Here is a 114,643-nt window from a genome sequence, read left to right as displayed (position 1 = left end):
AGGTGGTTGGGTCACCCTGGGGGAGAGGAGGGCCCTGCCCCTTCTCTTGGGAGATCCCTGAGTGCAGGTTTGTATCCAAGATTGTGCCAACCCTGCTGTTCCCTAGAGCTCTCCAGCAGCTCTGCTGGTGCCCAGGGAGGGGTGGCTGGATGGAGGAGCAGGGCTGAGCCTGCTGAGCACAGACTGAGGAGCAGACAAGGGGTGGGGAGGATTTAGGGGTGGGAGCTGGGGGTGAGGTAGCAGAGAGCAGAGTGACCTCAAGCAGCAGCCACTTCCCTCTGGATTCACATGTGCAGGGACCTTCTGGCTGCCCCCCATCCCTCCCCTGGGTTCCATTCAGTTGTTCCTGATTTGACCTGAGAACTGGATTTATGGCTGAGGACAAGAAGGGCTGAAAAATGCCTGCAGTGTCTGAGTTGCCTTTCCAAGTCATTCATCCCAAGAGGAGCTGGCACTGTGCAGGAGGATGAACTGAAGAGCTGATTCCTGGAGTTCAGGCACATGTTTGGGTGTTTGGGGTTTTTTTCTGTTGGGTTTTTTTTTTGGGGGGGGTTAAAATATTACATAACAGAAAGCTTGAAAATAACTTTGATTCAACATGAAATTCTTCTTGGTTCAGAGACAAACCTGACAAACTGAACTCTGGATTGGCCTGGCTGCAGGTTCCTGACTAATGTTTAATTTTTATTTACGCGCTCCCTGGCAGCTCTTCCCAAGATTTCCTCCTGAGCACTCCCATTCCTGGCCAGAACTGCTTTTCTGACCTCCCTGCTCATTAAAACATCAGCTACTCAGCCATTTATCAGCCCTTGAGCTATGTGGGAGTGGGAGTTTGTGAAAGTGTGAGCCCGTTTGTGTTTGTGCTCACAAACAGGGTGCCTTCTGCTTGCATGTGGAGATAACCATCTCCTCTGCTTCTCAGGGAGCAGCACTGACTCAGACCTGCCTGAAGTGGTGGCTTTTACAGAAACTTCACAGGAAAACCTGCTTTCCACTTCAGGGCCTTGTGTGATCCTGGCCCAGGGAAATCCACAGCACAGGAATGTTCCACGTGGAACCCACGTGGAATCACCGAGGTTGGAAAAGACCTCCAAGACCTTCCAGTCTGATTTTTGACCAAAACCAGCACCTTGTCCCTCAGCCCAGAGCACTGAGTGCCACATCCAGTTGCTCCCTAAACACTGGGCAGCCCCTTCCAAAGCCTGACCACCCTTTCCAGGAAGAGATTCCCCCTGATGTTCTCCTCCCACATGAAGTGAAACACTTGGAGCTGTTTGGCCCCAGGGGACAATTAAATTCCACAGCAACACTTCCAAGGCCCATGAAGGGCCTTCTCACTCTCTACAACTCCCTGGTACAAGGGTGGGCCCAAGTTGGGGGGGGGGGTCAGTGTTTTCTCCCAGGTGACAAATGATGGGACAAAGAGGAAACAGCCTCAAGATGTGCCAAGGGAGACTTAAACTGAATAATAGGGAAAACTTCTTCATGGGAAGGGTCATAAAGCCCTGGCACAGGCTGCCCAGGGCAGTGGTGGAGTCCCCATCCCTGGAAGGGTTTAAAAGACACGTAGGTGTGGCACTTGGCTTAGTGGTGACCTCGGCAGTGTTGGATTTGTGGTGGAACTGGATGATCTTAAAGGCTTTTTCCCACCTTAATGGTCCTGTGATTCCATGCACTGGAACCAGCCAGTGCTGAGCCAGCGGCAGGGCAATGGGTGACTGGTGTTCTGTGCCACCTCCCACCCAGGGCATGAGCTGGACAGGCTGCCTGGGCGCCCTCAGCTCTGGTAGACCTTTATTCCCACGAGTGCCCTTGCTGGCAGTCCGTGTCTGAGCGGTCTGGCATCCTATCTGTGCCCAAAGGCTCAGAGGGTGCCACCTCTGCTCCCACCCTGCAGCTCTCAGACCCCTCCCTTCCCGCTGCTCTGCTGTGGCTTGGCCACACTCTCGGTGCTCATCCTTCCCCCAGCGGTGCAGCAGAGCGTGGAGAATCGATGACACGCCTCTTTGGAGCAGGGAGATGGCAATAAAAGGACCGAGCTCCCTCAGATCCTGCCAGGGACTTGTTTTCCCTCCCGTGGTTATTTGTCAGATGCTAACGAGCGGAAGCAATTAGCTCTGGGAGCAGGGGAAGGGGAGGGGGCTGTGGAGGGACAGGGCCACCTGCTCAGGGTGGAGGGGGGCTGGTGGGGACAACTCTGCCTACTCTGCTCAGGCTGGGCTTGGAACCTCCCCACAGGAGACCAGGGCAGATATTCCTGTGAGAAGGCAGAGCTCAGCCCTGAGGCAAAGCTGTACCAAAGGGTCTCTGAAAAATCACAGAATCACAGGATCAGCCAGGGTGGAAAACACCTCTGAGATCCTGGAGTCCAACCCCTGACCCAACACCACCTTGTCCCCCAGACCATGGCACTGATGCCATGTCCAGTCTGTTCTCAAACACCTCCAGGGGCGGTGAATCCACCCCCTCCCTGGGCAGCCCATTCCAGTGTCTGATCACTCTCTCTGGGAAGAAACTCTCCCTGATGTCCAACCTAAACCTCCCTGGCACAGTTTAAGGCTGTGCCCTCTTGTCCTACTGCTGGTTGGAAGGGACCTCTGGAGATCACCCAGTCCAAGCCCCTGCCAAGGCAGGGTCACCTGGAGCAGGTCTCAAGCAAGGCCACCAGCTTTTGCAGGATGTCATCAAATCCCCCCTCTTGGCTGCCCTAATTTACTTTTGAACAGGAATAAAAAATTATATCCAAGCCCTTTGCTCAAGGGGATTGCAGTATCAATGATATTGATACTGTATTCCCAAATGTTAATTTTTCATGTAAGAATTTGTGTTTGTGTTGCTTGTGCAACATTCTAATCATACTGTGTTACCTTTTTCCATTAAGGAATCAATAAATTCAGAGCAAGGAGTGTGTTAATACCTCTGGATTAACACAGGTGAATCCAAAGTACAGACCTGTTTCCTATTTCCATGTGGCCACATCCAAGGGCTGCTCTTTCTAACAGAGGGCACCTGTCTCTTACTAAACCCATGTTGTCTGGTTGTGCTCTGTGTGGAAAACGTGGATCTGAAGACACATCCAAGCACTTGGATTTCTCTGTGATCCTCAGAGAAATTTAAGTAGCTGCTCCTGGTTGGCTTTGCACTGAATCAGTGGCCACCAGTTACAGGATTTAGCCAAAATACTTTGCTTTTTCCCCCAAAGAACAGGGTGTTGCTTCTTTATCTATAAGCATATAAAATGTTATTCTTCCCCAGAGTATCTTTACTAGACACATGCATTTATATTTTCCCAACAACCCTTATGATTTTGACATCAAACAAAGTCGTAAGGAATTTGGTCCCTACGCAGACAGGACTTGTTTTGGGTTACTTTTTGACCACAGAATGGTTTGGGTTGGAAGGGACCTTAAAGCTCATCCAGTCCCACCCCCTGCCATGGGCAGGGACACCTTCCACCAGCCCAGGTTGCTCCAAGCCCTGTCCAGCCTGGCCTTGAACACATCCAGGGATGGGGCAGCCACAGCTGCTCTGGGCAGCCTCGATGTTCAGACTCGTTGAACATCTTATATTTCCTGAGTATTTATCAGACCCTGATAAATCAGAATGTAAAGAACCATATTTTTCCTAAAACGCTGCAGTGAGGGGCACAGAAATTTCACTGAATGTGGTTCTTTGTTTGACTCAAGCTGACATTAATATTTCAGGAAGGTGCAGCGGTGCAGACAGGCACAGGTACCCTGATTCCTGTTTGCTGCTCTGCCACAGGCTTCAGTGGCTGGGTTAGCACAGGAACAGAAGCCCTTGGAGCTGCCCCTGGTTTGTAGCAGCACCTTCTCAAATATCCCTGGTGAGCAGATTCCCTCTGGGGGCAGCTCTGGAATGGGTGGGTGCTGGGCCCACGTCAGGGTGACACCACTATGTGATGCTTTTGGGTAAAGCAAAGTCACCCTGTTGTCCTGAGGCAGCCTGTGCTCCCCTGTTGGATGTGAGTTTAGTTCGGAAGGCTGTGAAAACCCCCTGCTGATCCTTTGTGGAGCCACTGAAAACACTCCTGGCTCCAGATCCATCGATCCTGAGCAGCTGTTAATTAGGGGCTGAGTTAAAACACCAGGCACAGTTTCCTGCCTGGTGTCCTCGAGTGCTCCTGTGCTCTGGTAACGCAGCAGTGGCTCCAAACAAGCCATGTCAGGATGTTTGTCCTGGGGATGGGGGAGCACAGAACTTCCCCTGCCACCAAAGGGTTGATCCCAGCAGGATCCTCTGGGTTTGAGATGGAGCAGATGGTTCCGTGGAGCCACTGACCAAAAACTGCAGGAGCTTGTGTGGACAGTTGGAGGGAAAGGGCTCTGGTTTTTTTGCTTGCTTCCACCTGCCCTCCCTGCAAAACCTTGTGAGGGGCTTTTGCTGAAATAACAACTTGCACACATCATCACAGGCCTAGGGATTGACTCACAGAATCCCAGAATATGCTGAGTTGGAAGGGACCCACAAAGGTCATCGAGGCACCCTCAGCCCACCCCCAAGAGTCACACCCTGTGCCCCAGAGGATCATCCAAACCCTCCTTGAGCTCTGGCAGCCTTGGGGCTGTGACCACTTCTGCCGGATCAGAGGGTCTGTGGAGTGTCAAACTGCAAGAAGGTTAAATGAAATATTCACCTGAGGGATGGATCATGAGCTTGAGGCTTCAGTCCATTCCTTGGCCTCTCACTGCATCACTTCCCTGCTCACTACTACAAGCAGCACAGCCCTCAGCAGCTTGCAGGAGAGGTGACACAGAGGGCTTTGAGAGCACTGGGTGTGACACATCTTACTGGAAATGAGTTTATTATGACCTGCACTGGCCTGGGTCCTTCTGATGGTGCTGGGCAGCTCCTTCTCTGGGAGGACTAAACCCACTGAGCAGGTTTGACCCAGCTCTGAGCAACGTGCCCTTCTTGCCTGCCTGCTCCAGGTGCTGGAGCTCTATTTCCAACCACAAAATGACAGTGGCTTTGCTACATTAACAGCTGCATTCGGGCTTTGCCTGCGCCGTTTGAAAATAAAGGCGAAAGGCTGAGCTCGAATTTTCGCACCCTGGTTGCGTTTCCGGCCTTGAGTTGTTCTGCCTTCATTTAATTTTGAGAGGAAATGGTCACTGTGTTGCCCTGAGTAAAATCTTCCTAAGCACAGGCTCCCCTCTGGTTTCCTATGGTGGATTCTGTCAGACATGGGTTGGTCTGCCCAGAACTCCCTGCCTTCCCTGTCTCTACAGAAGTGTTTTTAAGGCATTCTCACTCTGGACAATATCTATGCAGATGTAGCAGTTTGTACATTTATTCTGGTTTACAGTCTTCCTCTAAAAGCCCCCCTGGAGCTCTGCAAGTCCCTCTTGGAGAGCAGGAGGATTGGAATGGGGAATCACAGAACCACAGGTTGGAAGGGACCTTAAAGCTCATCCTGTTCCTGCCACGGGCAGGGACACTTTCCACTCTCCCAGGTTGCTCCTTTGAACCAAGCTGGCCTTGGACACTTCCAGGGATCCAGGGACAGCCACAGCTTGTCCTGGCAACCTGTGCCAGGGCCTCCCCACCCTCTGAGTAAAGAATTTCTCCCTATAATCTATTCCAAATCCAGCAGGCAGTTCCCATTCAGGCCAGTACTGAGCTTGGCCTTGCTGGTGCTGTGTCAGTGCCACGTGTTGGTCACCCCAGCTTGGATGAGACAAAGGTTTCCACGTGCCCTGAGCTGCCCCAAAACTGTAACCATCCTCTGGATGGGGGGGTTCTGCTTGGGGCAGTGTCAGGTGGATGTTCCAGCTCCCCTGTGAGGACCCAGCACTTGCTGCAGGGGCTTCAAACATCTCTGAAGTGGCTGCTGGAGATGGTTCATCTTCAATTAAACTGCCCCAGATTTGACTCCAGTGCCCAAAACAAGGAGACAACCTTCTGTAGCACTGCTGGAGGGGATTTAGGCAGGTTATAAATATCCAACTCTTGAAGTTGACTGAGACACCAGAGCGACTTCTCCGTGCTTGAGTCACAGGGTTGCTCAGTCTGGCTTTGAAAGCTCAGATGAAGGGGGCACCAGCAAATCCCAGCACGACAAAAGGAACTGTGCTGGGCATCTGGTGCTCACCACTGGTGCTGCAGATGTACCACTGGCCTTTACAATCAGAATATTGCTGTGAATAGAGGGGTGGGAGCTGCTGGCAGAGCTCTGGGTGCGCTCATCGCTCCTCAGGCACACGGAGGGGAGTTCAATCTGCACAGAACAGACCAAAGCAGTTCCTGTGGTTTCAAAATTAAAAATAAAATCAATACCACCCATGTGGTATCGGAACCAGTGGTGAACATGATCCCAGCACCTTGGTGCTGTTGAAATGACTTATTTCAGCAGGTGATTTGATCCTGAAAGTGCTGGAATCCTGACAAGTTCAGGAGAGAGCAGTGCAAGAGATGAAGGACCTGGCTGGGCTGATTAATGAGCACAGCTCGTGGGAGTGGAGGACACACAGTAATTGTGGACCAAGAGTGATGGGGGGGGGGGAGAATTTTGAGAGCAAAGTAGAATTATCTAAGGAGCATAAGAGTCTTTCAGAGAGGAAAAACTCTTCTGGATGTGCAGATAAGACGATAGAGGGATAAAGCAGAAGATATTAATCAGTGGAAAGCAAATCTGGTGATCAAGAAACATTTCCAGGCAAGAAGGATCATCAGGATGTGGAACAGGGGAGAGAGTGGAAGTCCCATTGCCACTCACTTAGCACTGGATCAGAAATTGTGCTGTAGGGAACAGGAAGGGCCCGGGATGAGCTCACAGGACTTTCCCATCTCTCATTTCTTCAGTTTTGGGTTCCGTTAGGGAAAATCCTACTTTCAGTTTCTTTCTGGAGCCAGAAATGTAATTTCCAGTTCACTCAGTGTTTTTTGGAAGACTGGAAAAGCGCTGAGTGCAGGAGGATTTTGCTTTTGCTGTTGACATTTTTGGTGGTCTTTCAGTGAAATGAGAACGAAGCCCTTCGCTCGCTCACAGACTGGGGGGACGTGCTCAGCACTAAATATTCTCTGGCACATATTTATGATGTGGCTCAGTGATCACGACTAAGATGAGAAACTAGCTCATTCTGCATGGTCTGGTAAGTTCTGAGTGTTTGTCCTTCCTGTGCTGCCAAGGGGAGGCTGCATTAATCACTGTCTGCCCTGCTCAGGCTCTTCTTGCACGGGCAAAACGTCTCCCCGAACTTTTCCACCCAGGAAAAGCAGCTTTGAGGTGACCTTGCAGCTCATCCCATTGCAGGCACCCGTCCTCATGTCCCTCTTGCATGCAAGGCACTAAAAGGAGCAGTAGAAGGTTGAGGAAAACCTTCTTGTCTTCTTCTTCCCCCTCCTGCAGCCTCCCCTCGTTACCTGAACGTGTGGGACACCAACAACCCACCGACACAAATGCCCCAGGAGAACACTGTGGTCCCAGGAATCTTGTGCTGGAGATCCCTCTGGGCTCCTGGCCTGCATCCAACCATGGTGGATGTTCCTGGCAGTGTTTGGGGCACTGGTGGCACAGATATTTCCCTCACAGCTGCCTCAGGGCAGCAGTCAACAGCTGGAAATAGGTTTTGCTTCAGCACTTTCAGCACAGACAAGGTGGAAACCCTTCCAAGTTCCAGGGAATCCAGGGCACTGGCAGCTCTGAAGGGCATGTCCTGCCCTGCTTGGGCCCAGCTGAGTTCCCAGAAGTGCCTGGTGCTGTTTAACATGATTTTAGGGAGGTGCAGACAGCACTGAACATCCCTCAAAGTTCTACCTGTTCCTCTGGCTGCTCGGTTTGCTGGGGCTGTGGGGCTTTTCTCTAGGCCACTGGCTGGTTTGGCATCACAGTTATGTTCCTTGGGGTAGGATTTGCTGGCTCCTTTCACTGGTGTCTGTGCTGAGTCTGCCCAGTTTGGCTCTGGCAGGACCCTCTTTGATCCCCCCCTGTCCTCCAGGACCTTGAACATCTGAGATGGAATTTGGGAGGATGTTTCCTCCACTGTTTTCTACACAGTCTCACTCTTCTTTATTAATGAAATAAGGCTCTAATTGTAATATATTATTTAGGCTGGGTGCTCCCACCTCTGCTTTTGAGCTCTGTGTGGGAGAGATCATAATCTCAGATTAAACTGAGGGGCAAACCATGCGTGTAAGTCTTCTCAACTAATCTTCAGGATCTGCACAAACATCTGACGGGAAAATGGTCATGATTTTCACTCAAAAAACCATCATTTTCCACTTGCCCTGCAGATTTTAACAGCAGGTTTCACTGAGCTGCTTCAGAGACCAGCACTGGGAGTTTTCCAGTGAGATGGAGAAGATGCAGAGGAGCAGGAGACCAAAAAACTGTTCCTCACCAGCCCAACCTGTCATAACTTTGTTACTTAATAAGTTTCTGCTGAGGGAATTTCAGAATTCCAGACTTCTGAAAATCTTTCTGCTTTTCAGAAGCACGAACAAGTTGCTTTTTTAAAACAAGTTGGTTCTTCAAAAATACTTCAAGGGTCTCAGCTGGCTCCAGTTCTCTTCTCTTTTTGGCCAAAACGAGACAGAACCTGGGCAAAATGTGGTTGTGTTGGGCATCTGGGAGGCAGAAGGGCTTTCCATGAGATCAGAGCTCAGGATTTGGGTCAATGACTGATTGTTGCTGGGTCTGGTGTCTCTTCCAGCTTTGCCTCTGCCACTGGGTATTTCTGGCCAGTTAATTGTTGACAGGCAGCTCTCAGTGCTTGGGAGAGTGACTGGTTCGGGTCAAATCATCCCCAAATCGGGTTTGAGACTGTTTTCACTAATATTTTGCAGGTGCTGGAGTGCTCCTGGACCCCCAAGGACCATCCAGTCCAACTCCTGGCCCTGCCCAGGACACCCCAACAATCCCCCCCTGTCCCTCAGAGCGTTGTCCAAACGCTCCTGGAGCTCTGGCAGCCTTGGGGCCGTGCCCACTGCCCTGGGGAGCCTGGGCAGTGCCCACCACCCTCTGGGGGAAGAACCTTTCCCTGAGATCCATCCCAACCCCCCTGGCACAGCTCCAGCTGTTCTCTTAGGTAATACAGCTTTAAAATTGCTCTTGTCTGCTTTGTAACCTTGCTGTGCCTCAGAGCTCTCACCTGGAGCACCTGCTGGGTGACTCTGCTAAAAGCCAGGACTGTTCCCTGTCCCTTCAAAGGCTTTACCCCAGGTTTTGTCCAGAAATGTGCTGGTGGTGCTCTGTACCCGGGTCCCACATCTCAGTTCATTATTTTTGGGCAGCTGAGGGATGACCTGAGTGATGATCCCTCTCCTGCAGATGAGGATGTTGAGGCAGGCAGAGGATGCCAAGGGCTGGAGTTCTCCCAGGCACCACACTTGCTGTCACATTAAACTGCCCATCTCCACAAGAACACAAGATGATCTATGGTGGGGCTCAAAAGAACAGTCACTTGGACATCTTTACACCTGCTTTATTACAGCCAACAGTGAAGTTCTTGTGGTGTTTTAAAATCCCGTGGGATTTTCAGAAAAATACAGGGGGAAAAAAAATCAGCAAAAGCATTATCTGAAGCCTCTTCCCCCATTTCTTGCCCCAGATCCCTAAACCTGTTGGAGGTTATTAACTCACTGCAAGAATTGTATGTTGTCTCCTGTTTGGAGTTTTAAAAGACTAAAGAGGAGTCTAAGATTTAAATCCGATTTGCAACAAGGACGGAAATTTTGGAAGATCTCAAAACCACACGTGTAAAAATAATGTCCTGGTGGCTGGTGATGGTCTTGAAAGGTCTTCAGCAGAGTGGGAGCACAAACTTTGCCTCATCAGGGCTGCTCAGGATTGCTTTGAACGCTTGTTTAGTGCTGTGAGGATTAAACAGACTCAGGCTGGGCAGGATTACAGGGTGGTCAGAGGAAATTCCCGAAGGGGAAAATCTGAAGGGGAAAATCAGAACAGCTGGAGGCTGGGGGAGCTCAAAAAGCTCAGAGTTCAGCTCTGCTCTTGCAAAATCTGGTCGGCTCTGAGGGGGGAGGATGTGTGGAGTGTGACTCGTGAGGGGCAGTGGAAGTTTGTGCTCACATTTCCTACGTGAAAGGTCTGCCCTGGGTGTCGAAATGCTCTGCTAACAGGCAGATTGTGATCTCCATTTTCCAAGTCTAAGACTGCTCAGGGCAGAGAGGAACGATGGGCTGGATCTGCCCAGGGCTTTTTGTTCATTTTAAATTACAGCAGAGAAGGGGCTTTGCTCCAATTATTTGAATAGGATGTAGGGAAATGGAGTTATTTAAGACCAGTTCATGCTTTATCCTCAGTGCCTCCCTGACTGAGGATGGAGTTGGTTGCTGGCTGTGTGTGGAGTTTGTAAAAGCTGCCCATGTTCTCTGTGGCCCCTGGGACCTGTCTCATGTTCTGGGCTCTCTCCAGCCCAGTCCTGGTTTCTGCTGTGCCCATTCAACCCCACACCCAGCTGGGCCTTTCCTGGCACCTCTGGGATGCTACAAGGCTAAATCAGCGCATTCAGTGATCAAAACTGTGTTTAAAAATTCATATTCCTGCACTAAGTGCTAAGCAAGGATTATACTTTGAGCCTGTATTACATTAAATATATGTATAAATAAATATTTATACATTATATTTATGCATTATATATACATATAATATATGTATATAATGTGTATATATATATACATATGTATATAATGTATATAATACATATGTATATGCAATATACATATAATATATGTATAAATAAATATAAACATTAATTATATTAAATTAAATATACGTTAAGCCTGTATTATATTTTATATTTATATATATATACTTTAAGCCTGTAATTTTTATATATATATATATATATTTATATGTATTAATTATAAGCCTGCATTATGTTACCCAAGTATTATACTTTGAGGGTGTTCACCTGGAGCAGAGAAGGCTCCAGGGAGACCTGAGAGCCCCTTGCAGGGTCTAAAGGGGCTCCAGGAGAGCTGGAGAGGGACTGGGGACAAGGGATGGAGGGACAGGACACAGGGAATGGCTTCCCACTGCCAGAGGGCAGGGTGAGATGGGATATTGGGAAGGAATTCCTGGCTGGGAGGGTGGGCAGGCCCTGGCACAGGTTGCCCAGAGAAGCTGTGGCTGCCCCATCCCTGGAAGTGTCCAAGGCCAGGTTGGAGCCACCTGGGCTGGTGGAAGGTGTCCCTGCCCGTGACAGGGAGTGGAACAGGATGAGCTTTAAGATCCCTCCCAACCCAAACCATTCTGTGATTCCCAACCTGTCCATTTGATGAAACCCCCCTAATGCCACTGCAGGAATCAGCAGAGGTTCCTGGAAAAATAAGTGCTAAACAAAGTTTGAGGGGTTTTAAACGCCTTTGTAACATCTCTTTGTACTTTGGGGCATTTCCAACCCTCCAGATGAGTTTCCTGCACCGCCTCACGAGCAGCTGCTTCGGGCACCTTTCTGTTCCCAGCCCTGTCACTCAACTCAAACCCACACATTGGTAGAGGTGTAAAAAAATCCTCCCTTTGGCTTCCCTTGCCTTTGATATCTCTGGTTTTGTGCTGCCAGTCCCACCTGCTCGGGGTTTGTGTGAGTTAAGCCTGGCTTAACCGACGCATCTGTTGTCCCTTCAGACTCTTCCTGCTCGAGCCAAGTTTTCTTTGCCTCCCTGAGAGGGCTTAGACTGTGTCTGAAGCCTGGGAATTCCCAAGTTTTCTGCTCTTTGTGGAGCCTGTTGCTTTCCAGGGCAGCACAGAGACTGGCATCATCCTGAGGGCTTCCAGGAAACCCTCCTTCTTGTCAAGATTTTAATGGGAATGAACTTTTAAAGTCATGCCCATATGTGTGAATTCTAAATACTGCTGGGGCATCGTCCATGTCTCTTTAGGAAATCCTATTCCTGGGAGCATCAGTAGGATTTTCAGAGGCTTGGGTCCCTCTTGTCAAGAGGAAAAAGGAATGAAGAAAGGTGGAAAATACAAGAATCATGAATATACCAGAAATCACAGCCTTGTAGATCGGTTTGTTCAGCCCCTGCCAGCGAGGAACCTTCTGCCTGATCCTTTCTCCAGCCCCCTCTCCAGTTCTTCCCTGTGTGATGGGTTTTCCTTGTGTGCCTGTGGTGTTTATTCCACATTCTAATAGATCTGTCCATTAGGGAATGTTTTCTGAGGTTCAAACTCAACTTTCCTTTGTTCTGGTTTATTCCATAACACCACAGGCTGTGTTTGGACTGATGGAACCTGGACCTCTGCGGGGCAGGAACAGAGGAGATGGCAAAGAAATCCAAGGAAATAAATGTGAGTTTGCCAGAGGCCTCTGTTTTTTGGGTATATTTGCTGTTACACTGATCAGCAGAAATGTCTGAAGTCCTCCCTGAGTATTCAGATCATTATCCAGCAGGTGCCAGGTATCCTGAAATTTCCCCACAGTGCCACTGAGGCTCGCGGGCAGCTTAAAGAAAACCCCCCAAAAGAGACAAATTTTGATGTCATGTCCGGAGGTAAAGGGAAGAGAATGGCTGGCCATGAGTACTGGACCTCAAACCATCATTTCAGCAAGTTCTGACCTGCCTAAACCCCCCCTCAACTCCAGAAAGAATGTGATGTCCCCTGACTTGGACCCAAACTCGGACCGATGGAGCGATCGGCACAGAGCGGTCCTGCAGTGGATTCATTTGGGCCTGTTGACACCAGGGTTTCACCCTTGTTAATTATTTGGGCCTGTTAACATCAAAGCTTTGCAGGAGCTTCCCCCCAAACCCCCAGTGCTGCCGGGGTGGGCAGGAAGGCACAAGACAAGGAACAAAGCAGCCATGACGCGCAACCGCCACCGAAGACGCCGGCGAGCAGAAAAAAAAACCTCTTACCTGGTTTGCAGCCGAGCCCGACGGCTTTGGAGGCTTCCTTGCAGCAGGTTTGAAGGAGGAAAGGCACAAAGAGGGGGAAAGTCTTCTTTGTTGGTGAGAAATGGGTCGATTTTGGGAAACAGGAGGGGAATGGGCTGCACCATCCAGTGAGCGCTCAGGCATTCGCAAACCACCGTTGCCGGTTTCTTTGAAACGTGACCTGTTTCCTTGTTGCACAGGAAAGGAAAGAAGAGAAAATAAAAGCTGGGTAGCTCCGAGAAGTGAAAGAGCTCTGAGATCTTCTCAGTGCCAGGGCATGGGGCTGCTGTGGGAGAAAAGGAGCTCTCTTCTTGCCCGTTGAACTCATGGGGAAGTGTCTTTGTATGAGTGTCTTTGCGTGAGTGTCTCTGCCACAGAATCACAGAATTAATTAGGTTGGAAAAGACCTCTGAGATCACTGAGTCCAACCTGTTGGATTAACCTGATCACCACCTTATCAATTAGACCAGTGTCACTTCCAGTTGTTCCTTGAACACCTCCAGGGATGGGGACTCCACCACATCCCTGGGCAGCCCCTTCCAATGTCTGATCACCTCTTCCGTGAAGAAATTCTTCCTGATGTCCTCTCCTGGCACAGTTTAAGACTATGTCCTATCACTTGTTGCCTGGGAGAAGCAGCCAACCCTGGGGAGTTGTGGAGCAGTTGTCATGCCAGGCTGTGTCCTGGGAAGTCACCAGGGAATAAAGGAAACCTCATTTCTTTAGATTTTCCACATCCAGGCCAGAAGCTACTGAGAAAGGCCCTCTGAGAAGGGCTGATCTGGAGTTGTGGTCCATGAGGGACTCGTAGCCTCTCGTGGCCTGGTTTTCCTGCTCTGCTTTCTGGTGAGTTCTCTGAGGTGCCAAAATGACCAGAACACTCCCAGCACCAGTCCCACCAAAGGGTGTTTATGTTCTTCAGGGTTTTCAGCTGCTCCTCAGGGGAACATCTGCCTCTTCCAGAAGGGAAAAATGTCCATGTTTCATCCCCAGGGCCACAGAATCATGGAATGATTTTCATTGGAAAGGAACCTTAAAGACCATCTTGTTCCAGCCTTCCATGAGATCAGGATGCTCCAAGCCCTGTCCAACCTGGCCATCACCAATTTCTGCTAACACAAAGAAGCACCCCAAGAAGAAGCTGGGATTAGGACCCTGATCCCAGCAGGTTGAGCTTGCTGGTGTTCAAGACTGCTTGGAATAAAAAATAAAATTGGTAATAGGGTTAGATATGCAAAAACCAAGGTATCCTCGGGCATTACTCAACTCCATGGCACGTCAGTGCCAAATCCCCCCTGAGGAGCCCTTTGTTTACATTTTGACATGGAGGTGTTCATGGTGTTTACTCAGAAATCCATGACAAAGGTTTTCCCAAGGACCAGGTGAGATCCTGAGACAGAAGGACGAGTCACTTGGGCAGTTTACAGTGGTGAAAACGACACCCAACCTCCCAGTGCCCTCAGCAATGTTCACCTGTGCCCAAAATCCCCACAAAGTTTAGGGATGGTGAACAACGACTTTGATAATCACTTTTTGATGGCTCTGCTTTCAAAGCCGGTGGCTCCTCCAAACTGGAGCTACGAGTCTGGGAAACACCAACCCAATTTTATCTAACACCTGGGACTCCTTGAAACCCAGTTTTAATGTTGGGCAATTAGTTTACCCTTCTCTGCACTAGTGGAAAAACAAACCCGTTTGTTTACAGCTCCTTTCACTCCGCAGGTTCTCAACCTGCAGGATTTGGGCTCCAAACAAAGCCCAGTGGTTTGTTTATGGCAGCAGTAGCTGAAGGACTGAATGGAGCTTTGTTGTGTTGGGTGCTGAACAACCATAAAAAGGGTTAGTCTGTGGCCAAGGAGCTTGTCCCAACATGGACTTGGGGCCAGGCTGTGATGTAGAGCCAGAGCTGGGAACTTTGCCCAGGCCCTGCAGTTCAGACATAGCAAGAGAGGGAGAGAATATTTTATTTTATGCACAAAACGCTCGTACAAAAAAAAAAAATCACCCCATCAGGCCTCGGCGCTGCTCCCTGTCTGCTGTAACAGCAACCAGGACGGGGTTTGCAGCCTTTTCAAGCCTTAAAACCGAGCGCTGCCCTGGGTGTCCTGCGGGCTGGTTCCCGGCTGGATGCGTTTGGGAACCCGCCAAGCACCACCGGCAGCGGCGGCGCCGCCAAGTTGGCCTGGAAGTGTTGGGATTTGTGCTTCCCTGGGGTCCAGTCCATCAGCCCGGCGGGGGTTTCCATCAGCCTGGTGCTGAGCCCGGGGCTGGCAGGGCCAGACCTGCAGCCTGTGCCGTGCGTAGCCACAGGAGGGTGCAGTGTCACCGGGATGGTCCCGCTCCGGGCTCGGGGTCCTCTCCATCCCAGCAGCCGGTGAGGAAGCGGGGGAACCGGGCAGAGAGGATTTCGAGTCTCTCCTGGAAATTCATCCTCGTCTGCTCATCCCCCAGGAAGAGGAAGCAGCTGGTTGGCGCTGTTTGATGCTGGAGATGAAGTGCAAAGGTCGTTGGTTGCCCGTGAAACCCTTTTTATCAGGCAGAGTCCGAAAACCCTCTGCCTCTCTCCTGTGAGTGTTTGGTCCTTTTACCTTTTCCTGTTTTCTAGGCTCTTGTGCAGGTGATGGAGGCCTTGGTTTGCCAAGGTGTGCACAGCTCTGAGGTGGTTCCTTCACCTCTTCAGAGACAGGTGGAGACTGGAGTAAGACCCAGTTTTGGAGCTGGTCTGGTACAAGTATGAGAGTCCTCAGTGCTGGGTTTGGGTGCTGGGCTGGGGCAACTGGTCCCAAGCCCTCACATGAGGTGTCCTTGTATGTCTAACACTTTATTTACCACCCAGGAGGGACTGGTAGACCCTGCACATGAGGGAAAAACAAGTTCCCCTGGGAGGGGAGAGGGACTGGCAGCTCACTGTGCAAGGGAAGATGGGCTCGTGCCCCTCAGTCCCTCTTTGTCCACACTGAGTGTGTCTGGGACAAGTTTCAGCAGACAGGACGTCCCTGGGATGGCACCAGGCCACGCTTGGTAAGCAATTAGTTTTTCCCTGGCCAGAAGCAGCACCATTCAATTAAACCCCAAATACTTTGTTTAGTTGCTCTTTTATGTGTGTGCTTTGGGGGCTCAGACAATGGCCAGCGTGGCCTGGGGAGGAAGGAAACCACTCTGTCCACCCAGCCAGGGAACCGGCCAAAAATCCAGCCCAGCAGCTCCAGTGCCTTTGAACTCAGCTTGGAACTGGAGAGCCAGACCTTTCCAGTCCGAGTGCCAGCGAGGGAGAGTGGTCCCAGTGCAGCTGGGGGCTCTGAGCCCCCACCAAAGGGCAGAACCACAGGATATTCTGGGTTGGAAGGGACCCACAAGGACTTGAAGATCATCTGTTGGGATGGGTGCACCTGACAGGCAGCACAGAATACCTGGAGAGCAGGGGAGGCTCAGGATGTCACTGCTGGCACCTCCTGCCCCGGTGACACTCCAGTGAGTGGAGTCCAGAGGGCTTCACTAATCGTTTGAACTCATTTAAAGGAGTTCCTGGATGATCATGAATTGTGGCTGTTACAGCTCCTGGCTCAGGCCCAGCCCTTGCACAGAGTTTACTGATAGCAGAGGATGGAGGAGGATGCACCACAAAAAAGTGCCACAGCTTCTTGCTTTGCCCTTCATCCCTTTTTCTGAGCCACCCACGGCCAGCATCCCATCAGGACGCAGGGCTGGCCAGGACTTTGTGGCTTTTTCCTTCTCCATTCCCATCTAATGGTCTGGTGGTTCCAGCCTAGTGCTGGGTCAGCCTGGGTGGCACCCAGGACCGTGGCCAAGAGCCCTGGCTGCCCAGGCCTGTCCCAGGGCTGGATCCTGTGGATTTGGCACTGTGTGTACCTACAAGGGTCAGGGCAGGACACACAGTCTGGAGGGGCTGGATGGATGTCCTGCAGTCCTGGAATCCACACAGCACTCCACAGGGCTGCAAACCCCTCCACCCCCAGAGCAATCCCCTCCTGGGGGCTCATGTTCAGGGAGCTTGGTTTTATATATATATATATATAAATATAAATATACACACATATATAACACCTTTCCCTGGCACCTTTTCACCCCTTTAACTCTTCATTTAAATCCTCTTAGATTAAAAAGCACCTCGAGGCTGGTTTTGTGGTCTCTCTGTCCTCGGAGAGGGTCAGACAGGGGGTCCCCTGCCTGGTGCTGTTCTCCTTTCCCTGTGTGCTCCCACAGGACCCCCTCTCTCTTCCCAGGAAAAAGCAGGGCAGCACATGGCAACCCAGAAAGGCTCATTTTTACAACATTTGCAGAACTGCCAGGTAATTCTCTCTCCACCAAGACTTACAAATGCAGCTTTCAAATCCCAAAGACGCCTTCAGAAGGAAGAAGGAAATGAGCTCCTGCCTTTTATTGTTGCTTATTGTTTTATACGTCCTGAGAGGGCTCTGTTTTCAAACAAGGAGTATTTTATTATTTACAATGTTTGTTCTTTACTTTGGAGATGGATTGTCCTCTCTGGGACACTCCACGGTGGCAGGAGAACAAGAGAATTACGGCATCACAGGAGCCCGCGGGGCGAGAATGATGTAACTTGAGAGGGGAGGGACTTCTTAAAACGTTAGTGAATTCTTGAGGGCTATTTTTTATTAATTTTTTTAAATTTAAAGCCAATACCTACCATTTCTGTGGAGCAAGGCTGCCTTTTAGGCCATTTCCTCAGACTCCCTGGGTTTTTTTCAAAAGCTACGGTTAAAATGAAGGATGGGGAAAATGTTTGTTGTCTGGGGTGGGAGTGGGGGGAGGGGGAAACACGAACCAAAGCAAATCCTGGCTGGTTTATCTGCTTTGCCTGCCACTATCAGCGCGACTTCTTTGCTTTATCGCCTTTATTGGGATGTTTTATCTGCCGAGGAGCACCCGGGGCTGCCCAGAGCGTCTCTGCCTGCTCCTTCCCAGAAAGGCTGAGCTGATTAGTTTTATACTCTTTCAGGCAAGACCTGCCTTCTGCACTGATGTCAGCAATCAGGGCGGGACTTTTACAGCCTTGTGGGTTTGGGGATTTTTTTTTTCTTCTTCTTTTTTTTTTTTTTTTTTTTTTTGGATAATCCTGGCAAAATTCCTGAGCACAGTTTTGTTGTGTGGGTTGTTTTTTTTTTCTCCTCTCTCTCTTTTTTTTTTTTTTTTTTTTTTTTTTTTTTTTTTTTTTGAGCAGCCCCTATACATGCTGCCTCCGAGCTGCTCTCTTATTACTGCTCACTTCCTGAAAGGAGACTTTTTAGCAAAGCCTCGAACTCCAGCTCTGCCTGGGTCTGACAGAAGAAGGTTATTGAGGAAGGCGACATAAACTCTGAGCCTGGAAACTTTCTGACACGCTGAGGGGGAGAGAGAAGCTTTTGGCTGCTGCTGGTAAAAAGAAGAGAAAGAAAAAAAAGAAAAAGAAAAAAAAAAGAAGAAAAATAGAAGCTGAAGGAATTAAAAGGGGGGAAAAAAAGAAGAAAGAAAGGGAAACGCTAGAAAAGGTAAAACACTGTTTTAAAATAATTTTTCCCGAGGAGACTCTTTGAGGTTGGAGTGGGGTGGTCTGGGGTGGAGGGAAGGCGAGTGTTCTTTGAAATCAGAACCGTCTCCCTGGAGGAGGAATGAGCCCGAAAAGAGCATTGCACGCTGGAAAAAACATTTATGAGAATGAAAACCATGTTCACCCCTCTCCAACATTCAGAGTTTCCATAAAAACGCAGGGTTGTGTTTCAAAGTGTCTGCAGGCAGCAGGAGTCAGGCATCTGCTCTCCTGCGCTGTCTCCCTCACCTCCCCCAGCCCCACTCACTCCGCTCCGCTCTTTTTTTTTTTTTAAGTGCATTAAGCGTGTTTTCTGCTCTAAAATACCGTTCTCTTCAGCCCAGCTGCCCCGGGCAAAACTCTCAATTACGGAAAGCAACAGTTCTAATCCCTGTTGCAGAGTGAAACGTTGCTCGCTGCCTTCATTCCTGAGGATAAACACATCCCGTGCTCCCTCTCCCTCTTTTCCCCGTCTCTCTCTCTCTCTCTCTCCGTCTTCAGGAGCTGCCAGTGCCTCTCTCCCTCCTGCACGATGTGGTCAGAGGATTATAAACCGTCTGCCCTGAAAAAGTTGCAGTGTCATTGACTCCCTGTGCATTCCCCAGGAGTTTGGCCCCGCTGAGCTGGTCATATATTTCTTTGCTTTGATTATGTTTTAAGGGTTTTGTTTTGGTTTTTTTAAGGAAAAAAAAAATCAATCTCTCAGAACGTGTTATTTTAAACATCAAAGTAAATATTAGTGATGGTGAAATGCCAGAAGATTATCTCATTAGAGATGAAGGAGCTGGGCTATAAATAGAAAAGAGTTTATAAAATAACCTTGGCAAATATCTTCCCGAATCAACCGAGAGGGAAGTGTGGAGCAGTGCTTGGGGCAGGTACCCTCTGTGGCAAAACTTCGCACAGAAGCTCATTTTTAGGGGACTTTTTTGGTCCAGACATCAACCTCGGGGAGGGGGGGAGTGTGTTTTCCTGTTGCAGTCCCTGCCACTCCCCGTGTTGGTGGGGATATCTCAGCCCCACCAGAGCTCTGTTCCTTGCTCAGCCCCACCAGGGATCTGTTTCTTGTTCTGCTCGTTAATGCTCTCGTTAGCAGAGCTCACGTGGTGACAGCATGTGATGTAGGGCACGGTGGGGGATAGCAGGAAGAGTTTTGAAGTCTTTGTTCCTTTCTGGTCCCCCCCCCCCCAAGATGCGGATGGTTAGAAGGGGAAATGTTTTGTGGGGCGCCCAGGTGGTTCCCCGGCCACAGGGACCTTCCCTCAGCCTTGCCCGGACTAGTCCGAAACGCCTTCATCAGCGAGGCTTCCTCCGGTCCTTGGGAGGTTGTTCCAGTGTCACAAAGTTTCTCCATATATGGAACGTGCTGAGTGCTCCAGTTGCTCCATCCTCAGCCTCCCGTTGTTCCACGGCAGCACCCTCTGCTTTCCTTCCCCTCCCGAGATCCCCCGAAACCTCCAGCGCTTGTTGGTGCCTCTCCAGTTGCTGCTTGTTGGGTGGAATGGGAAAGGTCCTGTCATCTCCTGTAAATCATGCTTTTCCCAGATAAGGCTTGGGGGGGCTGAACTGTTTCATTTGGCACAGGAAGACCCCCTGATAAAGCCCCAGCTGAGAGGGTGAAGCGTCGCCCTGAGGGAAGGTGTTGCTGCTCAGCGTAAATAGTGTCTGCAAGTCATGCAAGACAGGCCACAAACCTGTAACATGAGAGGCTCTGTTATCACTGATGGCTCCAGGCCACCCAGGGGCTGTTGGAGAGGAGGGACTGTGCTTATCATCACATGGAGCCCTGGTCCAGGGACAGCATGGACTGCCAGGGGCAGCAGCTCCATGGAAGGCTCCTCAGCACAGGTTGCATCAGGCCCACCCAGGGGATGCAAACATTTATCTAAAGCTTTATCTGAAACCCCCAACTCCAAAATCCACTTTTCTTGCCAAGTTTCCAGCAATTAGTTCGTTCTAAGCCAGGAGCACCACAGGATGTGTTTGTCACGTCCTGTCCTGCCTAGATCTCGAGTTAACACAAATTAACTTAAAACAAACAGAACTGGGACCAAATTCGTCGAGTTTTAAGAAACAATTCACTGGTGATGGGATGATGTCAGCTCAGATGTGCTGGAGATATGCAAGCCAGAGAGATCTTCACTTGACCCTGTGTTTGCAGGGCAAGTAGTGACAAACCCTTCTGGGAATCTGTAAGCAGGTGGGATCTCATGCAGAGACTGCAGAGTGAGAAACATGGAAAACCACCAGCCTGGATACAAACCCATTTTCCAACACTGAAGGAGGTTTAAAGGGAGACCATCAAAGCAAGTTTTCCCATCTTGGTTACTGTGAGTGCCTTCAGTTAAGTCTGCAACAAATCCAGGATTTGGGAGACTCTCCATGGAGAAACTCTGCCAGGATGTTTTTGCTCCATCTGACCTGAGTGGAGCAAAGTCAGTGGCATGTGTGAAGTGCAGGGTCTCCATCCAGTTCCTTCATTGCTGCTGCTCTCTTACCTTCTGTATCCTCCCAGGCTTGGAATTCTTGGGGTACTCCTTGCCAGACTATTCAAGTGTCTTTCACAGAATCATGGAATGGTTGGATGGGAAGGGAGCTTAAAGCTCACCTCATCCCACCCCCTTCCATGGGCAGGGACACCTCCCACTAGCCCAGGTTGCTCCAAGCCCTGTCCAGCCTGGCCTTGGGCACTTCCAGGGATGGGCTCTACATTTCTGTTTATCCCCCCAATCCGCTGTTATTGATGTTGTGTTTCCTACTCTTCCATCGCAGCTTAATTTTTAAAAGGGAAAATGAGTTAAAATGAATCTATTCCTGTGCAGTTCTGTAAATCTTCCTGAACTCAAACACTCCTAAATTTTGGGCCCAGCTGAGCTGAACTTCCAGGTGAAATCCCGGCCTCCCACTGTGGGAGTTGTGACCTCAGCAGGACCAAGACTCACTCTGAGGTGGCTTTGGTTAAAATAACAGTGGAAAGATGAGCTCAGTCCTATCAGAGTTAGTGGCTCTTCATTCCCTGGCCATGAGCCAAGGAGCTCCTCCCCACCTGGGCACAGGGAAAAGCACCTGGTGGGCTTTTTGAGCTGCAGTTTCCTCGCGGGAAGCCCCACGTGCTCGTGAGTCGGCACATTCTCTGCTGCCCCCTGTCCTAGCCCACCAAACCCAAACCAGCTGGGCCATGTGTTTCCCAGAGCAGAGAACCTGCAGGGAGTCCCAGAAACTCTCTGCACAGCAGATCTCACTGAGTTTAAGGGACTTCAGGGAGCGGGGGCCTGGAAACGATCTGCAGATCTGTGAGGGCTGGAGGGACTCCACACCCGATGAGGTCTGCAAGGCTTCATCCCACAGGATGCACCCTCTCCCTGCAGAGCTCCCCTGACATGTGGTAATGTTTTTTTGGGGGTCTGTGGGTACTCACCATCATAGAATCATGGAATATACTGAGTTAGAAGGGATACCCAAGGGTCATTGATTCCAGCTCCTGGGCCTGCCCAGCACACCCCAACAATCCCCCCCTGTCCCTCAGAGCGTTGTCCAAACACTCCTGGAGCTCTGGCAGCCTTGGGGCCGTGCCCACTGCCCTGGGGAGCCTGGGCAGTGCCCACCACCCTCTGGGGGAAGAACCTTTTCCTAACATCCAACCTAACCCTCTCCTGACACAACTTCAGGCTGTTTTCCTCAAGTCCTGCCCTTCACAAAGGGGACCCTGGGTGCTCTCCTCTGTGTCACCCTGATGTCACTTCTCTGAGTGGTTCTGATTTCCAGGAAGGACAGCGAGGTCCAAACTGGCTTTGCTGCTTTAGAGTCCCACTCCACAGCTCACTGTGCTTCCTCCAAGCCACTTCTGTGACCCCCTGAGGCAGCCTGGGTTGGGTGATCCTGATCTAATGTCAAACTTAACCTCGTTCTGAGAGTGGGGTGGGACCAGTGACCCCCTTGAGTCCCTTCCAGCCTCACTTTGATTCAGCCTGGCAGGGCCAAATCAGCACGAGGGGAGCTGGAGATGGGCAGTGCTGTGGATCCCTTCCCCTGTCCAGCACTGGGCTCTTGCTGGGTGCAGTGTTAGGTGATGCTGGGCCACGGTGGTGGCAGAAAGAGCTGCTGATCCCAGTGGTCACTGCAGGTCCCTTGGTGCTTCTTACAGCCCCTCTGGGTAGCAGAAGTCACCTCTGATGCTCTTCTGAGGAATCTCAGTGAGGTTCTCCTTCTCTCCAGCTCCAGCTGGAGTGCACATGGATGCACGTGGCGTGGCAGGTGATGAGAGGGGCTGTATTGGGGCTTTGTCCTGCTCTGTAGCACTTCCAGTCTGATGACCAGACATGTCTTTGTCAGAGGGTCTCAGCACAGCATTAGCAGATGTTTCCCACAGAAGCTGTGGCTGTCCCATCCCTGGAAGTGTCCCAGACCAGATTGGATGGGACTTGGAGAAACCTGGGCTAGTGGAAGGTGTCCCTGCCCATGGCAGGAGGAAGGAGATGATCTTTGAGGTCCCTTCCAACCCAAACCACTCCAGGATTCTTTGATTCTGTGTGTGGGGTATGGCCCTGCCTTATGCCCAGGCTGATGAAGAGTCAAATTTAGGGGACAAATTTTGGTGTGTGTGTGTGGGGGCTGGGACAGGTCTCTTCGAGCTCTAACTGTGCAAAACCTGCTACTGCCTCAGCTGGGACCAGCAGCACGTCCCTTCCTCAGAGCAGATCCCTCCCGGGGAGGGCCGCTGGTGGTTGGGCAGGTGAGCAGCGCTGGGTTTTGGCACGGGAGGGTGTTTGTCTTTATGCAAGCCCCGGGCTCGGCGCCGTGCGCGTCGCTGGGTTGTGTAAGCACCGGCACTGCTGGAGGGGAGCTGCGGGAGCCAGCCCTGCCGGGACGCAGATGGCTGGGGCTGCTTCCCTGCCTGCTCCGAGGTGGGAGTGCTCCTGGCCTTTCCCAGAGCCTGGGGGCAGTTTCCTGGCGTTCCGAGCGCAGCAGAGCTTGGAAGCGTGTTGCTTGCTGGGGAAAGCAGTAGGAGCACGGGGAGAGCTGCTTGCGTGGAGCCCCAGGAGGGGTGGGTTCTCTCCCGGCTGTGCTGAACCCCCACGGGGAGAAGGAGCGGTTCAAGAAGGCAGAAAGCAGCCACGAAGACATGGAGGTGCCAGATAGAAAAATGGCATGTGCACAGGTATTGGCAGTGCGTGATGGCACACAGGGGTGTGTGGGCATCAGCCACAGATGTGCCTGCAGGTGTTGTGTATCCCCATGCAGACAGTGCGTGTCCACATGCACATGGTGTGTATCCAGGTGCAGACAATGTGCATCCATGTGCAGGTAACATATTTACGTGTACAGATAGCGTGTATCCACGTACAGTGTGTATCCATGTGCAGGTAACATGCATCCACATGCAGATAATGTGTCCACATGCACGTAGTGTGTATCCATGTGCACGTAGCGTGCACCCATGTACAGATGACATGTATCCACGTGCATCCATGTGCACTGTGTATCCATATGCAGATGACATGAACCCACGTGCAGATAGCGTGTATCCACGTGCAGATAACATGCATCCATGTGCAGATCACATGTATCCATGTACAGATAGTGTGTGTCCGTGTGCAGATAGCGTGCATCCATGTGCAGATCACATGCACCCACGTGCAGACAGTGTGCATCCATGTGCACAGTGCGTATCCATGGGCACCAGCCACACACAGACAGCTGCAGCCGTGCCCTGCATGCACGTGGACGACACGTGTGTGCTTCCACGAGCGGTCCGTGTGTGTGTTTGGTGGGGAGAGAGGCACTTTCTGTTAATGACTGCTCGGTCCTCTTTGTAATTGTGCTGTTTGTGCCTGGCTGGAGCCAGCAAGGAGAGCGGTGGCGGAGGTCCAGCAAGTCTGGGTCACATGGAGCAGCTCCAAACTATTGCATAAGTCCCGTCTGAAAGTGGACCTGCTTGGTGGAGTCATCTCCTTAAAGCTGGAGAAGGCCAAGGCTGGGAGCTCTGGGCTGCTTGGTGGCCACCTTCCCTCTGCCTGGAGCTGGCTGGTTCAGCAGCTCCATCGGGGCTTACCCTGGTGCCCAACACCCCTCCCTGCTGGTGATCCCAGCTGGCACTTCCCTCCCGCTTTCCTGTTGGGGACCTCCGAGCATTTTACCACACTTGGAGCAGTGCAGTGACCCCGGCTCTCAGATAGGGCCAGATCCTTATGTAACACAGAGATAGGATTTCCAGAAAGCAGAGCAGGCGGTGTCAGAGCGAGGTCGGTGCTCCCAGCTCTCCACTCACATGCCCTCACTTGCTCATGGACTTCTTTTGCCCCTTTGCTGCCGAAATTAAAGACCCTGCTGGATTTTGGGGAGGAGCAAGGGGGTAATTCAGTCCTTTCCTCACTCGGACCACTGAATAGGCTTGACTGTAAAACAATTCTCGTGTTTTAGAAAAAAAAAAACTACTCCCACACAGTGCTGGAGGGAGCCCAAACCCCTGTGAAGTTGTTGTACAAAGGGATGGAGGGTGTGCCCGGCTCGAGCACAGCAGGGCCCGGCCGGGGCGGCACAGAGAGCCTGGGAGAGGGAGCTGGTGGTCTGAAGGCAGGGAGGGTGTTCCCCTGTCACCCAGGCTGGCACCAGGGTGCTAGCAGGGGGGTGGACACTCCGGATTAGACCCCTCACTCCTCAGGTTCAGGCTGGCAGCGCCGGTCTGGATTTCCCACGTTGCTGGTGGGCACCTTTGGACGGGGTTGGAGCTGATTTTAACGGTGTGAAAGCAGCATCTCTCCTCCTGGCAAGCTCTAAAACTGGGCCCCAGAGTGGCTGGGATGGGTGCCTGCAACAAACTGCTCTTAGGGTGAGGTGAAACAGCCCTCACGAGCAAGGTGGGCTGCAGGAGTGCCGTGGGTCCCCTCTCAACCAGCAAGGAATGGAAAGGCAAAGCCCTTGTCCGAGTGTGGGGTTGGGATCACGAGCAAGCCGAGGGATGGGGAGGGGATCCGAAAGGGTTGCTGTGCAGGCAGAAGCAGTGCCGTGGCTGGAGGCTGCTGTGTTCTGCTGAGCAGTGATAACTACGTGTTTCTAATTCTTTGCTCGCCGTGCCCCCAGAGAGGCCACGCTTGGAGCAGCAAAGCAGATTACGGTTCAAGCCCTTGTTTTCTGTTCTGCAGACCTGTGACTTTAACCCATTTCTCGCAGTTTGCAGATGCTCCCGGCGTGACCTGCACGGTTAATGCTGATTTCTGTGGGTTTAACCCATAGTGCTGTTCTAGAGCTTGAGAAATGACATCCTGGTGGAAGTCCTGTCGTGCTGGCAAGATGACTGCAAAAAGGCTTCTGCCATCTGCAACTCAGCATGTTTTGGACTTGGCAGTCCAGCCAAATATTTTGTCAGGAATACCAGGACGTTCTCTCGCTGGAAGCCAGGGAGGTCTCAGGAAGCTTTGCATCCACAGCTCACCTCGTGCCACGGGAGGGAGGAGCAGAGTGATGGGGGAGCAGGGCTGTTTACTGTGTCCTCAGGAACGTGCAGGAACCTGCCAGGAGCTGGGAGCTGGGGTGGGGACTGCGCACCGTGAAACACCCACCGCCCCGGGGGAGCGCAGAGGGTGAGAACCCCCAGCCCTCAGCAAACACAAAACTGCATCAGCAGCTGAGGGACCCGCCTTGTGCCATCCCCGGGGGTGAGCAGAGTCGAGGAGGTGAGCAATGGAAGGGAGGGAGAAACGGGGAGAAGTGATTTAGGAGCAGCTTCAAGCGCTGCTGGTTGGTTGAGGGAGGGGATTGTCACGCTTTGGTCTGAGCTGGGGCGGCCTCACCTCGAGTCCTGGGGGCTGTTTGGGGGCCACAGTGTCAGAGGGATCTAAAGCTGCTGGAGAGTGTCCAAAGGAGGGACATGGAGATGGAGAAGGGTCTGAGGAGCAGTTGAGGGCACTTGGCTGGCTCAGCTGGAGCAGAGGAGACTGAGGGGAGACTCCTCGGGGGCTGCAGCTCCTCCCGAGGGCAGGCGGAGGGGCAGGCGCTGAGCTCTGCTCTGGGACCAGGGACAGGAGCCAGGGAAGGGCTGGAGCTGTGCCAGGGGGGCTGGGATGGATCTCAGGGAAAGGTTCTTCCCCCAGAGGGTGGTGGGCAGTGGGCACGGCCCCAAGGCTGCCAGAGCTCCAGGAGCGTTTGGACAACGCTCTGAGGGACAGGGGGGATTGTTGGGGTGTGCTGGGCAGGGCCAGGAGTTGGAATTGATGATCCATGTGAGTCCCTTCCAGTTCAGAACATTCTGTGATTCTGTGCACAAATCTTTGGTTGTGATTGTGGAGCACAAGTCTGATGAGGAGCAGCTGAGGGTGCTGGGGGGGCTCAGCCTGGAGAGAAGGAAGCTCAAGGGGGACCTTTTCACTCTCTGCAACTCCCTGACAGGAGGGGGGAGCCAGGTGGGAGTCGGTCCCTTCTCCCAGGTAACAAGTTATGGCACAAGAAGACACAGCTTTAAGTTGCCCCAGGGGAAGTTTAGATTGGATATCAGGGAAAATTTCTTCACTGAAAGGGTGAAAATAGAGTTCAGATGAGATTTATGGGCCTCCATGAAGCAGTGACAGCAGGTGAGAAGGGGGAGGTTTTATCAGAAAACATGACTTAAAGATCAGCATCCAGGAGCTCCAGGCACTGTGAGGTTTGCTGTGTGTCCATGGTGGGCAGCTGTGACACCAGGCAGTGGGTAAGAGCCCACTGTGCAGAGCAGGGTATCTGTGTGGGTAGTGGGCAACCTGAAAAGCCTGTAAGTGCTGCTGCAAAGTGCCCTTCATTGCACTGGCATGTTCCCTGAGCCCATATTCCAGTTCCCACTCCATGCATCTTGGTTTCCATAAGAAAATAAGGCCCGTGGAACAAACTGTTTGTTCACAGCTCTTCCCCCCTAGTGATAAATTTTGAACTGGTAGGGCAGCTCCCAGGCTGGAGTGGCTGGAGGAGCAGAAATCCCTGCAGTGCTGTAGGGGCTGTTCATTATGGTCACGTAGCTGCCCCTGTAGGGGCTGAAGTTCTGCTCAGCCCCTGGGAGGGTCATGGGGAGCTGGGACTGAAGGTGACCACAGTGTGGGATGTGAGATCACAATAACACCAACAACCCCAGTGTGGTTATGGGGGTGCCAGTTCCCCGTTTTAGAGAGCCTTGAGGGCCGGTGATTTTCATTTGTTCATTAACACATCCATCAAAATAACACAGCCCAGAAATGCTGTTGGGTCCTGCTCCCACTGCTCTCTCACTGTTCCCACTGGGGTGTTGCTCCCACCTCCCACTGCTTCCCAGTACTCCCACTGGGGTCCTGCTCCCACTTCTCCCACTGCTTCCCAGTGCTAACACTGCTCATCTGGAAGATGTCACTGGAAGGGCTGGGGGGGTTGCATGGCAAGTATTTTCCCCCAGGGGGGCGAGCTGGAAGCAGAAATCTGTGTTTGTATTTATTTCTCTGTCTAAAAAAGAAAAAAAAAGCGGGCGGGGAGGGGAAGGGGGTAGGAAAGGACACCTGAGCTCATAATTTGCAAAAGTTGGATTAGAAACCTGGAAGCCGCCGGGCCCTGCATCTTTAAAAGCAGTTAAATTCCTCTTCTCTGCACTAGGAGGCACCTTGAACCTTCCTCTTGGCCCCGAGCAGAGTCCATCTGCTTCCTATTACCTTCCCATAACGCTGCCTCTGGAGCCGGCCAAGCAGCCGGGCTTTCAGGGAATTCTGTCTGCAGCCCCGATGTTGAAATTAGTAACAGTTGTCATCCGCTTCGCTCTTTCTTCTCTCCTCTTTTTGCTTTATCCCGGCTTGGATTTTAACCCCCCTCCAGCCCCTTCCTTCCCGTGTGTTTTTGGGGGTGGGAAGAGGAGACACCGATGGCTCCGGGGGCATCATTCCCGAAGTCCCTCATCCCGCCCGGGCCCGGCCCGCGGGTTCACGCGGCGAAAGCCACCTTGGCACGGGGATGCGGGAGCGTCAGCCGCTCCCGCTGTGCCTGCCAAGGACAGCGAATTCCTTGGGAAGGAGCGGGATCGGAAGCGGCCCAAGCGAGGGAGGCACGAGACCGGAGAGGTCACGCCGTGCCCCGTGGGACCTGCCCGCGGCCCCCTCCATCCCGCCGTGTCCTGATGGGCACCCCCACCTCCCTCCCACCCACCCACCCTCTCGGGTGGCTCCGGGCTCCTCGGCACTGTCCGGCGGCTGCGAAGTGAGGTTATGGAAAACTTGAAATGGCGTGGAAGCAGCCGCGGAGCCTCCAGCTCCGTCCTCCTTGCTCCGGGTGCTTCTCCTGCGGGACCGTGGGGGTCTCGGAAGGGAAGCGCCGCTGGGGAAGGGGCCGCGTTTTTTCCCCTGCTGCGTGCGGGGAGGAATCGCAGCCGGGCCCTTCCCCCAGCCCGGCTCGCAGGAATTTTGCAGCTGTAATTCCTGACTCGCGCTGCTCCTTCCCCCCTCCCCACCTCCCCCAAGGTCAAGGCTGCGGGGTCTTGGCGCCTGCGGCTCCCTCCCGGCTCCTGTTCCGGGGGATGCTGAGGAGCCGGGAATGAAGGGGAAGGGCAGAGGGGAGGCGAGGGCAGCGGTCCCGGCTCCCACAGCGCAGGGTCTTGGAAGGGCGGAGGAAGGACGGGAAACAACGACAGCCTTGAGGAAGCGGCTTCAACAGCTGGAAAACAAGGAAAATTAGTAGTGTGAAGCCCGGGAGAAAATACGCTTCAGCTGAGCAGCTCGCTGTCCGCGGACCTTGGAGCCGTGACAGGATTTTAACGCTGGAATCTCGAGCTTTAGTAGATGCCGAAAAACGCTGACTTAGGAGAGGGGTGCAGCGCGCCCGGCTGTCCTTGCGCCGTCTCCCTTTTCCAGCTCACTTCCCACAGCACAGAGCAGCACCCTCAGCGCTGGGCTGTGCCTTGCTGTGACTCTGCCCTCTGTACCACAGCCTGGGGGTCCTGGTGGGTGGTAAGTTGGAGCTGAGTCAGCAGAGTGTCCTGGCAGCCCGAAGGGCCACCCTGTCCTGGGGGGCATCAGGCCCAGCATCACCGGCCGGGCCAGGGAGGGGATTGTCCCGCCCTGCCCTGACCTGGGGTGGCCTCACCTCAACATTGGGGCAGTTTGGGGGGACACAGTGGAAGGAAGAGATTGAGCCATTAGAGGGCATGCAAAGGAGGCCACGAGGATGGGCAAGGGTCTTGATTTGAAGCCCTGTGAGGACACTGAGGGCACTTGGTGTGTTCAGCTGGAGAAGAGGAGACTGAGGGGAGACCTCACTGCAGTTCCAACTTCCTGGGCAGGGGCAGAGGAGGGGCAGGACTGAGCTCTGCTCTGGCATCAGACAGGACCTAGGGAAGGGCTGGAGCTGTGCCAGAGGGACTGGGATGGATCTCAGGGAAAGGTTCTTCCCCCAGAGGTTGGTGGGCACTGCCCAGGCTCCCCAGGGCAGTGGGCACGGCCCCAAGGCTGCCAGAGCTCCAGGAGTGTTTGGATGATCCTCTGGGACACAGGGTGTGACTCTTGGGGATGGTTCTGTGCAGGGCTAAGAGCTGGACTCGATGATCCTTGTGGGTCCCTTCCAGCTCAGCATATCCTGTGATTCTGTGACACTGCAGATGTTTCTGTCATGAGGATGTGTCCTCATGGACCCACAGTGCTGATCTCAGCACCCTCATGTCACGGTGGAACAGGGCAGGTTCCTGCCCAACCCTCTTGCCTCTCCCACTTGCTTCCCTTTACCTGTCACAGGGAAACACAGCAGCCCAAGATGAGACTGAGTTTTTCCCCCATCAGGCAGTTTATTCTCATGTTGGCTCATAGGATGCACAATTTTTGAGGCCACCATTGTCTTGTGTCCAGGCTTTGCAGAGGAAAACCTGGCGAGTGGCCCCAAATGTGACTGGGGAGACCAGCCCAAGGCCTCACTGATGGTCTTTGGCCATTTTTAACTGTAAATAAGCAGTTAAATAAGTAAATAAGCTGTTAAAAGTATTTAAAATGTGCAACTCCAAACTGTGATTTAAAGATGAATGTTTCATCCTCCCAGTCACTGTGTCTAATAGGGAAAAATCATTAACTTAGATTAATGGCTTTAAGCTGAAGGAAGGGAGATTTAGATTAGATATTAGGAAGAAATTGTTCCCTGTGAGGGTGGGCAGGCCCTGGCACAGGTTGACCAGAGAAGCTGTGGCTACCCCATTCCTGGAAGTGTCCAAGGCCAGGTTGGATCAAAGGAGCACCCTGGGCTAGTGGAAGGTGTCCCTGCCCATGGCAGGGGGTGGAACGAGATGGGCTTTAAGGTCCCTTCCAACCCAAATCATTCTGGTTTTCTGTGATCATTACTGGGCCAAGAAACCCAGATTTCCTCTTGCACCTCACCTATGCATTCTGTGTCCTGTGATGGGTGTTATTCCAAGCCCCCACAGCAGAAAGTAAAGGTGGGAAAACAGAAGTAGAAAAAATCTTTCAGGGTTTGAGACTCCCCTGAGGACACGAGGTGATGGGGAGCATGACAGACCCCAGGAGGAACCAGACTGTGCTCCAGCCAGCTGGTGGCCTTTGCTGTTTTAAAACATGCAAAAGTAGAGCAAGGCAGGGTCTAATAATGTTTTTCCAAGTGTTTCCTTCCTGGGATGAGGACCACACACATGCCATGGCTGCTGACACCTTTGCAACCTGCACCCTCCTCCCATCTCCAGCCTCATCTTCCCAGCAGCCCAGGAGCGCCTGTCCTGCCTTTCCCAGCCGTGCTCCAGCAAGCCAAAGTTCAGGCTATATTTATTTATCTGTCATCTTTGCAGGGAGGTTTATGCTTTTTTGCTGCAGGGCTGCTCTGGAGCAGGGCATCACTGCTCAGATATTTGGGATTCTCCGGGCTCTGGTGAGGTATGTGCCGTATTCATCACGTACGTCATGGGATCGCTGGATGGAAACAAAACCCACTGGCTTTGCACAACCCTCCAGCACCATGTGAGTCTGTGTAATTGCCTCAGACCGAGTGGGAATCATCTGCAGGCCAAAAATCTTTCACTGGAGCAATTAGCAAACCATTTCAAATAACAAATGCAATTGGAATCTCAGGGATCCATTTGTGGATGGGGCTGAGGGTGAGTTCACTGAATGGCTCCTTTGTTTTCCATCGCTTTTTTAGGTTTGCCCGATACACTCTGGGAGCAAGTGCTCTTCCCTCTGTGCAGTGACAGTGGGAGGTGTGTTTTAAATCCAGGGAAACCAGCAGAGAGGATTTCTAGGTTGCTGCTGATGCTGTTCTTTCCTGCTCCCCTTTAAGAGATCAGGTAACCCAGACCAGGTCACTCTTCAGTCTACGCTTCCCTGTGGGTGTTGCCACAGGACAAAGGGTTCCCATTGATTCTGAGCTGTTTCTTCAGCTATAAGGTGTATTCCAGCCCTCAGTGCTGCTGTTGGAACAGGACAAAGGGTTCCCATTGATTCTGAGCTCCTTTCTTCAGCTATAAGGTGTATTCCAGCCCTCAGTGCTGCTGTTGGAGCAGTGCTGGGTGTGCAGCGTCCCTGGAGCAGGGCAGCGTGGTTTTGCAGTGCTGTGAGCTGGTGTGCTTAATTGTGGCTGCTTTCACTTCCCAATCCTCTCCTCCTCTTTTCCTCTCTTTCCACCTCACTCCTCCAAGATCGGGCTTTCCTCATCCCTGAATCCTGTGTTATCCTTCTCCCCCATCCTCTGCCTCTCCCACTCGCTCATCCCACCCTCTCCCCCCGCAGGGGCAATGCCTGAGGTCCGGATTAGCCCGTGCTGACCCCGCTGTGCTGGCCCCGGTCCCTGCAGGGACACTCCGGCCTCGCTGCCTCGGGAAGAGCACGGAGCGGCCGAGGATGCCTGCGGAGGGACCCAGCACTCCTGTCTCCACATAAGCAGTGCCCGAGGGAGAGACATGTTGGGACAGCGCCCTCCCAGCTGGCACAATTCTCCCCGCACTGAGACGAGCAGCGCTGACCATGGCAGTGGCTTGGAGGCTTCTCACGTGGACTGTCATCCTCGCCGCGGCCGTGGGCACCTCCCCCGGTTACACCTTCCAGTCACAAGGTAGGGGATCGGGGTGGGGAGGGGAGCTGGGTCCACCCACAGCTGCTGGGACAAGCCCTGCTGCTGCTGGTACAAACCCCACTGCTGGCACAAACCCCACTGATGCTGGCACAAACCCCACTGCTGCCCCGGGAGGTGTTGGGGTAACTGTGCTGATGGAGACACCTCCACCTCTGCTGCTGCACAGCTGCTCCTGCTGCAGCTCCCGTGTTTTCTGTCTCCCTGCAGGGACAGGGTGTGGTGTTTTTTGCTCTTGGAGGTGACTTTTTGCAGAACTCAGAGCAGTCAGGTCTGTGCAGGGCAGGAGCCACGACGGGCTTAGAAAGGAAGGAGATGTGGTGGCGTTGGGGAGGCTCCCCTCCCACGTGGGTGGAGCAGCACATCCTCGGATGAGTAGAGAGGCTTAGGAGGGCTCTGTGTGTGCAGCCAGCAGGTCCTTTGTGTGCAGGGATGGAGGGCAGTTCTGGAGCACCCAAACCCTCTGCCCAGCTGAGCCTGGACAGGCCTGTGCTGCTGGAGGAGCAGTTTTAGTTTGGACACACATTTCTGTAAGTGATACCGGTAGTAACTGCTCAAACCTGCTCAGGCACGAGCACTTTGTGCCCATCTGGTGTGTCTGTGTGTGCCTGATGGTGGGATTGTTGGGGTGTCCTGGGCAGGGCCAGCAGCTGGACTCGATGGGTCCCTTCCAACTCAGCCTATTCTGTGATCCTGTGACATGGGAGCCCAGCAGGGATTGTGAAAGCTCCTGAGACAATGGGGGAGTGCTCATCAGGACCCTCAGGGCCCTTTCCAGGCACTGCTTTCCAGCCTCTCACTCCTAGTCTGGCCATCCATCCCAGGGGCAGAGTCCAGCCCTTCCCCGTGTTCTTCCCATGGTTGATCACAGCCCCATGGGCCCCTCTTGCTGTCAGAGCCCTGTTTTAGCCTCCTGCATCCAGAACAGTGCTGATGTTACTCAACACTTCACCACACTGCTGAGATAGTGAGGACATAACTCCCACAACACCTCCTCAAGAGGGTGAAACGCTTGTTATCTCCTCTGGGCAGTTGGAGAACAAAGGCCAGTGTTTTCAACAAGCCCTTGATCTCCACTGAGTGACTCCCCCCAGTCAGCAGCAGCAGGACTCACGTGCCCTTTGTGCACCACTCCAGGTTGGGGGGGGTTTGCTTTATGCAGGAGAAAAGATGAAGGTATCATAGTCATGAGCTCTAATTATCTTTGTGGGGAACAGCAGCTGCTGTTGAGGCCTCTGCAAGCCCAGGAGCTGTAAGGAGGTTCGGATGGAACTGTGCAGGGAACAGCAGCTGAAATCATTGGAACAGCTTGTCCAGAGCAGCTGTGGCTGCCCCATCCCTGGAAGTGCCCAAGGCCAGGTTGGATGAGACTTGGAGCAACCTGGGCTAGTGGAAGGTGTCCCTGTCCATGGCAGGGGTGGGACAAAATGGCCTTTAAGGTCCCTTCCAACCCAAACCATTTTATGATTCCATGCCTGTGTGAATTGACCATGGATCCAGCATGTGCTCACCAGTGCTTAGTGGTTTTTAATCCAAAGGGAATTCTCTGTTAGGTCTTTGGTTTAATTACATTGATAGATCAGACATTCCCATTTTGTGGAACATTAGGAGGGGCTGCTTTTACTGTTCCTGGTTGCTTGGTTGCAATGGTGAGGACACAGGAGGGAATAAAATCCTCCCTCCTCACCTTTCCCTCTTCTTCTGTTTGTTCAGCTTCCCCCTCTGCCTGCCCTGTGCCCTTTCCCTTCCTCTGCCATCCCTGCTCCCTTCCCACCAGAACTGGGGCAATGAGGTACCTTTGCCCACGCCCCATCCCTCCTCCTTCCCAGCTTTCTGCCTTGCTCTTTCCTGTGAGGTTTGTGGTCCTTCAGGGGTGCCCAGTGTCCCACACAGCCATGGGCAGGTTTTCCTGGAGAAAGGCTTTTTATAGCCTGTCTTCCAAGGGAATTTGACAGGTCTCTGCAGACACCAAGGGCTTATCTCCAGTGCAGACCCTTCTGCTCCAGTGGGTGCAGCAGAGCTCGGGCCAAGATCTATTCATAGAGTGTGAAGTGGCTGAGGGTCAGAGGGCACCTGATGGAAGGGCCAAAGGGAGCTCCCAGGGTGGTCTGTGATGTGGGGAGCATGACCAAGGCAGGCACGAGGAAATGAGGGATTTGGGGAACGTCTGTGATGTAGGATGGAGCAGGCAGGGTTGGGGAGTAAGAGATCTGAACCTCTTAAGAGACTAAATATTTTACATTTTTAGAGAAGGAGGAAGCTGTGACACTGGATGAGGACAGTGACATCTTTTCTGTGTTGAAACTCTTCCTTATCAACACTCTGCATGACTGTCAGCAGAATTGTCATGTAAATAATATTAGATATTGGGAATCTTAGATCTGGATTGGATATATGGAAGAAATCCTTCCCTGGGAGGGTGGGGAGACCCTGGCACAGGTTGCCCAGAGAAGCTGTGGTTGCCCCATCCCTGGAAGTGTCCAAGGCCAGGTTGGACAGAGGCTTGGAGCAACCTGGGCTAGTGGAAGGTGTCCCTGCCCATGGCAGGAGGTGGAATGAGATGATCTTTAAGGTCCCTTCCAACCCAAACCATTCCATGATCCTATTCTTTGGTTGTTTTTTTCCATTTGTGGCATTCCCACTCGAAGTCATCTCTTCCTAAAACATTCCTGTGATCAGGACACTCTTCTTGGGCTCTTCCTGTGCCTCATTTTGCAGGGTGACATCCCCTGAGAAGATGCACGGTCACCAACACCACAACACAATCAGGTTCTCACACACAGCCTCACCCTCAGGCTCTGGACACCTTTTTTCCTCCTGGACACTCTTCCAGGTCAGGATCAGAGACTCCAGCCCAGGCTCCCAGGACCTTTGTAGCCACAACACGCACAAACCTCCTTCTGATTCACTCTTTTTCAAGCCCACATGGGCTGCAGAGAGGGGAACAAGAAAAACAAGGCACTTCCCATAGCAAATTTTTCCAAGCCTGAAGTCATTGCTGAAGTGCAAATAGGCACCCTTGTTTGCATCACAGGGGGATGGATGCAGGAGAAGCTGGAGCACAGGAAGTTAAAAAAGTAATAATTATTTCTGGCTTGTCAGGGACAGGGGAGAGGTGCCAGAAGTGCTCATGGTTTGGAAGGAGGGGAGCTAACCCCTAAACCCAGCTGGTGGGAAGGACTGCCCCACTGCTGGTGGTCAAGGAAACCACTCTGTCAGGCTCCCACACTGGAAAACACACCAGAGGGAAAGGGGAACTTTCCAGTGCTTTCACCCTGTGGTGAGAGTGGAGTTTGGAGTCCAAGCTTCTGATGGCTGGGAAGGCTTTGAAGATGGGTGCTCTGGAGCCAGGAGAAATGCAGCCACCCTGGAGCAGCCTGTTTGCTTAGGAAGCAACTCCAAATAGGATGCAGAAAGCACAGCAAGGCTCTTCCAGAGTGAGCAGAGGGCAAATCTGAGGGTTCAGGACACTCAAAGCCTCCAGATACGAGGGGTTCAGAAAAACACAGTGTGGTGGAGGAGCTGTCCTGCCCAGCACACGATATTTGACATTTTCTGCTGATGCCTGTGGTGCTGAGGGCTGTCAGAGACAGCTCAGATCCAACCTTGCAGTCCCTGGGACATTTTCCTTTGGAAAGGAGGGATTGTTGGGGAGGTTGTTCAGTGCCAGGTTGTTTGACAGCCAGAATTGTTGCATTACCAGGCACACAGGTCAGACAGTGGCCTCTCAGAGCACGTTTCCTGAGTGCTACAGGACAGGCCCAAAGCTCAAGTGCCCCAAGAGAAGGTGCTAAGCCAGGCTGATACGATAAAAAAAAATCACAAATCCAGTGAGCTGGGAAGGCAGGATGGTGTCACAGACAGAGACCTGGCCGGGGAATAGGGATCTCTGACTTCTTTTCTTGCTGCCCTTTCACCCAGCTGGGGAATTCTGGTTGCCCCCTTTCTCATTTTGGTATCAAGGTTGGCACTGCAAGGACAGTGGCTTTGTGCCCCTCAGGAGGATGCCCAGGGCCTCCTGCACAGAGGCAACTCTGACTGGGGAGGTTGCTGTGGTGCTGTGACCGTGTGAGTTATCAGCTGCAGATGTTCTGAGGATTGATTTTGGCACCCCAAGGCTCGTTCTGGCTCATTTTGAGGAGACCTTATTGCTGGGTTTGTTACTGAAATGATCCAGTTAAAATAACCCTCCAAATCACAGAGCGTGGCTCTGCACAACCTGGAGTCCCTCTGCTCGGTGGAGGTGGAAGATGGATGAATGGATGGAGGGATGGATGAATGGATGGAGGGATGGATGGATGGAGGGATGGATGGATGGATGGATGGATGGATGGATGGATGGATGCATGGATGGATGGAGGGATGGATGGATGGATGGATGGATGCATGGAGGGATGGGGGATAGTCCAGGACCAGAGCCAGAATTTGGGTGTCCTGAAGGGCCCCTTGGGCCAATCTGTTTCTTTCCATCACTTGCAGAGGAAGAAAATTGTACTCCACAGTGTTGCTATCCCAAGATTCTGTGGGCTGCAGGGCTTTGGGAATATCCCAAGGATCCTGCAGCCTGGGCAGGGCACACACCCTGTGTTGGCTGTGGCCGTGCTCGACACCACTGAGTGTTTGACTCAGACTCTCCTTGCAGAACGTCATTCCTCTGTGTTTCCTTCCCTCCCCAGAGGAGTTCCTCTCCAGCCTGGATCACTATGAGATCGCCTTCCCCATCCAAGTGGACCAAAACGGGGACTTCCTCACCTTCGACATGCGGAGGCAGCTGAAGCCGCGGCCCCGGCGCAGCCTGGGCTCCCTGGCCTACGAGCCCTCCGAGCAGCAGGTCTTCTACAAAGTCTCTGCCCACAGGACCCAGTTCCTGCTCAACCTGACCCTGCACTCCAACCTGCTGGCTGAGCACTTCACTGTGGAGTACTGGAAGCGGGACGGCATGGACTGGCAGCACGACTTCCACGAGGACTGTCACTACGCCGGCCACCTGCAGGACCAGTACCTGAGCTCCAAGGTGGCCATCAGCAACTGCAACGGGCTGGTGAGTGGCCGTGGTTGGCAGTGCCAACAGCCTCTTTGATCCCTGTGTGTCCCAGCAGGTGGTGGGAAAGGTCTGGGATCGGTGTCGAGCGGGGAACGTCGCGCCGGCGTCCAAAATCGGGGGAAGGTGCGGACAGCGCATCCCTCATCACGTCTCTTGGGGTTCCTCAGCCCTGTTCCACTTGCAGCCCCTCTCCCTGCCAAAGGCAGTGGGCATTTTTCCCACTGATTTTAATTGGAGTGGGATGATCCAGGCTCTAGACCGTTGTTCTGGCTCTCGCAGAGCTCTCTCCCCTCCCCTTCCAACAGCAACAGCGAAAAAATGTTTTGCGTGTGCTGAAAGAGAGGGAGAAGTGCAGGAGGGCAGGAATTTCACAGCACCACTGGAATGTCAAAAGTGCACTGAGGTCCTTACAAGTGCAGATGCATTCCTGGGGTTCCCAGGCTTGATTTCAGGAGCTAAAAATGCGAGTTATGTAGGAAAAACTGAAATAATCTGGGTTTTTGGTATGGAAAAGAGAACAACAAAGATGGCATTCCTCAAAACCAGCAAGGCTGCTGGAAGGAGGGTGGGAATGATTGATTTTGCAAGTCTTAACAGCTTAGGATAGACATCATGGCCCTAAATATCAGTAAGAAAAGCTTAATGGTAACATCAGTGGTGAGGATGGCTGAGCTCTGGACTAGATTGCTTGGAGAGTGTGAGATCTTTGGAGATCTTTAAGAACAAGCCATACAAATGCCTCTCAAAAAATCCTCCAGGTATGATTCATTAGTTCTTCCAGCACTGGCAATAGACTGAGGACTTCCATCCCTATTTTTCTGTGATTTTCCTGATCTTTCTGGCTCCCAAAGCACATTTCATGACCTGTCAGATGGAGGTATGGAGCAAACATACCCCGTTAGTGAATCCCAAGGCTGGTGGTTCTCTTGGAGGGGTAACATGTAGAAAAAGACTCTGTAGGCCAGACTCATATTTAGGCTCCAGCCCCACCTCTGAGCACTATTCTGGCAGTGTGGAAGAGCATCCAAATGGGAATGAATTCATGTTTGATTTATTGCTAAATTACACTGCCAGAACAGTGCTGTGGGTTATTAACAGCGATGAGAATCTGACTCATTATATCACAGTCTAATGTTTCCACCTCACAGCCAAAACCCAGAGCTGCATAAACTCCTGGTCCCCTTTGTTTAGACATGGGAACTCTGCTCAAGGCCCAGACAATTCCCTGGTGTTCTCAAAGGCACCGAGGGGTGAGCTGGATGCTGCTGGCTCCGGAGGGATCTTGGCATCACCCTTCCCACTTCAGAGGGCAAGCAGTGGCCCAGCAGCACTTTGAACGGGGATAATTCAGTCCACAGGCTGTGTTTAGCCCTGGAGAGATACCAAGGGCTGTCTGGAGGAAAATGCAGCCAGGCACAAAGAGGGACTGAGGGTCATCCAACAACCTCTCCTTTTCCTGAGCTCTGTCCTGCCCCTGAGGGTTGTGGACATCAGGGAGGAGGGGGGAGGAGGTCTGCTGGGTCAGGGAGGATGAAAGGGTCAGGAATTTGGGCAAGAGGAGCCTGGAATGTTTGTAGCTGGCAGAAAGGGGGCTGTGCTTACAACACAGAGGAGACCTTTGGCAGAGCTCTGGTTGATCAGTGACAGCTGATCCACTTGTGCCATCCCTCATCCACAGCGTGCTCAGCTCCAGGCAGGAATCATCTGCTTTGGAAGGGACAGGCAGGGACAGAAGAGGGTCCCCCCGGGGGTTGAGGAGTCCAGGTTCATGTTCCTGCTGTTGAGGGGGGACTGCACAAGGTGACCCATGTTTGCAGACCTGACTCACTGCAGCTGCCCAGGGGGCTGTGGTGTTGGAAGGGCACGAGCAGGGACGGGGTGCTGGCTGTGGGGTCAGCTGTGTGGGATAATTGTGTCCAACACAAAGGTGGGAAAATGGAGTCCCTAGCCATCCTCCTGCCCTCCAACTCCTGCATCCCTCAGGAATTTCTTGTGTCTTTCTTTACAGGGTGCAGCACTATAAACTCCTTTTTTTTCAAACACCCCTGACACAACTCTCACCTCGCAGCGCATCAGCTCTGGGTGCCAATGGCTGAGCGTGTCTTCCCAATATAAAATGTTATTGTTCATCTGAGTATCTTTACTAGACACATATATTTATATTTTCTCAACAACCCTTATGATTTTGACATCAAACAAAGTTGTAAGGAATTTTGTCCCTACACAGACAGGACTTGTTTCGGGTTACTTTTGACACAGAATCCCAGAATAATTTGGGTTAGAAGGGACCTTAAAGCCCATCCAGTCCCACCCCCTGCCATGGGCAGGGACACCTTCCACTAGCCCAGGTTGCTCCAAAGCCCCGTCCAACCTGGCCTTGGGCACTTCCAGGGATGGGGCAGCCACAGCTTCTCTGTGTGTGCTGAAATTGTGTTTTCACCTGAAGAGCCCCACCCTGGGCCCAGCATGGAACACAAATGTTGGAGCAGGGCAGAGCTGGTCCTGCTGAGGCAAACAGCTCCTGAGTCCGTACGAGCAGCTGGAAGAGCCAAATCCCAGTGTGAGGTTTGTGCTTTTCTGAACCGTGGTCATAACTGAGAGCACAAACCATGCCTTGCTCCGCAGATGACCTGGCTGAATCACGGACAGGATATCCAGTGGAGCTCCCCCACAAACCACAGGGATCTCCCTGAGGACTTCTCCCCACCCCCCTTTCCCCTGGCCTGTGTCACGTCCAGCACCTGGACCTCAGAGCTCGGTCCTTGGGGTCCCACTCGGGTGACACCCAATCTTTGTGGTGGGAGGTGATGGTTTGAGGCCCCGGCTTTGAGTCAGAACACCCCTTTTCCATCAGGCCACGGGTTTGGGGCAGGAATTGCTCTTCCCCCTCGGTACCCTGCCCCAGGCTGGCGGTGACCTCCTCCTCCTCCTCCTCCCTGGCCCTCGGAGCCGGCAGCCAGCTGGCTCTGCCAGCCGGCACTCGACTTTCCGCCTCAGCCCTGGCCAGGGTAACCTCACAGTACCTCGCTTGTGTTTGAGAAGGTGGAGCCCAGCCAAGAGCAACAGAGCGTGGGGCAGGAGGAAATCCCCCCCGGCACTCGGGGTTTGGGGGCTGCGCCGAGCGCACACTGCCCCGATTGAGCTCTGCGGGATGGAGGGAGAGGGGCAGAGTCCACCCAGGAACACCCTCCAGGGGGCTGTTACACAGGTGGGACCTGCTGGTCAAGGGCCTCAGGGGGTTTTACAGACATCGAGTCCCCCTCTCCCCGTCACAGAATCTCGGAATGTGCTGAGCGGGAAGGGACCCACAAGGATTATCCAGTCCGACTCCTGGCCCTGCACGGGACACCCCAACAATCCCACCCTGTGCCTCTCAGGGTCATCCAAACGCTCCTGGAGCTCTGGCAGCCTTGGGGCTGTGCCCACTGCCCTGAGGAGCCTGGGCAGTGCCCACCACCCTCTGGGGGAAAAACCTCTTCTAATCCCCAACCTAACCCTGCCTTGACACATCTCCAGGCCATTCCCTGGGTCCTGTCCCTGGTCCCCACAGAGCAGAGCTCAGGGCCTGTCCCTCCTCTGCCCCTGCCCAGGCAGCTGGAACTGCAGTGAGGTCTCCCCTCAGTCTCCTCTTCTCCAGCTGAACACACCAAGTGCCCTCAGTGTCCTCACACGGCTTCAAATCAAGGCCTTTCCCCATCTCAGACCTTTCAGGCAAAGGGAAATCTTGCTGTGGGGATGGGACTGGCTGCAGAGGAGAGATCTTGCAAGCACCTGGTGGGTTAGGCTGCTCACCCCACTGGGATCTGCTCCTGCCTGGTCATCACTGTCTCACGAGTGGCTCCGCTCACAGGGAGCAAAGTCTGGGCTCACGGCTGAGATTCAGACTGCTTAATCAGATCCCTGCTTAATCAGACTTCAGATTTTAAACATTTGATGTGTTTCTCAAAAGCCTCTCAGTGCCCACACTTCTCTGCAGCTCTGTGCCCCAGTTCCCAGCTGGTGGGAATGGTCCTGAGCTGCTTTGGAAGGGTCTCAGGTGAAGATGAAAGCACGGGAGGCAGATCTCACTGCTGAGCTGTGCTGCAGTTTCAGTGTATGGTATTTAGGATCCCACAGGCAGCTCTCAGTGAGACTGAGTGGGTGGAATAGGAAACAACTCATTCATAATTTTGCAAGGAAAGGCTGTGATTTCCAGAGGACTTTAGTGAACACAGATGTCCCAAGGCATCCAGGACCATCTGGTTGGGTTTTCTCTGCTCTTTATGTTCATATAGTTCACAGTTTGTGCGTGAATGAAGGATTCCTTCCCATCCTCCAAAGTATTTGTCAGTCCCCAGAAATTATGGAGTTGATTAACAGAAAGCTCGTTGTGAGAAGCCACCAATCCAACCCCCAGTTCTCTCCTCCACCTCTTTCACTGCCTTCCCTCTCTCTCTCTTTCCTCCTGCAGCACGGGGTGATCGTGGCAGATGAGGAGGAATATTTCATTGAACCCCTGAGCCCTGGAGCCAACATCAGCACGGGGGGAGAGGGCAAGGGCAGCCCCCACGTCGTGTACAAGAGATCATCTCTCCAGTACCCCCACATGGACGCAGCCTGTGGAGTGCTAGGTACCTGTTCCCACCAGCACCCCCTCAATCCATCCCAAAAAAAGGCTGGGAAAGTCCTCTCAGACCAGGCTTTGAAGGTGCTCTGGGTGCTCTGAGAACCAAATTTATCTGCCTTCAGGAAAGATTGCTGTGTTTACCTTGACCCACGTTGAGCGCTTCTGGTGGCCTGGTCTTTGGAAAGGTCTTGCGCTTCTTTTTCTTAAGAAAAATCCTCCCAGATTTGGCCAATTTACCACGTGCTGAGAAATGCCAGCTTGCACCTGCTCAGCAGAGACTTGTCTTTGGGTTTTAGCCACTGCAGGTTGTGTGCATGCTGAGGTAACTCTGCTGCTGCCGGAGACCAGGTGGAAAGATGCCCTGGGGGTGGGATGTGGGACCTGGGTGGTCACAGGGGATGTTTACAGGGCGTGGTAGCTGCACTTCTGCCCCATTTCTACACTTGTAAATCTTTGACTCCCAAAATGACTCTCACAGGTCTGTCCTGGCCTCTCCACGAGGAGAGGTCTGCGTCCCAGAGCGTGGCTGAGGAGGACAAAGGAGGGAGCAGGAGGAGGCAGAAGGGGGGAGGAAAAAGTAGGAGAGGGCAGGAGAAAGTAGGAGGGGGTAGGACGAGGCAGAAGGTGGGCAGGAGGAGGCAGGAGGGCACGTGGGATGCCAGCAGGGCTGGCAGGAGCAGGGGGACAGCCCTGGGCTGCAGTGGGGCATTTGCTGGGTCCACAGAGAGAGCCCCACAATGGCCTTTCCTTTCCCCTCACGCTGCTCACCCCAGGCCTCTGCGAGCTGCTGAGTTGCTGCCGGAGGGCAACGGGAACATCTCTTTCCCTCCTCAGATGAGAAGCCCTGGAAGGGGAGGCACTGGTGGCTGAGGACACTGAAACCCTCCCCTCTGAAGCCATCGGGCAACCACAGCCAGCGGGGGCAGCTGCCCCTCAAGAGGTCCGTGAGCACCGAGCGCTACGTGGAGACCCTGGTGGTGGCTGACAAGATGATGGTGGGGTACCACGGCAGGAGGGACATAGAGCAGTACATCCTGGCCATCATGAATATTGTAAGTGTTATAACCACACCAGGACTCATTCACACACCCAGGAATGACTCCTGCTCATCATCACCCCCCCCAGTGTCTGGGCTTGGCAGAGGGTGCTGTGTGTTTTTTTCCCTGCGAGAAGAGTGGGGTGGGAATGCAGAATCAGATCTGTTCCAGGAGGGCAGGGGCTTCTCCCCGTGCTCAGAGCAACACTTTAGGGTCAGAAATCCTGGCATGCTGCTGCTGTTGCTGCTGCAGATGAGCAGTGGTACCCCAGAGCCTGCGGGGACTCTGTTGAGAAGCAGAGGCACCACAGGAGAGGTAAACTCTGGCCTGTCTGAGCTCACCACAGGCCAGATCTGGGCTGGGAGAACAAAGGCCTTTCTTTGAACAGCATCTCTCATCTCAAATTAGCATTGCAAATAGGGCCAGGCAAGCTGAGAAACACATGGGAAAGCATAAGGATGGGGAGCTCTCACGCCTGGGGGCTGAGCAGCGTGAGGGGTCGGCAGGAACACCCTCCTCCTTCCACACCACACCCCTGGGCTCGGGTCATTGCTGGCGGCAGGGTACCAGGCTGGCTGCATTAACAGCCTCAATTGGCCACGCTGAATCCTCCTGTGAGGTGAGATGGGCTTGGAAGTTATCCATCAACCCTCTGAAAGCCCCTCTGTGATGGCCCTTTGTCCTGTCCTCCCCAGGATCTCCTTTCACGGGCTCGGCTCTGTTTGCATTTCTAAAGCAGACGCCAGATTTTAAAAAACAATAGCGGCTCTAACTGTTTCATCTGCTCTGAAACACCCAACCGTGTGGTGGCAGATTTCTGAGAGGTGCTGTGCCCTTCCCTCGGCACAAAGCTTCATCCCTGTGGCTGAGCAATCCCATCCAGCCTCCGGAGCTCCAGGCAAGGAGCAGGTGCTGAGGGATCATCTTCCCTCCAGAAGGAGACACCAAGGTCTCTCTCTTCTTTTTTTTTTTCAAGCCTGGTAGTGGAATCTGTGGGAATTTAGGCTTTGTGTTCACAGCCCACAGCCCTGATTGCACCCACAGGGCCCAACTCAGGGCTTGCCCCCTGATTCCGGTGCCACCCAGGCAGAGAGCTCATTTTTAAGACTCCTCTTTTCTTGTTTCTTGGAGGTCAGGTTGCCAAACTTTTCCAGGACTCGAGTCTGGGCAATATTGTCAATATCCTGGTGACCAGGCTGATTCTCCTCACCGAGGATCAGGTAAGATGGGCTTGGTTGGGCCATTTCCATCACATGTCTGCACTTCCTTTGTGGGTCTGTGTGTTCCTCTTGGATTTCACCCCCAGGAAATCCCCCCTGTGCAGTCTGTTGGCTGCTCCACATCCTCCTAAAGGCACCTGAGGACTGGGTTCAGGCTGTGGGCTGAGGAGACCTCAGGGACTCTGTGAGGATATTTTCTATGATAAGGTGACTTTAGGGAAGTTTAAGTAACTTTAGTCCTCCTGAAGTCACATTTTTCTTGCTTTCCATGAAAAGTGGAGGCATCTGGACTGGTGTCAGTGTTGTACTGGCATGGAACAGGCAGTGCCTTCACATCAGAGCTTTCCTGGGAACACACCCTGTCATGTTGCTTCCATTCCAGCCCACACTGGAGATCAACCACCACGCTGGGAAATCCCTGGACAGCTTCTGCAAGTGGCAGAAATCCATAGTGAACAGGAATGGCAACGGGAATGCTATCCCTGAGAACGGCATAGCCAACCACGACACCGCAGTGCTGATCACCAGGTGAGGCTGAGCCTGAGCCCACACCCAGCAGGGGTGTCCATGCTGTCCTCTGTGCATTTCTCTGTCCTCTGTGCATTTCTCTGTCCTCTGTGCATCTGTCTGTCCTCTGTGCATCTCTCTGTCCTCTGCCTCTCTTCAGATGGGTCATCCAAGGCTTCCATCCCCCACGAACAGCCTGGAAGTGGCCGTCCCTCAGTCTGGCCACGTGCCAGTTCCCTCACAGGGATGCAGGTTATTGCAGTTCACATAGTTAGCATCTTCCACTTCACTTAGTTCTCATCCTCCAGCATCTTCCCTCGGTCTTTGCTGGGCTCTCAAGGAGCTTAGTTTGCAGCCACGGGCATTTGTGCACCAGAAGGCAATGGCATGGGGCTGTTGGGCACCACCAGAGCCCACCCTGGAGCTGTGGAGCACTGGGCATCTTGGAGAGCCCTGTCTGCCCCTGCTGTGAAGGGTGAAGAGGATCCAAGTGGGACCTGAGCACTGTGACAGTGACAGTGCTCCAGCCAGCACAGGATTTGGCTCATCTCATTTTAGGTGACTACGTGTAGGGCTGAACTCTCTCCTCAGTGGACACCCTTGAAGTAGTTACTTCATCCCAACTCCCTCAGGACTCCTGCCTGTGCCCCTGTGCTCCTGGAACAGCAGCTGAGGTCAGCAGCACGACTTGGATAGCGGATTAGACCTCGGGAGCTGCAAGAAAGGGGGTCTGAACCTTCTTGTGGTGAAGGGCATGTGGAGAAAAAATAACCCCCATCAGAACAGGTGGGGGCTTGAGCCTGGAGCAGCAGAGGGTGGCAGGAAGGACAGCTGGAAGGATGGATGAGTGGTCAGAAGGTGGGAAGAGGAAGAGGTGGTGGCAGGGACAGTGGAAGAAAGAGCAGAGCATCTGGAAGGACAAGATGCTGAAGGGAAGGCTGGGAGGGTGGAGGGGAAAAGGGCACTGAGAGGCTGCTCTTGGAGGTGCTGCTGCTGTGTCCAGGACTGTCCAGTGTCCACACAAACCCTGCTTGGGCAGAGGGGAACCATCCTGAGGAGAGGCCAAAAGCAAGCCCAGGGTTTGGTTGTGCCTTTTTTCCCCCTCTCTTGTGGAGTGGAAGAAAGGAATGAGATGGAAGTGGGAGCCGCTTTCCTTGTCCACGAGCTGCTCTCCTGCTCCAGTTCCCGGTGGCATTGAGAGCCTGGAACATCCTGGGGAGCTCATGGGATGAGAGCCCACAAGCATCAGCTGAGGAGCAAGAAAAGGGGCCCCTGGGCCGCAGATTTTCCCTGTCCCGGGACTGCAGCTCCGCTTTTTCCTCCCCTCCCACCCCACGTGGGATGCAAACTCCGGCTCCGAGTTTTTTCGCCCTCCCACCACCAGATGTTTGAGCCAACCCCGAGCGAGTGGCTGGGCTGGGGCAGCACCGGCACATCCCTAATAAATTCCCTGTCTCTGATAACATCTTGCTGAGCTCCGGGCTTTTTTTTCTTTTTTGGCCCTTTTTTCTCTTGCAGGGACGTGTCAAACTGGAGCCTCCAAAGGGCTTTGTTTGCTCAAAACAGAGCAACAGATGTTTTTCGCTGCTGGGGGTGAGAGGTTTGGACACTTCCAGAGAGCCAAAGGGGCAGGAGCATCACGAGGAATGTGTCACATTAACCCATCAAGGGCTGGCACTTGCTCAATCCCCACTCTCATCCCTCTCAGCATTAGCCTGGCCCCTTCCAGGCTTTGTTTTACTAAACCCAGTCTTGGGTGTCTCTCCTGGAAAAGGTGTTGGAACAGAGGCAGGGAGGGCACGTGGTTTACCTCTGCAATTAAATGACAATATTCACTGTCTAACTCCAAACTGGTCTCTTTTGGAGCTGCCACCACATCCTGTTGTGAGGGTGCTGCATTTCCTTTTGAAGGAGATTTTTGCCCTCCTTGTTCTAGCTCTTCCTTGTATCCAGCTAATGATGGGCAAACAGTGGGTTCCTTGATGCAATGGCTGGAAGTAGAGGCCAGGAACAGAGGAAAGAGTCACCTCGAATCAACCCTTATTGAATTTGTTTGGAAAATTCTCAGTAAAAGAACTAAACCGAAAAAAATACATATATATATAAAAAAATGGCTTGAGCGTTCTCATGCAACCACAGTGGGTTTTGAAATGGAACATGTTTTCAAACTGAAATGTTTTCCTTAGTTTTTCCAAAAAAAAAATTCAAAATTACAACCCTGGCAGTGTCCAAGGCCAGGTTGGACGGGGCTTGGAGCAACCTGGACTTGTGGAAGGTGTCCCTGCCCATGGCAGGGGATGGAGTGAGATGATCTTTAAGCTCCCTTCCAACCCAAACCGTTCTGGGATTCTGTGATTCTCTATTTGATTGATGCAATTTACTGCAAGGGACCTGAGTTTCCAGACCAGAAACTGCCTCTCTCCTCTCCCACCCTGCTGTGCTGGGCACATCCCTGTGCCTGATGCCTTCCAGGAGTGCCCAGGGAGCAGAGCTGGACCTCCCACACCAACCCAAAGAGCTCTGAGTCTGGATTAGCACTGTCCCTGCTGATTTCTAAGATCATTTAAGGTTGTAAAAGACCTCCAACGTCATGAAGTCCAACCTTTGACCGAATCCTCCCATGCCCATGAAACCATACCAGGAAGTGCCACGTCTGCTGGTTTTTTGATCAATTCCAGGGGTGGTGACTCCACCACTGCCCTGGGCAGCCTGTGCCAATGCCTGACCACCCTTCCCATGAAGCAGTTTTTCCTAATATCTGACCTAAACCTTCCTTGGAGGCCATTTCCTCCTGTCCCTTGTTCTGTGGGACCCCTCCCAACTCCCCCTCCTGTCAGGGAGTTGCAGAGCCAGAAGGTCCCCCCTGAGCCTCCTTTTCTCCAGGCTGAGCCCCCAGCTCCCTCAGCTGCTCCAGCCCCTTCCCCAGCCCCATTCCCTTCTCTGAACACGTCCTACCACCACATTTCATCCAAACCAAACCTCTGCCCCAACTCAACACAGAGTTAAAGGACAGGAGATGTCATTAAAAAACCCACAGTGAATCTCAGCCTGGGGAAAGTGAGTGTTGGACAACACAGATCAGAGGCATCTTACCTGCTGCCACTGGGTACTTTCCATGCCAGAAGTGTTCCATGAGTGGTTTGGGTGTGACCACATGGATAAAACGGGGGATGTGCTGTTTTGGAGCCACCAAAATTAGAAGCATCTTTAAACTCTGCCTCCTCTTCTTTGCAGATACGACATTTGCATCTACAAGAACAAACCCTGTGGCACCCTGGGTAGGTAGGATTTTGCCAGCACTTCTCAGCAGCACAGAGAACTTTGGGGGCATGGTGAGGGGAGTGCTGTGCCACCCCCTTTTTTAGGGGACAGGCTGAGGGGCAGCCACGAGGACCAGCAGCAGAGCCAGGAACAGCCCAGTGGTTTCCGGCCTCCTCACTTCTGTAAACACTAGAAACAGCAACCCAGAGGACAGATGGGCTCTGGAACACTTCTCTGTTATATCCCTGGGTCAGGTCCAGCCTGATGATTAAGAACCACTCGCATCTAGGGCTGGTCCATGGCCTAGTGGAGTGTTCCTGGCTTAGCAGAGAGAAATAAGCCTTTTTTGTGATGACTATAAAGGGACTTCTTTATTGAAACGGCGAGACACAGACAGACCCTGCAGCTTTCTCTGGCTGCAGCTCCTAATTTGTCTTGCCCTGGTCTAGACTGAGCAGTCAGGGAGGGATTTACTGCTCTGAATCACTGCAGTGAGAAGGGAAAAGCTGGTGGATCTCTGACCTGATGCGACTGCAGATGAGGAGCCTGGGAGGGAGGTGAGGCTGGAGGTGCTGTGATGGTTCAGTTCGTCCCAGGAAAAGAGTCAGACCCTTCCCTGATGACCCAACCCTCGAGGCTGGATTCCTGGTCATGCTGGGTGTCAGCCAGAACCAAGGCTGGATCTTGTCTTACTCTACCCAGGCTGCCCTGCCCGAGTTTGGATTCCCAAGTGCTGGTGCAGCCATTCCCAGGTTCCCCCCCACCAGTGTTTAGACAGAGACTTCTCCCCCCCTCTGCACAGTTTGGGGTTCAGATATGAAACTCTGAGGATTTTGACCCATTCTCAGCATTTCTGAGCCTGTCAGTGTTAATTTAGCTGACAGTGCTGAGCCACCATGTGCCCATAGCCCACTAGAGTTCTTCCCAAAGCGCAGTGGGAAGGAACTGGTCAGTGCCCAGCAGGCTGTGCTGGGTGTTAATGAGCGTGCAGCTCATCAGTCAGCCCCCCAGACTGCCCCCTGCCCCCTGCAGATGCTCTGTGTGACAGCCCTGCCTGCCTTCCCCAGGCCTGGCCCCCGTGGGCGGGATGTGCGAGCGGGAGCGAAGCTGCAGCATCAACGAGGACATCGGCCTGGCCACGGCCTTCACCATCGCCCACGAGATCGGCCACACGTGAGTACCGGGCCGGCACAGGCCCTGGCAGCAGCTGGCACGGGGTTTTTCCTGCCAGGAGGAGCTGAAAACCCTCCCTGTGGGTGAGCAGGACGCGTGGCAAAGGCAGCAGCTCATCTCTCCGCCTTGGTGGTGCTCTCCAGGTTCGGCATGAACCACGACGGCGTTGGCAACAGCTGTGGCTCCCGGGGGCAGGAGACGGCCAAGCTGATGGCTGCCCACATCACCATGAAGACCAACCCGTTCGTGTGGTCCACGTGCAGCAGGGATTACATCACCAGCTTCCTGGAGTAAGGAACCCACCTCACCCCGCCCTTCCTCCCGCCTTCGCGGCCACCGCGCGCCTCCAACCTCCCACAGTCGCCTGTGGAGGGGGGAAAGCCCAAGGAAAGCCCCCCAAAGCACCCAGCCCTTCTGTCTTGTCTCCCAGCACCTCATCCTACCCCAAGAGGCACGTGCTTTCCTTCCTTCCTTCAGACTTCCCCGTGTTTTTCTTGCCTGCTGAAGCTCTGGTCGCTGTTGTGACCTTTGTTGAGGTTCCCCACCCCCACAGATGGATCAGTAGCTTCTGGGCTCATTTGGATGGTCCTGAAGTTCAGCCAGGGATTGCAGGGAAGGGTTGGTGTGGTGGGGAAGGATGGTCTGGAGTCAGGGCTGGGTCTGCATGGTGTGGGCACCATCTCCAGGCACTGAGTTTCCAGTGGGAATGAGCAAAGTAGGAGAAAGGTTTGGGTTTTATTTTTTTTTAGCAAAGCAACCTCAGGATTCAGGAGAAGGGAGGGACAGGACAAGAGAGGATGGATTCAAACTAAAAGAGAGTAGGTTTAGATTAGATATTAGGAGGAAGTTCTTCCCTGTGAGGGTAGTGGGGCCCTGGCACAGGTTGCCCAGAGAAGCTGTGGCTGCCCCATCCCTGGAAGTGTCTAAGGCCAGGTTGGACAGGGCTTGGAGCAACCTGGGATAGTGGAAGGGGTCCCTGCCAAGTCTTAAGGTCCCTCCCAACCCAAACCTTTCTATGATTCTGTGATTTAGGCTCCTAGGTCCCAAATTTCAATACTGTCACTGTGCCTAAGTCACATCTCTGCAGCCTGAAAAAGCTTCCCATCCAGGGTTCAAGCAGCTCCCAGGCTTCTGTCACAAAACAACCAGTCAGGATCAGCCTGGGGGAGGATTTTGGTAGGATACAGGCACTGTGTGGATAGGATTGGAGTGATGGCTGGAAGAAGCACGTGTGTGTGGGGTCAGTGTGGAGGGAAGCCCCCCAGGGAGTCCAAATACCAGACTTCAGCCAGTGATGCTGCAGTTGGAACACAGGGAGAGGAGCAATGAAGTCTCCTCCCAAGGGGCTTCGCCTGCCCTACTGTCCTGCACAGCTTGGCTGAACCCCGTGGCTCATCCCCAAATCCCACATCTGGCAGCTGAGGTTTGGCCACAGCAAAACCTGTCCCCCCTCCAGTGACCCCTGGACAGCCTGGGAAGGGCTGCCCTGTCCTCTGGTGACCCCAGGCCTGCAGGAGGACAACGAGTTCATGTCGGGTCCCTCTGAGGGCTGTGCTGGCCACCCTGGGGAGCCTCCACCAGGACATGGTGTGGGCAAGACCCCAGGGTTTGGGGCTGGGGGGTGGTGACAGGGGCCTTGATTTAGGGAGAGCTCGGAGAACAGCGAGGAAGGGGGAGGGAAGGGCGTGCTCCTTGCAGAATTTCGATGCTTCTACAAAGCTCTGGTGAGCAGAAGGTCCAGTTGCTCTGAGCTGGGGATCTCAGCAGAGCAGAGGGCAGGCCCCTCTGCCCACCCACTGCCCACGTGAGGGTCCTGGGCACAGACCTGCCCTACTGGCCCCAGAACCCACAGGGACAGCCAGGGGCTGGTGATACCCTGCAGAACAGCTGGGGCTGTGCCAGGGGGTTTGGGATGGATCTCAGGGAAAGGTTCTTCCCCCAGAGGGTGGTGGGCACTGCCCAGGCTCCCCAGGGCAGTGGGCACGGCCCCAAGGCTGCCAGAGCTCCAGGAGCGTTTGGACAACGCTCTGAGGGACAGGGTGGGATTGTTGGGGTGTGCTGGGCAGGGCCAGGAGTTGTGCTGATGATCCCTGTGGGTCCCTCCCAGCTCAGGGCATTCTGTGACTCTATGAACCCTCAGATGAACACTTCCAGAGTTCCTAGGAACCAGCATGTTTCCAGCTCTGATTCTCCCCTCTCCTTTCCAGCTCTGGGATGGGACTGTGCCTGAACAACGCTCCTCCCAAGCAGGACTTTGTCTACCCCACGGTGGCTCCAGGCCAGGCCTACGATGCAGACGAGCAGTGCCGCTTCCAGTACGGAGTTAAATCTCGCCAGTGTAAATACGGGGTAGAGAGCCTTCCTGCTTTACTATCGGTTCCCAGGGGGTGGAGGATGGGGGGACAGGGACAAAGGGATGTGGGGCTGTCCCTCTGCAGCCCCATCACTTCACTGTCCTGCTCCAAACAGAGAGCACCGGCGTGTTCTCCGTCAGCTCTTGACTTGCTTCCCTCTGAGAGGACCGAGGTGGTTTCCCATCCACAAAGGTTGAGCCCAGCTCTATTTTGGTCAGATTAATCCCATGGGAAGAGGTGTTTTGCCTCTGCCTGGTGCCTTGGCTGCTGTGTTCTCCTCATCCAGACTGTCTGCACACAGACATGTTTTCCATAGTCCTTGCTGGAAGTCACTGTGCTGCTCAGTGTGCTCCTGCAAACTCAGCAGGAGAACCTTCTTTCTTCCAGGTGAGGTGGAGCAATGTGCTGTAGGGACATTTGTAGGTACAGCTGCCCACCTAAGCCTCCCCTGCCATCCCCTGGTCTTTGCACCCAGGAAACCACTGAAAGTTAAGGGTGTTCCAGGAGGAAGGAGTCTTCTTGGATCTCAGCCTAACATTTTGTTGTTGTTAACCTGCTGAAGGCTGGCAGCTGTCTGAGCAGAGTGATGAGGGGAAGTCTCTGTGGTGAAGGGCTGATGGAGCTCCATAACACATCCACGTTCCTCTAGAGAGTGCAGTGGGATGTACAGGCAGCAGAGTTGTCTAATGGACACATTTTTTTTTCATGGAAAGGGTTATTAACCATTGGAAGGGGCTGCTCAGGGAGGTGGTGGAGTCACCATCCTTGGAGGAGTTCAAGGCCGTGGCACTCAGTGCTCTGGTCTAGGCAAGGTGGTGATCAGTCACAGGTTAAACTCAACGACCTTGAAGGTCTTTTCCTTGGAGGTCTTTTCCAACCTTAATTCCATGGTTCCATGCACCCACCCCAGCCCAAGCCTTGGAAAGCTGTGAAGGAGGAAATTTCTCAGTGCAGGGTTTAACTTCTCTTAAAACCCTGTAAGCACAAGCCCAGCCCTGCCACTGAGGTGAACCAGGTCACCACTTGGAACGTTCTTATATTCATGGTTAAACACTAAACCCACCTCCTGGTGGTCTCACCAGCTCATCCTGGTGAGCAAAGGGCAAAGTTTGGCTCTCCCAGGCCCAAAGCCTGTTGGATGTGGGGCAGATGCAGCAGGAAAAGCCTGGGTCCAAATACCATGGTCGTGGTATCTGATGTCAGGTGATGCCAGCTGGGGTCTGTGCCCCTCCTGAGCTGATTTTTAACGGGGTGGACACTTCCTGTGTATACACAAGGATCACAAAAGCACAAGATGTCCTTGTGATGACCCAGCCTGTCGTGAGTGTGGCTTGGGACGAACCCAAAGGGCACAAGGGCTCGGGTAAATCTGGGTAAATGTGCAAGTCCACCCATGCTGTGCCCACATAAACAATCTCCAGAGGGATGGCAACATCCCTTCCTGCTCCATACCAGAGAGAGTGGATGATTAATGGGAATAATGAGGACAGAAAGAGCAGATGTCACTGATTCAAGGCCGGGTTGGGTGAGGCACTGAGCACCCTGGGCTAGTGGAAGGTGTCCCTGCCACTGCAGGGGGTTGGAACTGGATGATCTTTAAGGTCACTTCCAACCCAAACCATCTGTGATTGAAGCTGGAAAGTCACCTACAAGCCCTTAGTGACAGAGAGAAGGGTCACCCTGTGGCACTCTGCTATTCCTGACCTGGAATCCTGTGTCCAGTTCTGGGCCCCTCATGATAAGAAAGACTTGGAGGGGTTGGAGAGTGTCCAGGGAAGGGAATGGAGCTGGGGAAGGGTCTGGAGCACCAGGAGAAGCTGAGGGAGCTGGGGGGGCTCAGCCTGGAGAAAAGGAGGCTCAGGGGGGACCTTCTGGCTCTGCAATCCCTGACAGGAGGGGGGAGCTGGGGGGAGTCGGGCTCTGCTCCCAGGGAACAGGGCCAGGAGAGGGAATGGCCCCAAGTTGTACTAGAGGAGATTTAGATTGGAGATTAGGGAATATTTCCCCATGGAAAGGGTTGTAAAGCACTGGCACAGCTGCCCAGGGCAGTGGTGGAGTCATCATCCCTGGGAGTGTTCCAACAACGTGTGGATGTGGCACTGGGGGAACGTGGGTTAGTGGTGACCATGGCAATGCTGAGGGAATGGTTGAACTTAATGATCTGAGAGTTGCTTCCAGCCTGAATGATTCCATGATTCTGTGACAGTGCTGGGAGTGCATTACCAGCAGCTGTGGCAGTTCAGGTTCTGCTCTCACACCTCCAGAGTTTCCTTCATTGACGTTGTGAACCTGTTCAGTGCTTTCATGTATAACCTAAGTCATGCCCTAAGTCATGTCAAGCTGCTCCCTGCAAAGCAGCAAGTTTTCCATTGGTTATTTCATTAGGAATATGACCAGGCAGAAAACTCAGCTGTGGATTTTAGTTGTCTCCCCTGGGGAGGGCGTCGGGATGGTGGGATTAGCTCAGACCTCACTGAGGTGTCCAAGGTGCCCTCTGTGCCACACGGGGCAGGTTTGGGCTGGTTGGGGAGTTGGCTCTGGCACCTGAGCTCAGTGAACCTCCACATGCAGAGAATCCCAGCCCTGGGAGAAGTGTTTAAGATTAGTCCAGAGAAGGGGGGGAGCAGTCAGTGCCCCTGGGGCAGGATTTGGTCTCATTTTGCCCCCACCAAGCTGAAAACACTCGTGTCCTGTGTCCCGGCCTGGCTGGTGCCTCCCAAGCACACTGAGGTGCTGCTGCCCCAGCCTTGCAGCCCCTGGCACAAGCAAACCCTAATCTTGGTTTTGTTTCTTTGTCTCTTCCCTCCTCCCTCCCTCCCCCTCTCTCTCCCCCAAAATCTCCCTCTTTCCAGGAAGTCTGCAGCGAGCTGTGGTGCCTGAGTAAAAGCAACCGCTGCATCACCAACAGCATCCCTGCTGCTGAGGGGACCATCTGCCAAACCAACACCATTGAGAAGGGGGTAAGGCAGCCCAGGGCACTGCAGAGAGTTGACAGTGAGTGGTTGAATCCCTCTCCCAGCAGCAACTGGGATTATTGTTTGCACTGGGGAGTGAGGAGTTGATTGAAGAGCACCCACCGGCCTGTCCGACCCTGTCTCTCCCAGTGTGGAGCCATCCCCGCCCTCCCCGCTGGCGTGGAGGGAGGCTGGGATGGGCCAAGGAGCCCAGGGGCCCATAATCATCCCAAAGGACAGTTCAGCTTGTGGAGGGCTGGAATATGGAACATGTGTCATGCTGGAATATGGAACATGTGCAATGCTGGAATATGGAATATGAAATCCCTGCCCCAGCAGCCTCTTGGTCTGACGTGAAGCACAGTAAAGTGAACCTCAAACCACACCATATTCCTTAGATGAACATCTTGTCCTCAGGTCTGCTGGGATCTCCTGGCAGCCCTGAGAAAAAAAGGATTTATTCCCCAGTTTTCCCAGGAGGGACAATGAGTTTGTGACGTGTTTTCAGAGGAACTTGTGAAAAACTGGCTAAATACGATGAAACCTTTGTTTTTCACACTCAGCTGAGAGAGAAGGGCAGGATTTTTCCTGACCATATTTTTGAACGTGAATTTTAACTTGATTGCTCATAGGACTTCATCCCCTGCTCCTCCTACACCCATTTGCACCAGTATAAAGCAAATGGGTAGGGTAGCACTGCTAAGACAAAGAGCCTTTACAAAGTGAATAATGGTTGGGACAATGGAGAATCAGGGCTGGGACATTCCCCATTCAATGGACATGTGTTTTTCCACTAGAGAAAAAATAATTCCCTAGAAATTTTCAAATCCTTAAGAAGCTGGAGGAGCTGATGTGCAGGAACAAGGATGGCTTTGACAAATTCATTATTCTTTGCAAACATTTCTGTGGAAATTAGGTCAGAGAGGAGCAGACAGCTCCTGGGGCTGGACACCCCTCCTGCTGCACACTCACCAGAGACAATGGCATTCTTTTCCCTCTAGTCATCTCTTTTTATCAGCTTTTCCCACTTCTAAATCTCTCTTTTCCCCCCATTTACAAGTTGTTTTATAACCAGGCTTCTTCAAAAGCTTTGAGAGAAGTGAAGCAGTCACAGCCCCCCAGAAGTCACAGGAGCAATTCCCAGTGAGGATACTGGCTCAGTTAGAACCCCCAGTCCCCTTCCTGGGCTTTTTCTTTTCCCTTTGTACCAGTTCATGTTTTGGAAGTGATTTTATGTCCTTGGGTGGAAGGAGATGCACCTTTGTGTTCAGGTTCTGCACTGCTGGAGCTCCTGGCTGGTGGCCCCCAGGCCTCAGCCCCTTGGCTGGAGCAGCTCTCCAAGGTCTTCCCTGGCTTCTCCCTTTCTCCTGGGGAGAGCAGAGGGAAGGATCAGGGTATTTAAGGTATTGCAGGAATGCAAGATTAGAGAGAGATTGAGTTCCTGTGCTCTCCCACCCAGCTGGGGAAGCAGCGAGGGGGGAAGGCTGAGCCAAGCTCTGCTGGATGGTGGCTGTGCCCACATCCCAGTCCTCTGTTGTTTCCTCCTCCAAAATTCTCCCTGTTTTGTTTTTTTATTATTATTAACTGAACTCCTGTGGTTGTTTGGGTTCACCTTACCCAGAACCCACAGAGAGTGACTTCAGCTCTGGATCCTGCTGCCCTCGAGGTGCCCCAGGTTCAGCATCCTGCTGGTTCCTTCCCTGCCTGGTTTGCTTTCCCTTTGTATTTTTATTTTAATTTCCATCAATCAATCACTTATCACCCAGGTTATGTTCAGTGCACCCTGTGAGGATGCTTTTCTTTCCACATCCTCCCTCCCCACATGCCTCCCCCACTCACATCTGGTCTCTCAGCCTGCACAAGTCCACGTTTCCCACAGGAGAGGGAGCTGGGATCTGCTCCTGGAGCAAGGACAGAGCCCATCACCAGCTCACAGAATCACAGACTGTGCTGAGCTCGAATGGACCCATCAGCGATGCTCTCAGTGTGCCTGGAGGGTTTGCAGGGGCTGGGGAACTCCTGGGCCCTGCCTGCAGAGGAAGGAGCCCCAGTCCCTCCAGTGCTGGAGCAGGGAACTGCTCAGCTGTGCCTGCAGAGCATCTCCTCCCCCTGGGATCCTCCTCTGGAGAGGTGCTGGTGTGCAGGAGGTCCCTCCTGCACGTCCTGGGAAGGCATTTTTCCCGGCTGGCTGGGCTGCCCGTGGAGATCTTGGCTCAGAGGGAGCCAGGAGAGGCCGTGCCAGCAGCTCCAGGGTGGGTTATCAGCCCCTGGAAGGAGCACACAGCGGTTTCTTCCTTCCTGGGATTATCTCAGCCCCCAAGGCACGGGGTGGGCTCCGTGCCCAGGGAACGGCAGCGGCTCTGGCACCGTCCCACTCCTCTGGCACCGTCCCACTCCTCTGGCACCGTCCCACTCCTCCCATCACTGGGGACTCCAGGGGGTGTGGGATGATTTCCAAGGCCGAGGGAAATGCTTCACAGGCAAGTTTCCATGAGCATCTGTCTCCCAGCAGGACAGGGACAGGCGGGTTCTTTAAGGATCCTCAGCAACAACGTTTTTATTGCAACTGAAACTTTATTTTAGCCTGGGCCCTGTGCAGGTCAGGTCTTTTTAGCACGTTAACCACAGCCTGAGAGCCCAGTGCACATAAAGCTCACTCTGTCCTGGGAGGGAGCAGCTGGAAGTGTTTTCCATGTCCCCCAGGGATCTTGGCTGTGCCCAGCAGCAGCAATTCCAGTCCAATTCCCACCTGGGAATGTACAGAGCTGGTGACAGTGTGACTTGGAGGAGAGGGTGCCCAGGGAGAGGTGAGTGCCCTGTGCCATGGAGAGCCCAGCTGGTCAGAGCATGGTGTTAAATAACTCCAAGGTGGTGGGTTCAGTCCTTGTACCATTCACATAAGAGTTGGACCTGATGACCCTTCCAGAATATTCTAAAATGATATAACGTTCTAAAATATTACATCCTAAATATTACATCTTAAAATAATAATATATAAACTCATAAGTTTCTGTGATTCTGTGATTCTGAAACTTGGCTCCAAAGGCCTGTGCAGCTCCAAGCCCAGATTTCCCAGGATCAAACCACACCCCAGCCCTGAACTGTCTGCCACGTCCCATGGAGGCTGGGGAGTACTCTGGGAGGTCAGACCACGTGCTCAGGGTGTTCAAAGCTTTCTCTCTCTCTCTCTCTGCAGTGGTGCTACAAGAGGGAGTGTGTGCCTTTTGGAACCCGACCTGAGGGCGTGGATGGAGCCTGGGGGTCCTGGTCCTCCTGGGGGGAATGCAGCAGGACGTGCGGCGGTGGCGTCTCCTCGTCCGTGCGCCACTGCGACAGCCCACGGTACGTGGGGGGTCCTCAGGGTGTCAGCCTGGCCCTGCCACGTCCAGCACTGCTCAGTCCCATGGAGAAGTGTTGCCTAAATAATTCTCAGGACTGTTTTTGAGTACTGAAAGGCAAAACCCACTTCTTTGTTGCAAGAATATTTTGCCCACACCGATGGCAGAGGCCTTTGCAACTTTGTATTATCATCCAATTACAATATCCCTCTTCTAATTACAATATTCAGGTTCTGATTACAATATTCTGTTCCCAAGCACAATATTTGGGCATCGCCTCATCTGTTACACCCACTTCCAAAACCATCCCTCCCATAGCACCACCCTCACCACGCCCCTGACACACCTCTCAAATTTGAGTCAGTGGTCCTAAAAAGACCACCCCTTCATTTTCTTTTCTTCATCATCTTTTGGAATGGTTTCAAGGCCCCTGAGTAGCTTTGGTTACCTATATCAAGTGTTAGGTCTCCCTCTCAGCACAGTTTTACAGGTAGAAAACTTCACCTCGTTAAAATCGTTGTCCCTCGAAATTCTTAACAAGGAATGTTAAAACAGCTCTTTTAGAAATCTTGTCCAAAGCTAAAGGTACTGACAAGCTGTACTAAAACCATATACAATATAGATTTTAAGGTATCAGAAGGCACAGCCAGGTGCCTGTGCAGGTCTCTGCTCAGCTCCCAGAGGGTCTTGGCTCCTGATTTCCCAGCAGCTCAGTGCTTTGTGCCAGCCACAGACCCCAAAACACTCGCGCAACCCCACTGTGCACGTCCAGCCCAGCGTGGGAGCCCTGCTGGGGGCTGCTCCTCCTCCCAGCCCATCCAGGAGGGATCAGCAGGGTTGGGAAAAGCCATTGGTGCTCCTGCAGAGTCGGGGCAACAAACACAACTCCCTGCCCCGAGCTGGTATCCAGCATCTCATTCCTGGTTTTGGCAGGCCCACGATCGGAGGGAAGTACTGCCTGGGAGAGAGGAAGAGGTACCGCTCCTGCAACACCGACGTGAGTAGTGCCGGGCTGGCAGGGCTGTGTCCCAGCCAGGATTTGGGATGAGCCCTTCCCACACCGTGCAGGGGGTTGTGTGGCAGCTGTGGGACCCACGGGAGGAGGAGGAGGAGGAGGAGGAGGAGGAGGAGGAGGAGGAGGAGGCTGGCTGGGGGGTTGAAACCAGGGCGCTCCAGCAGCAATCCCACAGTGGGGAACACCGGGCAGGGCCGTGCACGTCTGTGAGCTGCTCCAAGGGTGGGTGGTTCGTAGCTGTGGGGCCTCAGCATCGAGAGGGGCCCAAAAAGAGGAAGAGGCGAGGGAGGAGAGATCAGAGGGTTCCAGCTCTGACATGGCAGGGATGCCTCTCACACACTCCACGAGCAGCTCACGGAATGCCGGGTAGGACTCTGCTTCCCAGGGCTGAGGGTTAAACCTCGAGGGAGGCAGAGAAAGGATTGTGCTGGAGTGGTGCTCAGTGAAGCTTTGGACCTGGGGAAGGGTAGCTTTAACTCCCACAGGCTGGTGGTGAGGAAAATAGAGGGTCCCATTGCTTCCCTGGGCTTCCAAGTGACACATCTCAGACAGGGCACCTGAGTGCTGTCGGTCTTCAAATCTTGTCCAGCCTTGCAGGAGGGATCCTCCTGCCCTCCTGCAGCAGTGCCCAGTGGCAGGGCTGGTGTCCCTCTCCTCCAAGGGCTGGTGTCAGTGTGTCAGCAGCCCAGTGAGGCTGCCCCAGCCCTGCCCTGACCCCTGGCTGTGTCTCCAGGACTGCCCACCCGGCTCCCAGGACTTCCGAGAGCTCCAGTGCGCCGAGTTCGACAACGTCCCCTTCCGAGGGAAGTACTACACCTGGAAAACCTACCGAGGGGGTGAGTGCTGGGCTGGGCTGGGCATCCCACCTGGAAAATCTGCTGTGGGGGTGAGTGCTGGGCTGGGCTGGGCATCCCACCTGGAAAATCTGCTGTGGGGGTGAGTGCTGGGCTGGGCTGAGCATCCCCTGGCTCAGACAGAGCTGGCTTTGCTGTCCCTCGTGCTCTGCAGGGACGGGTCTTGTGGTCCAGGGGGTCTGATGGACAGTTAGTCAGGATTCCCACTAGCAAGATCCTGCAGGCTGCCCTTCTTGTGCTCCTGGGATGTGCTGCCACCCCCTCACGTGGCTGTGGATTGATGGGCACCCCTCCAGGCAACTGCTGTCCCCCCCATCCTGGGTCCCCTACCCCTGTGCAACCTCCCCTTATCTTCACTGCTCTGCCAGAACCAACCCCAGCAGCACCAGAGCTGAGCAGCTGAGAAGGGAGTGTTGGTGTCTGATGGGGAGGAAACAGGGCAGGCAGGTAAAGCTTTCAGCTCCTGCACAGGTGGAGGGATGGGAGCTGGTGGATCCTCCAAAGAGCAGCAATTCCCTCATCCCAAGGTCAGTTCTGTGTCCTGCAGAAGGTCCAGTGAGCAGAGGGGGTGGGAGGAGCCCCCTGTGGCAGAAATCTCTTAATAATGAGAAGGAACAGCAAACGTCCTTCATGTAGTTAATGAACTTGAGTGGGGAAATCCTCCCCAGCTGTGTAAATAAGACAGCTCCCAGGGGGCTCCTGCAGCTGCAGCAGATGTGCTGAGGCTGCAGGGGATGGATCAATAAAAATGGAATAATTGTGAAGCAGCAAGTCACACAAAGACCCCAATGGATGCCAAGGTGCAAGACAGCCCTGCAGGCTGGAGCTGCCCTAGCTCAGACCTCTCTATTCCCCAGGCACGGCCCAGTGGTGGGAGTCCAGAGAATGCTTGGTCCAACATCAGCCCTTGAGTTCCAACCTGATTCTGACAAGGATTTTTGCTTTGGCTTTCTAAAAGAACCCCTTTCTCTCTCTGCTTCAGCTTCCTCTGCCATAAAATAAGGTGACAAGACCTGTCCTCTTCCCAGGACTCTGTGAGTGTTGGCACACTCATCGTGCCAAGGCATCGTGCCCTGATGGGATCTGGGAGCTGCCTCCCAGCTCTCCAGGGTGGCTGTGGGGAATGATCATCCCTGGAAGTGTCCAGGTTGGACAGGGCTTGGAGCAACCTGGGCTAGTGGAAGGTGTCCCTGCCCGTGGCAGGGGGTTGGACTGGGTGGTCTCTGGAAGTCCCTCATGACCCAAAGCCCTCTGTGATTCTCTGATTTCAGCAGCATCTTCACATGCCAGTGGGATTTTGTGATACTTGGAGTCATTTGGGGGTCAGAGGTACATCTGTGGGGGAGGTCCCTTGCACCTCCACCTTCTCCATGTCATAGATAAGACCCCCAGGGAACAGACCCCTCTCATCTTCCCCTTGCCACTGATGGTTTGCTGCCAGGCCCTGTGTTTCCCCCTTGCAGCCCCTGTGCCATCAGACATCCCTGCCCAGCTCTGGGGAGGCACTGAGGGCTGATCATCATCTCCCTCACTCCCTCTTGGGCTCTTCCAGTGGTGCCCAGAGAGCTCTGGTGTGGTGGGTGTCGCTCCCTCCCTCCCCACTGGCACAAGCAGCCCCCCAGGATCCGTGTTGGCAGCCTTGTCCTTGGGCATTCCACCCTCCAGCTGGCAGCATATCTGCTCCTCAGGTTATTTTTGGGCACATGTGCCCTCTCTGGGAGCTGTTCACCACCCAGGTCCTCTGCTGAACCCCTTCCCCTGCTCAGCTCAGCACCCCTGAGCTTCCCAAAGAGGTGCAGTTGGCTCAGGGGGCTGCTTGTGCCCTTTGCCCACCAGATGCTTGACCCCATAATTATTGGAGAAATACTCTTGGCACGGAGCACCCCCACCCCAAGACAAGGAGCTTGGGGGGGGGGGGGACACCAACCCTGCAGGGAATTTGGGAAGGGAAGGACCCACCCGGTGACACCGCCGGGTCACCGGCACCGAGGTCGGTACAGCCTGTTCTCCTGGCGCTGATTCCCATTGCTCCCAGAGCCCGGAGCCCGGACTGGGAGACGTTTGGAAGCGCTGAGCTCAGCCTTTCGGAGCCCGGCAGGGCAGTCAGCAGATCCCTCCTGGAATGCGGCTTTAATTGTTTGTTTATTTTGCTCGGTTCTGCTGGGTTGTTCTTTTTCGGAGCCAAGGGAGATGCGGGAGCCGCTCACGGGGCTGCGAGAGGGATGGGGAGGAGCGGGGGCCTTGCAGAAAACAGGAGATTGCTCATCAGAAATTGTAATAAACCTTAATTCCTCCGCGGGAGAGGACAGGCAGGAGGAACAAAACACCCTAAGAGGCGGCCAGCTGGAAATATTCTATTTTAATGGCTGTGTTAAAGATTCAAAGGAGTAACCGAGGCTGTGCTGACCTTGGACTACAAACCAGAGCGAGGGGTGGGAGCCAAAGTCTGCAGGATGATGCCTGGCTGAGGGGTTCAGGAGCAGGGGGCTGTAGACCTGAGGGATGGCCTGGAGCTGTGCCAGGGGGGTTGGGATGGATCTCAGGGAAAGGTTCTTCCCCCAGAGGGTGGTGGGCACTGCCCAGGCTCCCCAGGGCAGTGGGCACGGCCCCAAGGCTGCCAGAGCTCCAGGAGCGTTTGGACAACGCTCTGAGGGACAGGGGGGATTGTTGGGGTGTCCTGGGCAGGGCCAGGGGTTGGACTGATGATCCATGTGAGTCATTCCTACTCAGGATATTCTCTGATTCTAATTAGTGGCATTGACTGGGCAGTGCCCAGGCTGGGAGGCTCCCACCCTAAAAAATGCAGCCCCCACCAAACCATCCACATGCTGGGAGAAGCTGGGTCCTGGTTGCTGATAAACACAATTCCCACCCCCAGGAATTTCAAGGCATGTTGTGCTGTTTCAAAGGATCTTTCTGGGGTCTGGGCTCACCCTTGCTCAGTGCTGCTGTCATGGGGACACACAGTTGTCACTGGAGCCACCTGAACGAGGGCCAGGTGACCAAACCACCCGAGTACCTCTTGGCCAGCTGAGTGGTGAGGGCACTGCAGCTCCCAGCAGATGCTGGACAGTGGCACCAGTCTCCTTCCCTCTGGTGGGTGGGGCGGTGACCTGGCTGCCAAGGGCAAATCCTGCCTGGAAATTGTCACCAGGGAGGGTGTGCTGGGGTCTGTTCCTGCCATCAGGACACAGGTACCAACTCAGGGTCACTCCTCTCTCCCCTCCTTCCTCTTCCACTCTCCCGCTCCCCAGTTTTCTTCCATAAGACTTTTAAAGGCAGAAATCCACCACCTGCAAAGCCTTTCCCAAGTGACTGGATGAGGAGAGCCAGCAGAGACTCATCCCACATGGAGCATCATCTCCCAGACCCCCAATCCCATCTCTGTGCAGGACCCCCCAAGTCCAGCCCCTGCTCTTGGCTCTCAAAGGCAGGACAGTGGTGGGTGCTGAGTTCCACCTGCTCAGCAGCTGCTTCCCAGGCTCCCAGACCTTCTCCAGGGGCTTGCCCAGGCATCCTGCTCCACAACATGCCTCCAAGCTGCTGAATTCCCCTCTCGTGTCTCCTCCTGCTCCTCCCTCTCCCGGCTTTGCTCTTCCTTCCCCACAGCTGCTCTTGGATGCTCCCAGGCACAGCTGGGCCTCCCTCCCCTCCCCCTGCCCCTTTGATGTGCTGTATCCAGTTGCAAGTTTTGCAGATTTGCTCCCATCCCAGGTGCTTCCCAGCCCTGGCACAGGGCTCAGGACTGTTGCTGGTGCCTGCAGGAGGGAACGGTCACAGCTCAGGCGTCTCTGCAAAGGGTCGTGCAGACTGCTGGGTTTCCTTTGGGTGCTCAGGAAAAGGCAGAAAATGGCACAGTCCACACCAGCCTTTGATAAAATCCACTGGCAGGAGGCAGGGAACTGCTCTGCTCTGGTGTCTCCTTCCATAACTGGTCCCACATCCTGCTCCCAGGCACTATAAGCCAATATCCACCTATCCAGCCTCTGTTCTGTACACGATGCTTTGGCAAAGGGTGTTGGGGAACAGATATTTTAGCAGTAACTTGGGCATCCTTCCCCTTCATCCTCATGCTGTTGTCATCACCTTTGCTGTGAAGGACTCAGTATCCACCAGCCTTGAACACAAGGAAATGGTTGCTCTGGCCTGGTAACTGGTGTAGGAGTTGAAAAACTTGGTTGCTGCGCTCTAGGAGCTGAAAAAACCCTTGGATGAGTCGCTGAAGAGCTGCTGCCTCAGTTTCCCTGTCTGTAAAGTGGGCACAAGGAGCTGTAAAGTGCCAGAAGACCCAGGAGTGACCCAGAAAAGAAGCAGGAGTTTGTTTCCTTCCCCATCACATCCAGCCCGCGCTGCCCAGGCCGGGCAGGAGGGACGGTGCCTCACACAGGGTGCTTCTCTGGGTCCCTCTGCTCAGCAGGAGCACCCTCCTGGCTCTCCACATCTTTCCTCTCTCCTTGGCAGCACCGTTTGACCCCCTGTGCTCCTTCCCCAGGGGGTGTGAAGGCCTGCTCCCTCAACTGCCTGGCCGAGGGCTTCAACTTCTACACGGAGCGGGCGGCGGCCGTGGTGGACGGGACCCCGTGTCGGCAGGACTCCAACGACATCTGCGTCAACGGGGAGTGCAAGGTGCTGCTGGGATCTGGGACAGGGGTGGGGAGGCAAGGATAGACCCCCCCCAGGCATGGGAGCACTGCCTTCAGCCTGCACACAGGGACATGGGAGAGATGGAGGGCTGGGAGAGCTGGGGGGGTTCATCTGGAGGAGAGGAGGCTCCAGGGAGACCTGAGAGCCCCTTGCAGGGCCTGAAAGGGGTTCTGGGAGAGCTGGAGAGGGACTTGGGACAAGGGATGGAGGGACAGGACACAGGGAATGGCTTCCCACTGCCAGAGGGATATTCCCAATATCCCACTGTTAGATGGGATGCTGGGAAGGAATCACCCAGCTGGGAGGGTGGGCAGGCCCTGGCACAGGTTGCCCAGAGAAGCTGTGGCTGCCCCATCCTTGGGAGCATCCAAGGCCAGGTTGGACTTGGAGCAATCTGGGATAGTGGAAGATGTCCCTGCCCATGGCAGGGGGGTGGAACAAGATGAGCTCTAAGATCCCTTCCAACCCAAACTATTCCATGATTCCCTGATTCCCAGTTCCACTGTGGGGCAGGAGCTCACCCACTCTGGGCTTGTTCCTGCCCTGTCTCCAGGCCCTGGGTGTGCACATGGGCCTCTGCACTCACAGCCTGTGTAGCCCCAGGCATTTGATATTCCCCTTGAAATGGGATCTGGAGAGGCCATAAAAGTTTAATTATAAGCAAGCGCTGTGGGAGTGGCCAATGTCCCCCAGCAGGCAGGCAGACAGACAGACAGACAGACATCCTGTGTCTCTGGGATCTCCTTGTCTCCATGGGGGTGAACACACTGTGGAACAAAAGGTCATTGCACCACAGGTGCTGGTGATCCCCGTGATCCCCCTCGGGCCGTGGCAGTGGGGCAGAACCAGAGGCTCCACAGGGACTCATGAGCTGCAGGGACACAGCTTTGCTTGGGCTGCTGGAGCTCCCAATCTCTGCCTTATCCCACAGTCATGGGATTTCTGCCTGCACCCCCTCAGCTTTGGAGAGAGAGCCCAAGGGCTGTCCCTGGGGAGGTGATGCTGCTGAGAGTGCGGTGAGGGGTGTGAGGTGGAGCCTAGGGATGGCCTTCCTGGGGCACTGCAGGTCAGGTGTGGGGAGGAAAAGGTCCCACCAGGATGGCTAATTCCCTGCTGCCCCCTCCCTGCAGCACGTGGGCTGTGACCGTGTCCTGGGCTCGGACTCGAAGGAGGACAAGTGTCGTGTGTGTGGGGGCGACGGCAGCTCCTGCGAGACCATCGAGGGCGTCTTCAACCAGTCCCTGCCAGAGGGAGGTAGGGAGTGAGTGGCCTGGCCAGTGCTACCCACCCTCAACTCCCTTCTCAGCTTCACCCAGGACAGGCAGGGACATATCCAAGAGAAACATCCCCAAGGGGTAGGACCGGGCTGCCAGCAGGGAGCAAACCCCCCAACCTTGTGCCCTGACCAGGCTGTGCCCCAGTCAGTGCTGGCACCTAAATAAATCCCTGACATGGAGCTCCAAGCTCCTTCCCTCCTCTCCAGCTCACACTGCTCTGGAGCCAGGCTTGGGAGATGCCCATGGAGGTCCCAGCTCCACAGCACCTTCCCAGCACAGCCAGTCCCATCACTGCAAAGCCAGCCCAGGGCACTGCCCTGGGGCCCAAAATGCCTTTTCCATCTTTTACCCAGGGGTAGGGGTTGGCTCCCACTCCCACCCAGCCCAGGGCAGGGCTGGCTCTGGGCTCAGAGGCTGAGCATTCCAACTCACCAGCCCTGGGTTGTCTCACAGGTTATGAGGAGGTGATCCAGATTCCCAAGGGCTCCGTCCACATCGACATCCGGGAGCTGAACCTCTCCATCAACTACCTGGGTGAGATGGGGCTGGGGGTGCTGAAATCCCAGCCTGGCACCTCTTGCTCTGCCATTTCCCTGTGGTTAATGGGGTGTGGGAAAGGTCCAGCAAGGAGAACTTCCCACTGCCACCAGGGATGGGGCCAGGGCTCCCAGGTGGGATTTGGGGGCAGGACAGGGCAGCAGGGTCTGCTGGCAGGGCAGTGTATCTCAGAGTGTCCCCCTGTCCCTGTGGTGCTGCCTCTGTGCTGTGCTTACCTTCAGCACCATAACCCTGAGCAAACCCCACATCCCACCAATCCTGGCACTGCCTGTGGCTCCCTGGCATTGCCCCCTCTCCCTGCATCTTGGGCTGTGGATTAAAAACAGACCTGCTCACGTTTTCCTTGGGCTTGATTTTCAGCCACGCTCTGTCCTGCTTTTACAAGGAGAATTTTCTTTGCCCTTGTCTTCACTTTCTGCTCTCCCAGCAGTGGAGGGGTGGGCAGGGTGGGCACCCCAAGCTCCCATCACTATCCCCTGCTGTCACCAGGCTCTCCCAGCCCAGGATCTCTCCTGGCACCCCAGGTGGAGGGAGCATCCTCATGAGCACGAAGGACCCTCCCTGCCCCGGAGCGCGGTGGCACCGAGGTGGTTGCCAGCAGCGAAGGACACAGAGCTGGTCCCGGAGCGCTGGTGGCAGAGGGAGGAGGGAGAGCGTGGGAATGCGCTGGGGAAGGAGCGAGCGGCCCGATCCCCCTCTAGCGACTCTCCTGGGCAAGCACAGCCCGGCTCGGGGCTCCCGCCGCCTCCAGCAGCCCCGGCAGCCGGGACCTCGTCTGCACAGCTGGATTTGAGCCTGGTCTCGTGGCCACAGCTTTCACACTGCCAGGTGTCCCCACACCCCCACCCCCAGCAGCTGGCTGAGCCCCCCAGGGCACCCCCTTCCCACAGTGAGGTGCTGGGCAGGCTGAGATGAGACATTGATTTTCTGTGCCACCCCGGCCCACACCCCACCTCTCCCCTCTCCATAAGATAAGGCTGATGCCATTTACCCTCTGTCATAGCACCTGGCTGAACTTGGTCCAGGGGCTTCCAGCCCTTGTGCTGACCTTCCCCCCTGTCCCTGCAGCGCTGAGAGGGGAGAGTGGCGAGTATTTCATCAACGGGCGGCTCTCCATCGATCCCCCCCGGCGCTTCGACATCGCCGGCACCACATTCCACTACAGGAGATCCCCTGAGGAGCCCGAGTCACTGGAGGCCTTGGGACCCACCAACATCACCCTCTTTGTCATGGTTGGTAACGTGGTTCCTTCGTGCCCCACCTGGTCAGGGCTAAAGAGAACTTGCCATGCTGGGTGGGAGTTCACAGACACACAGAATGTCCTGGGTGGGAAGGGACCCCCAGGGATCATCAGTCCAACTGCTGACTCTGCCCAGGACACCCCAACAATCCCCCCCTGTCCCTCAGAGCGTTGTCCAAACGCTCCTGGAGCTCTGGCAGCCTTGGGGCCGTGCCCACTGCCCTGGGGAGCCTGGGCAGTGCCCACCACCCTCTGGGGGAAGAACCTTTCCCTGAGATCCAACCTAAATCTCCCCTGGCTCAGCTTCAAATTGCTGGAGCTAATCAGCCCCTGCCCTTGCTGTCTGGAGTAGAGGGACACAGAGATCAGAGGTAAATTGGGCTAAATTCTCAGGTCTCCCTCCCTAACCTGCCAGGCTTTGGGATGATTTAATCCTTAAATGCAGGGGAACTTGTTCCCTGATTGTGTCACCTTCAAAGGTGACTGGTGGCTACCCTGTCAATTCTGGAAAGGACTGGAAAAGGGAAAGGGGGGAAGATTTCAGCTGCCCTGCATTTTAGAGAGATTGTGGGGGTGATCCAGATGGTCATGCTGGACTTCAGTGGCACTGATGCCTTGATGGTGCCTTTCTCTGCAGGTCCTGGTGCGGACGGAGCCGCAGGGGATCCGCTACAAGTTCAACGCCCCCATCAGCAGGGACGGCTCCAACCAGTATTCCTGGCACTACACCCCGTGGACCAAATGCTCCGTGCTGTGTGCAGGGGGTGAGGTTTGATCCCATTTTGGTCTGGGGGATACATGTCTGCCCTGCTGGGACTCCCACTGTTGTGTCTGCTCTGCTCTGCTCTCAAGGAGCTCTCAGGTCTCTCCACATTCCCACCCTGCACTGCCAACACAACCCTGTGGGCAGAGTGCCAGGGCAAACAACCTGGGGGCCACTTGCAGCTGGAGTGCAGGGGTGGGTGGTGGAGTTGGTGGGAGGTGGCATATCATAGAATCGTGGGATGGTTTGGGTTGGAAGGGATGTTAAAGCTCATCTTGTTCCACCCCTGCCATGGGCAGGGTCACCTTCCACTAGTCCAGGTTGCTCCAAGCCCCACCCAACCTGGCCTTGGACACTTCCAGGGATGGGGCAAGGAGGTATTGGTGGATCACAACAGCCCCTCTGGCCTCACATCCACACACGTCTGTGAACAGAAACACCACTGGTGCTTCCCTGAATCCCCTGAGCTGGTTCCCATGGGGATTGACACTAAGGTTTGGGCCATGTCTTATGGCTCTGGAGAGCCTGGCTGTGAGGGACTGAGCTGGTGTTCAGAAGAGAAGACCTTAATAATGTTCCCTGTTTACAGCTCAGGGCCCTGACCTGGTCTTGTGTGCTAGACCTCAACCAAGACTTTGTCCCTCCTTGTTCCAACCATTTCCCCCAATGCTGCCCAGAAAATGTCACAAGGCCAAGGTTAGAACAGGTTTATTTGAGATGAATGCTTTGATCCTCCATCCTCTGTCATGCCCTGGCTGGTGACCTTTGAAATCATAGATTTATCAAATCATTAAGGTTGGAAAAATCCAAGACCACCGATCCCCACCTTGCCAGAGCACTGAGTGCCACGTCCAGTTGTTGACACCATCATTTCACACCCCCAGTTTTTACTGGAGATGCCAGAGGAGGCCTTGGTGATGAATAGAAAAGCAGGTTCAGGCTTGAGGTAGAGGGACAAGTGGCTGCTCTGTCACATCCCCCCACGGGAGCAGAGCTGTGGAGCCAGTTCCATGTGAGTTCCTCAGCGTCCTCCTCTCTTTCCCCCTTTGCCTCTTTTCTCTTGGCAGGCAACCAGATCCAGTCTGTGGTGTGCAGGAAACTTTCTGATGGCTCGACTGTCTCCAACCATTTCTGCAGCCCTGACACCAAACTGCTGGAGAGGCAGAGGCCGTGCAACACCGAGCCGTGTCCCCCGGCGTGAGTCCCGTGGCAGGGAGCATGTGGAGGGAGGGAGGGAAGGAAAGCCAGAGTAGAAGAAAGGGTGAAATCCCCCCTGTCTACCAGTCCTGAGTCAGAGTCCGCCACCACAGCAAAAAAAAAAAAAAAATCCTGTTGATCAGGTAACATACAAAATGATCCAATTATTCCAGAATTATTCCAAAGGATCCTTTTCCACCTTCTGCCAGTTTTAAACCAGGATGGCAACAACATGTGTGACACTGGTAGGGTATCCAGGGGTGACACTGCCTGGCTGGAGCAGCTCTGTTGCAGAAGACAGGCAGTTTTCTCCTCCCAGGTACTCAGTGAGTCCCTCCAAAGTCGTCTCAGCCCACCTCTATCTGTCCTTGCCCCTCTTTTGAAGGGAAGGGGAGATGTGGAGGTTCAACCAGAGCTGCCTGGGAGGCTGTGGCCGGAGTGGGACCAAGGGCTGAGTGCATGGGGACAAACCTGGCCCACTGAGCCCCTCCCAAGCTTTGTTCTTTGTCCTGTCCCCAGGTGGGTGATTGGGAACTGGTCTGAGTGCAGCCGGAGCTGCAACGAGGGCGTCCGCACGCGCAGCGTCTTCTGCAAGCGCAAGATCTCTGCCAGCGAGGAGAAGACCTTGGATGATGCCTCTTGCTCCCACCCACGGCCAAAGATGCTGGAGCCCTGTAACAACCAGACGTGCCCTCCAGAGTGGGTGGCCCTGGACTGGTCAGAGGTAAGAGCTGAAGGAGGGACAGGGAGATGGAGAAGGGTGTGAGGAGCAGCTGAGGGCACTTGGCTGGCTCAGCTGGAGCAGAGGAGACTGAGGGGAGACTCCTCGGGGGCTGCAGCTCCTCCCGAGGGCAGGCGGAGGGGCAGGCGCTGAGCTCTGCTCTGGGACCAGGGACAGGAGCCAGGGAAGGGCTGGAGCTGTGCCAGGGGGGTTGGGATGGATCTCAGGGAAAGGTTCTTCCCCCAGAGGGTGGTGGGCACTGCCCAGGCTCCCCAGGGCAGTGGGCACGGCCCCAAGGCTGCCAGAGCTCCAGGAGCGTTTGGACAACGCTCTGAGGGAGGGGGATTGTTGGGGTGTCCTGGGCAGGGCCAGGGGTTGGACTGGATGATCTCTGTGGGTCCCTTCCAGCTCAGAATATTCCGTGATTCTGTGATTAACAAGACCCCTGACCCCTCAGAGGGCCCTGGTCTCTGGGACAGTGTCAATCACCAGGTCAGAGCATAATGTGGGGAATGGTCTTGTAGCTCAGGGCACAGGGAAGGTGGGAGGACACATCAGGGAGCCAGAGCTGCCTCTCTCTGCTCCTTGCTGGACCCCCTGACCTGTGTCCCCCGTGTCCCCCGTGTCCCCTCCCTGCAGTGCACCCCGAACTGCGGCCCCGGCTTCCGCCACCGCATCGTCCTGTGCAAGAGCGGCGACCACAGCGCGACCCTGCCCACGTCCCAGTGCCATGAGGCCTCCAAGCCCCCCACCAGCATGAGGTGCAACCTGCGGCGCTGCCCCCTGCCCCGCTGGGTCACCGGCGAGTGGGGAGAGGTAGGGACGCTCCTCCTGCTGGAAAACTCCCCAGCCCCTCAAGTCCTCCTGCACGTGAGGCTTTTACCAGCCAGAACAACCCTGTGTGGCCACCACAACCATCCAGGACCCTGTGGCAGCGTTCCTTGCTCCCTCTTGGCTCAGGAGGTCGTGTGATGGTGGCCAGTGGTTTAGGGCAGGATGGAGAGGTCCCCACTGAGCCCTGGAGATCCAAAGCAAGCCTTTTGGGAAGCGGGGTCACAGCACACGGCCATGCCGGGAGGTGCCTGGGGAGGGGAGGGACGACCACATCCAGCGCCCTTTGCACCTCCCAGCACCCATCTGTGTCCTGTCCCACTGCCGTGGTGGCCTCTGCAGCTCCCTGTGTGCTGTCCCCACAGTGCTCTGCCCAGTGTGGCCTCGGCCAGCAGAGAAGATCCGTCCAGTGCCTGGCCCACACCGGGCAGCCATCCAGTGAGTGTGTGGAGGCCCTGCAGCCCCCCGGGATGCAGCAGTGCAAGACCAAGTGCGAGTCGGGACCTACGGACAACCCTGAGGGTGAGGGGAACGGGGTCTCTGGGGAGGGAAATCGGGGCACTGCCAGCTCAGGGGCTGTGGGGTACAGGGACATCAGAGCCAGCACAGCCCGAGCTGAGCTCTGGGGCGAGGAGACCCCATGCCTGGGAGTGTCCAAGGCCAGGTTGGACGGAGCTTGGAGCAACATGAGCTAGTGGAAGGTGTCCCAGCCCCTGGCAGGGAGTGGGACTGGACAATCTTTAATGTCCCTTCCAATCCAAATCATTCCACAGGGTGGTTTGGGTTGGAAATGGGGCCATTCTGTGACCCAGTGCTGTTCCTCCACAGTCCCAGGCCAACCTGGTGTGCTGTGACCCTGAGAAATGGAGTAACTTAGGGTCTTGATTTGAAGCCATGTGAGGACACTGAGGGCACTTGGTGTGTTCAGCTGGAGCAGAGGAGACTGAGGGGAGACCTCACTGCAGTTCCAGCTGCCTGGGGAGGGGCAGAGGAGGGGCAGGACTCAGCTCTGCTCTGGGGGAACCAGGGACAGGACCCAGGGAATGGCCTGGAGTTGTGTCAGGGCAGGTTTAGGTCAGATACCAGAAAAAAGTTCTTCCCCCAGAGGGTGGTGGGCACTGCCCAGGCTCCCTAGTGCAGTGGGCACGGCCCCAAGGCTGCCAGAGCTCAGGGAGTGTTTGGATGATCCTGAGGAGCATAGGGTGGGACTCTTGGGGCTGGTCCTGTGCAGGGCTAAGGGTGAGTCTGTGAACTGCACCTTGGCAGAGAGAGGTTTTCAGCAGGGAGGTTCTCAGTAGCTCCTTCATCACAGCTGCATCTTGCTGCTTCCTGGCAAGAACACCCTCAGAGGCTGGACACTGGGGTTGTCCTCACCTTAAGGCAGCTGTTAACTCTGCTTCCTTCCTTCTGTCTCCCCTCCACACAGAGTGCAAGGATGTGAACAAGGTGGCCTACTGCCCGCTCGTCCTGAAGTTCAAGTTCTGCAGCCGGACCTACTTCCGACAGATGTGCTGTAAAACCTGCCAGGGGCATTAGGGACACAGCCTGACCCCCGTGGGAAAACTGGAAGGCAAAAGCTATGCCGGAGGGTCACCGAGCCGGGCCCTTCCCCTCCAACCTGGGAATCTCCCCCGGCTCCAACACAGACACCGCTCGTGCTTCCAGTGGGGAGCCGGCGCCACCCAAACCCCCAAAGACCAGCACCCTTCGCCCCCCGAGCTCCACGATGGCAGGTTCCCAGCGAAACCACGGCAGCTCCCAGCATGGATGAGCGGTGGGAGAGCGGGAATGTGGGCAGGGACATTACTTGAAGTTCTGATGTTGTTATTTATTAGTCACGGGCCCAGGTCCTGCCACGCGGGGGAAGCGGCACCGCCCGCCCCGTCCTGTTCCACGCCCACGTCCCGAGGGCATCACGGAGCACCGGGGTCTGCAGTGGGAGCCTGAGCACACCCAGGGGTGCTGCCATTCCCTCGGGATCCCAGGGGAGACAGGGAGGAGGTTCTGGGTGCCTCGGGTGACGAGTGTGGCGGGTGGCTCCTGAGGAAGAGCTGCTGTGGGAAGCGGGGTTGGAGTGGGAATTTTGTGTGCGTCCTGTCACCTTGGGACCTGCAGCAGGGGACAGGGAGCAGGTCACTCCGTGGTGACACCTGTTTAACTGGGAGAGGGGGGGTTATTCAAACACTCACAACGACCTGCTTTGATTGGGGTGTCCCCCTGTTTTTCTTGTCACTTTTATGGCCATGTTTATTCCTCGGAGCACGAGCTGAGGTTGGGGCCGAGGTGTGCTCGGGGTTGCAGTCACTTCATGGGCATCCAGGCCATGCTGGGCTGCAGGGAGCAAAGCAAAGGAGATACAGGACGAGGACTGTCCTGTCACAGTGTCCCCACGGCCCTGACTCAGGACCAGCCTGCAGGTCCTGCCCAGAGAATGCCAAAGCCTCTGAGGCTGCTTTGCCTCCAAAGGTGCTTTACTTCCAAAGGTGCTCTGCCTCCAGAAGGTGCTTTGCCTCCAAAAGGTGCTTTCCCTCCCAAAGGCAGCCTGGCCACGTGCCACTGTGGGTGCCAGTCCCAGTGCCACCCACTCCTCTGCCCACAGGAGACCCCCGGTGATGGGAAAAGAGCAGGCTTGACATTCCTCCAGGTCACCTCCTGCCCAAATCTGGGCCAACACGTGTCTTCTCCGTGCAGGGGAGACCTGACTTCAAACCTCCAAAGCACATTCTTTCTGCTACCATTATTGTTGTTATCACTACTATTTTCAGGCCTTTCCACGTCCCAGAGATGGGAAATCTCATCCAAAGCCGTGTCTTGTTCCTCTGGGGTCATCCCTTACAGCGCAGGGAGGGGCCAGCCCTCTTTCCCCAGAGCAAACCTCTGCACCCTCCCAGCCTCCCTGTGTTACTCTACCATCTTGCATTTTAATTTTCACCTGCTCCTCAGCCGATTTCGCAGCTTCTCTGGTGCTCAGCAAACCCCGCCTGGCTGGGGGGTCCTCATTTGTCTTCCTTCCTGGTGCCATGCTCCGTTCTGACATTTTGGTGAGGGGAAGGGTGTGGGGGGGGTGTTTTCACCTTTTTATATAGATATATATATAATGAAAAATGTTTAACATACTAACTCTGAGGAGGAGCGACGTTAACGGCATGATTTATAATAAAGGAGTAGCTACGATCCCGGGCACGGCTCCTGGTCCCAGTCGTGTCTCATCCCCACACCACCACCGTCCTCGTGCCAAAGGAGGGCGTTGGGAGCAGGGGAGGTTTTTAGCAAGGGACTGGAGAAGGTCAGAGAGGTGGAGATCCACCTAGAGCTGATGTGGGACTTGTAGGACCCCGGGGTCTCAGAGACCCCCTGTTGGTAATGCTGGTCTGGGCCAGCAGCTCCAGGGAGGGGATTCTGCCCCTCTGCCTCCCCCTCAGGTGGGACCCCCCCCTGCAGAGCTGCCTCCAGCCCTGGGGTCTCCAACAGCACAAGGATGTGGAGCTGCTGGAGAGAGAGTCCAGAGGAGGCCACGGAGATGCTGCCAGGGCTGGAGCCCCTCTGCTCTGGAGCCAGGCTGGGAGAGCTGGGGGGGTTCAGCTGGAGAAGAGAAGGCTCCAGGGAGACCTGAGAGCCCCTTGCAGGGCCTAAAGGGGCTCCAGGAGAGCTGGAGAGGGACTGGGGACAAGGGATGGAGGGACAGGACACAGGGAATGGCTTCCCAGTGCCAGAGGGCAGGGATGGATGGATATTGGGAAGGGATTCTTCCCTGGGAGGGTGGTGAGGGGTTGAGAAGGAATTCCCAGAGAAGCTGTGGCTGCCCCATCCCTGGAAGTGTCCAAGGCCAGGCTGGAGCAACCTGGGCTAGTGGAAGGTGTCCCTGCCCATGGCAGGGGGGTGGAATGAGATGAGCTTTAAGTTCTCTTCCAACCCAAACCATTTCACAGTTCTGTGATCTCGGGATGGTTTGTCTCCAGGGGACAGAAGGGACATGGCAGTCAGAGCTGTCCTTGGCTTCCTGCCACAGTGACAGGTCATCTCTGCTCCTCAGGGGTGGCCTCTTCTATTTAAAAGACCTGAAAGGAAAAAAAAACCCAAAAAAGCAGCAACCAGAAGCATCTTGCTCCTAAAATCACAGGTCACATCGACGTGTCACCACAGGGTGGGGACAGGTTTTATGGAGGCTCTGAGCATCCCTGCCTGACTCCACGAAGCATCCACCTGCCCAGCCAGGTGGGTGGCCCCCACAACCAAGCAGCAGAGATGGGGACACCGTTGGGCAGGGCCACCCCAGGGTCCCAGGGCAGCAGAGCCACTCTTGTCCTCCCCACCCCCAGCAAACCCTCACGAAAGGAGGAAGTGGGAGGAGAGGACAAAAAAAAATACTAGTCGCAATTTGTAGCTGCAGCAGAAACACAAAGTGCTCCGGGATGGCACCAGAGCCTCGGTGACAGGACCCCCTGAGCACCCCCGGGGGGCAGGACACAGGGACACCATGGTGAGTGCAAGAGGGGCCCTCCTGGGGCCTCCCCCACCCCGTCCCTCTCGGGCACCCTGGGGATGTCACCCCCTCTTCCTGCCACCTCAGGGCCACCTCAGACCTGTCCTCTCCTTCACCAGTTGTGCTGCTTTCTGGGAGGTGCCAGGAGCCTGCCAGTGTCCCTGCTGGAGAGGGGACAGTGTTCCCAGGCTTGGGGACAGGGAGCAGTGCTGGGGCTGGACACAGAGGTGGGGAGCAGCCAGGGATGGGTGCCAGTGCTGGGTGCAGGGTTGGTGCCCCCCAGAGCAGGATGGAGCCCACCAGGGATTGAGTCTGGGCTGACACGAAATGGGTTTGATTTTGCTGTGGTACCCACGGGAGAACCTTGTGTTCCTCCCAGCCCAGCCTCCCACCAGAGCTTCTGGTTTTGGGGTGCTGATGACATCGGTGTGGGGTAGGCAGAGCGTGGGGTTGGGGGTGCCAGCCCTGTGCCCCAGGCCAGGAGGGACCCTCTGGGTGTTTGCCCCCATGATTGGCCCTTGCCCCCTCGGCAGATGCAGGGAGCAGGGGCTGCAGGCAGCACACGGGGCTGCTGGAGGGCCAGTGGCCACATCTGGAAGTTGCTCTGGAGGCAGAAGAGGAAGATGAAAGCTCTGAAAATTAGGAAGATGCTCAGACAGGGAGGGAGGGTCCGCACAGTGGGGTCACAGCCGTGTCCTCCAGCCCACGGCCCTGCTCCCGGGGGGATGCTGTTCCCAGCCACCACCACCCAGACAGGAAGGGGACAGTGGCCAGGCTGAAACCAAAGCTTCTCCCACCCACGGCTGTGGCTGCCACCTCCGAGAGGCTGCTCAGCTGCTGTCCCCCCAGGGACACGGCCACTGTCCCCTCCCCACTGCCACCCAACACCTGGAGATGCTTTGTGCCTTCTCCAAGGGCCGTGGGGCTGCACAGGCAAACCCCCAACCCCTGCCTGTGCCTGGTTGTGACAGTGATGTGACAGCCCCGCTGCTCCTCTCGAGGTTTCCGGTGGTTTTAAGGTGTTGCTGCCTCTGGGCCTGCCCCGTCTCGAGATAAAACACCTTGGGCTGCATCCGCTCCCTGCTCGGGGCTTGCAGGTTTTTTTTTGTGGTTTAAGGCCTCAGCTTTGAAGAAAAACATGATGTTTTTTTGCAAGTGCTGCCACGGGGCTGCTCCCCTCCCTGCCTCGGTGATCCTGTCTGAGCTCCAGGGGCATCCGGAGCCCCAGTGGGGACAGTCCCCACCCCACATCCCTGGGGATGCTGGTGGGCTCCTCATGTGTCACCTGCCGTGCATGGGATCACTGCTGGAGCAAAGTCCCTCATGCACAGAGGCTGCAAAGGGCACCTGGAAGGTCAGGGGTGGGCAAAAGCTTCTTCCTGCGTGGCAGGAGGATGAAGTGGCTTCGTGGAGGTGTTTGGTCCAGGCACCGTTCCCTGGGGACCTCTGCTCTCCAGTTCACCCCTAACTTCATCCTGGGGTAAAGAAGGGGACCTAGACAGAGGAGGGGACTGAGGAACTGCTGCCCCAAACCTCTTAAAGCAAATTTTGTGCCCCCACTCCCACAGGGGGCTGCCTGTAGCCCCATCCCCTGGGGGCTCGCTGGGCACCAAGCTTGGGCAATGCCACAGCTTGGAAAGATCATAATTCCTCTTCATCCTCCCCCAAGATTTCAGTGAGCCCTGGCCCTGCAAACCCCTTGGGATGTGCTCAGGGAAGCCAGGCTCTGTGCTCCCAGAAACAGGGTGGAAAACACCCAAAGCCTTGCAGATATCCAGGACAAAAGCCTTCATTCAAAGCGAACCGGTGCTTTCCTTGCAGCTGAGAGCCAGGAAAGCACCTGAGCTGGCCCAGAGGAAGAGGAGGTGGCAAAGGCACACACTCACCACTGACAGCTCTGAGAAGGAGAAGCTCTGCGTGTCAGATCAAAATCTCTGAGCTTTCAGTGCAGGAAATGCTTGTATTTGCCTTAATTTGGTGCCAGAAGCGGTGCCAGAGGGTTTGGGGTGATGGGGACAGGGAACAGAGGTGTTTGGCACTCCCATGGGCTCTTCCTGGCACTCTCCTCTCTGCCTGAAGCTCAGGGTTTTGGTTGAAGCAGCTCCTGGGGTCACTGGCAACTCCAAAGCGACCTGGAGTGGGTGACTGAGCCCACCTGCATTTTTCCAGGTGGATTTTCTAGGGGATATCAGGATGGAGGGCAGGAACAGGAGGGAAAGGCAAGAGAAAGACCCATAACCAACAAACAGGAGGAAGAGGAGAAGCTCCCCCAGTGGTTTCAGGCTGTGTGAGCAGCCTCATTACCCCTTGGACCCCCCTTGAGCTGACCCAGCTCCAAAGCCCAAAGCTCCTTCACCAGCCATGGGGGTTTGAGTTGCATTTGGGGTTTGGGGGGCCCTGGGTGGTATTTTGGGTTGCAAAGCCTGGTGAGGAGGGAGGTGGACAGGGGGAGCAGCACGATGGTGCTGAGCTCCACATCCCATGAGGGTCCCTCTGGGAGGGGGTGGTGATGAGCCCCCAGGGATGGTGTGGGGGGCTGTTAAAACAGGGGGGCTGACAGCAGGGTCCAAAGATATCAGGGTCCAGAGGCCTGAAACCTTTGAGAGGCAGCTGGAAAATGAAGCAAAAGGGGAAGAGGAGAAAAGGGAAATGGAAAGAGTAACAGGCTGGGGGTGACGGGGGAGAAGTGAAATCGGTGACAGAGCACTGGGGGTAAAAGAGGAACCACAAGGGACAGGCCCAGGGGGGCCACAGGCAGGGCCAGACAGGGTGTCCCCTCCAGCATCTCACCAGGGGCCACATAGGCACCACAGCTGTGCCCAGCACGTTCCCCCTGCAGCATCAAGGGTGGGGGGAGCCCTTTGGGGGGGTTTCTGCACGGTGAAATCTCCCCCCCTGCTCCCAGGGCTGTGTTTACCCCACAAGGGCTTAAACCACAGCCCAGTTTTCCTGCTCTGCCCCAGAGACAAAGCTGGGCGAGCTGGGGGGGGCAGCTGGAAAGAGGGTGCAGGTGGTCACCCTGGGCAGGGGGGAAACGGTGATGGGGGCACAGTGGCACCTCTGCCCTGGTACGAAGAGGATGTGGGTGGGCAGAGGATGCCACCACCCCCCTTCTGCTGCATTATTCTGGTGCCTCTTTGACTCATAACCAGAGGCTGTTCATCAGCTGCTTCTTTAGAGCTGCAAGGAGCAGGGGTGATGGTGCAGATGTGCCCACAGTCTCAGCACTCTGCTCCTCAGCTCGTGCCAGACCTGTGGTGGGGAGGGATCCAGCCAGGGGCGTGGGGCTGGATCTGTAGCTTTGGGAGCTCCCAGCTTGGCCAACCCCCCTCGTTGCACCTATTTTGGAACCACAGCTGAGCTGGGGGGCGGCCAATCACAGCTCTCAGCAGCTCCAGGGGAGTTTTGGAGCCGCAGTGGTGGCCCCTGTGACACATTCCCTGTGTCCCTGCAGGGCAGCAAGGAGCGCTTCCACTGGCAGAGCCAGAACGTCAAGCAGAGCGGCGTGGACGACATGGTGCTGCTCTCCAAGATCAACGAGGAGGCCATCGTGGAGAACCTCAAGAAGCGTTTCATGGATGATTTCATCTTTGTATCCTTCCCAGGGCAGCAGGATGGGGACAGGGAGCAGCAGGGACGGGCTCCAAGGCTTTGCCAGGACGTGGGACAAAGTGGGGCTGCCCCAGTGCTTGCAGAGTGTCCTGCCCTTGCACTGGTGGGACAGGATTGGGATCGGCTGGGGGAATGTTGCCGTTCCCAGACTGACTTGTACTTGGCACCCAGCAACCAAGACCCCCCTCCTGCCGTGCCCTGGTACCCACTTTGGTCCTTCCTTTGTGGCCACAAAGCCCTGAGCAAAGCCCCTCATCCGCTCTCTCCCACTGCTCCTGCACACCCAAGCCCCACCTGCCTGTGACAGGAGTGACCATTGTCCCCTGCTGCTGTCACCACCCTCCCCAGTGCCCACAGCGTGGCTGCTCTGCACCCACAGCAAAGCCAGGCAAACCCTGGGTGGAGCAGGAGCATCCCTGCAGGCACAGGGAGGGGGTGCCACCGGTGTCGGGACACACGGGATGCCCTCACCCAGCACAGGGGGCAAAGCTCCCTCCCTGCTCAGTGTTTTGCACCCAATCCCGGTGCCATCCCCAGCCCAGTCCATCGCAGAGCTGACACTCAGAGCACCAGACACGAGTCTCTGTGACCCTCAGGCCCCGTGCTGGAGGCGGGGATGTGTCCCCGAGCCCCTTCGTTGCTCAGCCCACACCTCCCTGGGGACGTGGCCGGCTCAGCACCACCATCCCAGCTTCACCTGCACCCCAGACCCCCGGGGGACAGAGCAGGGCACGGTGGGGGCTCTCTCTGGGCTGACGGCAGGGCTGTCTCCTGCCCACGCCGCTGGATGTGGTTTCCCTGAAGATGCTGCTCTGTCCTTACAAGGCGATGCCGTCCCGGCCGGGCGGACACCGCCTCCTCCCCCGCAGCCCCCGGGGCTTCACGTGTGTTCAGGGGCTGGCTTTGGGGTTGGCTTTTTTTTTGCTGTTTTGGAGGAAAAGGATACCCCACGCGGCGTCTTTCTTCCTTTTTTTTGTGCTGCTGCCCGCAGGGCTCCATCCAGCCGTGACTCAGCGTCCTGTACTTCTGCATTTCCCAGAGAAGCCCCTCTCTTTGGTCACTCTCCCCCTGCCCTGCTCTCAGGTGGGACAAAAACAGGACATCAAGGGTTCAAAGTAATCCCACTGGCACCACTCTGTCCCCAACCTCCATCTCCCCGTGGTGCTGGGGGCTCATTCCCATCCTGCTGCTGCTGCTGCGCCGTTTCCAGGTGCAATTCCCTGATTTTCCACTCTCCTGCCCACACTGAGTTACCTGGAGATGCTGCAGGCAGGGGCTGGGGAAGCAGAGTGGCAGCAGGGAAAGGCAGGAGCCCACAGTTTCTTGCCTCTCAGTGCCTCAGTTTCCCTGACTGGAAAACAGGGATGGGCTCCTGCTGCAGAGTGAGTGTGAGCAGAGTGTGAACTCCAGGAGACTGTGGGATGCTGGAGATGCCCTGCTTGGAGTGGATCCTCAGCCAGGCCAGGGAGCTGAGGGGATGCTCCTGCTGTGCCCAGTGTCCCTCACACCACTGGGGACACCCCAGGGCTGAGGGAGCGAAGCCAAGTCACGGCAGCTTCCGAGTGGAAAACCCTCGCGGCATTCCCGGCGTGGCAGGGACGCCAAGCCCACCTTCCTGCCACTGCTCTGATGCTGCCTGCAGGGTGGGATTGGGCAGTGGGAAGGGGAAAGGACACAGAGACCTTAACCTGCCACCCAGACCTACATCGGGCCCGTGCTCATCTCCGTGAACCCCTTCAAGCAGATGCCGTATTTCACCGACCGGGAGATCGAGCTCTACCAGGGCGCGGTGAGGCTGCCACGGGCTCTCTGGGTTCAAAATCCCCTCGGTTTTGAACCCCTCTTTTGGCTAAAAACCCCTGGGGGTGTCCCCTGAGGGTTCCCCTCCTCCCCAGCCCTTTGGCTGCTGCAGGGGGGTCGGTGCTCCCCAGCACGTCAGTAACGAGGCTCGGCAGCAAACCCACATTCCTGGGAAATTCAGCCCATAAATCCACACCAGAGCAACCCAAACATGGTAAAATCCAGCCCGAGTGGCTCTGCCCCCACTGATGAGCTCCTCGGGGAGGAGGGGAGAGTCAAAAAACCTCGGACGTGCTGCTGATGAGCTCATGGCTTGTGGGAAGAGACTAATTCCCATGTGGGGAAAGTTTAAGGGGATGTGGGGAAGGGCTCAGGGCAGGGTGGGGGTTGGTGGCTGCTCTGTGCTCAGCACCTCTGTCCCCTTTTTAGGCTCAGTATGAAAATCCCCCCCACATCTACGCCCTGACTGACAACATGTACCGGAACATGCTGATCGACGGGGAGAACCAGTGTGTCATCATCAGGTACTGGGGCACACTGGGCATAGCTGGGACCCCCTGTCACTGCTCTGGGACTGGCTGTACCCCCATCACCCCTTCTCCCCCCACCTGGGGGCTTCCCAGTTAAACACAGCAGCCATGTGATGGCAAGAAGTGGCAGGAGTGTCCTGGGGGACACTGTGGTGTCTGGAGGGACCCCGATGCCCTGGGCCACTGGGTGGTCCCAGGCAGGGCCAGAGCCTTGTGCAATGCACCTTTCCGGTGGAGTGTTGCAAGGGAAATGGTCAGGATGTGGGGCAAGGCCAGAGACTTCCCCTTGAGGCTCCCAGGTTTCCCCTCCTCCCCTCCAAAACCCAGCAACAAGAAACCCAACATCTCCTCATCAAGAAACGCTCTGGTCCCACTTAAACCCCAGAGCACCTGGGCAGCCCCATCCCCAGGGTGGGAGTCACAGCCCCCAAAACTCGCTGTTACCCTCTGGTCCTGCTCCAGCATCAGCCCCTGAAGCCCCCCAGGGTGGGTGACTCTGGTGGGACCATCTCACAGTCTCCTCTGCTTTGGTATTTGCACAGCGGAGAAAGCGGGGCCGGGAAAACGGTGGCAGCAAAATACATCATGGGCTACATCTCCAAAGTGTCCGGGGGTGGGGACAAAGTGCAGGTAGGTCTGTGGTCACCCCTGCCATGGGGCACTTCACCTCCCAGTCTCTCCCCACCACCCTGGCCCCCAATCCCCTCACAGAACAGCCACTTCTGGGCTGGGGACATACGAAGTCCCCAACCCCAAGGTAGTGGGGCACAGCTGGGTGACCACCCCAGCTCAGCCCTGTCCTTGCTCTTCCCCCAGCACGTGAAGGACATCATCCTGCAGTCCAACCCTCTGCTGGAAGCCTTTGGAAATGCCAAAACTGTCCGGAACAACAACTCCAGCCGCTTTGTGAGTCGCCAGGGCAGGTGCAGGGGGTCACAGGATCACGGACAAATTCAGGCTAAAAAAGACCTTTAAGATCATCGAGTCCAATCATTAACACAGCACTGCCAGGGCCACCCTAACCCATGTGCCCAGGTGCCACATCCACACAGCTTTTAAATCCTTCCAGGGATGGGGACTCCACCAGTGCCCTGGGCACCTGTGCCTGTGCCTGACCACCCTTTCAGTGAAGGAATTTTTCATAATATCCAACCTAAACCTTCCCCGGGGGCAATTTGAGGCAATCATTTCCTCCAGTCCTGTTGTCCTGCTGCTTATTACCTGGGAGGAGAGACTGACGCCCACCCGGCTCCAACCTCCTTCCAGGCAGTTGTAGAGAGCAAAGAGGTTTCCACACGAGCAGGGATGCACATCCCAGTAATGCTCCTCACGTGGAGGGAAAAAATGGGGAGAGCAGCCAGGGCTGGGGGGCAGTGAGGAACCGCAGCAGGGCCGTGGCTCTGAGCAGCATCCGTGCCGGGGCAGGGGAAGTACTTCGAGATCCAGTTCAGCCGGGGCGGAGAACCCGACGGGGGGAAAATCTCCAACTTCCTGCTGGAGAAGTCGCGGGTGGTGAGCCAGAACGAGTGCGAGAGGAATTTCCACATCTACTACCAGGTACCGGGGGTGCTCAGGAGCCGCCGGGCTGGGAGGGGGAGCCAGAGGCCAGGTAACCGCAGCTCCTCGTTCCCTCGCAGCTCATCGAAGGGGCGTCCCAGGAGCAACGACAGAACCTGGGCATCATGAGCCCGGATTATTACTATTACCTGAACCAGACGGACACCTACCAGGTGGAGGGCACGGATGACCGCAGCGACTTCCATGAGACCATGGTGAGTGCCCGGGAGGGGGGTCCCCAGAGCCTCCGCGGCTGGGAGGAGGGTGACGGGCTCCCTGTTTCCCCCCCCACCCCAGAATGCCATGCAGGTCATCGGCATCCGGGGCGAGGACCAGCAGCTGGTGCTGCAGATCGTGGCAGGGATCCTCCACCTGGGAAACATCAGCTTTCGGGAGGAAGGGAACTACGCCCGGGTGGAAAACGCCGACTGTGAGTCGCTAAGTAGCTCCGGGGAGGGTGGGTGGGGATGGTTAAAGAAACTCCTGGAAATGAGGGGCAAACTGTCACAAATTCCCTGGCAGAGGAGGGAGGCAGAAGATGGTTAGAGGTGGAGAAACTGAGGCAGCAAGCAAATGGGCAAGGGGATGGATGGCAGGAGTTGCTGCAGTTTGGCAGAGGAAGGGCCCATCCCATATCCCCACTCACCGCTGTCCTGGGACGGGACTGGGGGTCTCAGCCGGGGCTGTGGGTGTACAGCCAGCCTGACCACCCCCCTGCTCTGCCCAGCCCTGGCCTTCCCTGCCTACCTGCTGGGAGTCGACCAGGACCGCCTGAACGAGAAGGTGACCAGCAGGAAGATGGACAGCAAGTGGGGCGGCCGCTCCGAGTCCATCACCGTCACCCTCAACGTGGAGCAGGCGGCCTACACCCGCGACGCCCTGGCCAAGGGGCTCTACGCCCGCGTCTTCGACTTCCTCGTGGAGGTGGGTGGTGCTCTGGGGGTCACCATCTGCTCCAGAGAGAGCCAATCCCACTGCCTCGCACCCCTGGTGACGGCTCGTCCCCTCTCCCCACAGTCCATCAACAGGGCCATGCAGAAGCCGCACGAGGAGTACAGCATCGGGGTGCTGGACATCTACGGCTTCGAGATATTCCAGGTGTGTGTTTGCAGGGTTCACAGAATATCCCGAGTTGGAAGGGACCCACAGGGGTTGTCAGTCCAGCTCCTGGCCCTGCACAGGACACCCCAACAATCCCAGCCTGTCCCTGAGAGCGTTACCCAAACTCTCCTTCAGCCTTTTTGCATGACCCCTACCCTGGGGAGGTTGTTTCAGTGCCTGACCACCTGCTAGGGGGAGAAGATTTTCCTAATATCCAACCCAAACCTCCCCTGACAGAACTTCAGGCCATTCCTTTGGGTTCTGTCACTGGTCACCACAGACATCAGTGTCTGCCTCTCCTCTTCCCCTCCACGAGGAAGTTGTTGCTTTGTCCAGCTGGGAATGTCCTTCCCTGCTCCTGCAGCAAGGAGAGCAGCTGGATCAGGGGGCTGTCAGACCCCAAGAAGGGTCCTGGAGCAGCACCCAAAGGCTCTGTTGGTTGAAGTCCCCTGAACAAGCCAGAGGAGCAGAAGACAACTCAGCCCTGCTTCCTCTTTCATCTTTTGTACTTGTGCAGAAAAATGGCTTTGAGCAATTCTGCATCAACTTTGTGAATGAGAAGCTGCAGCAGATCTTCATAGAGCTGACCCTGAAGGCAGAGCAGGTACAGGGGGTGCTGGGCTGGGAGGCAGCAGGGCTGTGCCAGCAGCCCAATTCCTGCACCCTCCCTCCTCCCTGGCACAGCTGGAGCAGGGGGGTCTCCTGAGCCCACACAGCTCCCCCTGTGCTTCCCCAGGAAGAATATGTGCAGGAGGGCATCAAGTGGACCCAGATCCAGTACTTCAACAACAAGGTGGTGTGTGACCTGATAGAGAACAAGCTGGTGAGTGGGGTCCCCTCTGCCAGGGGAGGCTTTCTCAGGGAGCAGAGGCACCCAGGGAGCGGGGGCTGGGGGGGCTGGGTGGGCTGGGATGGGTAGCATCTCATTCCACCTGCTGCCCTGGGCAGGGATACCCTCCACTAGACCAGGTTGCTCCAACCTGGACTTTTACCCTTGACTCTCCTCTGCGTCCTTGACCTAAGCTGAGGTTCAGCACGAAACAGCTTTGACCAGCACAGCCAGCTGCAGGACTGGGACCTTTGGACACCCATGGCTTCTCTCTCCCTCTGCCAGAACCCCCCTGGGATCATGAGCGTCCTGGATGACGTGTGTGCCACCATGCACGCCACGGGCGAGGGCGCGGACCAGACCCTGCTGCAGAAGCTGCAGGCGGCCGTGGGCACCCACGAGCACTTCAACAGCTGGAGCTCGGGCTTCGTCATCCACCACTATGCAGGCAAGGTACAGCACCCCAGGCCCCACACCCTGAGCCCCACACCCTTCACCTGGCCACCAGGGCAGGGGGCTGAGGTCCCCTCGTGTCCCCAGGTGTCCTACGACGTGAACGGCTTCTGCGAGCGCAACCGGGACGTGCTGTTCACCGACCTCATCGAGCTCATGCAGAGCAGTGAATTGTGAGTCCTGGTAGTTCTGGGCACACCCCAAAAGGGCTGGGGCACAGGGCAGCATCCTCGGCATCCAGATCATAAGGGCTGATCCTGCTTTTGTGGGAACCACAGCTCGGGGTGCTCAGCATCTTGCGTCGCCCCACGGGCCCCCCCAGGTGATGTCCCCCCAGGTGACATCCCAGGGCTGCAGGTCTGGGAGAAGGGGGGGCTCAACCACCAGCAGTGAACCTTCTGAGCCTGGGGAGCCTGGCAGCTCTCACCTGGGGACTGTCACCTCCCTTCCAGTGGTTTCATCCGGATGCTTTTCCCAGAAAAACTTGATTCTGACAAAAAGGGACGACCGACCACGGCAGGCTCCAAAATCAAGGTATGTCCCATGAGCTGCAGGACAGTGGCTGCCCCTGGGTCAGCAGCAGGGTGATGGGCTCCCACCAACACCTTGAATGCTCCAGAGGTCGATCCTTGCAACAGAAACAGGCCAACAACCTGGTGAACACGCTAATGAAGTGCACCCCACACTACATCCGCTGCATCAAACCCAACGAGACCAAGAAACCCCGGGACTGGGAGGAGAGCAGGTAACAGGGAGCCCACAGAGCCCAGGGAATGGGACACAGCCATGGAGAGGTGGCCAAGATGGGCTTTCCTCCAAAATCTGGTCCCTCTGAGCTGCCCACAGATCCAGGGCAGCACGAGGAGTGTGTGTGGGGACACACCATCCCCTTTAGGTGCATCACCCATCTGAGCCCCGAGAAGCTCTCACACCCATCCCCGTGCAAACAGGGGCCAAAGGGCCCCAGCAGGTCCCACTCTGACCTGCCATCCCACACTGTCCCTCCTGGCTCTGCAGGGTGAAGCACCAAGTGGAGTACCTGGGGCTGAAGGAGAACATCCGGGTGCGCCGGGCGGGATTCGCCTACCGCCGGCTCTTCCACAAATTCCTGCAACGGTGAGTGACCACGGGGGATTCATTTAATTGTTTTATAAATTTAGGATTAATTAATCCAACACCCTGCCATGGGCAGGGACACCTTCCAATAGCCCAGGTTGCTCCAACCTGGTCTTGGACACTTCCAGGGATGGGGCAGCCACAGCTGCTCTGGGCAGCCTGTGCCAGGGCCTCCCCACCCTCCCAGGGAAGGATTCCTTCCCAATATCCCATCTAAACCTTCTCTTTTTCAATTTGAATCCTTTTCCCCTTGTCCTGTCTCTGCCTTCTCTTGTGAAAAGCACTTTATGTTGCTGTATCAGGGGTGGTGGGAACCCCAGATATCTTCCTCTTGTACCCCAAGTTGGCCTCCCAGTGCTGTGGATCATGAAGACACAGCCAGGCAGCACCACTACACACCTGCCTGAAGTGGGACGGGGGATGGCAGATCCCTGCAGTCCAGCTGTGACACAGTTTTTCATTAGGAAGAAATTCCTCCCTGTGAGGGTGGCGAGGCCCTGGCACAGCTTTCCCAGAGAAGCTGTGGCTGCCCCATCCCTGAAAGTGTCCAAGGCCAGGTTGGACGTGTCTTGGAGCAACCTGGGCTAGTGGAAGGTGTCCCTACCCATGGCAGGGGGGTGTGGAACGAGACGATCTTTAAGATCCCTTCCAACCCAACCCAACCCCACCCATCCATGATTCCCTGATGCAGTGTCTCTCTCCGCAGCTACGCCATCCTCACCCCCGAGACGTGGCCGTCGTGGCGCGGGGACGAGCGGCAAGGGGTGCAGCACCTGCTGCACTCCGTCCACATGGACCCCGACCAGTACCAGATGGGCCGCAGCAAAGTGTTCGTCAAGAACCCCGAGTCGGTGGGTGCCCCCCTGGCCCTGCACTCCCCCCACCACCCCAAAGGGGACACTGGGGTGGGGTGTCCTGGACAGCCACGCTCAGCACTCCGTGCCCCTCCCAGCTCTTCCTCCTCGAGGAGATGCGGGAGAGGAAATTCGACGGCTTTGCCCGCGTGATCCAGAAGGCCTGGCGCCGGCACGTCGCCATCAGGAAGTACGAGCAGATGAGAGAGGAGGGTAAGGACGTGGACACCAGCACCCCAGCACCCCTTTTAGGGGGCCTTTCATCAGGGCAACTCATCTACCAGAGTAGCATCCCCACTCCTAATTGTGGTACTGATGAGGAGGGGGGTGAAGAGAAACCAGACCATGAGATATCCAGAGTCTTTTCCCGTGTCTTAAAAGGAGGGCACAGATCTCTTGCTCTTGTTTCCAGCCCTGGGAGGGGCCGTAGGACAGAAGCAGATCCTTGTGCTGTCTCGTTCTGCATTTCATTGCCCGCACAAGGATGGAGAGGAGTAGCTGGGAGTCAGCACTGGCAGAGGGAAGGGAAAGCCCAGTGGTCCCTGCCTGACCTCCCCTCCAAGGGTTTTCCCACCCTCCCAAACATGCAGTGAAAAATCAAGGAGGAAAATCCAGAAAGCAGCTGTGACCATCCCTCCTTCCCACAAGCACAAGGGTTTGTGAAGGCAGTCAATGGGTTTCCAAGCCAGCCAGGCTCAAGCAGCTGGGATTCCTCCCATGGGATAAAACAAGCCCCACTTCTTGCCGCTGTGATCCATGTGACAGATCCCACAGCTGGTTTGGGAGGGCTCTGAGCCACCAGCACTCTGTCTAACCAGAGTTGTTTTGGGGTTCTTTTGCAGCTGCCAGCATCCTCTACAACTTCAAGGAGCGGAGGAGGAACAGCATCAACAGGAATTTCGTGGGCGATTACCTGGGCATGGAGGAGCGGCCGGAGCTGCGCCAGTTCCTGGCCAAGCGGGAGCGGATCGACTTCGCCGACTCCATCACCAAATACGACCGGAGGTTCAAGGTACACGGACACGCCCGTGGCTTGGCACTGGCCGTGGTGGCAGGTGCCCCCTCAGCAAACACCCCTCACCACCCTCTCCTGCCCCTTTCCCAGCCCATCAAGCGGGATTTCATCCTCACCCCCAAGTACTTCTACCTGATCGGGCGGGAGAAGGTGAAGAAGGGCCCTGAGAAGGGGCAGATCAAGGAGGTGCTCAAGAAGAAGGTGGAGCTCCAGGCGGTGAGCGGAGTCTCGCTGAGGTGTGTCCTTTAGCTCGGGCTCCACATGGAGGGGTCACCTCAACCTCCACCAGCCCTCCCCCATGCCCTGGTGGCCCCCACCCCCTTGTTTATAGAGGCACCAGATCATCGAGCTGCGGGGAGGAGGCTCCCCACAGGATGCTTTGCAGATGGGGCTTTAGAGGTCTGGGAGTTTTCCAGCCAAATCACTGGGCCCCCAGTGCCCAGCTGGCACCAGCCTTGCCTCCTACTGACACCCCCCAAACTGGGATTGCTCCCCCAGCACCAGGCAGGATGACTTCTTCATCCTCCACGAGAAGGACGCCGACAACTTCTTGGAGTCCATCTTCAAGACGGAGCTGATCAGCCTGTTGTGCAAACGCTTCGAGGAGCTCACCCGCTCCAAGCTACCCCTCTCCTTCAAGGACACGTAAGAATGGGGGCCAGGAGAGGTGACAAAGCAGGACAGGGCCCTGTCACCGTGCTGTAATGGTCCCCTCTCTCCCACAGACTACAGTTTCGGGTGAAGAAGGAGGGCTGGGGCGGTGGTGGCACCCGCAACGTCACCTTCATCAGAGGACAGGGCGACGTGGCCGCCCTCAAGGCTGGAGGCAAAACCCTTACGGTCAGCATCGGGGATGGGCTCCCCAGGAATGCCAGTGAGTGCCAGGGCACCCAGGGGGTGGCAAGGGGGGCACACAGGAGCGCTGGGGCTGCAGGGCACAGCTGGAGGCCTGGGAATATCGGGGTGAGCCAGTGCGTGCCCGGCCCTGCTGGGTTTGCGTCTCACCCAGGAGGGACCCATTGGGGTGATGGGGCAGCACGGGGGGCTTTGGGGAACAGGACAGCTGGGTAGAAATGGGGGAGAAGCCCCCTCAGCTGGCTCTGAGGACCATCAACTAACGGGGGGCTTGTGTCCCCCCAGAGCCCACAAGGAAGGGGGCAACGCAGAGCAGAGGTGGCAGCAGGCTCCCAGCACCCTCCCGGACCGCCCCACCAGCACCCAGAGGTGAGGAGGGGGGTGCCAGGGAGGAGACCCCAGCCTGGATCCAGCCAGTGCTGCACTCCCAGAGGGTGCAGGCTGAGCAGGGACCCCCCCTAATGCACCATCCTGGGACGGGATCTTCCAGGAGCCTGCAGGAACGGGGCACCCCAGTTCCCACAGGGCGATGGGCGGCCACAGAGGGACACTTACAAGACCCCCCAGAAGCAGACACGGGGCCCACCGGCCACAGCACTTCTCCCCCGGAACACTGGCCACCAGCCCAGGACATCCAGGCCCCCATCTGAGCACAACATGGATTTCCTCAACGTGCCTGACCAGGGAGTGGCTGGGTAGGTCCTGTCCCATGTCCTACTCCCTGACTTATCCTCCCCTCCCACTGCCACCAGTGCCAGGAGATGCTCTTTCCCCTTTGAGGAGCAGACCAGGTTGGGGCAACCTGCCTTTGCTGGCAGGACACATCTCCCAGGCTCTTGTGCATCCCAGTTCTCCCAGTCCCTGCACTGGGAGGACCCACCCAGTGCTGCAGAGACAGAGCATCCCAGGGATGTGGGATGACAGGATGGGAAGGAGGGAGCAGCACATCCTGCCTCAGTTCTCCCAGTCCTTGCACTGGGAAGACCCATTTGCAGGTCTCATGGCTGTGGGACAGCAGGATGGAAAAGGAGGGTGCAGAGTATCCCAGCCCAGTTCTCCCAGTCCCTGCACTGGGAAGACCCATCTGAAGGCACAGGGCATCCCGTGGGTAGGTGACAGCAGGATAGGAAAGGAGGGTGCAGAGCATCCCAGCCCAGTTCTCCCAGTCCCTGCACTGGAAGACCCACCTGCAGGCACAGAGCACCCCGTGGGTGTGGAGCAAAAGGATAGGAAGGAGGGTGCAGAGCATCCTGGCCCAGTTCTCTCAGTCCCTGCACTGGGAGGACCCACCTGCAGGCACAGAGCATCCCAATGGGTGTGGGGCAACAGGATGGGGAAGGAGGGAGCAGCACATCCCGGCCTAGTTCTCCCCAGTCCCTTCACTGGGAGGACCCACCCGCGCTGCAGACACGGAGCATCCCAGGGGTGCGGGAGGGCAGGACGGGAAAGGAGGGAGCAGCAGCACCCCACACACCCTCCTGCCCTGCTGGTATGGACCCCATTTGTCCCCCCATGCCCCCAGGATGCAGCGCCGGCGCAGTGTGAGCCAGAGGCCACCCCCAGCCCGCCGGCCCAAGGCCCAGCCCAAGGCGGCCGTGCCACGGTGCCAGGCGCTCTACCAGTACGTGGGGCAGGACGTGGACGAGCTCAGCTTCAACGTGGGGGACATCATCGACATCCTGCTGGAAGGTACCAAAACCTCTTGGCCTTGCCCAGCGTCTCTCCCCGCTGTGGCAGTGCTCCCCCACCCCTGACCTGTGCTGGTTTTCCCCCTTCCCAGATATCTCGGGCTGGTGGAAAGGCCGCCTGCACGGCAGGGAAGGGCTTTTCCCCGGGAACTACGTGCAGAAGATCTGAGCTGGGCGCAGCGACCACGGGGCTGGGGGCGAGGAGGGGGTCAGCACCCTCCCAGCCCACCTCTGGGAGGATGTGCCACATGGATCCATGGTAGTTCTCCACCGTTTTTTATGGAGGGAGCTCTTCCCGCTCCCCGGACTGTGTCGGTGCCAAACGCTGAATCCCACAGCTGCTTTAGCTGGTGGCATTCCCACGGCAAGGACGGGCTCTTTGCTGCTTGTTCATACCCTGGGACTGAAACTATCATGGGGTATAAATGGGATTGTTGTTAATAATTATGGTAAACAGCCAGACTCGGCAAATCCCACTCAGAAATTTGGTTTGGGGGTTGTGTTTCACACCGATGCCATCCTGGGGCTCCCCCTGGCCCCGTGACAAGAGCTGCAGTGCGGGCAGACACTTATGGGAGGCAGCCCCATTCCACCCACACTGAACCCTCCAGAAGAGGTTGAATACAGAAACCAGCTCCCCCAGGAATTCAGCTCAGGCACCTCCACGTCCTGGCATGGCTCTGGATCACTCACAGCCGGTGGGAGCTGCCAGGGCAGCGGCAAAGCAGGACCGGGGCACCATCACCAATCCCTGATTTCTCACAGGAAAAGCTCCAAGGATCGATTAGACAAAGCCCACGGAGCTGTGACATCTTTCTCTGATGGTTGTCAGAGGGGTGCTGCCCCCCCCCCTCCCCCGGTTTGCAGAGTGGGGGTCTCATCTATGGGGGGCCAGGGTCGATGCGTGGGGTGGAAACCACCATCCTTGGGATTCAGGGACGCTCTACATCCCGAACTCCCAGGACGGGATTTGGGGATGCTCTCCACCCCAAACCCACGGGACAGTGGGACAGCTGTGGCCGGGTGGGGGGTTTTGGGTGGGGGCTGATTCCGACCCAAGGCTGTTCCAGGAGGTTTGCAGCAGGGGAAGGGATGGACGGGGCCGACATCTCAGGGCTCGTGTCTGCCTTTTCCCCCACCCCCTTCCCGCCCCCTCCCGCCGGGGGAAGTGACGACAGCCGTGATCCCACATGGCCCTGCCTCAGCATCACATCCCAGCCCTCCTCTTCCTCCCTGCCGCTTCCCGCTGCCCCAGCACGCACATTACCCGTGTCCCACAGACGGGACCTCTGGGGTGGGGGTGGCAGAGGGATGGGAAGTCTCCCTTGACTCCACACTGAAAACGGTTCTTTCCCCCCCCTCCCCCGGCCCAATATGGGGAATTACCACCCCTGTGGTCCTTGGCGTGATTTTTCCTGTAAATCACATGTTATTACGAGTCCTTGCACTGCAAAGCTTTTTTTTTTTTTTTTTTTTTCCCTTTGGTGGGGCGGTGGGAGAAGGCAGAGCATTTGTTTTTATTTTAATGAAAAAATGGCTTTGGAAACTCGGGGGATTTAGGAAACTCCTTTCCTGCACATTCCAGCCCTTCCTTGGGACTGAAGTTGGGGGAATGGGGGCAGCACCCCAGCAGTGGGTGCTGTCAAGTGGGATGTTCCCATTCCACCCTGCAGGCAGGTAGGAGTTGGACCGGCTCAGGCACTCACTGGGATGTTCCAGACGGCTTCAGGGGCTCTGAGGGGCTCAGAGGTCTCTCAGGAGTTTTGGGGTCTCTCAGGAGCTCCAGTTGTTCTGTGGGTCCTGGAAGCCCCAAGGGGCTTGGGCTACTCTTGGGACCCACTCAGGAGCTGACAGGGAGTCCCAGGAGTCCAGGGTGTTCCAAGGGTGTCCCAGAGGGCCCTGGGATGCTCTAAGGGGGATCAGAGTGCCCTGAGAGGTTTGGGGGGCTCCAAAAGGCTTGGGGTACCCTGGAATGCTTCAAGGGGTCCAGGGCTTCCCAAGGGGCTTGGGGTGCTCTGAGGGCTGTGGGATTCCATGAAGGTCCCCAGGATGCCCTGAGGATTCAGGAGGAGCCCCCTTGGGGTGCTCCAAAGCCCTGAGATGCTCCGAAGGCCCTGGGATGCTCTAAAAGCTCCAGGATGCTCAGAGACCACTGGGATGCTCTAAAGCCCCAGGATGCTCCAAAGCCCGCGGGGTGCTCCAGAGGCCCTGGGGATGCTCCAAGGCCCCCAGGATGCTCCGAAGGTTCTGGGATGCTCCAAAGCCCCCAGGATGCTCTGACAGTCTCCCCCGCCGTCCCCCCCTCCCCGCTGCTCCGAAGCCGCGGGATGCTCCAAACCCTGGGGATGCTCCGAACCCCCCGGGATGCTCCCACCTCCCTCGGGCGTTGGGATGCGGGGTGGGTGGAATCACCCGGGAAAAACAGGCGGGGGGACGGACACCGGGGCGGGGCCGTGCCGGGTTCCCCCCGCGGCCCCCGCTCCCTTTCCGCACGCTCCTTCCTCCCTCCCCCCCGCCATCCTCCTCCTCCTCCTCCTCCTCCTCCTCCTCCCCCCGCTCTCGCGACAGCTCCGCACAGAAAATGGCCCCGCGGCCGCCCCGCCGCTGATGCGCGACCCGGGCGGCGCCGCAGCCCCGGTACGACCGGGAGGGACCGGGAGGGACCGGGAGGGAGCACCTGGTACCGGGGGGCCGGGACAACGAGGGGCGGCACCGGGAAGGGAGCGCCGATATTGGGGGTTCACGGGTAGCGGGGATGGACCGGCACCGGCGAGGGGGGACTGGCACCGGGGGGACCGGCACCGGAGGGATGGACCGGTATCGGGGGGTGTACCGGTATATGGGGGTGTACCGGTATATGGGGGGTGTACCGGTGTATGAGGGATGTTCCGGTATCGGGGGATGTACCGATATATGAGGGGTGTACCGGTATATCGAGGGGGTGTACCGGTATATGTGGGGTGCACCGGTATATGAGGGGTGTACCGGTACCGGGGGATGTACCGGTATCGAGGGGTGTACCGGTATATGAGGGGTGTACCGGTATCGGGGGCTGGAGCGGCACCGGGGGGATGTAGAGGCACCGGGGATGGAGCGGCACCGGTGGATATACCGATATACCGATATCGGGGGCTGTACCGGCACCGGGGGGAGCACCGGACACCGGTCCCTCGTGGGGCTGGGGCCGGCAGGGAACCGAGCGGGGGGGCTGCACCGGGAAAGGAGCATCAGCACCGGTATCGGGGGATGTACTGGCACCGGGGGGATGCAGCGGCACCGGGGTCGGACCGGCACACAGCGGGTGTAGCGGTACTGGGGGCTGTGCTGGCGCCGGGAGATGTGATTTATCGGTACCGGGAGCTGTCCCGTCACCTGGGACAGCATCGGCACCGGGGATATACCGGCACGGGGGTGCACAGGCAGCGGGGGCTTCATCGGCACCGGGGGGATGGAGCAGCACCTGGGAATGTACCGGCATCGGGGAGGGAGGTACCGGTACACGAGGGGTACACCGGCGTGGGGGCTGTACCGACACCAGGGGCTGTGCTGACACTGGGGATGTACTGGGGGGAGGTACCAGTGCATGGGGTGGACCAGCACTGTAAACCTGTTCCTGAAGGGAGCTGAGACCTGCACCAGGGGGGCACCAGCCATGGGGCTGCTCCCCACGGGGGCTCCAGACCCCGGGGGGGATGGTGTGATTCCCGTGGCTCTACTACCCCCAGGAATAGTAGCCATGGGTGTATGGTTGCCCGTGGGGGGGGCTACAAAAACCACTGCCCGTGGGGGGCTACCCAGTGGGGCTGGAACCCATGGGGTTACCTGTGGGGCTCGTAGCCCAGGGACAGCTGGCCATGGAAGCCATGGAGCCCCGGGTCTTTTCAGCCTTGTGGGAGCACCAGGGCGCCCCAGGTATCCCAGGATGCACCTGCTGGGATCTCCTCGTGGTCCTTCCATATTCCCACACCCGTGGGAGCTGCTTTGTTGCTGTCAGAGCTGGGGAATGCCACTGCTGGAACGAGGGGGCTTCTGGCCTTGGCTATGCTGTGAACTTGGCTGGGGCCAGCCAGGAGTGCTGCTCAGGAACAGCTTTATCCAGGCTCAGGCATGAAGCTTCAACCTCCCCAGGCAGCTCCCAAAGGGAAAGACGTGGGGTTTTTTTCCAGCTGCAGAGCTGATGTAGCTGTGGGTGGATCAGCCAGCCATGGGCAGGCAGGTAAAGGTGAGCACCAGGATGGTGTGGGGGTTGGGGGAAATGGCAGCAGGGCTCTTCCCCATTCAATGGCTTGGAGCAAGCTGGGGGGATGGAGGAAGCTGGGGGGATGGAGCAAGCTGGGGGGATGGCAGGGACCCCAGGCTGCCCAGGGCAGCTTTGCAGGAAGAAGGGCCTCAGCTGAGCTGCCCCCACATCCACCCCAGGGATGTGGCACCGAGGCCATGCATGAGGCTCAGCGCTCACCCCTGTGGATGTCCGTGCTGTCACTGGGCTCAGGATGGGCTCCTCAGGCTCTCCAGGCAGATTCTCTGGGTTGGAAAGTGGGAAAAACACCCTGGGAGGTGCAAAACACTGAGGCAGAGGCTTTGCCCCAGGCTGGAGCAGGATTAGGGCATCACAGCACCACAAAAACACCCGGAGCTTTTTCCCCCCACCAACACCCCAGCTCTTTGAGGGCTCCTCGTGATATCTGAAGGCACCAGGAGGATTCACAGCGTGTATTTTAATGCAGGACATGGGTTTGAACCCAGTGCTGGGGGCTGGTGGCGCTGGCAGGAGTCGATGCCGCTGGCACAGCCGGAGCTTCCTCCCTCCACGCTCGCCGGCTGCGATCACATGAGCCCCTTGTTCCCAGCCTTTGTCTCCTCTCCCACGCTGAGGAGCTGCCTGGGGAAGCCTCCTCACCCTCATCCTCATCCTCTGGCCTCAGAGCACACACGGAGATGCTCAAATCGGATTATTTGTCCCGTTTATCCTCCCTGGGTGGGTTTATAGGAGTCTTGGGGATGTGGATAAACCCCCTTCCCTCCCCCTCCCCCGGATCGCTGGAGGGAGATGAGCTGTATTAATTATTCACTGATTCAGCAACAGAGCCTGCTCGGGGTGACCAGCAGCTGCAAAGCCTCCTGCTCACCCTCGTGGCTTAAAGGATTTTTTGGGGTGCCAGGGGTCGGAGTGAGGGGGTTTGGTGTCAGCAGGTTTTTGGGGAGACTGAACCTGTGGCAGGAACACCCTGGGAATAGTGACAGGTGGCTCTGGGAGTTGGGTTTCCAGGGCAGGTTTGCACTGGTGTTGAGGGGGGGTCAGATCTCTGGGAGAATCACATTTCTTGGGGGGGGTGTCCCATCTCTGGGGGGGTCACATCTCTGGTGGCCACAGGAGGTCACTGGGGACAGGGGACAGGGGCAGTGGCTCCTGGACGAGAGTGTCGCTCTCAGAGTTGCAGAACAGAAGGTCCTGGAGGATGGGAAGTGTTGGCCACTGTCCCACGGGAGGTGACAAATGACACAGCAAGATGACACAGGTGCCACCTGCTCCCCAAAAACCTGTCCCTGGGCCGAGCCCAGCGTGATGCTGGGGTGCCCCCATCGTGTCCTCTGTGTCCATCCTGCCTGCCCTCCTGGGGTCTGCCCGTAGCATCTGCTCAGGAGGCATTTTTCCAGCTTTTCCAGAGGAAAAAATATCAGCTTAAAATGTGTCAGGGGTATTGCCTGTAAGTGGGAAATGGAGAGAGGCATCAAAGGAGAGGAGAGGGTTTCCAACATCCAAAGGCTGTTGGTTTGACCCTGGGGAGCTCCCTACCCAGGGGTTCACAGCCCTGCTGCGATGCTGCTGAGGAAGAATTTCCTGGTTTCTTGGAAAAACTTCCCTGTGCTCCCACTGAGCTCCCAGTGCCATGGGCGTCCTGCTCCTTTAAATGGCTGGTCTGGAGGCCATCGATCCCCCGGCAGGAGCTGTCAACCCAGGCAGTGGCAGCCAGGATTGATCCAGAGCTGGTGATTCCAGCAGGGAAGCAGGAACCTGGTTCACTGATCCCAAGGACTGACACTGCCAGGAAATGCTCCAGCAGCTCCGAAGCTCTGACACTTCAGGCAGAGACATCCCTGGGCAGGCAGACACAGCCCTGCCTCCACCCTTTTAGTGATTTCTCCCCCTAGAAAAGATTCCCAAGACCTTTTTTTCCCCAAAAAAATTTCATTTCCCCCTGATAAAACAAAGCTCCATCGAAGCTGCAGTGAAGTTTCTGCTCAGTGTTTACCCACAGTCACACAGAGGTGAAGGATGGAGATGGAGCATCCCCTCCAACCAGGCCTGGATTTCCCCTCCTGGGACATGATCAGCCCCAAATTCCCTGCTCCATGGCCAGCTGATCCCGGCCTGGGTGCTGATTCCATCCCAAAGCCACCGAGCTGAGAAAACAACAACAACAAAAAGCAACACAACCCCCAGACAAAGCCTGGAGCAGCCACAGGAATAATCCCACATGGATTTCGCCCCCCTCCTCTTGATTTTTTGCCTGCTGGGCTGCGATCCCAATGTGCTGGGTGCTGCAGGAACAGCTGCTGAGCCCTGCTGGGTGAGACCCCCCAGAGCTAAAAGCTGGGAGAATGCCTCTGGAGCAGATGATAACAGCAAGGTCTGGCCAGGCTGGGAGGGATGGGATGCACCACACAGCAGTGCTGATCCCCAGGGAGATTCCCCAGGGATGTTTGCTTCAGGAGTCATTGAGCTCTTGGGGAAATATTGACCTTCTAAATAGTGGCCAATGTGCTCGTGGCAGCCACTCCACAGCCCAAGCACTGATGATATTATTATTATTATTATTATTATTATTATTATTATCAGCTTTATTATCGTTATCAGGATTTTTACCATTTTTATTGTTATTATTTTATAATTTTCTCCTTATTTTCATCATTGCTTATTATTTATTAACACTATTGTTATTACCATTATTATTATTGTTATTGTTATTATTATTATTATTTCCTTTTTCACTTTGACATTAAGCCACTATTGAGAAATCTCCCAAAGTGGAGGGTTTTTTGTGGATGCTTTTCACTGGGAATTAGTGTTTGGTTTTTCCACGTTGTAAGCCTTGTACCAAGGTGTGCTGAGGCCAAGCCAATGTAATTTTGGGGACCAGGAACTGTCCCCACATGCCAAACAGCATCTCCTGGTCATGCAGTGGGACCTGCTGCTTCTCTCAGCTGGAAAATCCTTTGGAACTGTGTGTGTGGGAGCATCCAGTGAGCAGGGAGGGGCTGGAGCAGCTCCAGCAATCCCTTCAGCGGTGCCTTGGCAGGGGGGGCCTGTAGTTTGGGAGGAATTTTTGGATATACAGATGCCATGGGCTGGGAACAAAGCAGGGTCCTGGTGATGCCTGGGGGGGGACCTTTGGGGACTTTGTGGATCACCCTGGGGTGGGAGAAGCAGGAGGGGACGATGAAGCTCTGAGTCCAAAGCCTCCCCCCGGGCAGAGACACTTCCAAGGCCCCTTGAAGTCATGATGATGTTCTGCTGGCTTGGTCCCCAGGGTGGGAGGGCTGGTCCCAAGGCCACAGAGCACTGAGAGGAGGAGGAGGAGGAGGAGGAGGAGGAGGAGGAGGAGGGGAGGATCTGACCTCTCGCCCTTGCTCTCGGTGCAGCATCACCAGGAGGAGCCTCCGTGGGCACATCCCTCACCCCGTGCCCTGCACTGGCCAGGCCATGAAGACAGAGAAGGACGAGGCTGTGCCCACCTTCTCCCTGCGGGGTAAATACGGTGGAGAGGGGGCAGGTGAGTCCCCTGTGCCACGGGGTGGGGAGAGGATTCAGGGCAGGAGCAGGGGGAGAAGCCTTTGGTGCCATTGCTGTGAGGTCCCTTTGGCCAAATCCCGCCCCAGAGGTGGGTGGGAGCACCGTGGGGATGTGTACAGATGTGCATGGGTGTGCTTGGATATGCACAGGTGTAGAGGGGACGTGCAGGATTCTTGGCGTGCCCTGTGCAGGGCCAGGAGTTGGGCTCAGTGATCCTGGTGGGTCCCTCCCGACTTACCCTATTCTGTGATTCTTTGAGTGTGCAGGGATGGGCCCAGGATGTGCAGGGATGGGTTAGGGTGTGCAGGGATGGACCCAGGTGAACACCTGGCATCGCCCAGTGTGTTCCAGTCACCACCAGGCTTCACCTTCACACCACCAGCTTTTCCTGCAGCAAAGCTCCTCCCAGCTCTCACACCCTGGAGGGCTCCAGCCCCTCCAGCCACACCTCCTGTACCCTCCATTGGCTGCCCCCCTATTTTTGAGGGAGGGAGGGGGGCAGAGGGAGGTGGTTGGGCAGGGCTGAGCCCTGTCCCTGTCTCACGGTGTCTCCCCACAGGCTGCAGCGAGGTGGCTCTGCCCGGTGCCCCGATGCCGGTGGCCGGAGGGACCCCAGCCCAGGACCTGCGGCCCCTGAAGCGCAGACCTGTCCCAGGTGAGCCCCAGCCCTGCCCCAGGGAGGAGACAGTGACAACCAGGGCAGGGACGAGGCCAACAGATCTGTCTCCTTCCAGGAAAGCACTACCAGTGCTCGAGCTACGGCTGCAAACTGGCCTTCCCCAGCATGCAGGAGCTGATGGACCACTTGAAGGTCCACTACAGACCCACACAGTCCCTCGAGGGTAAGGCCAGGACACCCCACATGCTCCTTTTTTTGTCTGGGAGGGGGCAGAGCGGGGCTCGAAGCAGGGGCAGCCCTGGTGGTGGTGCTGGTACCTCCAAGAGATGGGAGTGGAGGGTGGTGTGGGAAGTGCTGGAGACCCACCAGTGGGGCTGTTCCCAGCTGGGGTGGTGCTGACTCCCTTCCTCTCTGAATTTCTTCACTCAGGCAAAACCTTCCACTGCCCCACACTGGGCTGCACCGAGACCTTCCCCAGCATGCAGGACCTCATGGCCCACATGAAGGTGCACTACAAGCCAAACCGCTACTTCAAGTGAGTCCCTCTGCTCCCTGTCCCCATCCCACCTCCTCCCTTTGGGGAGGATCACCTGGCTGAGCCCAGTGAGCCCCGAGCGCGTGGGCTCCCAAATCCACAGCCCCCCATCCCAGCGGCAGCCCCCGGGGTTGGGATGATGGGGACGACATGGAGGGACCATTGTGGGGGCGACATGGAGGGAGCACCACCACTGAGGGTGCCTCCCCCAAATTCCCACCCACCTCCCCCCAGGTGTGAGAACTGCCTGCTGCGCTTCCGAACACACCGCTCCCTCTTCAAGCACCTGCACGTCTGCTCCGACAGCGCCAGCACCCCCGCGCCGCCCCCCAGAGCCGACAAGCCCGTCCTGCCTCCTGCTACCTCCGCCCCGGACAAGGAGCCCCCGGCCAAGCCGCCCCCCGAGGGGCTCCCCAAGCTCCCGAGCGCTCTGCCGAGGCCCCTGGAGAAGGAAGCCCTCCTGCCCGGCGCGGACTCTGCCGCGGCGCCGGCCGCGCTGCCCACCAGCCTGCCCGAGCTGCCCGGCTCGCTCGAGGCGCTGCCGCTGGTGCCGCCGGCCCCCCACCCCTTCCCGCTGCTGGAGCCCGGCCTTTTCGGCCCTTCGTCCTTGACTCGGTTCTCGGGGCCACCCCCGTCCTCGGTGCCGGGGCCGTTCCTGTCCTACGTGCCCCCCTCGCCCTACGCGTTGCCCCAGCCCCCGGCGCAGCATCGTCTGCGGCCCTTCCTGCCGGGCCACGGCCCCGCCGTGTCCAACGCCGTCTGGAAGAAAAGCCAAGGTGAGCGTTCAGGCAAAAAAAAAAAAAAAAACCACCAAACAAACCTTCTTCTGCTCCCGCCTTCACCAGCAGCTCTCCCGGAGGAGGACCCGCCGCCGCCGCCCAGCCGAGCATCCATCCCCCTCCTCCGGGGCCTCCCCGGCCCGCCCTCCCCACGCCCCGAGGCCCGTCCCATCTCCGCCGCCCCCTCCATCCATGTTCAATTGGGACAAAGCACCGGCGACCACCAAAAAGAAAAAAAAAACCAAAAACAAAACCAAAAAGCCTCCAAATTTTCCCGGCCCTGCTGCTCCCCGGCGTGCTGGGGGTGCGAGGCGGGGGGGCCAGGCCAGGCCTGCCCTCCCACGTGTCCCCCCACCCCAGGGAGGGGAGGACCTAATGCTTGTCTTGCCCCTCGATTCCCTCCGCAGGTGTGAGTGTCAGCCCACTCCTCCCATGCTTTGGCTCAGGAGTGACTCCAGGTTAGTTTGGCACCTACTGGTTGGGGGCTGCTTTCTGTCACTGGGGGGGTTTGGGGGCGGCGGGGGGGCCACAGGGGGATGGGAGAGGCCCCACGGGGCACCACGGTGCTCCACGGAGAGCAGAGGGGGAGGGCAGGCTCCCTCCATTCTTTTTGGGAGCCACACAGAGAGGGGATGCGGCCCAGGTAGGCTCGGAGGCAGGGGGGTCGCTGGCTGTGCCCCCCCAAAACCCCCTAGCCCTGTCCCGAGGGCAGAAGCAGCAGGATGAGGAGCTGCAGCAGCTGCGTGGGCTCCAGTCCCCCCAGTTCCCCCAGTCCTGAGGCCAAACTGGAACCCTTCGCTCCGTGGGGCGCGGAGAGGAGACATTCACGAGGGGAGGTCGTGGCCGGGGGTGGGGGGAGGGGGCACAGCCTCGCTCCCTGCTCCCAGATTTGGGGTCCCTCCCTCGGGAAGGGAACCCTCTGTGCATGTGGGGCTGGGAGCCCCCCACGGCACCCGGGAGCGGCCGCCGGGGGTGGTCCCTGTGCTTCCCTGCCCGCCCGTCCTTGCAGGGCACTCCTCCAACAGCCGCATCGTGTGGGAGCACACGCGGGGCCGCTACTCCTGCACCCAGTGCCCCTTCTCGGCCGCCTCCCGCGAGGAGATGACCCTGCACATCGAGGACCACCGCAAGAACCCCCCGCCCGGGCGCCTGGACGCCGAGATGGGTACGGGAGGGGACCCCCGAACTGCCGGGATGCTCGCGGGAATGGGCGCGGTCTGTCCCCCAGGGATAATGCGGATCCCCCTCCCTCGGTCCCGGCTGGGGGTGACCGGCCCTGGGTTAGATCCTGGGCCGCAGCAATGCCCCGGGGGTGGGGGTGGTCGTGTGTCCTCTCCGTGCCGTCCAGCCCCTGGTTCCCCAGCCCACAGCAGTGCCCGTGGGGCTCTGTGTGCTCTCCCTGTGCCCCCCAGTCCCTGCATTGCCACAGGAGGGGGGTCCGTGTGCCCTCCCTGTGCCCCCCAGCCCACATCAATGATCTGGAGGGGTCCGTGTGCCCTCCCAGTGCCTCCCCCCCAGCCCCTGCAATGTCCCGGGGAGGGCCATGTGCCCTCCCTGCAGCCTCCAGCCCCCGAGCCCCCAGGGCACGAGGGGCTCCACGGTGCTGACAGCTCTCCCCCCTCTCCCTGCAGATTTCGGGGTGGGTCTCGCCTCCTTCCACGCCAAGCTGACGCCGGAGATGGAGAACTCCCTGTACTCCCAGCTCTGATGCCCCGGCTCCCACGGGACTGCTCCTGCTCCTGCTCCTCCCCGTGCCTCCCCCCGAGCCGGGCAGGGGGCACCGCCCAGCCCCTGCCACTGGGCTGGGACAGGGATCCCTCCCTGGGCACCGGGAGCACCCCCAGCCCAGCCCGGGGTGCCAGAGGAAGGGGCGTTTCCTCTGGAATTTTCTCCCCTCCCTTTTATTTTCGGAAACTCTTAAGCCACCCGGACCCCCTCGTTCTCCCTCCCCCTAAAGGTTTCGTTGCTTCAGCCCCCGTGGCTCTGGGGGGAGCCCGGTAGGTTGCTCAGGAGTTAGTGGACTTCTCTGGAATGAGACCTCGGAATAATAAATGGGAATTGTACAGGAGTGGCGGCCGGGAGAGGCTCTGTCGGTGCCTGTGGCGGCTGGGGGTGATGGGGGAGTGGGGCCACCCCTAAGGATGCCCCCCCAAAACTAAAGGAGGGGAGGATGGGGGGATACAGAGAGATCTGTGTGTCACTCTGCTCTGGGCAGGTTTTGGGGAAGAGGAAGGCTCGAGGAAGGGGAAGGGGGTGCTTCCTTCCCCCTCTCATCTGTCAGCACGTGGCAGACCATGAAGGGCTCCTGAGAAGCAGAGCTGGAGCCTCTGCCGGCTGCATCCCAGCACCCAAACTGGGCATCCAAACTGGGCACCCCAGCCCCCCGCCAGCCTCGGTGCCTGTGCCAGTCCTGCCACAGGCAGAGGTGCCAGGAAAAGGGCATGAACAACCTTTGGGGTGGAGCAGTGCCTCCGTGCCCGGCCCTGAGGGGGCTGCACCCCCCGTGGGAGCCCAGCGGCCCCACGTTCCCAGCCCGGGGCTCCCCAGGCCCCGCTTTGCCTGATCCCATCCCAGCAGGGTGAAAAGTTTGCTCCAAACTGGTTTGGGGAAGGCGTGCTGGGGCAAGCTGGGACGTGCTGGTGCCCACACCAGCCCTGGGATGGGAGCCGTGGGAGCACCCCCTGCTCTGCACCCCAGGGTCGGGGGCTGCTGCAGCCCCGGGAAGGGACACAGCCCTGGGATGGGGCTCAGGGGGTCCCGTTGACCCCCTGGCCAGGCTGGGCATCCCTTCCTCCTGTTGGGATCCCTGCACAGGGAGAGCAGCACCCTGGGATGTCCCAGCTCTCTCCTCCTGTCACCTGTGTATTGGGTGGGCTCACGGCATGGGGGGCTGTGCCCCTGTGCCCTCCCCAGTCCAGCACAGACCCCCCTCAGCCCAGCCCTGAGCAGGGGGTGGGCACACAGAAGTGTCCCTGAGCTGTAGCCGTGGCTGCTGAGGCCTGGCAGAGTGACAGCTCCTCACAGAGCCAGTGCAGGGTCAATCAGAGCCCTGGTGAGGGGAGGGACCCCCCAGTTTCCCAGAGTGGGGGGCACTCTGGCACAGCTCCCTGCAGGCACAGGCAGCTCCCCTGGCCCCCCAGCCCACATTCCTCCTCCAGGGCAGGTGCCCACCCTAAAAGGCAGCAGTGGGACCCTTCCCAACCTGTCCCTGACCCTGACCCAGCTACAGCCACCTCCGAGGGCAGAGAGGGCAGGTCCTGCAGGCACAGTCCCTGCTGGGACTCCACACCGGGATGGTCTGAGCCACCCCACACCCCTGCCATGTCCCCACCAGACGCCCCTCCAGGGCTCAGAGCCAAACACGGGGACAGGGAGCACTCACTGCTCCCAGGGGAGGCTCAAACCCACCCCAAACCTCCCACTCCGAGCACTCCTGGCTGTTCCCAGGGCAGAGGCAGCCAAGACAACCCCCATTGCAATGGATTTTTAAAAACTGAAGTCTTTATTAAAGTTTTATCCAAATTTTGTAACAAAAGATACAAAAGGGCTGGAGATCCTTATTTCTGGGACTAGTCTGACCAATCAAAACCTGACAGTTACTAGGCTAATATAAAATCCATACAATCTGCTAAAAATGCAGGGAGAAAAAAAAAAAAAATTAGAACTGCTGCTCTGACATTTCTTTTTTTTTTTTTTTTTTTTTAAATTCCTTAAAACATTTATAAGTTACTCAGTTTGCATTTTACAGGATTAGTTCTTCTCCGAATGGTTACAGCGACTGTACAATGCAAGAGACAACAGCGAGGACAAAAAGAGCGACGGGATGTGCTGCAAACACACACACACACCACTCCTCGGAGGGAAGAAGGGCTGGAGTCTCGGGATGGCCCGGAGCACCCACCGGGAATGCCACAAAGTGCCAGTGCGTGTCTGCACCCGTGGGAGCCCCGACAGCAGGACAGCAGTGACCCCCCCCCCAAACACACACCCCACCCACCCAGCACCCAGCAGGGACCACCCCCGGGTGCCACAGGGCCAGTTCTCCCAAGGGATGTGCTGGCTGGACACCTCCAGGAAGAGGGAAGGTGGGAATGGGGTTGGGAATGCTCCTGGCAGGATCCCCCCAATCCTCCTTCCAGCGCCCGCGGGGTGAAGGGACACAGCCCCCCCCCCACTGAGGGGAGAGCTGGAATTCTGCTCCGTGCTGGGAAGGGAGGAGGAGGAGGATGCAATGCCAGGCTGTCCAGAGCTGGCACTGGCTGGCAGAAGGACCCTGAGAATTCACAGGCTAACACGGTCTCCGGGGAACGCCGAGTTAGGAGCATCACAGTGATAGTGGCTGTTCTGTACAGTGAGAAATGGAGTCTGATGGAAGTGCAGTATCCCTTCACCTGCATTTCCTATCCCATCCCAAAGGCTGCCCTGCAGGAGCCTCACCACAGCAAAGACAAAAACCCGACCCACCCGGACATCCAGGTGATGGTTTTTTTAGGTGGCCACTGGGAAAAATATTCCAGTTTATCAAATAAAATAGGAAAGCAAGTGCAGGGCTACTGCAAGGTGCAGAGTCAGAGGTACCAGGTCATGCAAGCAGCTCCCCCTCCCCTCCCCAAGACCCCCTCCCCAGCACTTAAAGCATCTTCAAGCATGTCCAGAGATCACAATCACCATGATTTCAGATCAGAGACACCCTCAGGGATCGTTTTCGCTCAAGTCCACGGAGATGAACCAGATTTTGCACCCAAGGTGGCTCAAGAGTCTTCAGTGAGCTGGTCAGAGGGATGGCAAAGGCCTTCAGTGCTGGCTGGGTGTGAGCTGGAGCTCTGGATCCAGTGTGGCACAGCTGATTTGGGACACAAAGATCTCAGTTTGCATTTTACAGGATTAGTTCTTTCTCCGAATGGTTACAGCGACTGTACAATGCAAGAGACAACAGCGAGGACAAAAAGAGCGACGGGATGTGCTGCAACACACACACACACCACTCCTCGGAGGGAAGAAGGGCTGGAGTCTCGGGATGGCCCGGAGCACCCACCGGGAATGCCAAAGTGCCAGTGCGTGTCTGCACCCGTGGGAGCCCCGACAGCAGGACAGCAGTGACCTCCCAAACACACACCCCACCCACCCAGCACCCAGCAGGGACCACCCCCGGGTGCCACAGGGCCAGTTCTCCCAAGGGATGTGCTGGCTGGACACCTCCAGGAAGAGGGAAGGTGGGAATGGGGTTGGGAATGCTCCTGGCAGGATCCCCCCAATCCTCCTTCCAGCGCCCGCGGGTGAAGGGACATGGCCCCCCCCCCACTGAGGGGAGAGCTGGAATTCTGCTCCGTGCTGGGAAGGGAGGAGGAGGAGGAGGAGGATGCAATGCCAGGCTGTCCAGAGCTGGCACTGGCTGGCAGAAGGACCCTGAGAATTCACAGGCTAACACGGTCTCCGGGGAACGCCGAGTTAGGAGCATCACAGTGATAGTGGCTGTTCTGTACAGTGAGAAATGGAGTCTGATGGAAGTGCAGTATCCCTTCACCTGCATTTCCTATCCCATCCCAAAGGCTGCCCTGCAGGAGCCTCACCACAGCAAAGACAAAAACCCGACCCACCCGGACATCCAAGTGATGGTTTTTTTTTAGGTGGCCACTGGGAAAAATATTCCAGTTTATCAAATAAAATAGGAAAGCAAGTGCAGGGCTACTGCAAGGTGCAGAGTCAGAGGTACCAGGTCATGCAAGCAGCTCCCCCTCCCCTCCCCAAGACCCCCCCCTCCCCCAGCACTTAAAGCATCTTCAAGCATGTCCAGAGATCACAATCACCATGATTTCAGATCAGAGACACCCTCAGGGATCGTTTTCGCTTCAAGTCCACGGAGATGAACCAGATTTTGCACCCAAGGTGGCTCAAGAGTCTTCAGTGAGCTGGTCAGAGGGATGGCAAAGGCCTTCAGTGCTGGCTGGGTGTGAGCTGGAGCTCTGGATCCAGTGTGGCACAGCTGATTTGGGACACAAAGATACCCTAAAGGAGGAGATTTTTTTTTTCTCTTTTTTTTTTTCTTTTGGATTTTTTTTTGGTTGGTTTTTTTTGTTTGTTTTTGTTGTTTTTTTTTTGCAAGCTGCTGCACAAACCACCGAACGGAGAGAAGCCTTTGGTCATGAGATATAACTTGTGAGAAAAAGTGAGCCTTGTATGGAAGATTCCCCTGAATGCCTACAGTATTCTAAATCTTAAAAAAATATATTGTGGACGCTGCAGCCATACAAAGGGGGGAGGGGGAGGAGGAGGAGGAGGAGGAGGAGTGGGAGATGGGGATTTACAGTCTCACATAGACACAACGGGGAGGTTTTAAGACAAGCACAGTCAGAGTCTGTAAAACTGATTGGCTCGCTGGGCTCAGTCATCCTCATCGTCCTCTTCGTCCTCTGGGTCTTCCTCTCCTTCATCCTCTAGACTTCGTTTTCTCTTCTGCCCACACGGATGGTCTGCAAAGAGAGGCCAAGGGTGAAGTTCTGCCCAGCCCTGGGGAGCAGCAGCTGAGCTGTGGCCACACAAGGCACGGCTGGGAGCGAGACCAGCACCATTCCAAGGCAGAGATCCACCCTGCCCTGCTCCTCGTGGCACGTGGAAAAGCCTGGGATGGCAGGAGACATGAACTACTTTCTGTGCCCTCTGAGCATCCCACATTTCAACAGCTGCTGGAAAAGGGGTTATTTTTTTGTTGAGGGCCCTCCAAAATGCAGCATCTGCAGAATTCAGTTGTTTCTAACCGAGTTCATGTGCCCTGTGCTAGACACTGATGGGGCCTCAGATCCCAGGGACAGTTCTGGGCCCCTCAGGACAAGAACACTGAGGGGCTGGAGCATGTCCAGGGAAGGGAAGGGAGCTGGGGAAGGGGCTGGGGCAGCAGGAGAAGCTGAGGGAGCTGGGGGGGCTCAGCCTGGAGAAAAGGAGGCTCAGGGGGGACCTTCTGGCTCTGCAACTCCCTGACAGGAGGGGGGAGCCGAGGGGATGTTGGGCTCTGCTCCCAGGGAACAGGGATAGGAGAGGGAACAGCCCCAAGTTGTGCCAGAGGAGGTTTAGACTGGAGATTAGGGAATATTTCTCCATGGAAAAGGTTGTCAGGCACTGGCACAACTGCCCAGGGCAGTGGTGAAGTCACCACCCCTGGAAGTGTTCAAAAACACGTGGATGTGGCACCTGGGGACATGATTTAGAGGTGAACACAGTGGTGTTGGTAATGGTTCGACTTGGCATTAGCAGGGATTTCCCAACCTTAACATTCCATGAGTCATCCAAGATCGTTTGAATTCACACAGCAGCCACAACATTCCGTCAACACTCATTTGGGTGTTTGTATTTGTTAAAACCAGAGGAGTCCGGACCCAAGAAGTTCAGGTCTGCAGCTGAACTGGTTTTCCAGGCAATCTGCCTCAAATATTTGGCAGAACTACCCAGAATGGTTGGAATTAGGAGGTACTGAAACCTGTTTCCCATTCCCTTTGTGACCCTTGGTGATGTCACCACTCAACATCAGCTTGGGCAGAAAAGCTGCAGCAAGAACAGCCCTGCACTGAGGCTTGGGGAGCTCTAAAAACACCAAATATTTGACTGTTGAGGCAGCTTTGGTAAGAAACTGGTTTGTTAGGATTCAACTCACCATCTTCAGCTTCATCCTCTTCATCCTCCTCACCATCTTCCTCCTCATCTTCCTCCTAGAGTTAAAACAAGGCATTTTGTTGCAAGAACCACAACTCCCTGAGCTGTAACTCCACAGCAACCTCTGCTCCCACCCCACTGAAGCCTCAGGGTGCCAGGGAGAAGCTGCTGATTCCCAATAGCTCCTCAATCCTTATGGATGGGGCTGCACGGCTTCATCACTTGGGGCCATGGGAAGCACCAGGGCAAGCCTGAACTGGAAAACTCTGGAGAACCAGGAGTCAAAAGGTGCAAGGAAAAAGTCAGAGGGGATGGCAAACTCTCAGATCTGCCCTCAAAGTGACACCTGGGTCACCAGACAAGGGATAAACACATGACCAAACAGCCTGGTGACAGAAAGCCTCACCTCATCATCTACTCCATCCTCCTCCTCTTCACCTTCCAGGTCATCATCTTCATCTTCTTCATCATCAATGACTTCTTCATCCAAATCATCCTCCTCCTCATCATCGTCCTCTTCCTCGCCTTCTACCAAAAGCAGAGGGAGGGAAGTGCTCCAGCCCCCAAATCCTCGCCACCCCCAGACACTCTGCTCCCCCCTCAGTGCTGTGTGAGCAGCAAGCAGGGATCACCCAGGACAAGGAGGGACAGCAACACCCCTGTGCCAACTCCCAGAAAACCCCATTCCCTCCCCAGCCCTTTGGAGGAGGGAATGGGGGTACCCAGACAGCCCCTACTCAGTGCTCATCATTTATGGGGCAACGCGGCCCACGCAGAAGCAGAAAGGGGGTCGTTCCCCAGCAAGAAAACCAGGAGGAGAGAAAATCCTCACCTTCCCCATTCTCATACTCATCTTCCAGTGCATCCCCATCTGCTTCAGGGTCTGAGTCAGGGGCTTCCTGCTCGTCAGCATCGAAGCCATCCAGGTAGGTGAGCTGGGGCAGGAGGGCGAACACGCTTCCCGGTAGTTGATGAGCATCGTCACCTCGCAGTTGAAGAGGTCCAGACTGTGGAGGTTGGGCAGCTTTTTCTGCAAAAATCAATGCATTAACATTATTTACAGCACTGTTTGGAGATCAGGCAGCCGTGGGAGGACAGTGGCTCTGCCCCATGCGCTCCTCAGACAGAGGGAAGTCGCTGCCCTTGCTAATCGTGGGCACAGAAAATTTCTTTCCAGCTCCTCTGTTCTAGTTCCCCTCCTTGGAGCCAACTCTGAAACCATCTGCAAACCTTTCTTTCTTCTGAACAGGCACAGAAAGCCCAGGAATCGCTGAGCTGGACTCATCCTGCCGAAAATATCATGCAAGATGCCCAAGAGCAGAGCACAGGGAGAGCTGCAGCCCGAGTGCCCTCGGCACAGCCCAGCTCAGGCCATCCCACCAGGCACCAGGTCAAGGAAAGCAGGAGCAAAACAGTGCCAAATTCCTTCTGGAGGGGATGGATGGACCAAAGAGCCAATGAGGCAAATGCCCTGGATCAGATCATTCCTGTATCCCTCAGGATCACACGACAGGAGCCTTCTTGGGGCAGTTCAGATGGAACCTAAGAGGTCTTTTCCAACCTGGCTCCGTGACTGGGAGCCCTTGCAATGCTGTGGCAGTAGGAGGGTGCCAGCGCAGCAGAATCTTTAGGCTGATGTGACAGATGCCCTGACTGGTGTCCAAATACCTCATTCCATGACACCCCAGGTGCCACCTACCTCCAACTGCCTCCGACCCTCTCCCGGTCCTTTCCCAGATGGACACTGAGCATCCACAGATTTACTCATCCAGCCCAATTTCACGCTTCTTTTAGCAACTGGCTGCTGGTTTTCCAGACTGAGGAGCCATTAACTATTAGCCCAGCCTCAAACTGGGCTCAAATCTGTTCCCATCAGAACCACGAAGTGCTGTTGGAACAGTTACCAAGACGTTGGATTCCTGCTGCACAGACCCAACTCCCCAAAGGAAACATCATTCCAGCCTGGAATCTTCACTCACCAAGGGCTCCAGGGTATTGATGTCTTTGATCTTGTTGCCACTTAGATTCAAGTGTGTCAGGTTGGGAGTTTTCTCTGCTAGAACTTCAAGGCCACCAGAAATCCTGTTATCACTCAGCTCCAGCTGCCAGGGGGGAACATCACATGGTCACCAAGTGTTTCAGCCCGTGCCGTGGGGAAGAACATTGCCCTGAGAACTGGGCCACAGTGAGCACCCCAATGCCAGATCCTGTCACAGAGCAGCAGGTCAAGTTTTGCCTGGACACCCCTTTCCTGCAGTGACACAGAACTGCCCCCAAATCCAAAGTGTTTATGATGTTATGAAGCTTCTGACAGCAAAAGGAAGAAAGACACTCAGCATCTAAAGAGCTCAGAAGCATCTCGTGCACTCAAACCTGACCCCTCTCACTTGCTCTACGAGGAAAAAAGCAAAATTAAGTGGCCTTTTTTTTTTTTTTGGCAAATACAGGGAAAACAAGTGTCACCAGAAGTCTCAGGGCAAGGACTGCTGGAGATGGGGCCACAGGCCTGACTCACCTTCCGGAGCTTGTTGAGTTTGGGGAGGTTGGACACAGACAGCAGGTTGATGTTGATCATGCTGAGGAACTCCAGGTTCTCGAAGTCCGAGGAGAGACCAACCACCTTCCCATCCTCCGAGCGACAGTTATCCAGCACCAGCTCCTTCACCTGCCAACAGAGACACCCACAGTGTCACCTCACCCGCCAAAGTGCCACCCGGGGTCTGCCAGGTGACATCAGGCTGTGCCTGAAGCTCCTCCTCACTCAGATCGAAGGACACACGAGATCCTGGGAGCCAAAGAGCTGCAGGGAGGGCACAAGGTGAGGATCCCTCGTGGTGGTGGGAGCTTCACCCTTCAATCACGAGCCACCAACACGTGACAGCTGCCCCCACCGAGGTCCCCCTTGTCCGTGAGGCAGCACCCAGGGGTGGGGCCATGAGTTCACATCAGAACACCCCGTGCAGAAGCATCAATAAGCTTTCAGAGCCACGCTCCAGGCTTCGCTGACGAGAGGCCAAACAAGGTCATCTGGTTTTGTCCCCTTCCATGTTCTCCCCCCACACCCACTGGGGTGCTGGAAAAAACCTGCCCCTGAAGGATCTGCTTCCCTGTGACAGCCTCCACGTGAGGTGACAGGTTCCAACCTCAGGCTCGTGGTGCAGGGCCACTGATGGCACCTGATGCTGTGCCCAGCATGGCTCACACACAGAAACCATCATCACCCAGGAACTCCACCTGTTTGTGCCACCAGGACCTTAAAGCACCAGCACAGAACTGCTCTCCCCTAAACACCCGGGGGTAAAACTTCCCTGGCACCCCTTTCCCCCCCTGAAGAGTGGGTGAGTGATGCTCCAGCCCCAGCTCTCACAAGCCACTTCCAAAACCTGCTTTTACCCCACACGTTCTTCACAGCAAGATGCAAAAATGAGCCTTGGCCAGAAGGCTCATGGCGCTTTCCAAATTCCTCCTTCGCAGTGCTCCCATTTTCCCTCCCCTGCTCACACCAGCCAGCTATTAGGGAGTCATTTTAAACTCACTTTGCCTTCCTGGAGGCAGTCTGGGGGCTGCTGTGCCATCTTTGCCACCTTCACAGCATAAGCTCTGAACCAGCTAATGCTTAAAACTCCCCAAGTGGCATCAACTGGGCAGGGTTTGGAGCTGAGGCTCAGCCAGGAGTTTTGTAGCTGAGCCTGTTTTGCTCCCAACACCCTGGAAGTCTCCAACTGAACTAAGACTGTCCCCGTGGTGGGTTTAAAGGTGGTCAAGGCCAGACCCGGGTGGCTGTTGTATGGGCACAGAGGTGATCCTGAACCTAATCAGGAATCATGGAATGGTTTGGGTGGGAAGGAACCTTAAAAATCATCCAGTGCCACCCCCTGCCATGGGCAGGGACACCTTCCACCAGCCCAGGGTGCTCCAAGCCCCGTCCAACCCGGCCTTGGACACTCCCAGGGATCCAGGGGCAGCCACAGCTGCTCTGCCCAACCTGTGCCAGGGCCTGAGTGGAACTCTGAACTCTAACGTGGCCAAGACCAGGTTTAACCCAGGCCGGGCCCTGTCCTGATGGCCCAGGACGAGCCGCAGCAGGACAGAGCAGCGGGGAGGGCTCTGCTCCCGGGACACCCCGCTCTGACCCCGCTGGCTCTGCAATTCCCGGCTCACCCCGCCGGCACCAGCCGCCCTCTCAGCTGCTCCCGCTCAGCCCTTCCCGTCCCGCAAATCCCTTCTCCATCCACGAAGCCGCTCTAATCCCCACCCAAAGCTCCTCTCACGGCCCCCCATTTCCCTCCTCTGCTCGGGGGCTTTCGGAGCTGCCACGACACACGAGAGTGTCCCGGGGAGATCCAGGGAAAGGGCAGATCCAGGGAAAGGGCAGATCCAGGGAAAGGGCGGCCCAGGTATGGGAAAATCCAGGCAAGGGGCGGCCCGGGGGGAGGGAAAATCCAGGGAAAGGCAGATCCACGAGATGAGAAGATCCAGGCGAAGGGGCGGCCCGAGAATCGAAAGATCCAGGGAAGGGGCAGCCCGGGCACGGCAAGACCGAGGGAAGGGGCGGACGGAAAGATCACGGGGAAGGGACGATCCAGGGGGAGGGAATATCCAGGGGCAACGAAAAGTGCCGGCGGCGGGGCGGCCCCGCAGCGCCAGGCGCGGCCCGGCCCGGCCCGGGGAGGCCCCTCCAGCCCTGCCCGTGCCGGGGGGATCCCCGCGGGGCTCTCCGCGGCCCCGGCATCGAACATGGCCGAGCGCCGCCATGGCCGCTCGCTGCCTGCCCAGCCCCGGCGCGGCCGCTCCGCCGCGGTTGGCCCTGCCCTGCCCTGCCCTGCCCTGCTCCGCTCCCCCCTCGCCGTGCGGGGCCGGGCCGTGCGGGGCCGTGCGGAGCCATGCGGGGCGGGCGGGCCCCTCCGCGCACGTGCGCGCCGCCATGGCGGGGCCCGGGGCACGGCCGGGAGCGCTCCCGCCACCGTGGTGTCCCCCCAAAAAACCCCACACACCCGCCGGCAACCCCCCGCGGGCCGCTTCTTCTCCCGCTTCTCCCCGCCGCCACCCGCAGCACGTGGCGCACGGTCCCCCTGCCCTTCCCCACCACCACCACCCCGGTCCACGCACCTCGCTCGGCTTCTTGTTGCGCAGCTCCAGCGTCAAGCGCTTCTCCATCTCCATGCTCCCCGCGCAGAGCCGCGCTCTGCTCCGCTCCGCTGCCGCTCCCGCCGCTGCCTCCGCCCCGGTGGTGCCGCCGCTCCGGCCCCGCCGCTCCCGGTCCCGGTGCCGCTCCCGCCCCCGCCCGGCGCAGGAAGAGGCGCCAACGGCAACAAAGGCGGGCGAGCGACGCGCCCCCCGGCGGCCACGGCGGGAACTGCGGCGCGGGCAGGGGCACAGCGACACCTGCGGGCGACCCCGCGGGGCTGCGGGTTCGAGTCCTGCCCCGGCGGGGACGGCCCGCGACAGCACCGGGGTCACCCCGCACCGCACCGCATCGCCGAGCCCGGCAGCGCACAGCAGTCCCCGGCACCACGGTCCCGTCTGCAGCACCGTGATCCCTCCTCTGGAGCTGCGTTCTCATCCCCGGGCACCATGGTTACGTCTCCAGAGTCATGTTCCCCAGCACCATGTTCCCGTCTCCGGAGCCACGTTCCCGTCCCCAGGCACTGTGTTGCAGTCTCAGCACCGTGTTCCTATCCTCCAGACACGACAGTTCCTTCTCCAGCACCATGTGCCCGTGCCCAGAGCCACATTCTCATCCTCAGACACCATGGCTCCCTGTCTTCCTCTATCCCCATGTTCCTGCCTCCAGAGTCACGTTCCCATCCCAGGCACCATGGTCCCTTCTCTGTCATCACATTCCAGTCTCCAGAGCCACATTCCCATCCTCAAGCACCGTGTTCCCACCCCTCAGCACTGTGTTCCAGTCTCCAGCACTGTATTCCCATCCCCAGGCACCATGGCTCCTTCTCTATCCCCATGTTCCCATCTCCAGAGCCACGTTCTCATCCCCAGGTAATATGGTTCCTTCCCTGTTTTCACAGTCTGGTATCCAGAGCCACATTCCTGTCCTCAAGCACTGTGTTCCCATTCCCAGGCACCATGGCTCCTTCTCTGTCACCATATTTCCACCTCCAGAGCCACATCCTCATCCCCAGGCACCACATTTCCTTCTCTATCACCATGTTCCCATCTCCAGAGCCACATTCCCACCCCCAGGCACCGTGGTCCTTTCTCTGTCATCACATTCCAGCCTCCAGAGCCACATTCCCATTCTCAAGTACCGTGTTCCCATCTCCAGGTGCTCTCTACAGCTCCCTGTCAGGACCTTTGTAGCCAGTGAGGTCTGACCCCTT

General features: G+C 56.3%; 4 protein-coding genes across 6 annotated transcripts; 3 read left to right on the top strand and 1 right to left on the bottom strand.

Moving 5' to 3' along the window:
* The first annotated feature begins 18,213 nt into the window (after positions 1-18,213).
* Positions 18,214-74,087, top strand: ADAMTS10 (ADAM metallopeptidase with thrombospondin type 1 motif 10). The gene is made up of 25 exons (XM_050321368.1): positions 18,214-18,374; positions 32,107-32,428; positions 37,123-37,487; positions 41,941-42,100; positions 42,931-43,148; positions 44,270-44,353; positions 44,736-44,881; positions 48,095-48,138; positions 49,189-49,294; positions 49,438-49,584; positions 51,502-51,643; positions 54,501-54,608; positions 57,799-57,944; positions 58,874-58,937; positions 59,689-59,791; positions 64,302-64,435; positions 65,584-65,707; positions 66,184-66,264; positions 67,357-67,520; positions 68,166-68,292; positions 69,359-69,488; positions 70,008-70,212; positions 70,849-71,025; positions 71,406-71,562; positions 72,467-74,087. The coding sequence occupies exons 2-25, from the start codon at positions 32,341-32,343 to the stop codon at positions 72,574-72,576; spliced, it is 3,330 nt and encodes a 1,109-aa protein (XP_050177325.1). The 5' UTR covers positions 18,214-18,374; positions 32,107-32,340; the 3' UTR covers positions 72,577-74,087.
* Positions 74,088-75,436: 1,349 nt separating this feature from the next.
* MYO1F (myosin IF) lies at positions 75,437-91,672 on the top strand. 2 transcript variants are annotated; one of them, XM_050321369.1, is made up of 28 exons: positions 75,437-75,520; positions 78,978-79,115; positions 80,835-80,924; positions 81,365-81,459; positions 82,008-82,095; positions 82,282-82,371; positions 82,891-83,022; positions 83,103-83,237; positions 83,320-83,452; positions 83,750-83,946; positions 84,040-84,120; positions 84,641-84,727; positions 84,860-84,946; positions 85,238-85,405; positions 85,493-85,578; positions 85,858-85,939; positions 86,044-86,150; positions 86,423-86,521; positions 87,228-87,372; positions 87,474-87,588; positions 88,218-88,387; positions 88,481-88,626; positions 88,889-89,035; positions 89,116-89,264; positions 89,531-89,614; positions 89,736-89,940; positions 90,768-90,934; positions 91,026-91,672. In XM_050321369.1, exons 1-28 carry the CDS (start codon positions 75,518-75,520, stop codon positions 91,100-91,102), a joined length of 3,303 nt encoding a protein of 1,100 aa, XP_050177326.1. In that variant the 5' UTR covers positions 75,437-75,517; the 3' UTR covers positions 91,103-91,672. The 2 variants fall into 2 exon arrangements, with proteins under 2 accessions (XP_050177326.1, XP_050177327.1); XM_050321370.1 differs by lacking the exon at positions 91,026-91,672 and having other exon boundaries at positions 89,116-89,230; positions 90,768-90,915.
* A 1,779-nt stretch (positions 91,673-93,451) lies between these two features.
* ZNF414 (zinc finger protein 414) lies at positions 93,452-103,308 on the top strand. 2 transcript variants are annotated; one of them, XM_050321449.1, is made up of 9 exons: positions 93,452-93,570; positions 98,578-98,708; positions 99,288-99,383; positions 99,463-99,570; positions 99,777-99,882; positions 100,117-100,658; positions 101,069-101,119; positions 101,671-101,826; positions 102,293-103,307. In XM_050321449.1, the coding sequence occupies exons 2-9, from the start codon at positions 98,639-98,641 to the stop codon at positions 102,367-102,369; spliced, it is 1,206 nt and encodes a 401-aa protein (XP_050177406.1). In that variant the 5' UTR covers positions 93,452-93,570; positions 98,578-98,638; the 3' UTR covers positions 102,370-103,307. The 2 variants fall into 2 exon arrangements, with proteins under 2 accessions (XP_050177406.1, XP_050177407.1); XM_050321450.1 differs by lacking the exons at positions 93,452-93,570; positions 101,069-101,119 and having other exon boundaries at positions 102,293-103,308.
* A 3,507-nt stretch (positions 103,309-106,815) lies between these two features.
* LOC126643217 (acidic leucine-rich nuclear phosphoprotein 32 family member B-like) lies at positions 106,816-113,563 on the bottom strand. Its single transcript, XM_050321466.1, is given in 8 exon segments — positions 106,816-107,131; positions 108,307-108,361; positions 108,712-108,833; positions 109,138-109,263; positions 109,266-109,335; positions 110,285-110,407; positions 110,821-110,970; positions 113,415-113,563. Coding segments are annotated over 8 exon segments (789 nt in total). The 5' UTR covers positions 113,469-113,563; the 3' UTR covers positions 106,816-107,042.
* Positions 113,564-114,643: the final 1,080 nt, after the last annotated feature.

This window comes from Myiozetetes cayanensis, unplaced genomic scaffold (assembly GCF_022539395.1).
Source record: "Myiozetetes cayanensis isolate MyiCay16 unplaced genomic scaffold, myiCay2020 scf26, whole genome shotgun sequence".
Lineage (NCBI taxonomy): Eukaryota > Metazoa > Chordata > Aves > Passeriformes > Tyrannidae > Myiozetetes > Myiozetetes cayanensis.
This window is presented reverse-complemented; position numbering and strand designations above follow the sequence as displayed.

Excerpts from the sequence above, each read along its gene's own strand:
- ADAMTS10 (XM_050321368.1), top strand. The coding sequence starts at position 32,341 with ATGGCAGTGGCTTGGAGGCTTCTCACGTGGACTGTCATCCTCGCCGCG. Across the intron at positions 43,149-44,269 it reads TCCTGGCCATCATGAATATT|GTTGCCAAACTTTTCCAGGA; the intron begins GTAAGTGTTATA and ends CTTGGAGGTCAG. Across the intron at positions 44,882-48,094 it reads ACCGCAGTGCTGATCACCAG|ATACGACATTTGCATCTACA; the intron begins GTGAGGCTGAGC and ends TCTTCTTTGCAG.
- MYO1F (XM_050321369.1), top strand. Across the intron at positions 82,372-82,890 it reads ACAACAACTCCAGCCGCTTT|GGGAAGTACTTCGAGATCCA; the intron begins GTGAGTCGCCAG and ends GTGCCGGGGCAG. Across the intron at positions 83,023-83,102 it reads ATTTCCACATCTACTACCAG|CTCATCGAAGGGGCGTCCCA; the intron begins GTACCGGGGGTG and ends GTTCCCTCGCAG.
- ZNF414 (XM_050321449.1), top strand. The coding sequence starts at position 98,639 with ATGAAGACAGAGAAGGACGAGGCTGTGCCCACCTTCTCCCTGCGGGGT. Across the intron at positions 99,384-99,462 it reads GAAGCGCAGACCTGTCCCAG|GAAAGCACTACCAGTGCTCG; the intron begins GTGAGCCCCAGC and ends GTCTCCTTCCAG. Across the intron at positions 101,827-102,292 it reads GCGCCTGGACGCCGAGATGG|ATTTCGGGGTGGGTCTCGCC; the intron begins GTACGGGAGGGG and ends CTCTCCCTGCAG.